Consider the following 141,159-nt stretch of genomic DNA (forward strand, 5'->3'; position numbering starts at 1 on the left):
GGTCCGTTTTTCGACAGCGGGACTGTTTAATCCGTTTTTTATTGAATATGTTGAATTCGGGTCCCGGCGGGAGGGTGTCTGACTGTCGAATTGTGTCGAATTAAAAAACATATACCCCATTGTACAATGCAGAAATTATGACATGCAATAAAACTGTACTGGACTAGCAATACAGAGTAGTACTGTATAGCTATACACTCAATAGATATAACAATGCACAGTAAAGACTGGATGTATATCACAGGGTACTTGTACTATATAACCCTGACTAAATGCACTCTTTCCTAACTAACACTGGCCCTCCTTCCGAGTTGATTGCTCGCTAGCTGCTTTTAGCAGCAGAGCAAATGATAAGCCCCCGCCCTCTGGGAGTGTATCTTAGCTTAGCAGAAGTGCGAACGAAAGGATCGCAGCAATGCTACAAAAAAAGATTGTGCAGTTTCAGAGTAGATCGAGACTTACTCCTAGCTAGCGATCACTTCAGTCTGTTTAGTTCCTATTTTGACGTCACAAACACGCCCTGCATTCGGCCAGCCACTACCCCGTTTCCCCAGCCACTCCTGTGTTTTTATCTGGCACGCCTGTGTTTTAACACACACTCCCCGAAAACGGTCAGTTACCACCCAGAAACACCCACTTCCTGTCAATCACTGAACGATCAGCAGTGCGACTGAAAAGCGTCGTTAGAGCTTGTGTAAAACTACATCGGCTTTTGTGAAAGTACGACGCGCGTGCGCAGTGCGCCGTATACGCATGCGCAGAACTGCCGATTTTTAGCCTGATTGCTGCGCTGCGAACAACGGCAGCTAGCGATCAACTCGGAATGACCCCCACTGTCAGCAGACATGTAGAATACTTAAGTGTCCTGTAAAATGCACAGCGCTGACATGCAGGCGGCTTTACAGAGGAGGATTTGACCAAACAGTCCCAGGATCAGCTCAGCTTATCCTAATGGTGCCCAAACGCTGACAGGGAGTGAGTGAGTGAGTGAGTGAGAGAGAGAGATGCAGCTCCAGGGTGGGAACATTTACTCTAAATGGCGCCCTGGGGCTGGGGGAGGGGCTACAGGTCAAAGCCTTATCCCCCTGCTGGACTTCACAACCGGGTACTGTGGGCTTATAAAAACAGTTTATGAGAGGAAACCGACCTGTGCCCTTGCCCTGGTGGTCTAGTGGGGTACCTGTACTACCACAGTGTCCACGCCAGCGCGCGCAGCCCGCCTCCCACCAGCCGCGCAGGATCGCGATTTACAGCGGATCCCGCCGGGGGGACCCATTTACCTCCTCCCAGAGTGCGGCCACGCGATCCAGAACAGCGGTCATGTGTGTGACTAACTGGAAGAAAACCAGAACCTCCGCTGTAGGTACCAGGCAACCAGGGCGCGGGAGTGTACAGCAGGAGATGTCTGACTGACATCTAACACAGACAGTGCCTCTGCTGCAGCCCTTTAAGTCTTCATTTTTCTTTTAAAAGCTTCTTCTCAGGGCTGCTGGAGCAGCCCTCCTGTTGTATGCCTGCTTACTGCATGGCACCAACTGCAAAACTGAGCTCCTGTGCACGGAGACGGGTTTATAGAGGAGGAGGCGCTATGCATTCTGGGAACCACAAGTACCAGCATGCGGGGGGAAAACGGGCCCGCTGGTACCTGTAGTTCTACTGCAAAAAAAATACCCAAATAAAAACAGTACACACACACCGTGACAGTAAAACTTTATTACATACATGCACACCGACACACACATACTTACCTATGTTGACACGAAGTGTCTGTCCTCTTCACCAGTAGAATCCCCGTGTTACCTGTAAATAAAATTATACTCACCAAAATCCTGTGTAGATCTGTCCTCTTCTGCTTGTAATCCACGTACTTGGCAAAATAATAAAACACAAAACCCGATCCACGCACTGAAAGGGGTCCCATGTTTACACATGGGACCCCTTTGCCCAACTGACGGGACCCCCGCCGTGACTGCTGTCAAAGAGTGTCCCTTCAGCCAATCAGGGAGCACCACGTCGTGGCACTCACCTGATTGGCTGTGCGCGTCTGAGCTGTCAGGCGGCACATAGCGCATAGGCGCTCCATTATATTCAATGGTGGGAACTTTGCGGTCAGCGGTTGACCGCGAGTAACCTCAACCGCTGACGCAAAGTTCCCACCATTGGATACAATGGAGCGCCTATGTGCTACATTGTATCTCGAGTGAGCCGCCTGACAGCTCAGACGCGCACAGCCAATCAGGAGAGTGCCATGACGTGGCGCTCCCTGATTGGCTGAAGGGACCCTCTATGACAGCAGTCACGGGGGGTCCTGTCAGTCGGGGAAAGGGGTCCCATGTGTAAACATGGGACCCCTTTCAGTGCGTGGATCGGGTTTTGCGTTTTATTATTTTGCCAAGTACGTGGATTACAAGCAGAAGAGGACAGATCTACACAGGATTTTGGTGAGTATAATTTTATTTACAGGTAACCCGTGGATTCTACTGGTGAAGAGGACCGACACTTCGTGTCAACATAGGTAAGTATGTGTGTGTCGGTGTGCATGTATGTAATAAAGTTATACTTTCAAGGTGTGTGTGTACTGTTTTTATTTGGGTATTTTTTTGCAGTAGAATTACAGGTACCAGCGGGCCCGTTTCCCCCCCGCATACTGGTACTTGTGGTTCTCCAAGTACCAGCTTGCGGGGGAGGCTTGCTGGGACTTGTAGTTCTGCTACAAAAAACAATATTCTTTATTTTGACACTTGGCTATCAGCCTCCCATCCGCCGCCCTTGGATGGGGGAGGGACAGCCTCGGGCTTCACCCCTGGCCCTTGGGTGGCTGGAGGGGGGACCCCTTGATTTAAGGGGTCCCCACTCCTCCAGGGTACCCCGGCCAGGTGTGACTAGTTGGGGATTTAATGCCACGGCCGCAGGGACCGGTATAAAAGTGTCCCCCGGCTGTGGCATTATCTCTCCAGCTAGTGGAGCCCGGTGCTGGTGTGAAATATACGGGGGACCCCTACGTCTTTTGTCCCCCATATTTTTTGTACCAGGACCGGACGCAGAGCCCGATGCTGGTTGTTAAAATACGGGGGATCCCCTGTCATTTCCCCTCCCCCCCCGTATTTTTACAACCAGGACCGGCTCAAAGAGCCCGAGGCTGGTTATGCTTAGGAAGGGGGACCCCACACATTTTTTTCTGGGTTTTTTAAACACTTTTGTGCCGTCCATGAAGTCGAATCCAGGACGCACACTATCGTCAATTGGTCCGTTTTTCGACAGCGGGACTGTCTAATCCTTTTTTTATTGAATATGTCGAATTCGGGTCCCGGCGAGAGGGTGTCTGACTGTCGAATTGTGTCAAATTAAAAAACATATACCCCATTGTACAATGCAGAAATTATGACATGCAATAAAACTGTACTGGACTAGCAATACAGAGTATTACTATGTATAGCTATACACTCAATAAATATAACAATGCACAGTAAAGACTGGATGTATATCACAGGGTACTTGTACTATATAACCCTGACTAAATGCACTCTTTCCTAACTAACACTGGCCCTCCTTCCGAGTTGATTGCTCGCTAGCTGCTTTTAGCAGCAGAGCAAATGCTAAGCCGCCGCCCTCTTGGAGTATATCTTAGCTTAGTGCGAACGAAAGGATCGCAGCATTGCTACAAAAAAAGATTGTGCAGTTTCAGAGTAGATCGAGACTTACTCCTAGCTAGCAATCACTTCAGTCTGTTTAGTTCCTGTATTTACGTCCCAAACACGCCCTGCATTCGACCAGCCACTCCCTCGTTTCCCCAGCCACTCCTGCGTTTTTATCTGGCACGCCTGTATTTTTACACACACTCCCCGAAAACGGTCAGTTACCACCCAGAAACACCCACTTCATGGAACAATCAGGTAACTCCTCACTAAATGCTATAGGTGAGGGAAACTCTGCCTCTTCATTGGTATTTATGAACACAGCCTTTAAATAGAATTGGACAGCCTAGTTATTGTTATTCCGTCCCCATATTATTAAAAGGGGACTGGATGATGACCTAGTTACAGACTGACTTTTATGGAGTAAAAGCTCACAGACTAATTACATTTATCGGAGCGATTTAATCCATCTTGAGCATCTGTTTAAACTCGCCAACTGAGGCCAGTCTGGAGTAAAGTGTAACTCTTACTGCTGATGTGGCCAGTTGGATCTTTACCTATGGGGATAACGTCTATATATTTACACATACCACATAAGTGTCCCAGCTTTAAGATTGTAAAAGAAAGGGCCCCAACGAGTGCACTTACAGTGCATTGCTAAAGTATTCACCCCCTTTGCATTTTTCATGTTTGGTTGCCTCACAACCTGGAATTAAAATGGATTGTTTGAAGGTTTGCATCATTTTATTCACAGAACATGCCTACAACTTTAAAGATGTTTTTTTTTTTTATTGTGAAGCAAACAACAAATAGGGCAAAAATAAGAATTTACTCACCGGTAATTCTATTTCTCGTAGTCCGTAGTGGATGCTGGGAACTCCGTAAGGACCATAGGGAATAGACGGGCTCCGCAGGAGACTGGGCACTCTAAAAGAAATATTAGATACTATCTGGTGTGCACTGGCTCCTCCCTCTATGCCCCTCCTCCAGACCTCAGTTAAGGAAACTGTGCCCGGAAGAGCTGACACAACAAGGAAAGGATTTGGAATCCAGGGTAAGACTCATACCAGCCACACCAATCACACTGTACAACTTGTGATAACCATACCCAGTTAACAGTATGAACAACAACTGAGCCTCAGTGAACAGATGGCTCATAACAATAACCCTTTAGTTAAGCAATAACTATATACATGTATTGCAGAGAGTCTGCACTTGGGACGGGCGCCCAGCATCCACTACGGACTACGAGAAATAGAATTACCGGTGAGTAAATTCTTATTTTCTCTGACGAACTAGTGGATGCTGGGAACTCCGTAAGGACCATGGGGATTATACCAAAGCTCCCAAACGGGCGGGAGAGTGCGGATGACTCTGCAGCACCGAATGAGCAAAGGCAAGGTCCTCCTCAGCCAGGGTATCAAACTTGTAGAACTTAGCAAATGTGTTTGAACCCGACCAAGTAGCAGCTCGGCAAAGCTGTAAAGCCGAGACCCCTCGGGCAGCCGCCCAAGAAGAGCCCACCTTCCTTGTGGAATGGGCTTTTACTGATTTAGGATGCGGCAATCCTGCCGCAGAATGAGCTTGCTGAATCGTGTTACAGATCCAGCGCGCAATAGTTTGCTTTGAAGCCGGAGCACCCAGTTTGTTGGGTGCATGCAGGATAAACAGCGAGTCAGTTTTCCTGACTCCAGCCGTCCTGGCTACATAGATTTTCAAAGCCCTGACTACATCAAGTAACTTGGAGTCCTCCAAGTCCCGAGTAGCCGCAGGCACCACAATAGGTTGGTTCAAATGAAACGCTGATACCACCTTAGGGAGAAATTGGGGACGAGTCCTCAATTCTGCCCTGTCCATATGGAAGATCAGATATGGGCTTTTACATGACAAAGCCGCCAATTCTGACACACGCCTAGCTGAAGCTAAGGCCAACAGCATGACCACCTTCCATGTGAGATACTTTAGCTCCACGGTCTTAAGTGGCTCAAACCAGTGTGATTTCAGGAAATCCAACACAACGTTAAGATCCCAAGGTGCCACTGGAGGCACAAAAGGGGGCTGAATATGCAGCACTCCCTTAACAAACGTCTGAACTTCAGGCAGTGAAGCCAGTTCTTTTTGAAAGAAAATAGATAGGGCCGAAATCTGGACCTTTATGGACCCCAATTTTAGGCCCATAGTCACCCCTGACTGTAGGAAGTGCAGAAATCGACCCAGCTGGAATTCCTCTGTTGGGGCCTTCCTGGCCTCACACCAAGCAACATATTTCCGCCATATGCGGTGATAATGCTTTGCTGTCACATCCTTCCTAGCTTTTATCAGCATAGGAATCACTTCATCCGGAATGCCCTTTTCCGTTAGGATCCGGCGTTCAACCGCCATGCCGTCAAACGCAGCCGCGGTAAGTCTTGGAACAGACAGGGCCCCTGCTGTAACAGGTCCTGTCTGAGAGGCAGAGGCCATGGGTCCTCTGAGATCATTTCTTGTAGTTCTGGGTACCAAGTTCTTCTTGGCCAATCCGGAACGATGAGTACAGTTCTTATTCCTCTCTTTCTTACTATCCTCAGTACCTTGGGTATGAGAGGAAGAGGAGGGAACACATAAACCGACTGGTACACCCACTGTGTCACTAGTGCGTCCACAGCTATCGCCTGAGGGTCCCGTGACATGGCGCAATATTTTTTTTAGCTTTTTGTTGAGGCGGGACGCCATCATGTCCACCTGTGGCAGTTCCCAACGATTTACAATCTGTGTGAAGACTTCTTGATGAAGTCCCCACTCTCCCGGGTGGAGGTCGTGCCTGCTGAGGAAGTCTGCTTCCCAGTTGTCCACTCCCGGAATGAACACTGCTGACAGTGCTAGCACGTGATTCTACGCCCATCGAAGAATCCTTGTGGCTTCTGCCATTGCCATCCTGCTTCTTGTGTCGCCCTGGCGGTTTACATGTGCGACCGCCGTGATGTTGTCTGACTGAATCAGTACTGGTTGGTTTTGAAGCAGGGGCTCTGCTTGACTCAGGGCGTTGTAGATGGCCCTTAGTTCCAGTATATTTATGTGCAGAGAAGTCTCCAGACTTGACCACTGTCCTTGGAAGTTTCTTCCCTGAGTGACTGATCCCATCCTCGGAGGCTTGCATCCGTGGTCACCAGGACCCAGTCCTGTATGCCAAACCTGCGTCCCTCGAGAAGATGAGCACTCTGCAGCCACCACAGCAGAGACACCCTGGCCCTTGGGGACAGGGTGATCAACCGATGCATCTGAAGATGCGATCCGGACCATTTGTCCAACAGATCCCACTGAAAGATCCTTGCATGGAACATGCTGAAGGTAATTGCTTCGTAAGAAGCCACCATCTTTCCCAGGACTCGCGTGCAGTGATGCACCGACACCTGTTTTGGTTTCAGGAGGTCCCTGACCAGAGGTGACAATTCCTGGGCCTTCTCCTCCGGGAGAAACACCTTCTTCTGTTCTGTGTCCAGAATCATTCCCAGGAAAAGCAGACGCGTAGTAGGAATCAGCTGCGACTTTGGGATATTCAGAATCCAGCCGTGCTGTTGCAACACTTCCTGAGAGAGTGCTACGCTGACCAACAACTGCTCTTTGGACCTCGCCTTTATGAGCAGATCGTCCAAGTACGGGATAATTATAACTCCCTTCCTTCGAAGGAGTATCATTTCGGCCATTACCTTGGTAAATATTCTCGGAGCCGTGGAGAGACCAAACGGCAACGTCTGGAATTGGTAATGACAGTTCTGTACCACAAACCTGAGGTACTCCTGGTGAGGTGGGTAAATGGGGACATGCAAGTAAGCATCCTTGATGTCCAGCGACACCATAAAATCCCCCTCTTCCAGGCTTGCAATAACCGCCCTAAGCGATTCCATTTTGAACTTGAACTTCTTTATATAAGTGTTCAAGGATTTTAAATTCAGAATGGGTCTCACCGAACCGTCCGGTTTCGGTACCACAAACATTTTGGAATAGTAACCCCTTCCCTGTTGCAGTACTACCTCCCTTTCCTTGGGAGCAGCTGGCAAGGCTGATTTGAGATAACGGCGAGGGGGAGTCGCCTCGAACTCCAGCTTGTATCCCTGAGATACAATTTGTACAGCCCAGAGATCCACTTGTGAGCGAACCCACTGGTTGCTGAAGTTTCGGAGACGCGCCCCCACCGCACCTGGCTCCGCCTATGGAGCCCCAACGTCATGCGGTGGACTTAGTGGAAGCAGGGGAGGATTTTTGTTCCTGGGAACTGGCTGCCTGGTGCAGCTTCTTTCCTCTACCCCTGCCTCTGGCCAGAAAGGATGCGCCTCTGACCCGCTTGCCTTTCTGAGGCCGAAAGGACTGCATTTGATAATACGGTGCTTTCTTAGGCTGTGAGGGAACCTGAGGTAAAAAAGTCGACTTCCCAGCTGTAGCTGTGGATAAGAGGTCCGAGAGACCGTCCCCAAACAATTACTCACCCTTATAAGGCAAAACCTCCATGTGTTTTTTAGAATCAGCATCACCTGTCCACTGCCGAGTCCATAATACTCTCCTGGCAGAAATGGACATTGCATTAATTCTAGATGCCAGCAGGCAAATGTCCCTCTGGGCATCCCGCATATATAAGACGACGTCTTTTATGTGTTCAAGGGTTAGCAAAATAGCATCCCTGTCGAGGGAATCAATGTTTTCTGACAGGGTATCAATCCATGCTGCTGCAGCACTACACATCCAGGCTGAAGCAATAGCAGGTCTCAGTAGAGTACCAGAGTGTGTATACACAGACTTCAGGATAGCTTCCTGCTTTCTATCCGCAGGCTCCTTTAGGGCGGCCGTATCCTGAGACGGCAGTGCCACCCTTTTAGATAAGCGTGTGAGCGCCTTGTCCACCCTAGGGGATGTTTCCCAATGTAACCTATCCGTTGGCGGGAAAGGGTACGCCATCAGTAACCTCTTAGAAATCACTAGTTTCTTATCAGAGGAACTCCACGCTTCTTCACACAATTCATTTAACTCATCAGATGGGGGAAAGTCACTGGCTGCTTTTTCTCCCCAAACATAATACCCCTCTTGGTGGTAACCGGGTTAACGTCAGAAATGTGCAATGCATCTTTCATTGCAGTAATCATGCATCGGATGGCTTTTGTAGACTGTACATTTGTCTCATCCTCATCTACACTGGAGTCAGACTCCGTGTCGACATCTGTGTCTACCATCTGAGCCAGAGGGCGTTTATGAGCCCCTGACGGCCTCTGAGTCGCCTGGGCAGGCGCGGGCTGAGACCCCAGCTGTCCCAAGGCTGCTGCGTTATCGAACCTTTTATGTAAGGAGTTGACACTGTCGGTTAAGACCTTCCACATATCCATCCAATCAGGTGTCGGCCCCGTCGGGGGCGACACCACACTAATCTGCCCCTGCTCCGCCTCCATGTAACCCTCCTCATCAAACATGTCGACACAGCCGTACCGACACACCGCACACACACAGGGAATGCTCTGACTGAGGACAGGACCCCACAAATTCCTTTGGGGAGACAGAGTATGCCAGCACACACCACAGCGCTATATAACACAGGGATTTACACTATAATAAGTGATTTTTCTCTTCTGTCTTCTGGCTCTGCAAGGGGGACGGCGGCGCGGCTCCGTGAACGGACGATCGAGGTCAGGCCCTGTGTTTGAACCCTCTGGAGCTAATGGTGTCCAGTAGCCTAAGAAGCACAAGTTAGCTGCAAGCAGGTAGGTTTGCTTCTCTCCCCTCAGTCCCACGTAGCAGTGAGTCTGTTGCCAGCAGATCAATGAAAATAAAAAACCTAACAAATACTTTATTTTCTAGCAAGCTCAGGAGAGCCCACTAGGAGCACCCAGCTCTGGCCGGGCACAGATTCTAACTGAGGTCTGGAGGAGGGGCATAGAGGGAGGAGCCAGTGCACACCAGATAGTACCTAATCTTTCTTTTAGAGTGCCCAGTCTCCTGCGGAGCCCGTCTATTCCCCATGGTCCTTACGGAGTTCCCAGCATCCACTAGGACGTCAGAGAAATAACAGAAAACCTCAGCGTGCATAACTATTTACCCCCCTAAAGTCAGTACTTTGTAGGGCCACCTTTTGCGGCAATTACAGCTGCAAGTCACTTTGGATAAGTCTCTATGAGCTTAACACATCTTGCTACTGGGATCTCTGCCCATTCCTCATGGCAAAACTGCTCCAGCTCCTTCATGTTGGATGGTTTCTGCTTGTGGACAGCAATCTTCAAGTCTGACAACAGATTCTCAATTGGATTAAGATCTGGGCTTTGACTAGGCCATTCCAACACATTTAAATGTTTCCCCTTAAACCACTCGAGTGCTGCTTTTGCAGTATGCTTCGGGTCATTGTCCTGCTGGAAGGTGAACCTCCGTCCCAGTCACAAATCACAGGCAGACTGAAACAGGTTTTGCTCAAGAATATCCCTGTATTTAGCACCATCCATCTTTCCCTCGACTCGAAACAGTTTCCCAGTCCCTGCTGCTGAAAAACATCCCCACAGCATGATGCTGCCACCACCATGTTTCACTGTGGGGATAGTGTTCTTGGGGTGATGGGATGTGTTGGGTTTGGGCCAGACATAGCATTTTCCTTGGTGGCCAAAAAAGTTACATTTTAGTCTCATCTGACCAGAGTACCTTCCTCCATACATATGGGGAGTTGTCCACATGTCTTTTGGCAAACTCAAAATGTGCCTTCTTATTTTTAACACTAAGTAATGGCTTTTTTGGGCCACTCTTCCATAAAGCCCAGCTCTATGGAGTGTACGGGTTATTGTGGTCATATGCACAGATACACCAGTCTCTGCTGTGGAACTCTGCAGCTCCTTCAGGGTTACCTTTGGTCTCTGTGCTGCCTCTCTGATTAATGCCCTCCTTGCCCGGTCTGGGAGTTTTGGAGGCCGACCTCTCTTGGCAGGTTTGTTGTGGTACCATGTTCTTTCTATTTGAAGATGATGGATTTGATGGTGCTCCGTGGGATCATCAAAGATTTGGATATTTTTTTATAACCCAAACCTGACTTGTACTTCTCAACAACTTTGTCCCTGACTTGTTTGGAGAGCTCCTTGGTCTTCATGGTGTGATGCTTCTTGCTTAGTGGTGTTGTAGCCTCTGGAGCCTTTCAGAAAAGGTGTGTTTATACTAACAGATCATGTGACACTTAGATTGCACACAGGTGGATTTCATTTCACTAATTATGTAACTTCTGAAGGTAATTGGTTGCACCAAAACTTTTGAGGGGCTTCATAGCAAAGGGAGTGAATACATATGCACATGCCAATTTTCACATTTTTATTTATAAAAATTATTTTTTATATAAATGTATCTAATTTCACTTCACCAACTTAGACTATTTTGTGCATATCCATCACATAGAATTCAGTTCAAAAATAAATAAATTACAGGTTGTAACGTAACAAAATAGGTAAAAAGCCAAGGGGGTGAATACTTTAGCAAGGCACTATAGGCACAACAGTGTCTAGTCATGTAGAGCAGCTATTATACTGCAGTATAATTTAGAGTATGATTTAGAATATTCATAAGCTTTGTGACTATATGCAATTTGTGGTTAACCACTATAGTAGTGAAACGTGGAGAGGGTGAACACCCTGATTATCTATATTTAAAACTTTGCATGTATGTATTTTAATTTAATTGCTCAATAAAATTGTTATGGTGACTGACAACTCATGAGGGTCGAAGGAGAGATGTCTGTCAGGAACTGAGGTGCAGGTCTATATTCCAGCGTAAGTGTATGGTAATATCTCTCACATAGCACCTCATTCAGGGTTTTATCTGGTAACAGGTCATTGTAGAGGCTTTCCCAAGTAGGCCTATACGATACGGGATCCGGTCTCTAAATCGACACTAGCTAGGTCGACCACTACTGGTCGACATGTTCTAGGTCGACAGGTCAAAAGGTCGACATGAGTTTTTCACGATTTTTTTCTTTTTTTACATTTTTTCATACTTAACAATCCACGTGGACTACAATTGGGAACGGTGATCTCATCCGAGTGCAGCAGTAGTGGAGCCAGGCACCTTTCCCGAAGCATGTCGAGAGAGGCGAGCCATGTGAGGGGACACGGTGCACTAATTGGGGTTCCCGGTCACTCTATGAATAAAACTACACAAAAAAAATAAAAACCTCATGTCGACCTTTTGACCTAGACCATGTCGACCTAAAGACCCTGTCGACCAGTAGAGGTCAACCTAGACACTGTCGACCTAGTTACTATCTACCTTCCATACCACACCCTTCCGATGCTTGGGTGGAGGCACTAATAAAGGTACCCCTTTACTGGGAGGTTAAGGGTGGGTACACTTCAGACAACAGGGTGGTGGGTAACATAGATTCCCTTTATGGGTTAAAGGGGGAGTTACAGAGTTATACAGGTTGAGTCTCCCTTATCCAAAATGCTTGGGACCGGAAGTATTTTGGATATCGGATTTTTCCGTATTTTGGAATAATTGCATACCATAATGAGATATGATGGTGATGGGACCTAAATCTAAGCACAGAATGCATTTATGTTACATATACACCTTCTACACACAGCCTGAAGGTCATTTTAGCCAATATTTTTTATAACTTTGGGCATTAAACAAAGTGTATGTACATTCACACAACTCATTTATGTTTCATATACACCTTATACACACAGCCTGAAGATCATTTAATACAATATTTTTAATAACTTTGTGTATTAAACAAAGTTTGTGTACATTGAGCCATCAAAAAACAAAGGTTTCACTATTTCACTCTCACTCAAAAAAGTCCGTATTTCGGAATATTCTGTATTTCGGAATATTTGGATATGGGATACTCAACCTGTATCTATCTATATACTGTATATGCACACAAAGAGAGAGAGAGATAGTGTGTCAGGTTTATACACTGTTAGTAGAAGCAATAAAAAGATTGAAAGCTTTTCTGTCACACATTATTAGTAACTGCAAATCTGACCAAATAAGGAGGCAGTGAGCCAGTCTCAGCTCTATAAATCTATGCTGCAGGAGCACCACATTTGGTCCCTTTTCAGCAGATAACGAGATAATATTATGAGACACCGACAGTACATGACTGGCCACATATAACCATGAGCTCACAGCGGTGTCAGAGCCTCTGTCACCCAGTGACACTGACATGAGGTGTAATCTGAACTGCCCCTCCTTCTGTTGCCCTCCCCTCCCAACACACCATTCCATATACACCCCGCCTTACCCAGAGTGAAGGCTCCCCCCTCCCACCTCAGCGTCTTATAAGGTATGCCCAAGAGTTCCGGGCGGCCATCTTTGAAGTGGGAAAACAACAACCTCACTCCATTTGCTTCATTACTATTTGTATCTTTCCACTTCACGTTGAACTGTCAGTGACAGCGAGTCAGTCTAAAGGTCTGCCAGCCATTGCAAAGCAGATGAGCAGCAATGTGCCTAGTTTGCTTCATTCTGTTAAAATGAATGAAGTTAGCATTAATAAGCTGCCGCGGTCAATGTCAGCAGGGAAATCATGTCTGTGTCACACCGGCTGTTCGTTACGATGTGACAGCCGGAGAAACAACAGCACGGCAGGGGGTTTGCAGCGAGTCCTGCTTGTAGCCCAGAGTAAAGATGGCGGCGGGAGCCTCGGTGACGTCGCGCGGCAGGCTGGGGACGGAGCCTGTGCTGCCGGAGGCGGCTGGGAAGGGAGCGGGCACGGCGCTGCTGCTGCTGCTGCTGGTAGAGGAGCGCTCACTGATGACCATATATGGTCACAGCCACAGGGAGACATCGCCGCGGTGTCAGCTAGTCCTCGGCTTCCGGGTTTGAATCGCGGGGCGGCTGCAGCAGCCGGGAGACAGGAGGCTGAGAGCAGTGACCGCGCCGCCGGGCTCCGCGCACACACACCGGGGGCAAGATGCCGTACGAGATCAGTAAGTGTCCGCAGCGCTGGCACACGGGCAGCCAGGGCTGTCACCCCCTCCGCCGCCGGTGCTGCTGCCATGGCTCATTCATACGTGTGATGCCGCCTCTGCCCATGTATGTGCCAGGCATGTATCAGTGCGTCCTGCGGCAGGGCAGCTGTAACGCATCATACATGTGTAGCATGTACATAGGGATCTCCTGCACCTCCACAGGGAACCTCGCCTGCTCTGCTGCAGCGCTGCTCTGCACACACTACATTACTTGTCATTTACTTTCCCCTCCACTCCCTGCCCAGCCTGTTGCAGCTGCCTCCCTGCATAGACTACTGAGTGCTGCTGCTGCAGTAGCTGGGATTGGCTCTGTCCTGTGTCGTGTAGTGGGGGCTCTGGCTTTGGTAGCATATATATATATATATATATATATATATATATATATATATATATATATATATATATAATCTGTGTGTAATTTTGCTATGTCTTGCCTCATCTTCATGATATTAAGCCCCCCCAAAAGCTCAATTCGCTCATGCAGATGTCTCTATAAAAGTATATTGGGGCTGGACACTGAATGTAAGGCCCAGCACTGCTTCTAATGCATACTGTGTCTGTGTGCGGAGTGTTCTGCCTTGCTGAATGTAATGTGCACAGTTTAAGGTAGCTGTGATGGAGGCGTCTGACAGGCGGTGAAGGGACTCGCTGGACGCTGTTACGCTCAGTGATTCATTGAGGCCATTCAGTTCATGTCCCCTTGTGCTTATACAATTTACTGCAGGCCATCTCTTCTCATTTTCCTGTGTGCCTCTGTATGGGATGTGCATGGAAAAATGAGTGCCAATGGTGGTCGTGCGGTGACTTTGTCCGACTGCTTTGGAGGCGCTCCATGGCATGTCCCTAATCATTGTCCCCCTCTCTCCTGTGGGCTGTGAGACTGATAGATCAGTAGAGAGAGCCTGCAGGCTTCCAGGAGGGATGGGTGTTGGCAGCCGGGTCCTGGAGCTGGTGATTAAGGTGCTGCCTTCCCTGGATGTTGTCACATGCACTGGTGTGAGTCAGAGATTTGTTACCGGAACTACTCTTAAAAATGGTCCCAAAACAATCTGATGCTGTAACTGCGTGCAGTTGCATTCTTCTACAACAAGCTATATATTTGGATCATTAGATGTATATCATGCCTACACATTATTTTGCACTGCACCAGCTGCTGTAACTGCCTGCGTAATGCTGGAAACATCAGTGCATTGGCATTTCTCTATACAGTGTTTAAGTCTGGCATAGAATGGGGTGGTCACCCGCCCCCTGCAGTGTCTACTCTCATTACTGGCCTGTAGTTGCCACTTGGACACAATGAATGTTTGCATGTTGCGTGTGATTCCTTCACAGACGTTAGTTTATTCAGCTGGGGCAAGTGGCGTACTGGGAAGACCATGTGAAATAGGTCATGCTGGAGGGAGTGCTATGCATCCACTTGTGCTATCATGGTCTGTGCTTTGTGGCAGCGTCCACATGTCCCCTTGTTAATGTGTAGATGTAAATGTATTTTACAGCATATATACAGAGTGTCAGATTTGATATACAATCTGGTAACTACGGTGATGCAGACTTTTGTGTGTGACTTACGTTGGCTTTTCCACCCTCTTGCTTTAGAAAAAGTCTTTGCCTGCCTTCCTCAGATGGAAAGAGGAGTGACGAAAGTCCTTGGAGGAGACCCAAAGGGCAACAACTTCCTGTACACCAATGGGAAATGTGTTATCATCCGGAATATAGAGGTACGGCATCACTGGATCTGTATGTCGCTCTGTCATTCTCTAAACATAGACCTCTTCTCTAGCCCAAATGCAGATCCCTATTTATTTTTTTAATCTACTGTGGACTTGGAAAGTTTATAGTGTAACTCCTGTGTGAGCGGAACAGTTTACTCTTCTAGTAATTAAGTGTTACTGTATGTAGTCACTGACTAAACATAGCAATGAAAGCTACAGCAAATTTTAAATATAATCTGTAAATCAACTAATTCATCGAAGACGCCCATCCAGACATTTGTATTTGTCTTTTTTTCTCTACGTTACATGTATGTAAACGTAATGCGAAATGTCAGCATACCGCTCTAGTACAGGGCAAAGGTCTAGTCTGCAATCATCTTAGTTGAGGAAAGGAGCCACAATGCAAATGTACATACTCGCTGTTATGCAATAAGTCTATATATGTATGTATATAAGCAAGGCGTTTATAAAATCTGCCACTTCATTTATATGCTCAGACTTTGTTTAGTCCCTCTTTTTTTAAAAAAAATATACAAATTACATGTTGGTGTCTGCACTTTTTGCAGAAGTGTTTAATGGGAAGTTCTGCGTATGTCTTATTAATAAAATAACACCTTAATACGATATGAACCCTAACGTGTTTCCCTTTTCTCTATTTTTGTCATGTATGTATAATACAAATAATTGATATATTACTGCTGCAGGTGGGGGGTGAATGGGGAATATGGGGGTTATTCAGAGCTGTTAGAAACCAAAAACAGTTAGCAATTGGTCAAAACCATGTGCACTGCAGGTGGGTTAGATGTAACGTGCAGAGAGAATTAGATTTGGGTGGGTTGTATTGTTTCTGTGCAGGGTAAATACTGGTTGCTATATTTTTATACAACAATTTAGAGTTCACTTTGAACACACCCCACCCAAATCTAACTCTCTGCACATGTTACATCTGCAGTGCAACATGGTTTTGCCCAATTGCAAAATTTTTTGGGGGTTTGCGAACACCTCTGAATAATCCCCTATGTCCAGTCATTAGAATAGTGAGGAATTTGCTACTTTCCCTAAAACCAGTGCATGAGTGACTTTTGAGGAAGTCTAGGACGGATTGGAATGCTGACACGTAGGAACAAGAGTTCTCACAAGGGCCCACTGCCTCGCTCACAGGCATTGGCCACTTCTCATTGAGATTACAAAGCATTGATTGATTGTAGTGCTGGAGTCCTGCTTCCTTTTACTGCCTGTGGGTTGTGTGTAATAGAGGTGAGTCAGGGCCACTCCCGATGTTGCCAGAGTTACAGGATCCATAAAATGAAGAGATCTGTAGCCACTGGTATCAAATTCTCTTTTCTTACACTTATGATGCAGCAACAACAAAAAAACTATGTATAGTAAATGTAATTTCTCTATCATCCATAGGTAGTAGCCACCTATAACATCACATACGTTCTTTTTATTTGCGATCGTATTGGGTTCCGGCTCATTTCTTGCCTGTCTGACAACATGTTCTTGTCTTTCGGAGTAAATCTAGAGCATGGGTCTTCAACCTGTGGCCCTCCAGCTGCTGTGGAACTACGCATTCCAGCGTGCCCTGCCACAGTTTTGCTATTAAGGCATGCTAAAACTGGTCAGGGCATGCTGGGATGTATAGTTCCACAGCAGCTGTAGAGACGCAGGTTAAAAAAAGACCCATGATCTAGAGCATTGCTGATATGCACACAATGCATTTTCTGTGCTCTAGTTTGGTAGATCTGTTAGATATATTATAGGCCCCTGAACACAGCTGGGCATCACATGGCAACTGAATATAACATTCTTATCTTTTATGTAACGTTCTAGAAAAAAAAGGAAAGTGTACATATGGAAATAGGGAATTATGAGTGTTCTGTAGTTTAGCTTTATAATGAGTTAATCCGTCATATGGTCTCGTGCACAGCTATCCAATCCGTCCTGATCTGTGCATCTGTAGTCGCCTAGATACGTTACATCATATAATGATCATTTGTTTGGAAAGTGCAGCTCTTGTCGATAGATTCCCTATACTTTGGTGCCTGATTCCCTCATGGTTTCATTGCAGAACCCGGCTATCGCAGATGTCTACACAGAGCATACTCACCAGGCTGTTGTTGCCAAATACGCTCCCAGTGGATTCTACATTGCATCTGGAGGTAGGTTATTTTCATGTTGCGTAATTACACTTTTGTGTCATCAAATACAGGCTGCTGGTAACGCTCTTTATTTTCTGAGATTACTGTGATTGCAGGCTTACATATGAAATGTTGACAATGGTGTTTCTGTTCTAATAGTGTAAAACCTCCGATTAGTCAGTATAATGGGAAATAATTATTTCCCTGAGTAGTGTGATCGGAATCTAAAATTCAGTTTTGTGGAGTGGTTGTGTGTGTTTTTTTTTTTTTTTTTTTTAAACCTCATTAACGAATACTATAGGTCAGTAGTGCCCAAGGTACATTAACAGTCCAGGTTTTAAGGATATCCATGCTTAAGCACCTCAGTTATTTTGATATCATCTGTGCACAAGCATGGATATCCTTAATACTGTAGCGCACAACCACAGATACACACTACAACAATGTGGCTGATATGTCACTGTGTATCCACCATTGGGGAGGGGGGGGGGGGGGATCTATTGTTCTTCACCTCAGCTGTCACTAGATGGCGTCCGATGGGACAATTCAGTTGTTGCTCTGTTCGAGCATGCATGCTCCGGGGGGGGGGGGGGAGGGAGGGAGGGAAAGGGGCATTTATTCTCGCAGCCTCCTGAGGTAGCAAGCTGAAATGTATTGATAGTCACTGGTTTGGCCTAACCAGGGCTTTAGATGGGTTTAGCCGCTACACACGGCTGAACCCCGTCTATGTGGGCGCGTTAAAAGTGATGGGTGCCCAATTTGAGTAACGATTGAATTGCTGTGATGAACATCCAATACCACATTTGAATTGCCCCCTTATGGGGAGAATTCAATTGTTTTGGGCGTCTAAATTTCCTGTCTGAACATGACTGTTTAGATGCCCAAACAGTTATCACAATTCAGTTGTTTGCGCACTGTTATTTTGCACCTCAGGAGTCTGCGAGGGAAAAAGTGTCCCCTGTGGCTGCTGGGCCCCATCTCGTGGTGCCCGTGAATACAATTAATTCCGCCCATAGTGTTCTCCCTTGCTGCTATTAGATCTTCAGGATGTAGCCCACGTGTGTTCGGTCTCTGGGTTACTGTGCAGGCATGTGTGCTGTGTGCGGACTACTCCTGGCCACATACTAAGAGGTGTCACTGACCAATGTAGTGTTAATTGCTACCATTCTCGCATAAAAGCAGCAGCACTTCTGGTAGTGTAGTACCCCTTTCAGACCGCCTGAGGTTGGTCGCACCTGGGAGCCTGACACGGGAGCTCCCAGTGTGCGACCCACCTCAGGCGCCCTGCAGCCACTGATCTTCAAGCACCACCCGTACACACACAGTGAACAGGAAACGGGTTGCGTCGACCCGGCTCCCGTTCACACCGCACAGTGAGCTGGGTTGAACACGAGTTCAAGCCTGCTCGCAACAGGGTTGAAATACCGGGTCGTGCAACCCGGTATTTCAACCCTTGCACATTTCAAACTGCACCTGAACACGGGTTATGCATGCTCGTGTGCCAATAACCCGTGTTCACAGCTGGCGGTCTGAAAGGGGCTCAAGCAGCTCACAATCGGCATATGGAAATAAGATGCCTGCTCAGTGTTTATGTTTAGAAAGATGCTCTCTATCACCCCCGCACTCCACGCCCACCACCCAGTGTATTATGGGGTAACAATTCAGGTGCCATGAAATAAGAGTTTAGTTGGGTATATTTACTTCACCTGCTGTTTGTTACAATTGTGGGTCACTGGTGATTATGTGCTATCACAATAATACATTTTATTTTTTAAGCTCATTTAACTTAGCGGGGCTGCTTTAATAATCCTTGCAATGTGTACCTATGGCAACTGGCACTATTTTTGCAGACTTAAAGCGAATGTCTGTTGGGCTACAGGAAGATATTTTTGCATATCAAATAAGTGAATTTACTTTACCCAAATGTCTGCTTCTATAGTATGGCATGTTATGTAAAGATGAATGTATGTCTGTGCTAGATATCACCGGGAAGGTGAGGATCTGGGACACTACGCAGAAGGAGCACCTGCTGAAGTATGAATATCAGCCATTTGCAGGGAAGGTTAAAGACATATCTTGGACAGAAGACAGCAAGAGAGTCGCGGTGGTTGGAGAAGGAAGAGACACGTAAGTTGTTATAAAATACACATTAGGATCTACTGTTAATTATGTGGAAAACGACGGAATGTAAAAACTTCTGTCACATACGGTGAAATTAAAACCTGCGGGTTGTCATCGCTTAGTACTTCAGTCTGTGTGTAACATTTATCTCTGAACATTGTTTACTTATATCTAAAATCCAATTGTATTTTATGTGGATTTGGTAAAGAATTTCTGTTTGTGGGCAACAGTGAAATGTACCAAGGGTTGCCAAGTAATCAATGACCTAATCAGATTAAGGGCCAAATGCAATTGCGGTCGAATTGCCGCAAATGTCGAAAACTGGGTATTTTCGACAGTAAAAACTGATTCGACAATGCAATACAGTACTTTTCGACAAAAAAACGGCCATTTCAGATTCAACGTTTTGCAATTCGACAGTTGTCAAATTCGACATGTCCGCAATGGTAAAAATGCGGCTTTTCGACAAAAGTATATTCAATTGAAGAATGTCGATTCGACAACAGTGCTTTTCGACAGTCATTTCGTCAATTTCAGTCCGCCTCATTTTGCTGGCGAGATCTAATACATTTTTTTAAAAACATGTTTTTTTTTGTGTTTTTTTTTATTGCTAATAGCATATCTATATATATATGTGAAGGGATTATCTACTTGGTTTGTCTATTTAGGAGCCACAAGTATTATTTAATATATTTTTTAAAAGAATATATATATTTCTCTGACGTCCTAGTGGATGCTGGGAACTCCGTAAGGACCATGGGGAATAGACGGGCTCCGCAGGAGACTGGGCACTCTTAAAAGAAAGATTAGGTACTATATCTGGTGTGCACTGGCTCCTCCCTCTATGCCCCTCCTCCAGACCTCAGTTAGAATCTGTGCCCGGCCAGAGCTGGATGCACCTAGTGGGCTCTCCTGAGCTCACTAAAAAAGAAAGTATTTGTTAGGTTTTTTATTTTCAGTGAGATCTGCTGGCAACAGACTCACTGCTACGAGGGACTGAGGGGAGAGAAGCAAACCTACCTGTTTGCAGCGAGCTTGTGCTTCTAAGGCTACTGGACACCATTAGCTCCAGAGGGATCGAACACAGGGCCCGACCTCGATCGTCCGTTCCCGGAGCCGCGCCGCCGCCGCCCCCCTTGCAGAGCCAGAAGACGGAAGATAAAGATGAAAAACGGCGGCTGAAGACTCCTGTCTTCATTAAGGTAGCGCACAGCACTGCAGCTGTGCGCCATTGCTCCCATAGCACACCACACACTCCGGTCACTGTTGGGTGCAGGGCGCTGGGGGGAGGCGCCCTGGGCAGCAATTGGTTTACCTTTTTGGCACAAATAGCACATAATACAGTGTATAACACTGTATATGTGCTAAACCCCCCGCCATTAACATTATAAAAAGCGGGAGAAGCCCGCCGCTGATGGGGCGGGGCTATCTTCCTCAGCACAGCCAGCGCCATTTTCTCTTCACAGCTCCGCTGGAAGGACGCTCCCCAGGCTCTCCCCTGCAGTATCCAGTACAACAAGGGTAAAAAAGAGAGGGGGGGGGCACATAAATTTAGGCGCAATTTGTGTTAATAAGCAGCTATTGGGAAAAATCACTCAGTATAGTGAAAATCCCTGTGTTATATAGCGCTGTGGTGTGTGCTGGCATACTCTCTCTCTGTCTCCCCAAAGGACTTTGTGGGGTCCTGTCCTCAGTCAGAGCATTCCCTATGTGTGTGCGGTGTGTCGGTACGGCTGTGTCGACATGTTTGATGAGGAGGGCTACGTGGAGGCGGAGCAGGAGCCGATAAGTGTGATGTCGCCCCCTACGGGGCCGACACCGGAGTGGATGGATATGTGGAAGGTATTAACCGACAGTGTCAACTCTTTACATAAAAGGTTCGATGACGTAACAGCCTTGGGACAGCCGGCATCTCAGCCCGCGCCTGCCCAGGCGTCTCTGAGGCCATCAGGGGCTCAAAAACGCCCGCTAGCTCAGATGGCAGACACAGATGTCGACACGGAGTCTGACTCCAGTGTAGACGAGGATGAGACAAATGTACAGTCCACAAGGGCCATCCGATGCATGATTACGGCAATGAAAAATGTGTTGCACATTTCTGACATTAACCCGGTTACCACTAAAAAGGGTATTATGTTTGGGGAGAAAAAGCAGCCAGTGACTTTTCCCCCATCTGATGAATTAAATGAATTGTGTGAAGAAGCGTGGTGTTCCCCTGATAAGAAACTAGTGATTTCTAAGAGGTTACTGATGGCGTACCCTTTCCCGCCAACGGATAGGTTACGCTGGGAGACATCCCCTAGGGTGGACAAGGCGCTCACACGATTATCTAAAAGGGTGGCACTGCCGTCTCAGGATACGGCCGCCCTAAAGGAGCCTGCAGATAGAAAGCAGGAGGCTATCCTGAAGTCTGTATATACACACTCGGGTACTATACTGAGACCTGCTATTACTTCAGCATGGATGTGTCGTGCTGCAGCAGCATGGTCTGATACCCTGTCAGACAACATTGATACCCTCGACAGGGATGCTATTTTGCTAACCATAGAGCATATAAAGGATGTCGTCTTGTATATGAGGGATGCACAGAGGGACATTTGCCGGCTGGCATCTAGAATTAATGCAATGTCCATTTCTGCCAGGAGAGTATTATGGACTCGGCAGTGGACAGGTGATGCTGATTCTAAAAGGCACATGGAGGTTTTGCCTTATAAGGGTGAGGAATTGTTTGGGGACGGTCTCTCGGACCTCGTATCCACAGCAACAGCTGGGAAGTTGACTTTTTACCTCAGGTTCCCTCACAGCCTAAGAAAGCACCGTATTATCAAGTACAGTCCTTTCGGCCTCAGAAAGGCAAGCGGGTCAGAGGCGCATCCTTTCTGCCCAGAGGCAGGGGTAGAGGAAAAAAGCTGCACCAGACAGCCAGTTCCCAGGAACAAAAATCCTCCCCTGCTTCCACTAAGTCCACCGCATGACGCTGGGGCTCCACAGGTGGAGCCAGGTGCGGTGGGGGCGCGTCTCCGGAACTTCAGCGACCAGTGGGTTCGCTCACAGGTGGATCTCTGGGTTCTACAAGTGGTATCTCAGGGATACATGCTGGAGTTCGAGGCGACTCCCCCTCGCCGTTACCTTAAATCAGCCTTGCCAGCGGCTCCCAGGGAAAGGGAGGTAGTGCTGGCGGCTATTCACAAGCTGTACCTTCAGCAGGTGATAATCAAGGTTCCCCTCCTTCAACGGGGACGGGGTTACTATTCCACAATATTTGTGGTACCGAAACCAGACGGTTCGGTGAGACCCATTCTAAATTTAAAATCCTTGAACACTTATGTAAGGAAGTTCAAGTTCAAAATGGAAACGCTCAGGGCGGTTATTGCAAGCCTGGAAGAGGGGGATTTTATGGTGTCGCTGGACATCAAGGACGCTTATCTGCATGTCCCCATTTACCCACCTCACCAGGAGTACCTCAGGTTTGTGGTACAGGACTGTCATTACCAATTCCAGACGTTGCCGTTTGGTCTGTCCACGGCACCGAGGGTATTTACCAAGGTAATGGCCGAAATGATGATACTCCTTCGGAAGAAGTGAGTTATAATTATCCCGTACTTGGACGATCTCCTTATAAAGGCGAGGTCCAAGGAGCAGTTGTTAGTCAACGTAGCACTATCTCGGGAAGTGCTGCAACAGCACGGCTGGATTCTGAATATCCCAAAGTCGCAGCTGATTCCTGCGACGCGTCTGTTGTTCTTGGGCATGATTCTGGACACAGAACAGAAGAAGGTGTTTCTCCCGGTGGAGAATGCCTAGGAATTGTCATCTCTGGTCAGGGACCTCCTGAAACCAAAACAGGTGTCGGTGCATCACTGCACGCGAGTCCTGGGAAAGATGGTAGCTTCTTACGAAGCAATTCCCTTCGGCAGGTTCCATGCAAGGATCTTTCAGTGGGATCTGTTAGACAAGTGGTCCGGATCGCATCTTCAGATGCATCGGCTGATCACCCTGTCCCCGAGGGCCAGGGTATCTCTGCTGTGGTGGCTACAGAGTGCTCATCTTCTCGAGGGCCGCAGATTCGGCATACAGGACTGGGTCCTGGTGACCACGGATGCAAGCCTCCGAGGTTGGGGGGCAGTCACTCAGGGAAGGAACTTCCAAGGACAGTGGTCAAGTCAGGAGACTTCCCTTCACATAAATATTCTGGAACTAAGGGCCATTTACAACGCCCTGAGTCAAGCAGAACCCCTGCTTCAAAACCAACCAGTGCTGATTCAGTCAGACAACATCACGGCGGTCGCCCATGTAAACCGACAGGGCGGCACAAGAAGCAGGATGGCGATGGCAGAAGCCACAAGGATTCTTCGATGGGCAGAGAATCACGTGCTAGCACTGTCAGCAGTGTTCATTCCGGGAGTGGACAACTGGGAAGCAGACTTCCTCAGCAGGCACGACCTCCATCCGGGAGAGTGGGGACTTCATCCAGAAGTCTTCACGCTGATTGTAAATCGTTGGGAACGGCCACAGGTAGACATGATGGCGTCCCGCCTCAACAAAAAGCTAAAAAAAATATTGCGCCAGGTCAAGAGACCCTCAGGCGATAGCTGTGGACGCACTTGTGACACCGTGGCTGTACCAGTCGGTTTATGTGTTCCCTCCTCTTCCTCTCATACCCAAGGCACTGAGGATTGTAAGAAAGAAAGGAGTAAGAACTATACTCATCGTTCCGGATTGGCCAAGAAGAACTTGGTACCCAGAACTACAAGAAATGATCTCAGAGGACCCATGGTCTCTGCCTCTCAGACAGGACCTGTTACAGCAGGGGCCCTGTCTGTTCCAAGACTTACCGCGGCTGCGTTTGACGGCATGGCGGTTGAACGCCGGATCCTAACGGAAAAGGGCATTCCAGATGAAGTGATTCCTACGCTGATAAAGGCTAGGAAAGACGTGACAGCACAACATTATCACCGTATATGGCGAAAATATGTTGCTTGGTGTGAGGCCAGGAAGGCCCCTACAGAGGAATTCCAGCTGGGTCGATTCCTGCACTTCCTACAGTCAGGAGTGACTATGGGCCTAAAATTAGGATCCATAAAGGTCCAGATTTCGGCCCTATCTATTTTCTTTCAAAAAGAACTGGCTACACTGCCTGAAGTTCAGACGTTTGTTAAGGGAGTGCCTTTTGTGCCTCCAGTGGAACCTTGGGATCTTAACGTTGTGTTGGATTTCCTGAAATCCCACTGGTTTGAGCCACTTAAGACCGTGGAGCTAAAATATGTCACGTGGAAAGTGGTCATGCTATTGGCCTTAGCTTCGGCTAGGCATGTGTCAGAATTGGCGGCTTTGTCGTGTAAAAGCCCTTATCTGATCTTCCATATGGACAGGGCAGAAAGGAGGACTCGTCCCCAATTTCTCCCTAAGGTGGTATCAGCGTTTCATTTGAACCAACCTATTGTGGTGCCTGCGGCTACTAGGGACTTGGAGGACTCCAAGTTACTAGATGTAGTCAGGGCTTTGAAAATCTATGTAGCCAGGACGGCTGGAGTCAGGAAAACTGACTCTGTTTATCCTGCATGCGCCAAACAAGCTGGGTGCTCCTGCTTCAAAGCAAACTATTGCGCGCTGGATCTGTAACACGATTCAGCAAGCTCATTCTGCGGCAGGATTGCCGCATCCTAAATCAGTAAAAGCCCATTCCACAAGGAAGGTGGGCTCTTCTTGGGCGGCTGCCCGAGGGGTCTCGGCTTTACAGCTTTGCCGAGCTGCTACTTGGTCGGGTTCAAACACATTTGCTAAGTTCTACAAGTTTGATACCCTTGCTGAGGAGGACCTTGCCTTTGCTCATTCGGTGCTGCAGAGTCATCCGCACTCTCCCGCCCGTTTGGGAGCTTTGGTATAATCCCCATGGTCCTTACGGAGTTCCCAGCATCCACTAGGACGTCAGAAAATAAGAATTTACTCACCGGTAATTCTATTTCTCGTAGTCCGTAGTGGATGCTGGGCGCCCGTCCCAAGTGCGGACTCTCTGCAATACATGTATATAGTTATTGCTTAACTAAAGGGTTATTGTTATGAGCCATCTGTTACTGAGGCTCAGTTGTTGTTCATACTGTTAACTGGGTATGGTTATCACGAGTTGTACAGTGTGCTTGGTGTGGCTGGTATGAGTCTTACCCTGGATTCCAAATCCTTTCCTAGTAATGTCAGCTCTTCCGGGCACAGTTTCCCTAACTGAGGTCTGGAGGAGGGGCATAGAGGGAGGAGCCAGTGCACACCAGATATAGTACCTAATCTTTCTTTTAAGAGTGCCCAGTCTCCTGCGGAGCCCGTCTATTCCCCATGGTTCTTACGGAGTTCCCAGCATCCACTACGGACTACGAGAAATAGAATTACCGGTGAGTAAATTCTTATTTCTCTTTCATCCATCTGGGGGACGCTGCGCACTTACTAATGGGTTAGAGTGTGTGGGATGGGAGTTTGGCACAGAACCTATAAAAAACTAACTCCTCCCCCCTCTAACCCCTCCCATCTCCTTCCTGCTCAGCAGATTACCTCAGTTTTAGTTTTGTGCCTTGGAGGACAGGCACAGTTTTCCTTTGCTCTTAGATTTTAATAGGTTTTTGTTTCCTATCTGTTTTGATTTTATGTTTAGTCCCTGTATACAGGCGACAAGCATATTGTGAGTGGGGTTAAGTTAATAGAAGGCGGCTGTGTGCCTTATTTCTCACTCACCCAGCCTCTAGAAAGTCACCATGCCAGAGGTCTCTGGGGCTTTCTGTTACCGGACACCGCACCGAGGAGGCACTATATCAGGTAGGACAGGCAACTTGCCCTGGCAGTGTTGAACAGTGTCCCATTATTACGATTTACATTTAGACTGCAGTGGCGCGCAGCAGGATACTGAGAGCGGCTAGGATCACGCCGCTGACAGGAGGTTGTCGCTCCCCGCTACTTCGGATCCTGCCATTGCCGCTTCAGGGCAGGCGGCGGCGGGACTGCAGCGGAAGGGGAGCGGTTGTCGCGTCTGTGCTTTAACTGAAGTTTTACGGCTGCTACAGTCTGTTCTCCTAAAGGGGATTTTGGAGCGTAGAGGCTTCCCGCCGAGCTCTTCCCGCATTGCTAGTCTTTACTGTTCCGCCCATCACTGTCTGTGGGGGCGGACTCAACCAGCGGGCGCCATTTTACTACCCACTCCCTCGGTATCAACGCTGTCTGAAAGGGACTGCACAACAGAGGAGGAGATTATCTGACAGAAACCTGACTCACCCTGTTATTATACAGGCGGGGATCAGAAAATACAGGTGTTATTGGGTTAAATCAGAAATCTGCATCACCCAATTTTATTTCTTGTCTGCCTATATTTCGGTAGTCTCACTGTAAAAAAGTTATTTTTACCTCACCCTGTTTATTACACAGGCGGGAATCATTTCTTAACTAGTGTTGTGCTATTCTGACATAGACAACAGTGGTTTACCTGTTTACAAACATCATGTTATAAAAAGGAGCGGTTATAGCTCAGTCGGTAGAGCTGGACTACAGCACACAGAGTTATGAGGAACATTATTATGTGCTTTGGTTGTGGCATTGTATATTCCATGGTCTGTAAACCAGAAAATCTCCTAAAGGAACGACAAGTTCAGTAGTTTACTACACAGGAGCTCCGATAGCTTTGTGGGCTAATGCTGTGTATTAGTAAGATAGAGTAGACAGGTTTGATTCCCATATACATTAAATTACATGTTCCAAATGTGGCTCCAGACTTCCAAAAGGTAGCACGGACACAGGTACCCCATGCTCCAGGACACCAGTTGCGGAGCAGCCGGGAGGTTCCAGGGATCAGTTTATGCCTCTGTGGGCCAAGCACACCTCAATCCAAAATAATACAGATGGAGTAGTGGTTAGCATTGCTGCCTGACAGCACTGAGTCCATGAGCTTGTTTACATAGAAGTATATGTATATACCGAGCAGGTTTAAATTGCTCTACAGTCTTAGTCTCTACCACCTCTCATGGGAGGCTATTCCACTTATCCACTACCCCTTCTGTGAAGAAATATTTTCCTTAAATTTCCCCTGAACCGGCCTCCCTCCAGTTCAGTGTATGCCCCTAACTGTGTGAAGTTATATATATATATATATATATATTCCCTGCACTTGCAGGGATTGGGGTTCCAGGACCGGTCCACAAATACCGGTATTCTTTGAGTCTACTTTTCCTTACACTATGTCAATGTAATGGGTCTGGTACTCTGTTTACTACTTAGCCGCTAGTCTTGGTAAAAAGATCACTACTTGGCCTTTTGGCTAAGATCAAGTGTAGTATCTGTTCTTATCAGTTTAATATCTGATACGCCCCCTATCTGGGGGCCCATGTATTAAATATATTTAAAATGGATTGCTCTGTCCACTCCACGCATTGATCCGGTATTGCAGTACCTCCGGGACCGGTGCGCCTTTCAAAACAGGACAGACTATTTCTATTTCTTGTACTCTATGTACTTATGAATTGCCAAATGGCTGGACAAAGCTTCTTAATCAGTTCATACTGGGCAGCGAGCCTGGTCTTTGACAGACAATATAGCTCCTTTACTTCAGAGGCGTTTTGAGGATAAATCCTGTCAGTGAGGATCCTTCAGGATAGAAATAAGAAATAATCTACTGAATTTCTTGTTTTCCACCTCTTCCTTCCCGTGAGAGAATGTTGATGGAAGTCTGACTACACACCTGATGCAAAAGTTTATATTTCCAGGGAAATGTGTCTGTCTCTCGTACATACTGTTTTCAGTTCAGTTTCGGTGTCTCATTATTAGAGACAGTATTTCTTTATCCTTTCGCTGATGAAGACACTGATCTAATGAAGGTTCCAATAATTATTAGTGGACGCATCCATCATGGGAGAGCCTAGGGCGACTGTCTTTACTAAAGTACAGTATGTGACCTTGACAGTCACCACAGATTGACAACGGTGAGACCGTTATTATATTGGTATTCATTCTGACAGGAATATTCCTACGCCCTCTCCTGGCTTATCCATGAATCTTTAAACCGGTTGCATAATGCAAGTTGTTCATTCTTGTGGCAGCTGATCCTTTTCAAATTATCCATTGACGGGTTTGGTCTCTCAAGCTCTATTCCCTATCTACTCAATGTTGCATTTTTTCCCAGGCTATGACACCCTTCTATCCATTTTGGTTGCGAATCATGAAATTCTGCTTCCAAATTAAAGCAGGAGCAAATAACTCTATCAGTAAGGTGTATGCCTGCGGTATAACAGGTCGTGGGTTCTCATCCTGAGTATAATAGCTGAGAAATGGTTTTTGTTTTTGTTTTTATTACCTATGTCAGGAAAATGTGTACTCTTTTGGGAGGCATTTGTCGACCTAGAACACGGACTTCCGATGTGCCCTCTGCAGGGACCACGGAGTCGGACAGTCTGATTCCCAAGGGGGAGGGCACCAACTTTCTCAGAGTCCACTGGTCCGTTGGATGTACTGAATTTGTAGCACGAACATATATTCTGAATCTTGGGGAACACGTACCAAGCAAGAATCTTTAGTGCCCATCTTAGACGGGCTCTAATCATTGCAGTCTGTTCGCTATCCGCCACAGGAGTATTCAGTCCAATCCTTTGCCCGTCATCTGGGCATCGCTACAATTTTGGGTCAGTTGTTGCAAAAAAAAAAAAAAAAATCCTCTCTCGTGCACTGTTTGTTTCTACAGCGGACCTTGGTTCTGGATTTCTTCCTTCGCAGATGATGTTATTCATGGGTATTCTTTTCGACACCTGATATCTCAAACCTTGGCGGAGTGCAGGATTTACTGACCAGAATAGACTCAGGGGTCAAGCATACACTTACTCTGCAGGACAGTGGTGATTTTATAGGTGGCTCCATCTCCCCGGTCTTCTGCCTAGTTTCTTCAATCTCAGATTCAATGTTATTAATCTCAGGCAGGATTGAGTTTACATAAACAGCAGTTTAGTTTCTCTATTAAAATACGAAAATATTTTCATTGGTCGATCTTTTCGTTGGGCTACACAATCCAGATCTGACTCATAGGATTTCATTCTGTCTCGACATGGAGGGTCATAACCACAGTCAAAAGTTTCAGACATTACGGTTTTTGGTTTCAACTCTGGAGTTTTCAATGAAACTGATGTCCGAAGTGGAAATGTCACTTCCGATACGGGCGATCCACAACGCCTTGACTCCAGCTCAATGTCTTCTACAAGGTCTTTCCACTGTGGCCTATATCAATTGTTTTGTGGCACTTGTAGCTGGAGAGCCATCGGAGCAGTATCTAACATATGCAGAGGGCGGAATTTTGGATTCCGGCAATATCTATCATCTCCAGTTCCAGAATGGGCAACTGGGAAGCGGACTTCCTGGATCGTCAGGCTGTTCTTCCTTAAAGTATGTGAAATCATCCGGGATTTCTGGCTTTGGTGTGTCTATGACTAGCTGACATAGACCTCAGGACTTCATTTGTACTGTGATCGCTCCGGAAATCCTCTTGTGGAATTCGTGGACGCCGTGTCAGCTCCTTGTCACTTTCATCTAGCATAGTTATTCTGCCTCTTGCAAAATCTAGTGAGTACTTCAACACATTTGACCAGTGGCTCTTTCGGTAATCCGCTTCGGATTTGCCTGTTGCCTCTGTTCTGCAATGCTATAGGCCAGGGTGACCAGGGCTCCTTACAGGGTGCCTTTACGGCCAGCTCTCCACTCTCAACCTTTGCGTCATCACCGGGATTTTGTCTATTCTGACTGTGACGGCGTGATTGTGGAGAACAACGTCATCAAGCCCTACTACGTTTCTGGCTCTCTAACCAATCACAGTGCCAGAACGTTTGTCATCGTTTATGTGTATTTAACGGTCACTCAGCTGGAGTTCTTAGTACTTTCCGCCTCTTAGCTTTTCTATAACACAGTTGTCAGAACTACTTTGTCTTCTTATCTTAGCAGACTGGGTTCTGCTCTAAAATTTACTTTCCAGAATGGCTCCTGTTTCTCCTTTCCGGCCTCTGGTTGAGTTGCGGTTTCTTTTCTCTTACAGTGTTTTTGTTTATACAGTTAGGGTGGTTTTACTTACAAACCACAAGTTATATCGGTTTTTCCTCTTCTTCAGCACATTGTGCTTCTTGTGTCGTCCCGGGCTCGTCCGGGGCGGGTCGATACTTGGCCTTATTGGTTGGCGTTTAAACCTTAAATCTTACCTTGTTGGGTTTGTTTGCTGCGCCCAAGCGTGGCTGACTGGCCAATAAGAACACGGTAATGTGCTGGGTTAATTCTGCTATTCAGCAGGCTTAGGTTCTTAGGCGTTGCCTGTTCCTGAGTCCTTAGGGGCTCATCCGACTCGACCTGTTGGAGCCTCTTGGGCGGTTCGCAGTGGTGTATTCGTCGAGCAGCTGTGTAGAGCGGCGACCTGGTCGTCCGTACATACCTTCACGAAGTTATTCCGTTTTTCAAACTTTTGGTTTGGAGACTGCCTTTGTTGGGCATCAAATTTTGCAGACGGCTATGTCGTCTGTGTCTCCCTCCTCTAATTAGCTTGCTTTGGGAAATCCCATTAGTAAGTGCGCAGCGTCCCCCAGATGGATGAAAGAGAAATAGGGATTTTTGTTTACTTACCGTAAAATCTCTTTCTCTGATTCCATCTGGGGGACGCTGCGATCCCTCCCGTATATTTATATATATATATATATATTATGTTCTGTCTCTTCCGGCTTTGCTAAACGTTAACTGAGGTAATCTGCTGAGCAGGAAGGAGATGGGAGGGGTTAGAGGGGGGAGGAGTTAGTTTTTTATAGGTTCTGTGCCAAACTCCCATCCCACACACTCTAACCCATTAGTAAGTGCGCAGCGTCCCCCAGATGGAATCAGAGAAAGAGATTTTACGGTAAGTAAACAAAAATCCCTATTTTTTTTTTTTTTACTGACTAAAATAATATGGAGAGATCAGAGCATGTTTTTCAGTGGGAATGGGTTAAAAATCCTGAAAAAAAAAATGCGTGGGGTCCCCCCTCCTAAGCATAACCAGCCTCGAGCTCTTTGAGCCGGTCCTGGTTGTAAAAATACGGGGGGAATAATGACAGGGGTTCCCCCGTATTTTAACAACCAGCACCGAGCTCTGCGTCCGGTCCTGGTGCAAAAAATACGGGGGACAAAAGACGTAGGGTTCCCCGTATTTCTCTAACGTCCTAAGTGGATGCTGGGGACTCCGTCAGGACCATGGGGAATAGCGGCTCCGCAGGAGACAGGGCACAAAAAGTAAGCTTTTAGGATCACATGGTGTGTACTGGCTCCTCCCCCTATGACCCTCCTCCAAGCCTCAGTTAGGTTTTTGTGCCCGTCCGAGCAGGGTGCAATCTAGGTGGCTCTCCTAAAGAGCTGCTTAGAAAAAGTTTTTTAGGTTTTTTATTTTCAGTGAGTCCTGCTGGCAACAGGCTCACTGCATCGAGGGACTTAGGGGAGAGAATTTCAACTCACCTGCGTGCAGGATGGATTGGATTCTTAGGCTACTGGACACCATTAGCTCCAGAGGGAGTCGGAACACAGGTCTCACCCTGGGGTTCGTCCCGGAGCCGCGCCGCCGACCCCCCTTACAGATGCTGAAGATTGAAGGTCCGGAAACAGGCGGCAGAAGGCTCTTCAGTCTTCATGAAGGTAGCGCACAGCACTGCAGCTGTGCGCCATTGTTGTCACACACTTCACACCAGACGGTCACGGAGGGTGCAGGGCGCTGCTGGGGGCGCCCTGGGCAGCAATATATAATACCTTTTATGGCAAAAGAATACATCACATATAGCCATTAAGGCTATATGTATGTATTTAACCCATGCCAAATGTCTAAAACTCCGGGAGAAAAGCCCGCCGGAATAGGGGGCGGGGCTTATTCTCCTCAGCACACAGCGCCATTTTCCTGCTCAGCTCCGCTGTGAGGAAGGCTCCCAGGACTCTCCCCTGCACTGCACTACAGAAACAGGGTAAAACAGAGAGGGGGGGCATATTTTGGCGATATTTTTATATATTTAAGCGGCTATAAGGAACAACACTTATATAGGGTTGTTCCCATATATATTATAGCGCTTGGGTGTGTGCTGGCAAACTCTCCCTCTGTCTCCCCAAAGGGCTAGTGGGGTCCTGTCTTCGATAAGAGCATTCCCTGTGTCTGCTGTGTGTCGGTACGTGTGTGTCGACATGTATGAGGACGATGTTGGCGTGGAGGCAGAGCAATTGCCGATAATGGTGATGTCACCCCCCAGGGAGTCGACACCGGAATGGATGGCTTTGTTTATGGAATTACGTGATAATGTCAGCACATTACAAAAATCAGTTGACGACATGAGACGGCCGGCAAACCAGTTAGTACCTGCCCAGGCGTCTCAGACACCGTCAGGGGCTGTAAAGCGCCCTTTACCTCAGACGGTCGACACAGACCCAGACACAGACACTGAATCTAGTGTCGACGGTGATGAAACAAACGTATTTTCAAGTAGGGCCACACGTTATATGATCACGGCAATGAAGGAGGCTTTGCATATCTCTGATACTACAAGTACCACAAAAAGGGGTATTATGTGGGGGGTGAAAAAACTACCTGTAGTTTCTCTGACGTCCTAGTGGATGCTGGGACTCCGTAAGGACCATGGGGAATAGCGGCTCCGCAGGAGACAGGGCACAAAATAAAAGCTTAAGGATCAGGTGGTGTGCACTGGCTCCTCCCTCTATGACCCTCCTCCAAGCCTCAGTTAGATTTTTGTGCCCGGCCGAGAAGGGTGCAATCTAGGTGGCTCTCCTGAGCTGCTTAGAATAAAAGTTTAGTTTAGGTTTTTTTATTTTCAGTGAGTCCTGCTGGCAACAGGCTCACTGCATCGTGGGACTAAGGGGAGAAGAAACGGACTCACCTGAGTGCAGAGTGGATCGGGTTTCTTAGGCTACTGGATATTAGCTCCAGAGGGACGATCACAGGTTCAGCCTGGATGGGTCACCGGAGCCGCGCCGCCGTCCCCCTTACAGAGCCAGAAGAGACGAAGAGGTCCGGTGAAATCGGCGGCAGAAGACATCCTGTCTTCAGTCTAAGGTAGCGCACAGCACCGCAGCTGTGCGCCATTGCTCTCAGCACACTTCACACTCCGGTCACTGAGGGTGCAGGGCGCTGGGGGGGAGCGCCCTGAGACGCAATATAACAATATACCTTAGGTGGCAAAAAGAATACATCACATATAGCTCCTGGGCTATATGGATGTATTTTAATCCCCTGCCATTTTTACACAAAAAAGCGGGAGATAAGGACGTCGTGAAGGGGCGGAGCCTATCTCCTCAGCACACAAGCGCCATTTTCCCTCACAGCTCCGCTGGAAGGACGGCTCCCTGACTCTCCCCTGCAGTCCTGCTTCAGAATCAGGGTAAAAAAGAGAAGGGGGGGCATTTTTGGCAGCAAATAACGATAATAACAGCAGCTATAAGGGAATAACACTTATATAAGGTTATCCCTGTATATATATATAGCGCTGGGTGTGTGCTGGCAGACTCTCCCTCTGTCTCTCCAAAGGGCTAAGTGGGGTCCTGTCCTCTATCAGAGCATTCCCGGTGTGTGTGCTGTGTGTCGGTACGCGTGTGTCGACATGTATGAGGAGGAAAATGATGTGGAGGCGGAGCAGTTGCCTGTGTTGGTGATGTCACCCCCTAGGGAGTCGACACCTGACTGGATGATTGTATTTAAACAATTAAGTGAAAATGTCAGCAATTTGCAAAAAACTGACGACATGAGACAGCCGGCAAATCAATTAGTGCCTGTCCAGGCGTCTCAGACACCGTCAGGGGCGCTACAACGCCCGTTACCTCAGTGGGTCGACACAGACCCTGACACAGATACTGAGTCTAGTGTCGACGGTGACGAGACAAACGTAATGTCCAGTAGGGCCACACGTTACATGATCACGGCAATGAAAGAGGCATTGAACCTTTCTGACACTACAAGTACCACAAAGAAGGGTATTATGTGGGGTGAGAAAAAACTACCAATAGTTTTTCCTGAATCAGAGGAAATAAATGAGGTGTGTGAAAAAGCGTGGGTTTCCCCCGATAAAAAACAGCTAATTTCTAAAAAATTATTAGCATTATATCCCTTCCCGCCAGAGGTTAGGGCGCGTTGGGAAACACCCCCTAGGGTAGATAAGGCGCTCACACGTTTATCTAAACAAGTAGCGTTACCGTCTCCTGATACGGCCACCCTCAAAGAACCAGCTGATAGAAGGCTGGAAAATATCCTAAAAAGTATATACACACATACTGGTGTTATACTGCGACCAGCAATCGCCTCAGCCTGGATGTGCAGTGCTGGAGTCGCATGGTCGGATTCCCTGACTGAGAATATTGATACCCTGGATAGGGACAATATTTTGTTAACTATAGAACATTTAAAGGATGCATTACTATATATGCGTGATGCACAGAGGGATATTTGCACCCTGGCATCAAGAGTAAGTGCTATGTCCATCTCTGCCAGAAGAGCGTTATGGACGCGACAGTGGTCAGGGGATGCGGATTCCAAACGGCACATGGAAGTATTGGCGTATAAAGGGGAGGAGTTATTTTGGGCTGGTCTATCGGACCTGGTGGCCACGGCAACGGCTGGAAAATCCACCTTTTTACCCCAGGTCACTCCACATCAGCAGAAAAAGACACCGTCTTTTCAAACTCAGTCCTTTCGTTCCCATAAGTACAAGCGAGCAAAAGGCCACTCTTTTCTGCCCCGGGGCAGAGGAAGAGGAAAAAGACTGCACCATGCAGCCGCTTCACAGGAGCAGAAGCCCTCCCCTGCTTCTGCCAAGTCTTCAGCATGACGCTGGGGCTTTACAAGCAGACTCAGATATGGTGGGGGCCCGTCTCAAGAATTTCAACGCGCAGTGGGCTCACTCACAAGTGGATCCCTGGATTCTACAGGTAGTATCGCAAGGGTACAAACTGGAATTCGAGGCGTTTCCCCCTCGTCGGTTCCTGAAGTCTGCTTTACCAAAGTCTCCCTCCGACAGGGAGGCAGTTTTAGAAGCCATTCACAAGCTGTATTCCCAGCAGGTGATAATCAAGGTACCCCTCCTGCAACAAGGAAAGGGGTATTATTCCACGCTGTTTGTGGTACCGAAGCCGGACGGCTCGGTGAGACCAATTTTAAATCTGAAATCCTTGAACACTTACATAAAAAGGTTCAAATTCAAGATGGAGTCACTCAGAGCAGTGATAGCGAACCTGGAAGAAGGGGACTATATGGTGTCTCTGGACATCAAAGATGCTTATCTCCACGTCCCAATATACCCTTCTCACCAAGGGTACCTCAGGTTTGTAGTACAAAACTGTCATTATCAGTTTCAGACGCTGCCGTTTGGATTGTCCACGGCACCTCGGGTCTTTACCAAGGTAATGGCCGAAATGATGATTCTTCTACGAAGAAAAGGCATTTTAATTATCCCTTACTTGGACGATCTCCTGATAAGGGCAAGATCCAGGGAACAGTTAGAAGTCGGAGTAGCACTATCTCAGGTAGTGTTACGTCAGCACGGGTGGATTCTAAATATTCCAAAATCGCAGCTGATTCCAACGACACGTCTACTGTTCCTAGGAATGATTCTGGACACAGTCCAGAAGAAGGTGTTTCTCCCGGAGGAGAAGGCCAGGGAGTTATCCGAGCTAGTCAGGAACCTCCTAAAACCAGGCCAGGTCTCAGTGCATCAGTGCACGAGGGTCCTGGGAAAAATGGTGGCTTCTTACGAAGCGATTCCATTCGGAAGATTCCATGCAAGAACATTTCAGTGGGATCTACTGGACAAATGGTCCGGATCGCATCTGCAGATGCATCAGCGGATAACCCTGTCGCCAAGGACAAGGGTGTCTCTCCTGTGGTGGCTGCAGAGTGCTCATCTACTAGAGGGCCGCAGATTTGGCATTCAGGATTGGATCCTGGTAACCACGGATGCCAGCCTGAGAGGCTGGGGAGCAGTCACACAGGGAAGGAATTTCCAGGGCTTGTGGTCAAGCATGGAAACATCTCTTCATATAAACATTCTGGAACTAAGGGCCATTTACAATGCCCTAAGTCAAGCAAAACCTCTGCTTCAGGGTCAGGCGGTGTTGATCCAATCGGACAACATCGCGTCAGTCGCCCACGTAAACAGACAGGGCGGCACGAGAAGCAGGAGGGCAATGGCAGAAGCTGCAAGGATTCTTCGCTGGGCGGAAAATCATGTGATAGCACTGTCAGCAGTGTTCATTCCGGGAGTGGACAACTGGGAAGCAGACTTCCTCAGCAGACACGACCTTCACCCGGGAGAGTGGGGACTTCACCCAGAAGTCTTCCACCTGATTGTAAACCGTTGGGAAAAACCAAAGGTGGACATGATGGCGTCACGTCTAAACAAAAAACTGGACAGATATTGCGCCAGGTCAAGGGACCCTCAGGCAATAGCAGTGGACGCTCTGGTAACGCCGTGGGTGTACCAGTCAGTGTATGTGTTCCCTCCTCTGCCTCTCATACCAAAAGTACTGAGAATCATAAGAAGGAGAGGAGTAAGAACTATACTCGTGGTCCCGGATTGGCCAAGAAGGACTTGGTACCCGGAACTTCAAGAGATGCTCACGGACGAACCGTGGCCTCTACCTCTAAGACAGGACCTGCTACTGCAGGGGCCTTGTCTGTTTCAAGACTTACCGCGGCTGCGTTTGACGGCATGGCGGTTGAACGCCGGATCCTGAGGGAAAAAGGCATTCCAGAAGAAGTCATTCCTACTCTGGTCAAAGCCAGGAAGGACGTAACCGCAAAACATTATCACCGCATTTGGCGTAAATATGTTGCGTGGTGTGAGGCCAAGAGGGCCCCTACAGAGGAATTTCAACTGGGTCGTTTCCTTCATTTCCTGCAAACAGGACTGTCTATGGGCCTAAAATTAGGGTCCATTAAGGTTCAAATTTCGGCCCTGTCGATTTTCTTCCAAAAAGAACTGGCCTCAGTACCTGAAGTTCAGACATTTGTAAAAGGGGTGCTGCACATACAGCCTCCTTTTGTGCCTCCAGTGGCACCTTGGGATCTCAATGTGGTGTTGAGTTTTCTAAAGTCACATTGGTTTGAACCACTTTCCACTGTGGACTTAAAATATCTCACATGGAAGGTGTCGATGCTGTTAGCCTTGGCTTCAGCCAGGCGTGTGTCCGAATTGGCGGCTTTATCATATAAAAGCCCTTACTTAATTTTTCATTCTGACAGGGCGGAATTGAGGACTCGTCCTCAATTTCTACCTAAGGTGGTTTCTGCATTTCACATGAACCAACCTATTGTGGTACCTGCGGCTACCAGGGACTTAGAGGACTCTAAGTTGCTTGACGTTGTCAGGGCCTTGAAAATATATGTTTCCAGGACGGCTGGAGTCAGAAAATCTGACTCGCTGTTTATCCTGTATGCACCTAACAAACTGGGTGCTCCTGCTTCTAAGCAGACGATTGCTCGTTGGATTTGTAGTACAATTCAGCTTGCACATTCTGTGGCAGGATTGCCACAGCCAAAATCAGTAAAAGCCCATTCCACAAGGAAAGTGGGCTCATCTTGGGCGGCTGCCCGAGGGGTCTCGGCTTTACAACTTTGCCGAGCAGCTACTTGGTCAGGGGCAAACACGTTTGCTAAATTCTACAAATTTGATATCCTGGCTGAGGAGGACCTGGAGTTTCTCTCATTTGGTGCTGCAGAGTCATCCGCACTCTCCCGCCCGTTTGGGAGCTTTGGTATAATCCCCATGGTCCTTACGGAGTCCCAGCATCCACTAGGACGTCAGAGAAAATAAGATTTTACTTACCGATAAATCTATTTCTCATAGTCCGTAGTGGATGCTGGGCGCCCATCCCTAGTGCGGATTGTCTGCAATACTTGTATATAGTTATTGTTACAAAAATTCGGGTTATTATTGTTGTGAGCCATCTTTTCAGAGGCTCCCTTGCGTTTATCATACTGTTAACTGGGTTCAGATCACAAGTTGTACGGTGTGATTGGTGTGGCTGGTATGAGTCTTACCCGGGATTCAATATCCTTCCTTATTATGTACGCTCGTCCGGGCACAGTATCCTAACTGAGGCTTGGAGGAGGGTCATAGGGGGAGGAGCCAGTGCACACCACCTGATCCTTAAGCTTTTATTTTGTGCCCTGTCTCCTGCGGAGCCGCTATTCCCCATGGTCCTTACGGAGTCCCAGCATCCACTACGGACTATGAGAAATAGATTTATCGGTAAGTAAAATCTTATTTTTTCCTGAATCAGAGGAATTAAATGATGTATGTGATGAAGCGTGGGTTAACCCAGATAGAAAAATGCTAATTTCAGAAAAGTTATTAGCATTATACCCTTTCCCGCCAGAGGTTAGGGCGCGCTGGGAAACACCCCCTAGGGTGGATAAGGCGCTCACACGCTTATCGAAACAAGTGGCGTTACCGTCTCCTGATACGGCTGCCCTCAAGGATCCAGCTGATAGGAGGCTGGAAACTACCCTGAAAAGTATATACACTCATACTGGTGTTATACTGCGACCAGCCATCGCCTCAGCCTGGATGTGCAGTGCTGGGGTCGTCTGGTTGGATTCCCTGACTGAAAATATTGATACCCTGGATAGGGACAGTATTTTATTGACTATAGAGCAATTAAAGGATGCTTTCCTTTATATGCGAGATGCGCAGAGAGATATTTGCACTCTGGCATCGAGAGTAAATGCGATGTCCATATCTGCCAGAAGGAGTTTATGGACGCGACAGTGGTCAGGTGATGCGGATTCCAAACGACATATGGAAGTATTGCCGTATAAAGGGGAGGAATTATTTGGCGTCGGTCTATCGGATCTGGTGGCCACGGCAACTGCCGGAAAATCCACTTTTTTACCTCAGACCCCCTCCCAACAGAAAAAGACACCGTCTTTTCAGCCGCAGTCCTTTCGTTCCTATAAGAACAAGCGGACAAAAGGACAGTCATATCTGCCTCGGGGCAGAGGAAGGGGTAAGAGAGGGCAGCAAGCAGCCCCTGCCCAGGAACAGAAGCCCTCCCAGGGTTCTGCAAAGCCCTCAGCATGACGCTGGGGCCTTACAAGCGGACTCAGGAACGGTGGGGGGTCGACTCAAGAATTTCAGCGCACAGTGGGCTTGCTCACAGGTGGACCCCTGGATTCTACAGGTAGTATCTCAGGGTTACAGGTTGGAATTCGAGAAGTCTCCCCCTCGCCGGTTCCTAAAGTCTGCTTTGCCAACGTCTCCCTCGGACAGGGCGACGGTATTGGAAGCCATTCACAAGCTGTTTGCTCAGCAGGTGATAGTCAAGGTACCCCTCCTACAACAGGGAAAGGGGTATTACTCCACGCTATTTGTGGTACCGAAGCCGGACGGCTCGGTAAGACCTATTCTAAATCTCAAATCTTTGAACCTGTACATACAAAAATTCAAGTTCAAGATGGAGTCACTCAGAGCAGTGATAGCGAATCTGGAAGAAGGGGACTTTATGGTGTCCCTGGACATAAAGGACGCTTACCTGCATGTCCCAATTTGCCCTTCACATCAAGGGTACCTCAGGTTCGTGGTGCAAAACTGTCATTATCAGTTTCAGACGCTGCCGTTTGGATTGTCCACGGCACCTCGGGTCTTTACCAAGGTAATGGCCGAAATGATGATCCTTCTACGAAGAAGAGTTGTATTAATTATCCCTTACTTGGACGATCTCCTGATAAGGGCAAGATCCAGAGAACAGCTGGAAGACGGAGTAGCACTAACCCAACTAGTGCTGCAACAACACGGGTGGATTCTGAATTTTCCAAAATCTCAGTTGACCCCGACGACACGTCTGCTGTTCCTGGGAATGATTCTGGACACGGTTCAGAAAAAGGTGTTTCTTCCGGAGGAGAAAGCCAGGGAGTTATCCGAACTTGTCAGGAACCTCCTAAAGCCAGGGACAGTGTCTGTGCATCAATGCACAAGAGTCCTGGGAAAGATGGTGGCTTCTTACGAAGCGATTCCATTCGGCAGATTCCACGCACGAACTTTTCAGTGGGATCTGCTGGACAAATGGTCCGGATCGCATCTGCAGATGCATCAGCGGATAACCTTATCGCCACGGACAAGGGTGTCTCTTCTGTGGTGGTTGCAGAGTGCTCATCTGTTAGAGGGCCGCAGATTCGGCATACAGGACTGGGTCCTGGTGACCACGGATGCCAGTCTGAGAGGCTGGGGAGCGGTCACACAAGGAAGAAACTTCCAGGGAGTATGGTCAAGCCTGGAGATGTCTCTTCACATAAATATACTGGAGCTAAGAGCGATTTACAATGCTCTAAGTCTGGCAAAACCCCTGCTTCAGGGTCAGCCGGTGTTGATCCAGTCGGACAACATCACGGCAGTCGCCCACGTAAACAGACAGGGCGGCACAAGAAGCAGGACAGCAATGGCAGAAGCTGCAAGGATTCTTCGCTGGGCGGAAGATCATGTGATAGCACTGTCAGCAGTATTCATTCCGGGAGTGGACAACTGGGAAGCAGACTTCCTCAGCAGACACGATCTACACCCGGGAGAGTGGGGACTTCATCCAGAAGTCTTCCACATGATTGTGAACCGTAGGGAAAAACCAATGGTGGATATGATGGCGTCCCGCCTCAACAAAAAACTGGACAGATATTGCGCCAGGTCAAGAGATCCTCAGGCAATAGCTGTGGACGCTCTGGTAACACCGTGGGTGTTCCAGTCAGTGTATGTGTTCCCTCCTCTGCCTCTCATACCAAAAGTACTGAGAATTATACGGCAAAAGGGAGTAAGAACGATACTAGTGGCTCTGGATTGGCCAAGAAGAACTTGGTACCCGGAACTTCAAGAGATGCTCACGGAGGATCCGTGGCCTCTACCTCTAAGACGGGACCTGCTTCAGCAGGGACCGTGTCTATTCCAAGACTTACCGCGGCTGCGTTTGACGGCATGGCGGTTGAACGCCGAATTCTAAAGGAAAAAGGCATTCCGGAAGAGGTCATTCCTACACTGGTAAAGGCCAGGAAGGAGGTGACTGCACAACATTATCACCGCATTTGGAGGAAATATGTTGCGTGGTGTGAGGCCAGGAAGGCCCCCACGGAGGAATTTCAACTGGGTCGATTCCTACATTTCCTGCAAACAGGATTGTCTATGGGCCTCAAATTGGGGTCCATTAAGGTTCAAATTTCGGCCCTGTCGATTTTCTTCCAGAAAGAATTGGCTTCAGTTCCTGAAGTCCAGACTTTTGTAAAAGGAGTACTACATATACAACCCCCGGTTGTGCCCCCAGTGGCACCGTGGGATCTTAATGTAGTCTTGGATTTTCTAAAATCCCATTGGTTTGAGCCGCTCAAATCGGTGGAGATGAAGTATCTTACATGGAAAGTAACCATGCTACTGGCCCTGGCTTCAGCCAGGAGAGTATCAAAATTGGCGGCTTTATCATATAAGAGCCCATATCTGATTTTCCATACGGACAGGGCAGAACTGCGGACGCGTCCTCATTTTCTGCCTAAGGTGGTGTCAGCGTTTCACCTGAACCAGCCTATTGTGGTGCCTGCGGCTACTAACGAGTTGGAGGATTCCAAGTTGTTGGACGTGGTCCGGGCATTGAAAATATATATTTCAAGAACGGCTGGAGTCAGAAAGTCTGACTCACTGCTTATATTGTATGCACCCAACAAGATGGGTGCTCCTGCTTCTAAGCAGACGATTGCTCGTTGGATTTGTAGCACAATTCAACTTGCACATTCTGTGGCAGGCTTGCCACAACCTAAATCTGTCAAGGCCCATTCCACAAGGAAAGTGGGCTCATCCTGGGCGGCTGCCCGGGGAGTCTCGGCATTACAACTCTGCCGAGCTGCTACTTGGTCAGGGGCAAACACGTTTGCAAAATTCTACAAATTTGATACCCTGGCTGAGGAGGACCTTGAGTTCTCTCATTCGGTGCTGCAGAGTCATCCGCACTCTCCCGCCCGTTTGGGAGCTTTGGTATAATCCCCATGGTCCTGACGGAGTCCCCAGCATCCACTTAGGACGTTAGAGAAAATAAGAATTTACTTACCGATAATTCTATTTCTCGTAGTCCGTAGTGGATGCTGGGCGCCCATCCCAAGTGCGGATTGTCTGCAATACTTGTACATAGTTATTGTTACAAAAAAATCGGGTTATTTGTTGTGAGCCGTCTGTTCAGAGGCTCCTACGTTTGTCATACTGTTAACTGGGTTCAGATCACAAGTTATACGGTGTGATTGGTGTGGCTGGTATGAGTCTTACCCGGGGTTCAATATCCTTCCTTATTGTGTACGCTCGTCCGGGCACAGTACCTAACTGAGGCTTGGAGGAGGGTCATAGGGGGAGGAGCCAGTACACACCATGTGATCCTAAAAGCTTACTTTTTGTGCCCTGTCTCCTGCGGAGCCGCTATTCCCCATGGTCCTGACGGAGTCCCCAGCATCCACTACGGACTACGAGAAATAGAATTATCGGTAAGTAAATTCTTATTTTTTCACACCAGCACCGGGCTCCACTAGCTAGAGAGATAATGCCACAGCCGGGGGACACTTTTATACCGGTCCCTGCGACTGTGGCATTAAATCCCTAACTAGTCATCCCTGGCTGGGGTACCCTGGAGGAGTGGGGAACCCTTAAATAAAGCCCCCTTCCCCCTTCAGCCACCCAAGGGCCAGGGGTGAAGCCCGAGGCTGTCTCCCCCCCCCATCCAAGGGCGGCGGATGGGAGGCTGATAGCCAAGTGTCAAAATAAAGAATATTTTTTATTTGTAGAAGAACTACAAGTCCCAGCAAGCCTCCCCCCGCAAGCTGGTACTTGGAGAACCACAAGTACCAGCATACGGAGGGAAACGGGCCCGCTGGTACCTGTAGTTCTACTGCAAAAAAATACCCAAATAAAAACAGTACACACACACCGTGACAGTAAAACTTTATTACATACATGCACACCGACACACACATACTTACCTATGTTGACACGACGTGTCGGTCCTCTTCACCAGTAGAATCCACGGGTTACCTGTAAATAAAATTATACTCACCAAAATCCTGTGTAGATCTGTCCTCTTCTGCTTGCAATCCACGTACTTGGCAAAATAATAAAACGCAAAACCCGATACACGCACTGAAAGGGGTCCCATGTTTACACATGGGACCCCTTTCCCCGACTGACGGGACCCCCCGTGACTGCTGTCAAAGAGGGTCCCTTCAGCCAATCAGGGAGCGCTACGTCGTAGCACTCTCCTCATTGGCTGTGCGCGTCTGAGCGGTCAGGCGGCGCATAGCACATAGGCGCTCCATTATATTCAATGGTGGGAACTTTGCGGTCAGCAGTTGACCGCGAGTAACCTCAACCGCTGACGCAAAGTTCCCGCCATTGGATACAATGGAGCGCCTATGCACTACATTGTATCTCGAGTGCGCCGCCTGACAGCTCAGAAGCGCACAGCCAATCATAAGAGTGCCACAACGTATAGTGTCCCCAAGCTGTGGCATTATCTCTCTAGCTAGTGGAGCCCGGTGCTGTTGTGAAAAAATAAGATTTTACTTACCGGTAAATCTATTTCTCGTAGTCCGTAGTGGATGCTGGGGACTCCGTAAGGACCATGGGGAATAGACGGGCTCCGCAGGAGACGGGGCACTTTAAGAAAGAATTAGGATACTGGTGTGCACTGGCTCCTCCCTCTATGTCCCTCCTCCAGACCTCAGTTAAGGAAACTGTGCCCGGAAAAGCTGACAGTACAAGGAAAGGATTTTGGAATCCAGGGTAAGACTCATACCAGCCACACCAATCACACCGTATAACTCGTGATAAACTTACCCAGTTAACAGTATGAACCACAACAGAGCATCAGATAAACCCTGATGCAACCATAACATAACCCTTATTTAAGCAATAACTATATACAAGTATTGCAGAAGAAGTCCGCACTTGGGACGGGCGCCCAGCATCCACTACGGACTACGAGAAATAGATTTACCGGTAAGTAAAATCTTGGAGAAAATAACGTCCTAGTGGATGCTGGGGACTCTGTAAGGACCATGGGGATTATACCAAAGCTCCCAAACGGGCGGGAGAGTGCGGATGACTCTGCAGCACCGAATGAGCAAACACAAGGTCCTCCTCAGCCAGGGTATCAAACTTGTAGAACTTTGCAAAAGTGTTTGAACCCGACCAAGTTGCTGCTCGGCAAAGCTGTAATGCCGAGACCCCTCGGGTAGCCTCCCAAGAAGAGCCCACCTTCCTTGTGGAATGGGCTTTCACCGATTTTGGTAGCGGCAATCCAGCCGCAGAATGAGCCTGCTGAATCGTATTACAGATCCAGCGAGCAATAGTTTGCTTTGAAGCAGGAGCACCCAGCTTGTTGGGTGCATACAGGATAAACAGTGACTCAGTTTTCCTGACTCTCGCCGTTCTGGCTACATAAACCTTCAAAGCCCTGACCACATCTAGCAACTCGGAATCCTCCAAGTCACGAGTAGCCACAGGCACCACAATAGGTTGGTTCATATGAAATGATGACCCCACTTTTGGCAGAAATTGCGGACGGGTCCGCAATTCCGCCCTGTCCATATGGAAAACCAGATAGGGGCTTTTATGTGACAAAGCCGCCAATTCTGACACACCCCTAGCTGAAGCCAAGGCTAACAGCATGACCACCTTCCACGTGAGAAATTTTAACTCCACGGTTTTAAGTGGCTCAAACCAGTGTGATTTCAGGAAACTCAACACCACGTTAAGATCCCAAGGTGCCACTGGAGGCACAAACGGGGGCTGAATATGCAGCACTCCCTTTACAAACGTCTGAACTTCAGGAAGAGAAGCCAGTACTTTTTGAAAGAAAATGGATAGGGCCGAAATCTGGACCTTAATGGACCCCAATTTTAGGCCCAACGTCACTCCCGACTGTAGGAAGTGAAGGAAACTGCCCAGCTGGAATTCCTCTGTAGGGGCATTCCTGGCCTCACACCAAGCAACATATTTTCGCCATATACGGTGATGATGTTTAGCCGTCACGTCCTTCCTAGCCTTTATCAGCGTAGGAATAACCTCATCCAGAATGCCTTTTTCTGCTAGGATCCGGCGTTCAACCGCCATGCCGTCAAACGCAGCCGCGGTAAGTCTTGGAACAGACAGGGCCCCTGTTGCAACAGATCCTGTTTTAGAGGCAGAGGCCATGGGTCCTCTGTGAGCATTTCTTGCAGCTCTGGATACCAAGTCCTTCTTGGCCAATCCGGAACAATGAGTATTGTTCTCACTCCTCTTTTTCTTATGATTCTCAGCACCTTGGGTATGAGAGGAAGAGGAGGAAACGCATAAACTGACTGGAACACCCACGGTGTCACTAGTGCGTCTACAGCTATCGCCTGAGGGTCTCTTGACCTGGCGCAATACCTCTGTAGCTTTTTGTTGAGGCGGGATGCCATCATGTCCACCTGTGGCAGTTCCCACCGACCTGCAATCTGCGCGAAGACTTCTTGATGAAGTCCCCACTCTCCCGGGTGGAGGTCGTGCCTACTGAGGAAGTCTGCTTCTCAGTTGTCCACTCCCGGAATGAACACTGCTGACAGTGCTCGTACGTGATTCTCCGCCCATCGAAGAATTCTGGTGACTTCCGTCATCGCCACCCTGCTCCTTGTGCCGCCTTGGCGGTTTACATGAGCCACTGCGGTGATGTTGTCTTATTGAATCAGCACCGATTGGTTTGCGAAGCAGGGTCTCCGCTTGACTTAGGGCGTTGTATATGGCCCTTAGTTCCAGGATATTGATGTGAAGGCAAGTCTCCTGACTTGACCACAGACCCTGGAAATTTCTTCCCTGTGTGACTGCCCCCCACCCTCGGAGGCTTGCATCCGTGGTCACCCGGACCCAGTCCTGAATGCCGAATCTGCGGCCCTCGAGAAGGTGAGCACTCTGCAGCCACCACAGAAGAGACACCCTGGCCCTGGGGGATAGGGTGATCAGCCGATGCATCTGTAGATGCGATCCGGACCACTTGTCCAACAGGTTTCTGACCAGTGTCATGAGTTCCTGAGCCTTCTCCGTCGGGAGAAAAACCTTCTTCTGGTCTGTGTCCAGAATCATGCCCAGGAAGGGCAGACGCGTCGTAGGAATCAGCTGCGACTTTGGAATATTCAGAATCCAGCCGTGCTGTTGTAACACTTCCCGAGAGCGTGCTACGCTGATCAGCAACTGCTCTCTGGACCTCGCCTTTTATGAGGAGATCGTCCAAGTATAGGATAATTGTGGCCCCTTGCTTTCGCAGGAGCACCATAATTTCTGCCATTACCTTGGTAAATATTCTCGGTGCCGTGGAGAGACCAAATGGCAACGTCTGGAATTGGTAATGACAATCCTGTACCACAAATCTGAGGTACTCCTGATGAGGTGGATAAATGGGGACATGAAGGTAAGCATCCTTTATGTCCAGAGACACTATAAAATACCCCTCCTCCAGGCTTGCGATGACCGCTCTGAGCGATTCCATCTTGAACTTGAACCTTTTCAGGTATATGTTCAGGGATTTTAAATTCAATATGGGTCTGACCGAATTGTCCGGTTTTGGTACCACAAACATTGTCGAATAGTAACCCCTTCCCTGTTGAAGGAGGGGAACCTTTACCACCACCTGCTGGAGATACAATTTGTTAATTGCAGCTAACACTATTTCCCTATCTATGGGGGAATCTGGCAGGGCCGATTTGAGGTAACGGTGAGGGGGCATCACTTCGAATTCCAGCTTGTATCCCTGAGACACAATCTCTATAGCCCAGGGATCCACCTGTGAGTGAACCCACTTGTGGCTGAAATTTCGGAGACGCGCCCCCACCGGGCCTGGCTCCGCCTGTGGAGCCCCAGCGTCATGCGGTGGATTTAGTGGAAGCCGGGGAGGACTTCTGTTCCTGGGAACTAGCTGTATTGTGCAGCTTCTTTCCTCTACCCCTGCCTCTGGCAAGAAAGGACGCACCTTGGACTTTCTTGCCTTTTTGTGATCGAAAGGACTGCATTTGTAATGCGGTGCTTTCTTAGGTTGTGAGGGAACATATGGCAAAAAATTTGACTTTCCCGCCGTAGCTGTGGAGACCAGGTCCGAGAGACCGTCCCCAAACAGTTCCTCACCCTTGTAAGGTAAAACCTCCATGTGCCTTTTTGAGTAAGCATCGCCTGTCCATTGCCGAGTCCACAGGACCCTTCTGGCAGAAATCGACATTGCATTTATTCTGGAGCCCAGTAGGCTAATGTCTCTTTGAGCATCTCTCATATATAGGACAGCGTCTTTTATATGCCCCAGGGTTAGTAATATAGTATCCTTGTCCAAGGTATCAAGTTCCTCAGATAAGGTATCTGTCCATGCTGCTGCAGCACTACACATCCAGGCCGACGCAATCGCCGGCCGTAGTAAGGTACCTGAATGTGTATAAATGGACGTCAGGATACCCTCCTGCTTTCTATCCGCAGCATCTTTAAGGGTGGCCGTATCCTGTGACGGCAGGGCTACCCTCTTGGATAAGCGTGTTAAAGCTTTGTCTACCCTACGGGAGGATTCCCAGCGTAACCTGTCCGTTGGCGGGAAAGGATACGCCATAAGCATCCGTTTGGAAATCTGCAGTTTTCTATCTGGAGATTCCCAAGCTTTTTCACATAACTCATTTAACTCATGTGAAGGGGGAAAGGTCACCTCTTGCCTTTTCTCCCCATACATATAAACCCTCTTGTCAGGGACTGGGGTTTCCTCTGTGATGTGCAACACATCTTTCATTGCTATAATCATGTAGCGGATGGCTTTAGCCATTTTAGGCTGCAACTTTGCATCATCGCCATCGGAGTCCGAATCCGTGTCGATATCTGTGTCAACAATTTGGGATAGTGGGTGCTTCTGAGACCCTGACGGCCTCTGCGCTGTAGGATCAGGCATGGGTTGAGACCCTGACTGTCCCAAGGCTTTAGCTTTATCCAACCTTTTATGCAAGGAATTAACATTATCATTTAAAACCTTCCACATATCCATCCAATCGGGTGTCGGCGCCGTCGGCGGCGACCCCACATTCATTTGTACCCGCTCTGTTTCCACATAGCCTTCCTGGTCAAACATGCCGACACAAGCGTACCGACACACCACACACACAGGGGATGCTCTATTTGAAGACCGTTCCCCCACAAGGCCTTTTGGAGAGACAGAGAGAGAGTATGCCAGCACACACCCCAGCGCTATATGACCCAGGAATCGCACAGTAACTTCGTGTTAACCCAGTAGCTGCTGTATATACTGTTTTTGCGCCAAATTTATGTGCCACCCCTCTCTTTTTACCCTCTTTCTACCGTGATTCTGCAGGGGAGAGCCTGGGGAGCTTCCTCTCAGCGGAGCTGTGGAGAGAAAATGGCGCTGGTGAGTGCTGAGGAAGAAGCCCCACCCCTTCAGCGGCGGGCTTCTGTCCCGCGTTTTGTGTGTAAAATAATGGCGGGGGTTCGTGCATATATACAGTGCCCAACTGTATATATGCTGCTTTTTGCCAAGAGGTTCCCAATTGCTGCCCAGGGCGCCCCCCCTTGCCCTGCACCCTACAGTGACCGGAGTGTGTGGGTTTAGTGTGGGAGCAATGGCGCACAGCTGCAGTGCTGTGCGCTACCTCATATGAAGACTGGAGTCTTCTGCCGCCTATTTCGAAAGTCTTCTTGCTTCTTTCACCCGGCTTCTGTCTTCCGGCTCTGCGAGGGGGACGGCGGCGCTGCTCCGGGATCGGACGACCAAGGGTGCGTTCCTGTGTACGATCCCTCTGGAGCTAATGGTGTCCAGTAGCCTAAGAAGCAGGACCTATCTTCAGTGAGTAGGGCTGCTTCTCTCCGCTCAGTCCCACGTAGCAGAGTGTCTGTTGCCAGCAGATCTCTCTGAAAATAAAAGAATCCTAACAAAATACTTTCTTTTTAGCAAGCTCAGGAGAGCTCACTAAAGTGCACCCAGCTCGTCCGGGCACAGATTCAAACTGCGGTCTGGAGGATGGACATAGAGGGAGGAGCCAGTGCACAACAGTATCCTAATTCTTTCTTAAAGTGCCCTGTCTCCTGCGGAGCCCGTCTATTCCCCATGGTCCTTACGGAGTCCCCAGCATCCACTAGGACGTTTGAGAAATACGGGGGATCCCTACTTCTTTTGTCCCCTCGTATTTTTTGCACCAGGACCGGACGCATGGTTGACATGGAACAAGGTCGATTTTGAGTTTTTTAAAAAACAATTTGGTGTCGCTTTCTTTGTAAAGTGACGGGAATCCCAATTAGTGCACCATGTCCCCTCGCATGGATCGCATAGCTCGCCATGCTTCGGGTAAGGTGCCTCGCTCCGCTACCGCTGCACTCGGCACAGGTTACTATTCCCAATCATAGTCCACGTGGATCGTAAAGTATGAAAAAAGTCAAAAAAATGAAGGAAAAACGTGAAAAATGCATGTCGATCTATTACATGTCAACCTAATGACCGTATCCCCTTTGCTGTTAGAGCGAAATGATTGTGTGTGTTTGATCAAATCTATTTGTTGTTTACAGTCTGATCAAAAATGATTGGCATATAATGTAGGTGTGTGCCTGAAATCGAAGACATTGTACAGAAATGCTGTATATCCTGTGCCTGTGTGACCAGCTGTAACCTGTATCCGGCTGTACCCACCTGCTCTGATATTGGTCTGTCACTATTGTATAAGCGGAAATGCTATGGAGAATCTGCAAAGCTAGGCCGCTTACTCCCTGTGATTCATTTAAGAGGAATTGTGTAGAAATGTTTAAATGCCTGTGTACTGTATAAGGCTGTACGTGGGCGATGGAAAGGACCAATACCTCCTGGGTGAAATAGTATGTTGGAACTTGATCAAGCCAACAATCCTCATTGCCACCTTTCCATTCCCTGAAAACATTAACCTTTAATGTACTGGGGAATAATTTATAACTGTTCCACCATGGAAAAGATGCATTACTCGAGATGCTGTAGTGCAAGGTTAATAAGAGCCACTGATCTATCTCTCATTGGTTGTTTAGACCACAGCAAGGTGTGTGCATTGATCCTACAGTGTTGCTGAGCCATGTTGTTCTTTTTGTGTACAGTTCAGCACGCTCCATGGAAAATGAGCTGTCTACTAATCATTTGTGTTCCAGTGCAATCCGCTCGTAAACATTTTAGATGTTGTTGGGTTAATGGATGATAGGTCCCCTGGTGTATTTAGAGTGTTCATATGTAATGGAGCTATGCTCCCGGGAGATTAGTAGCAGAGAGGTACTACCAGGAGAACATGACTCCAGTTGCATGCTAAACTGGGAATAGGATACTCAACAGTACAGTGACTACAATTAAAGGTAATTGTTAAGTTGATTCGAAATAAGTTATTTGCTTAGTACTATTTGATCCATGTAATAGGCCCTACACACTGGGAGATATTACTGAAAGATATGAACGAGATACCGTTCACATCTGTGGAGGCACCAGCGATGAACGATGCGCGGCCCCGCGCTCGTTCATTGTTGGTTCTCCGTCGCTTATGCATGCAGGCCAATATGGACGATCTTGTCCATATTTGCCTGCACTGCTATGGTGACGGGGGGGAGTGAAGAAACTTCACTTTCCCCCATCACTGCCCCCTCCCTTCCCCCTGCTGGGTCACCCATCGGCCGTTTCCGCCGTCGGGCAGCTCGGCGGCGGATCGCATAGTGGCCCTCATTCCGAGTTGATCGCCCGCTAGCTACTTTTTGCAGCCATGCAAACGCATAGTCGCCGCCCACAGGGGAGTGTATTTTCGCTTTGCAAGTGTGCAATCGCATGTGCAGATGAGTGGTACGAAAAAGTTTTTAGCAGTTTCTGAGTAGCTCTGAACTTACTCAGCCCTTGCGATCACGTCAGCCTGTCCGGTCCTGGAATTGACGTCAGACACCCGCCCTGCAAACGCCTGGACACGCTTGGGATTTCCCTACCACTCCCAGAAAACGGTCAGTTGACACCCACAAATGCCCTCTTCCTGTCAATCTCCTTGCGAACGGTTGTGTGAATGGATTCGTCGCTAGAAGCATTGCACAGCAACAATGCTGTTTGTACCCGTACTACGCGCGTGCACATTGCGGTGCATGCGCAGTAGTAACCTGATCGCTGCGCTGCGAAAAACGTCAGCGAGCGATCAACTCTGAATGAGTGCCAGTGTGTAGGGCCCTTAAGTATAGGCATTCCTACCGCCAGGTAAAGGCCATTGCTAATTGTCCAGAAATGTGAGTGAGCAGACCTGTACAGGTTGCTTCAGTTGGAGCGTTTTGCGCTGACTACACCATACTCTGCTGCAGGAAGCTTCATGACTAGGGAGAACACGTTTGGGTAAAAGCGAAAGTCGCTATTTCTCCATACCAGTACACTGGGTTTCTCTTGCAAGTTCCGTAGTGTATTATGGCGTTGGCGCATTTGTTTATTAAACATAGTTTCATGGGCAAAATGTCTGTTTGAGAGTTGCTGAGGCCGTATTGGCCATACAGGGTAAGCAGGTAGGCTACTAGGCCTGATGTCTGTGGGTGCAGGGAAATCCATTGTAGACGAGACCGGTAATGGGATTATGATGTGTATATGTGTGCCCTTCCTAGCATTGTTTTGCAGAGTTTGGTGACCATAAGTAAGACTGGGAGAATTTTTACTAATGGAGTATGTGATTCCTGGCTGAGATCTGGAAAGGGGAGGGGTGGGTGATCCTTATGGAACTGTTACCAGAGGGATTCACTGTGCTCTGTTCTGCTATATGGCTTTCCTTTGTAGTAGTCATCTGCCTATTGTAGTGACTGCAATACTGTTTGTCCATAGCTTCATTCTTGTTTACTTATGTTTGCTTTTCACCTATTGTATAGAGCCCAATTGTGTTTGCCATGTACACTTGGAACAACAAATCCACTTGGTTGTGAAGGCATTTCATTGATGACTGAATCACTATTAAGGGGTATATGCAATTGCCGGCGAATCGCGGCAATTTTTCGCCTGTTTTTTAATTCGACACAATTCGACCGTCGAATTCCGGCAAGTGGGTGCCGGAATTCAACATATTCAATAAAAAACGTATTCGACAGTCCCGCTGTCGAAAAACGGCCGATTTGACTGATTTTGATTAGACTTGTGAAAATGTAAAAACCACGAAAAAAAATTGCGTGGAGTCCACCCTCCTAAGCATAACCAGCCTCGGGCTCTTCGAGCCGGTCCTGGTTCTAAAAATCCGGGGGAAAAACTGACAGGGGATCCACCGTATTTTTAAAACCAGCACCGGGCTCTGCGCCTGGTGCAAAAAAATACGGGGGACAAAAAGCGTAGGGATCCCCCGTATTTTTTACACCAGCATCGGGCTCCACTAGCTGGACAGATAATGCCACAGCCGGGGGTCACTTTTATGCAGCGCCCTGCGGCCGTGGCATTAAATATCCAACTAGCCACCCCAGGCTGGGGTACCCTGGGGGAGTGGGGACCCCTTCAATCAAGGGGTCCCCCCCCCCAGCCACCCAAGGGCCAGGGGTGAAGCCCGAGGCTGTTTCTCCCCCCCCCCCCCCCCCCATTCAAGGGCTGCGGATGGGGGGCTGATAGCCTTGAGTAAAATGATAGAATATTGTTTTTTCCAGAAGAACTACAAGTCCCAGCAAGCCTCTCCCGCAAGCTGGTACTTGGAGAACCACAAGTACCAGCATGCGGGTGGAAAAACGGGCCCGCTGGTACCTGTAGTTTTACTGGAAAAAAAATACCCAAATAAAAACAGGAGACACACACCGTGAAAGTAAAAGTTTATTTCATACATGCCGACACATACTTACCTATGTTGACCCGCTGACTGCCACGCCCCCCTCGTCACTGAAGAATCCGGGGTACCTGTGAATAAAATTATACTCACCTGATCCAGTGTCTGGATCTTTTTAAATAATCCTCGTACTTGGCAAAACAACAAAACGGCAACCCGGACCAAACGGACTGAAAGGGGTCCCATGTTTACACATGGGACCCCTTTCCACGAATGCCTGGACCCCACGTGACTCCTGTCACAGAGGGTCCATTCAGCCAATCAGTGAGCGCAACGTCGTGGCACTCTGCTGATTGGCTATGCGCGTCTGAGCTGTCAGACAGCGCATCGCAAAGCCTTACCATTATATTCAATGGTGGGAACTTTGCGGTCAGCGGTGAGGTCAGCCGCAGTCAGCGGCTGACCGCGGGTAACCCCACCGCTGACCGCAAAGTTCCCACCATTGAAACTAATGGAGGGAGCTGTGCGATGCGCTGTTTGCCAGCAGACGCGCATACAGCCAATCAGGAGAGTGCCACGAAGTGGCGCTTCCTGATTGGCTGAAGAGACCTTTCTGTGACAGCAGTCACGGGGAGGGTCTCTGCATTCGGGGAAAGGGGTCACAAGTGTAAACATGGGACCCCTTTCAGTCCGCCTGGTCCGGGTGTTTTTTTTTTTTGCCAAGTCCCTGGATTATAATAAAAGACCACAGGACACTGGATCAGGTGAGTATAATTTTATTTTCAGGTACACCGTGGATTCTACTTGGACAAGTGGACAGAGGTCGGCGTGTGAACATAGGTAAGTATGTGTGTCGACATGTGTGAAATAAAGTTTTACTCTCACAGTGTGCGTGTCCTGTTTTTATTTGGGTATTTTTTTTCCAGTAGAACTACAGGTACCAGCGGGCCCGTTTTTCTCCCGCATGCTGGTACTTGTGGTTCTCCAAGTACCAGCTTGCGGGGGAGGCTTGCTGGGACTTGTAGTACTACTGGAAAAAAACAATATTCTTTCAATTTTCAAAAGGCTATCAGCCCCCAATCCGCAGCCCTTGGATGGGGGGGGACAGCCTCGGGCTTCACCCCTGGCCCTTGGGTGGCTGGAGGGGGGGGACCACTTGATTGAAGGGGTCCCCACTCCCCCAGGGTACCCCGGCCAGGGGTGACTAGTTGGATATTTAATGCCACGGCCGCAGGGCGCTGTATAAAAGTGACCCCCCGGCTGTGGCATTATATACCCAGCTAGTGGAGCCCGATGCTGGTGTAAAAAATACGGGGGACCCCTACGCTTACGTATTTTTTGCACCAGCACCTGGCGCAGAGCCCAGGGCTGGTTTTAAAAATACGGGGGATCCCATGTCAGTTTTTCCCCCGGATTTTTAGAACCAGGACCGGCTCGAAGAGTCCGAGGCTAGTTATGCTTAGGAGGGGGGACCCCACGCTTTTTTTTCTTTCTGATTTTTACCATTCCATTTAAAAAATAATAATAAAAAATTATATTTTTAAAAATATATAAATAATACTTGTGCCTCCAAATAGACAAACCAAGTACCTAATCCCTTCTAATATAAATAGATATGCTATTACACACAAAAAAAACATGTTTTTACATTTTTTTTATTAGATTCCGCCAGCAAAGTGTGGCGGATTGAAAATGACGAATTTACTGTCTAAAAGCACTGTTGTCGAATTTACAATCTTCAATTGAATATACTTTTGTCGAATTGCCGCATTTGTACCATTGCAGAAATGTCGAATTTGACAAATGTCGAATTTCAAAAAGTCGAATTTTGAAAGTCCGTTTTTTTTGACGAAAAGTACTGAATTGCATTGTCGAATTTTTTTTTTTTTTTTTGCGAAAATGTCCCGTTTTTCGACATTTTCGGGAATTCGACCGCAATTGCATATACCCCTAACTGAGAGTAGGTCTATGCATAGGGCTAGATGCTGCTTATTGGGATTTGTTTTTTGTTTTAATTTGGATCAACACGAGAAGTTATTTCATAAGCGGGAATTAGACCGTTCAACATCTGTTTGTTGTGTTTTTTTGTTTTTTTTGGTTTTGCATCCTTGCTTAGAACCTTATTGGTGCCCTATGAAACATCCATAAAGCCACTTATCTGACTATCTTCCATTATGCCTGCCTCCTTCTTACGGTATATGAAGTTATTTGTGCATTGGTCCATCTGGGTTGGTGTTTGCACCATCAGTGGTCTCGCTTGTCAGTTCTACAGTTGAAATAAAATGACAATTGTAGCACATGGGTAAGGTTTATAACGTGACGTGCGGTGGCATGAGGCAGAGCCTTTTCTGTCATACTAACGTTTGTGTCAGTTTTGACTGTATAAAGTATATGAAATATACAAAGAATTTGTTTGATATGTCTCCAATGTATTATTCTAATAATTTGTATTGCCAAAACTCTGGATTAAAGTCTATGACAGGGGAGGTACCATTCTGATCAAAACTAATCAAATTTCCAGGAGTTTATACTGCTGCACCTGTGTATAATGGCCACATGCACCCTTTGGCTCATATATTGCGTGTAAATCTGGCTCTGGCGCTAGCCAGTGCCTCCTGAGCCATTTACCTCACCGCACGTCCCTGGAGTGTACAGGTATAGGACTGTCTTTCTGGTAGCTGTGTTTGGGTTGCTCCTCTGGGATGTATGTTGCTTGTCATGCTGCAGCAGGTTATAGTGCTTTTATCAGCGGGAATTTGCTCACCACTGCACGAGCCGCTGTATGCATAAACAAGGAATCCGATTATTTCTAAATGATTACTGCTGTCTTTAAGAGAGACTTTCTCTATAAGTCACTGAAAGTGTGTGATTCATAAAATAAAGAGCGAAGGCGCTCCAGGTTAACCTCTTCAGGTCTGAAACTACCTCTCCCATTGCCACCTAAGCTAAATTCTGGAGATGTTTGGCAATATAGCGTAAGGCCACCAAAGCAGAGATGCCTTGATGTGGTGGTGGCTTACCATGTGTTTGCAAATGTATGTAATGGAGATCTCTGCATTTTCATTTATCATGTACTGTAGGATGTTAACCTCTTTTGGTGGCATGTTTGATGTGTTTTGGGAAATTTTTGGTTAACTGCGCCCTTACATGCACCTGTGTAAAAAAATAAAAAAATATATATATTAAGGCAAGCAAATATAATTTTGTGTATCAATATTTGGAAATCTACAACATGCCCATAATGTAAATAAATCAAGCTAGTTGGGCAAGGCAACCATCCGGTAGCCGTGCTGACAGGTATTCAGTGAGCCCCTGTGGACGTCCTAGTTTCTCCAGGCTTAATGCATGGGACCGCAGGTGACTCTAGTATGCAGTCGTGGTGTCAACATTCAGAATGTCTACATTAATGTCTAATGGTTCTAAATGTCATTAACTTTGTTCATAATGCCGACATGCTGAATGTGCCAGCATTAGGGTTAGTCTGCGGTTCGGCTTAGCTAGTATATAGTATAGCATTCTCACCATTGACATGTTTCTTGTCAAACTGTGTCAGTGTCTACATTGTGAGTGTTAGCAGGTCCACTTCTTGGCATTGTTGATATTCAGGTCATGTTAACCTTCTTATGTCGACATGCTGAATGTCTAACTCGTGTACCACATCTACTCCAGTTCAATTCTGGGTGATATTAATGGCACAGAGAAGACGGTTCCTGAGCTATTCAGTCATCCTCATCGCTAGTTGGGGTATGCAAGTTCTCACGCCTCAAGCCAGCTGTTTAGTCGAGAGAATTGGCATTCTCCGACTTAAGTGCCTGCTGCGATGCTGTTTGTGCTGCGATAGAGGCAGAAAACAGCATCGCGACACTAGTTTAGGTGGATTTCAGGAGGAGCAGAAATTCTATTGTCTGGCATAACAGTGCCATCAATTGAATAGCTCTGAAACCTGTGTTTTGGTCAGGACTGGGAGTTATTTTGGGCCATGTTTTGCGATCTGAAAATGCTGAACTTATCCATGTTTATGGACAAGCTTACGCTGACTAATCCCTGCACACCTCCACCCTCTCCTGAGTTTCCAAAAAAAAAGAAAATTCCCAGAAAACGCATTTGTTTGGCTCCAAAACCTTTACTTCGATATTGCCATATAGCAGAGACTAGGGGGTCTATTATTGAAGCAGTGAAAAGAGTGGAGAAGTGAGCCAGTAGAGAAGCTGCCCATGGCAACCAATCAGCATTGAAGTACTATTTATAATTTTCATACTATACAATTGTACGGAGCAGCTGATTGGTTGCCATGGGCAACTTCTCCACAGGCTCACTTCTTCATGAATAGACCCCTAGGGATGATCTGCAAACATTGGGGCAGATGTATTAAGCCTGGAGAAGTGATAAAGCAGTAATAAGTGCAAGGTGATAACGCACCAGCCAGTCAGCTCCAATATGTAAATTGACCGTTAGGAGCTGATTGGCTGGTGCGTTATCACCTTCCCTGCTTTATCACTTCTCCAGGCATAATACATCTGCCCCATTGGGCTTCATTTCCTTTATCCATACATTTAATTTCCCTAACGGATGCTTGCACAAACCCGCGACTTGCTGGCTGCGTTTCCAATACAGTGTTATTAAGTGAGCCCTACTGTATTTTGTTTGAAAGTATACCATTTAAGCTCAGCATGTGGCTGTATGGATTTGCACTTGGCATTTGTCTTTGGCCTCTTATGTAAGTGGTGCCTAAGATTTCTGTACAATACACATTATGCAAAGCAGAAACACAGAGAAATGCTGAGATGTGACAGGCTGCAGGGATACACCCAGATATAGCTGACAAATGTACGCTCTGAGAAGAGATGTGTTACCATGAGGATGCCAGCATGTAAAATCCATGAAGTGTAATTATAGACTCCTGCTACCATTTCTGGCAAGTTGTTACATAACCCAGTTTCTTATTGTATCTTATTTACAGTGTACAACTTCTGCATGCACCCGTCGCTTAGAATTAATGCTATTTAGCAGGGGTTCCCAAATACGGTCCTCAAGGGCACCCCAACAGTCCAGGTTTTAAGGATATCCATGCTTAGGAACAGGTGACTTAATCAATGGACCGTGTTTGGTGGTGCGTTAGCAAAATGGCTGCACTGTTGAATTGTTGGAAGGTAGCAGCTGTAAACATGTACACCGTGTGAGCCAGCAGACAAAAACCTGGGTCTGAGCACAAGGCTTACGGTCGTAAATGGCTACTAGAACAGAGAGTAGGTAAGCGTGTTCTTTCCCACAGACTGGCTACAGTGCATCAAATTGCAGATAATAAGAATGGGGGACCAACTCAGATGGTTTCTCCATGAACGGTACACCGCACGTTACAGTACATAGTACAGGCGGATTCAGTGTAGGATCCCGGCGGTCAGTAGACCGGTGGCGAGCGCAGCGTGTCCCCCTTGCAGGCTCGCTGCGCTCACCACGCTTCAGGCCTGGCCTATGTCTGTCGTGTGGTGTTCTTTGACACGCTGTGCAGGTATGTCGGCCGCGCATGCATGTCTGACAGGCGAATGCAGCGTTGTCCCTGCCGGCGCTCGGCGCTGGCAGCATCGTGTAGTGTCTACCCAGCTTTTGATTTAATGCTCACACTGACGTGGAGGTAGAGCCGCTACGGTTAAGTTAGGGTGACCTGAATACAGATCCGCAGCTCGCAGTCTGAGTGTATGGGACGCGATGCAATCTTATGCTGTGTACACACTGGCCGATATATCATCCATTCAGTTGAACTGCCCATATGTAGTGTTGCGTGTCGGCGGGCGTGTAACAGGGATGCGTCTGAATGACGTCATTCACAGACATATTGCGTCAGCCCTGCAGCACAGCCGATGGCTGACATATCTGTGCATCGTGCTGTATGTATGGGCGACGTCACAGCTGGGTGGGTTAAGCTCAAATTCTCGCCCATCTATATAAAAGGGACTGACATATCAAGCTGTCGATTAGTAAGTGTGTACATTTACCTCGCTCGGCGCAACGGCCGATCCACTGACATATCTGTCTGTAAAGGGCCCCATACACTACTGCGACATGTCGGACCCTCATGTCGCAGGCGATCACCCCAGCAGCTTCCCGGGGGGCAGAATTGTATAAGATACATCGTATGCTGTCCTTTTGCATCCGATGTATATTGTGCAATCCCAGCCATGCCTGCGGGGTCCGACATATCGCGAGTGCAGCACATTCAGTCTAGGGCAGGCATTCCCAACCACGGTCCTCAAGGCACACCAACAGAGCAGGTTTTAGTGATATCCAGGCTTCAGCACATATGGTTAAATCAAAATAACTGAGGTACTAATTAAGTCACCTGTGTTTAAGCCTGGATATCACTAAAACCAGGACTGTTAGTGTGCCTTGAGGACCGAGGTTGGGAAACACTGGTCTAGGGGATCCGATCCGATGCTCACGGGAACGCGCATAGCATTGGATGTAAAATACATCCGAAATGCCCGATTTCATTCGATATATCGTCCCGAATGTCCGAAATCATATAGCATATGCATACTATTTAAAGTTAGGTGAGGCATATATATAAATATTAAGGTGTAAGTACCAAAGATTTGGTAAATGATCTTAAAAGGTGATTTACAAATATGTCTCTGGTTTTTCTATACATATTCTTGTATTAATTTCTCCCTCCTTCTCGTTTAGTTACGGTGCAGTTTTTCTTTGGGATACTGGCTCCTCAGTTGGGGAAATTATTGGGCACAACAAAGTGATCAACTCTGTGGACCTGAAACAGACACGGCCATATCGCCTGATAACGGGCAGCGATGACAGCTGCGCTGCTTTCTTCGAGGGACCACCTTTCAAGTTCAAGTTTACAATTAGTGTGAGTTGTCTGCTCCTCACTGTCCGTGCTTAAGCCTGGATTCTCTCTCATGCTTATTTTACTTCTCCAAGTTTCCTATTCGAAGCAAAGTGATAAATGCCTTGATTTTATGTATTTAAACCACGTGAGACGTGGAAATCCAGAGTTAAACAAATTGTAGGGAACTGTTGAGAAACCTGGAGCCTGCAGAATTTCAGCGCTGAGCTTCTCATTTTATTTAATTTCTAATGAGTTTTTTTTTTTCTTTCTTTCTGGAGTAATGCTTTTGAAGAGGTTTGTTTTATTATGCAGTTTTTCCAATTTGTTTCCATCCCTGAGTGAATGCAAAGCCTCAAAGCCGCTAGAAACTGATTAATTCCAAAAAACAATTTATGGGCCTGCAGGGACTCTAAACATATCTGTTGCTATGGATTCTGCATATGATGCTGCACTCTTTATTTTTTTTGTACAAGTGAGCAATGTGGTAAACGGTTTAGGAACCACTGGTTTATATTTCTTTTTTTACCATCTGTGTTTAAAGAGCTTTCCTGGCTTTAATGATGCATAATATTGCCTGTGTGTAGAAGGCCTCAGATACCCCTTTCACGCCGATCAAATAACCTGGTATCGACCCGTTATATTGCCGGGTCGCTGTGCGGTGCAAAAGGGTCAGTCCCGAATTCCCGGTTCGCCTGACCCGGTAATTCAACCCGGGAATAAAGAAGGGTTATTCCCGGGCTATTACTGGCTCAGGTGCAATGTGAATGGGTTTCCCAGGTCAATGTGACCCGGTACCCGTTCACAGCATAGATAGAGGCAGCGCAGCGCCACCTCCGCATCCGCTCCCAATGGCAGCGGGTTGGGAAGCCAGTTCTCGGGGTCCAGTGCTGGGTCGCACCCGGGAAGGACCAGTTTCCAATTCCCGGGTGCGACCCGGCATTAGCGATCTGAAAGCAGTAAGAGACTGATTAAGTCTGATTGTATTTAATTGCTAGTACACTACAAGAGACATCAGGATTCTGGCTGGACATTGTATCATTTACTGTTAATTCATTGTACTTACTATTGTACTTTTAATTCATGCTTGAAATCCCTCTCCACCATCATTTAATGTTTTATATGCGAAGAAGACAAAGTATGTCTGTGCACGGTACACATATTGACGTGACCGCTCCAGACCTCATTAAAGACTGCTGCTCTGTCACTCTTAATTTAGATTTATTGTTCTGGTCATGAAACTCTTTGCAGACGTACAACATAGAGGTCCTTTTTGTCCTCCCTCTCTAAGGGCACAGCTTGAGCCTGCAGCAAACGCTTATTGTCTGACATTGTGCTCTTCACACTTTAATAAATCTTTAAAAAGCAAGTTCTAAATCAGACAAGTAAGCGTTGTGTGGCTTGCCCACCAAATTTCAGTGGTGCGTTTAACATTTTGAAATCACAGCACGCCCTATTTCTCCTTCATTAAAGCACACTACCCGTACAGAAGACTGTCGGTAGAAGCACTTGCGTCGTTATCCATTTTCCCAAGGCATGTGTGTGGACGAGCCCCAAGTCTCGGCTGCTTCTCTTAATTGGTACTGAGCGGTGCCTGGCTCAATCCTATATTATAGTACTTGATTCTCTGCTCCTGGGTAAATAAAATAAAATCCCCTTCTTCGTAGGTGTGGTATTCATTGTAAACTCCACATACGTGACTAGGATTTGGGACCACTGGTATCCTTTGGGGTTATTTAAAAGTGCAAATAGCCATAATTTGCTGTTAGAGATATATACTAATTAGGCATCTGCTTTTTACAGGCTAGCTAGACTAATGGTAATGTCTGGTTGTGATGGATTATAGTGTTTGTCTGCTGTATGCACTGTTTTATTAAATAAGACTGTGTGTGTGTATTGGGGGGATACATATTATCATTAGTGACTTTATTGGCTCTTTAATGACTAGATGTATAATAAGTACTTAGTGTACACTTGATTCACTTTCTTTGTAATCTACTGAAGTGTGACAAGTGTTGGAAATGATACATCCACTGAAAGCTGAGCAGGCATCATGTGTCCGTTATTAACTTTCCACTGAAGGCTTCCTCGCGTGCCTTCTCTGATTATACAGTCTGGCCGCTATCGTATGACGCACGCAGTGTGATTGCGTTGTAAAAATCAGGATAACGGAGTGTACTGTATTTCTCAGGTAATTTAATTCCTTTTTAATAGTGGTTTTCACAGCTCTCGTCTGCTTTTATAGTTTGTTAATGTCCTATTCCAAAAATCTCCCCCAAAGTAGCACACAGAGTGTTCTCCTAAAGATACTTTGGTTTTATTCATAGGTTTCAAAACGCTGGTGTGTGTGTGTGTGTGTGTGTGTGTGTGTGTGTGTGTGTGTGTGTGTGTGTGTGTGTGTGTGTGTGTGTGTGTGTGTGTTTTTGCTTGTGGGTATTTTTTTGTTTTATAAATAGTTCAACTACACTTTTTTTATTACTATGTAACCTTTAAATGTGCTGTAGAAGTGACATTTGTTTATCGCTGCAGGACCACAACCGATTTGTGAACTGCGTTCGCTTTTCGCCTGATGGCAACAGGTTTGCGACAGCGAGTGCTGATGGTCAGGTAAGTGATGGAGAAAGTAGTCGGTAACTTTTAAGAAATTCCTTTAGTATTATACTAATCTCCATTTGTCAAGAAAACAAATATACACCGATCAGCCATAACATTAAAGCCCCCTGGCTAATGTGTAGGATTCCTCGCGAGCCACCAAAACGGCTCCGACCTGTTGGTATGGACTGCACAAGACCTCTGAAGGTGGCCAGTGGTATCTGGCACCAAGACGTTAGCACAAGATCCTTTTAAGAATCCTGTGAATTGTGAGATGGGGTCTCCATGGCTCAGACTTATTTTTCTAGCACATCCTACAGATACTCGATCAGATTAAGATTTTTGCAGTATGGCAGGGCGCATTATCCTGCTGAAAGAGGTCACTACCGTCAAAGAATACCACTGCCATAAAAGGGGCTACTTGGTCTGCAACAATGTTTAGGTAGGTGCTACGTGTTAAAGTAGCATCCACATAAATGCCAGGACCCAAAGTTTACCAGCAAAACCTTGCCTAGAGCATCACATGACACTGCCTCTGCCATCTTTCTTTCTTCCCATAGTGCATCCTGGTGCCGTCTCTTTTCCAGGTAAATGACACTTGCGCACCCAGGTGTCCACATGTTTCACCAGATTAGGCCAGCTTCTCCCATTGCCACATGGTCTATTTCTGATGCTCCGTTACCCATTTGTAAGTACTTTCAGTGAGGACAGGGGTCAGAAGGACACTGACTAGTCTGCAGTTACATAGCCACATACGCAGCAAGCTGCAATGCACTGTGGGTTATGACACCTTTTTGTCAAGACCAGCATTCACTTTCGCAGCAAATTTTGCTACCGTACCTCTTATATGGGATTGGACAAGACGGGCTAACCTTCACCCCACATGTACATCAGTGAGCCTTGGGCGCCCATGACCATGCCATTGGTTCTAACCACTGCATACTGGGAACACCCCACAAGACCTGCCATTTTGAAGATGCTCTGACCCAGTCGTCTAGCCATCACAATTCGTCCCTTGTCAAAACCTTTCAGTGGTTTTAATGTTATGGCTGATGGGTGGAGATATCAGTATTTATGCTACAGAATCTATCTCTTGCTATCAAAATAAAATGTAAGCGCTTTGTCCGCAATATGAAAAGCTGTTTTTTGTTGTTGCTTTTTTTATTAATTATTATTTAAAAAAAAAAAAAAAAAAATATATATATATATATATATATATATATATATATATATATATATATATATATATATATATGCATTTTTTTTTTATTATTTAAAAAAAAAAAAAAAATATATATATATATAGTGTATGTGTGTATGTATATGTATATATATATATATATATATATATATATATATATATATAAAAAATGTATGTATATGTATTTTATTTATTTTTTGTGGTGTGGTTTTTTTTTTGTTTGTTTGTTTTTTGTTTAATCCCGTAATATAGCAGTTTTAAATTCTTCATGTTACCACCATCATTGTCAAATATACCCCTTGGTTTATGATATGCTTGACACAAATATTTTCTTTTATTATTTTTATTGCAATATAGATTTTCCTATATGATGGAAAAACTGGCGAAAAAATCGCCTTGCTTGGAGGAGGAAACGCCCATGCCGGAGGAGTTTACGCTGTAAGTGTTGTGGGATTTTTTTTAAATTGATTTTAGCTAAACTGTACTATGAGTTAATTGTTTTCCAATAATAAAGAAAAACCCATTCCATTCTACACTGTTCCCTGTGCACTGTGAAGTAGTTCTCAGATTAACACACAATGCTGTCAGACTCCAATTTATACACCCACAAATGTCCACCTTAGATCCAATCCTTTAGTGCTGGTTTCGAGCTGCTGCATTTTACCCTGCGTCCCAGCGTTTGCTGCAAGGTGACCTTACGCTGTCACATGACTGCAATTATTGACTGCTATTATGTCCAACTATGATCCCATCCAGTTTTAGCAGCCGACTAATCACTAGAGTTTGTGTGACCAGTATTATAATCCTTATACACCAAGCTTTTGACCCGGGTTATTGCTGGGTTAAACTGGGTCGCAGCTCGGTGTAAGAAGGTTTACCTGGGTCCAGTGACCCTGAAATCCAACCCGCGTAGCTTGCAAGGTTGGTCCCTGGAATGACCCGGGTCAGGGTACATTGTAAATGGGATAAGCTGGGTCGATGTGACCTGGCACCTCTTCACTGAATAGGAAGAGGCGGCGCTTGGAGATAATTTCATCTCCATGTGCCGCCTCCGCATGCGTCGGTGGTAGTGACGTCACCAACCCAGCATATTGCCTGTCTGAGAGGGGTCACACATGGGGAGGAGCAGTGTACAAATCCCAGGTGCAACTTGACAATTGGATATAAAACTGGTTTTAGAGACCATGAAGCTAACTGTGGAACATGTGCTGCAGTGAGGGGGTCAGGATGCTAGTGAGTAACTTTATAGCCTGTGGTGTGTTTTAGATGTAAGTATCACAGATATTGTCACATTAGAAGAGAAGGGTGAACATGGTGAATTAAACTGCATGGGTCTCTGAAATCCCACAGTTCATTAAGTGTGGCAGGATGTCCAGAGCTAAAGGTAACCAGTTTTGGGGTAACGTGTGTGCATGCCGGTGATGAGCTTTTATATTGCAGCTGAGCCGGTTGTATTTGCCTGATAGGCTTTGAGCTGTAATGACTACGCTTTGTTCTACTGCAGATTAGCTGGAGTGCTGACAGCACCCATCTTCTTTCTGCTTCTGGGGACAAAACTGCAAAAATCTGGGATGTGGCGGCCAACTCAGCAGTCACCACGTTTAACCTGGGAATGGATACGCTGGATCAGCAACTGGGATGCTTGTGGCAGAAGGATTACTTGCTGAGTGTTTCTCTGTCTGGTTACATCAATTATTTGGACAAGAATAATCCAGACAGACCTCTACGTGTGGTCAAGGTACAGTCTAACAAAAAACACCTATTTATTAGTATTTATACTGCAGATTCTTGTGAATTATCTGTTACTGTCGAGCACAATAATGATTATTGTAATATTACTTTTAGCTATCGAATATCATTTGTCAGCAATTGCAATAGATAATGACTGGATTGTGTGACATATCTTTTATTCTTGCTTCCCTTTCTGTTTTTTTGAATGTAGGTACTGTATTAAAAAAAAAAAAAATGGTCCTCACACCGTTTGTTTTTACTTTGAAAACTGCACTAGATTGTCAGGAATTACAGCGCATCTTGTGGTAGATTTTACTAACCCACGATTGGTCAGCCGCAGTTGATTGGCTGCCTAGACCGATTTATTTATTTTTAAAGCGCAAACTGAAATGAATGCTGAAGAAAGGCCGATTTAACATTTATTGATGTTTGCTGTTTTAAATCCATCGATTAGCGCTGCCGACCGCCAGCTTTAGTAAGCTGCAGCATTGTAAATATTCTCGTTTGCCTTGCCTATTGCGCTTGACCGAGAGAGACCAATATCTATCCTGCCTGATATTGTATTGTAATTGAACCAAAGCAAACATTCAACAATATGTGAGTGACCGTATGACAGTGAATAAGTTTAGCTGATTTATTCTGATATCCTGTCTAATCAGTCACCAGTGCTTCCACTCCAATAGTCTAAGAGTTGTGGCAGGCAATGCCTAAAGCCAAGACTGGACGTGGTCATTGTGACGCCTCGGCGTGAAAATTAGGCTCCATGGCACAATATATCATCCAGATCTGCTCCCCCCAGATGCCAGATATATATTTTCTAGCCACCCGGCAACCGAATGCTCTGGTGATGTGTGATTATTTTGTTTTTCTCCTGCAGGGACACAGCAAGTCAATCCAGTGCCTGACCGTCCACAATAATGATGGCCGATCCACCATTTATTCTGGCAGCCATGATGGACATATCAATATCCTTTTTCTTTTTTTCTGTGAAGTCCATGTCCCTTCTTATTGCCCCATGTACACCCCTGTCATGCAAGCAGACATGTAACTTGATCTTACCCTCTGCAAAATGTTCGGATAGTCACTTGATCTTAGTGAATTGATTGGCTGCATTCTCATAAACATTTTGGTCCAGCCCTCCAAATTGCCGCCTCCACTGTGCGCTGATGCTGACTAATCCTAAAATACATTTTGCTTTATTGATCAAACAGTGCGGAAAACAAAATTCAAAGCTTGAAGAAACCATCAAATCGCCATCTAGATTTCTTTGTTCAAACATGGAAGGAGGGAATAGCTTTTAAACTGGGTAGCCTAAACATTAGACGATACGCTCCATGATCTAGCCCTTGACTCCCAGGCAAACGATATAGTGCGTTCACAGTGAACGATATCGTTCAGTGACGTCACCTCACCACTGGAGCGAACATGCAGTTTTGGACCATAAAGTCCAAATGTTGCTGCTTATACAGGCGACCGAGGGGGTCGTTAACGATATAGTGCGTCCACACTGGACGATATGCAGTTATCGTGCATATCGTTAAAAATTTTCGTCTGTGTACGTAGCTGTAGGGTTTTTTGTAGATAAATTATTGATGCTTTTTAAAAAAAATTCTGGTTCTGCTGCTCACATGAGCAAACAGGAGCTTGGTCACTACTACTGTCATAGCAGCTGCAAGTAACCTAGACTGCCTTAGCTTGGTAATTACTGCTATGGGGTGTATTCAGTACCTGTCAATACCTGTCTGATCCTTTCCGACGGAAAGTATCCGACAGGTCAGTATTCAATACGAGCTGCCAAATCCGACTGTCTGATTTGGCCGCTCCCAACAACTGCAATCTTCAAGTCCGCCCGTGTCCCTGCTCTGAGAGGACATACACAGCAGCGCAGAGAACACTGGTACTCTGCTCCATGCTCTGTACATGTGTGCTTTGCTCTGTACATGTGTGCTTGGCCCCACCCCCTACTACCGCACTGGTTCTCATAGCTCTCCCCCCCCCCCCCCCCCCCCCCGACAGGTATTGAATATGTGGAGTAATGAGGATTCCAAATGTAAATTGATCCGGTAACAGAAGTGGGTGATGTTATTGTGCAGCTGTCCCGTCCTGTCTAGCCCTGCTGTCCCTACCTTACAAGCCGCTGATCGCGGCTTGTTTCCGGTCTCCGGACCTGGTTTCCTCACCGCCAGTTAGCGGTATGTGAGCAAGTTGCTCTGCCGAGTGTCCAACGATGACGTGTAGCGGCGCCTCCTTCCTCAGTCTCTCTCTCCGGACCGCAATCAGCGGCTTGTAAGGTAGGGACAGCAGGGCTAGACAGGACGGGAAAGCTGCACAATAACATCACCCACTTCTGTTACCGGATCAATTTACATTTGGAATCCTCATTACTCCACAGGCTGTAAACATTATTACTAACCCAACTTTTTTACAGGTATGAGCGGTATAACACACAACAAGCGCTCCTTTATTTAAATTATTTTGGTATTCTTATTTTATGTGGAGCAGCTAATATACACAAGCGCAGTAATAATCACATATTATATTGTTAGGTATTGAATATACCTTTATAACTTAGCCAGAGGATGTAGGCTTGGTAACACTAGCTTTTAGAGATTTGTTTTCTCTGCTGAATTTTCTTCTTTTTTTTTTTTTGTTGAGAACGAATGTACTCATAGAGATGTTTTTATTTTCTCCATCTCCATTCTTGCAATATTCATTTTTAGTTCTTTCTCTAAAAATCTGTTACTTGTACACAGCACATTCTGTACTGACCCCTGAAGTGACGTTTGGGTTCATCTTATTGTAAATGTAGCTTACAAATTGGTCTTTCTGCTGCGGGGTACACTGGGCTCCACAAGGATAGACATTGGGGTGTAGAGTAGGATCTTGATCCGAAGCACCAACAGGCTCAAAAGCTTTGACCTTCTTCCCAAGATGCATAGCGCCGCCTCCTATATCACCCCGCCTCTGTGCACAGGAGCTCAGTTTGTAGTTGGTGCTTGCAGTGCAAGCATGTAACAGGAAGAGCTGCTCACCGCAGCTCTATAAAAGCTTTTTCTGAGGAAAAAAGAAGTCTACAAGGGCTGCAGCAGAGGCACAGATTGTGCTGGATGTCAGTAGACATTGCCTGCTGCAGCTCCATCTCTCCCCCAGCGGCGCTGTACACTCCCGTGCCCTGGTTGCCGGGTACCTACAGCAGGAGGCTCCGGTTTTCTTCCAAGTTAGTCACACACGGCTGGGGCTCTCCGAGATCGCGTGGCCGCACTTCGGGTGGAGGTAAGTGGGTCCCGCTCGCGGGACCCACACTCTATCGCGGCCGGTGGACACTGTGGCAGTACAGGCGATCCCACTAGATCACCAGGGCATGGGTGCAGGTCAGGTTTTCTCTCTAAACCTTTTTTACAAGTAGCCCGCAGTACCCGGTGGTTTTGCCAGCAGAGGGGATAAGGCTTAGACCTGGAGCCCCTCCCCCAGCCCCAGGGCGCCATTTTCTGCAAATGTTCCCGCCCTGGAGCTGCATATCTGTCTCTCCCTCACTCCCTGGCAGTGTCTGCAGCGCCATTATCCCTCAGCTCTCTGTTCCTGGGACTGCTTGGGCAAATCCTCCTATGTAAAGTCGCCTGGTTGTCAGTGCTGTGACTTTACAAGACACTTAAGTATTCTACCTGCCTTTTTTAGTCAGTGTTAGTTAAGAAAGAGTGCACTTAGTCAGGGTTTCCTAGTACAATTACCCTGTGAAATACATCCAGTTCTTACTGTGTACTGTTATATCTATTGTTGTATAGCTGTGTAAGCTAGTCCAGTGCAGTATTATTGTTAGTAATTACCTCTGCATTGTACAGACTGTGACTATTTGTGTGTGCATTTGATAGCTGAGTGGTGTCCATTTTGTGTCTTTCACTCAACCTGCTATCCCTATATTCTATAACCTGAGGGGGCTTGGTGCGTCAGGTTTTATCTAATATAGGATTTTCCCAAAGATATACTGTATTACGTATATTTTTCTCTGTGATTTAGTCACCATATCTCTCCTTTATCTCTGCTGGTGCTGACTACACTGCGCAGGGGTTTGGGCTAGAGGTATTGTGCTGCTGACAAATTGTACTGTGTTACCTGATACTGCAAGTTATATCATGTCTGCTTCTGAGGGTAACGGTTCTGGGGCTGAACACACTGCCGGTGTTGCTGAAGCCGCAGATACCTATGAGGAGAATATAGCAGCTTTGGGCTCTGGTTCTGGGGGCTCCTTGCCCCCCAGTGGGACGGTGGCAACGGGGGCAAATAATGACCCGCCGTGGGCCGCTTTTTCCATGCTTCTGCATACACTAGTTCATAAACTAACACTCCCTATGGGACCCCCAATGGCGGTGCAACCGTTTGTGATCCCTGCAGCTAACCCGCCATGGGCGGACGATTTATCTGCTCAAATAAAGAAGTTGAACCAGTCCCTGACTACTAAAAAGTCTGACCGTCGCTCGCCTACGTCCAAGGGGTCCTCTAAGCGAGCGCTTGTCTCCTCACAATCCACTGCTGTCACTGACACCTCGTCGGATGAAGACGGCACTTACACTGACCCCACAGGTTCTGACTCTCAGATACGGCTGATGGGGAGGGTGGTTCACATGTGGATGTTCCTGATCTTTTGGAGGCTATTAAGTTAATTTTACAGATTACGGATGATCCAGAGCCATCCGTTCCTCCTAAGAAACCAGATAGGTTCAAGCGTCAGAAGGTGATTAAACAAGTTTTACCTCACTCTGACCACCTAATTGATATACGTCAGGTACCCTGGGAAACCCGGGTACGAAATTTGTGCCTCAAAAGAAGATGCTGGCTCGCTATCCCCTCGCACCGGAGCTGTCTAAGAATTGGGAAACGCCTCCTCCAGTGGACTCGCATGTGGCTAGTATGGTGGTTTCCTCAGCTCTACCGGTCACCACCGTCACACGTCTCTAAAAGAGCCTACGGATAAACGTGTGGAGGATTGTCTGAAAGCGATTTACACCCTCACGGGTGCTGCACAAAGGCCCACTATTGCAGCTACTTGGGCTGCAGAGGCCATTGAAGCATGGGCCTTGGAGTTAGATGCTGAAATCTCCTCTGACCATGCTAGACAATGCTTGTCTTATATTGTCACAGCTTCTCGTTATATTAAAGAGGCGGCTTCTGATGCCGGTATCCTGGCAGCCAAGGCCTCTACTACGTCAGTCCTGGCTCGCCGGATATTGTGGCTCAGATCCTGGTCTGTGGATCTGGACTCTAGAAAAACCCTGGAGGTACTCCCTTTTAAGGGAGATATTCTGTTTGGGGAGGATTTAAATAAGATTGTGGCTGACTTGGCTACTGCCAAAACTGCCTGTCTGCCAAGTACTGCTCCTTCTGTGTTGAAGGCTAAAGGTACTTCCTTTCGCCCTTCAGGTAAAGCAAAAGGTCAGGCGTACAACAAGCAGGCCCGCACTTCCAAACCTGGTAAGCCTAAGCCCAAGACAGATATGCCTGCCGCATGACGGGGCGGGCCTCCCTCTGGGGGATCCCAGGGTGGAGGGCCGGCTTCTAGGGTATACCCAGGAATGGTTGAAGACCACTTCAGATGCCTGGGTACGGGAAGTCGTTACGCCATAGCCTTCAAAAACCGACCCCCTCATCGATTTTGCCAGACTGATGTCCCGTTGGACAAGACAAAGGCAAACACTCTACATTCAGTGGTACAGACCCTCCTGGATACAGGAGTCGTAGTACAGGTGCCTCTTGCGAGGAGGGGCCGGGGGTACTATTCTCCGCTGTTTCTAGTCCCGAAACCGAATGGGTCCTCCCGGCCCATTCTCGACCTCAAGGCATTGAACAGGTTTGTGAAGGTTTCCAGGTTCCGGATGGAAACCCTTCGCTCTATAGTTCTGGCCTTGGAACCTGGGGACTTCATGGTCTCCCTGGATAATACAGGATGCTTACCTGCATATTCCTATAGCAGTGCCTCATCAGCAATACCTGAGATTTGCGATTGGCAACTGCCATTACCAGTTTCGGGCGTTACCTTTTGGTTTAACAACGGCTCCGCAAGTCTTTACAAAAGTCATGGCGGTGATGACGGTGGTACTCCGCCGTCAAGGGGTCAGGATACTGCCGTATTTGGACGACTTGTTAATCCTGCAAATTCCTCAGAACTTCTCCTGCGTCATCTAGATGTGACGGTCCGGTTTCTGCAAGCCCACGGGTGGCTCATCAACTGGAAGTAGTCATCCCTGATCCCTGCTCAGAGCATGGTGCATCTGGGAGCACTATTGGACACTCACAACCAGCGGTTGTTCCTGTCTCAGGAGAAAGTCCTGAAACTTCAGGACAGGATTTGTTGCTTCCTATCTCGTCCGCAAGTGTCGATACATTCGGTGATGCAGGTGCTGGGCCTCATGGTGTCAGCATTCGACATGGTGGAGTACGCTCAATTTCACTCTCGCCCTCTCCAGAGGCTGATTCTAGTCAAATGGGATGGCCTGCCTCACCAGATCAGGTCTCAAATGATCTCTGACTCCGGAGGTCCATCTGTCACTGCTCTGGTGGCTCCGGGACCAACAACTGTGCAGGGGCCGTCCGTTCTGGATATCCGACTGGGTCCTGTTGACGACAGATGCCAGTCTAAGAGGTTGGGGCGTGGTGCTGGAGCAACACTCCCTTCAGGGGCGGTGGACCAAGGAGGAGTCCCTCCTCTCGATCAATATTCTGGAGTTGCGGGCGGTCTTCAATGCCTTGAACCTAGCCCAGCATTTAAGTCAGAACCGTCCTGTTCAAGTACAGTCGGACAACGCCACCACAGTGGCTTACATAAATCATCAAGGCGGCACTCAAAGCCGTTTGGCAATGAAGGAAGTCTCACGGATTCTACCGTTTGGCAATGAAGGAAGTCTCACGGATTCTACATTGGGCAGAACGCCATCTACCGGCCATATCGGCACTATTCATTCCGGGAGTCCTAAATTGGGAAGCGGACTTTCTCAGTCGTCAGGACGTGCATGCCGGCGAGTGGGGCCTCCATCCAGAAGTGTTTCAACTCCTAGTGGAAAGGTGGGGCCATCCAGACGTAGATCTGATGGCGTCTCGACACAATCACAAGGTTCCGATCTTCGGAGCAAGGACAATGGATCTTCAAGCAGCATTCGTGGATGCGCTGGCGGGAACGTGGAGGTTTCGGCTGCCGTACGTGTTCCCTCCGGTGTCACTCCTGCCCAGGGTAATTCGGAAGTTCAAGCAAGAAAAAGGAATTCTGCTTCTCATAGCTCCAGTGTGGCCCAGACGGCACTGGTTCTCAGACCTGCAAGGCATATCGTCAGAGCGTCCAATTCTACTTCCACAACGCCCAGACCTCCTCGTTCAGGGCCCCTGTGTCTACCAGGACCTAGCCCGGCTGTCTTTGACGGCGTGGCTCTTGAAGCTTCCGTCTTAAGGGCTAAAGGGTTTTCTGAGGCGGTTATTCAAACTATGTTGCGGGCCCGGAAACCGGCTTCGGCTCGGATTAACTATAGGGTCTGGCATTCTTACTTTGGTGCGCATCTAACAATTATGACGCTTCCAAGTTGTTGGTTTTTCTTCAGCAGGGCCTGGACTTAGGCCTGCGTCTGGCCTCCCTCAAGGTTCAAATATCTGCCTAGTCGGTGTGGTTTCAAAGAATAATTTTGACCTTACCTGATGTGCATACCTTTACTCAGGGTGTGTTGCGTGTCCAACCTCCCTATGTCCCGCCTGTGGCTCCTTGGGACTTGTAGGTGGTTTTGGAGGCGTTACAAGAGTCTCAGTTTGAAACTCTTGGTTCAGCTGATCTTAAGTGGTTTTACCTTAAGGGTGGTGTTTCTGCTGGCTCTTGCTTCAGCTAGAAGAGTGTCGGATTTGGGTGACTTGTCTTGTAGTTCCCCATATCTGATATTTCACCGTGACCGGGCGGTTCTTAGGACTCGTCCCGTTTATTTGCCTAAGGTGGTTTCTTCGTTCCACCTTACACAGGAGATTGTGGTTCCGGCACTTGTTTTTCCTGATCTGTCTCCCAAAGAGCGTTTTTTGGATGTGGTACGGGCTCTTCGTATCTATGTGAAGAGAACTGCTTCTGTTAGGAAATCTGATTCTCTCTTTATTCTGTTTGGATTTCACAAACAGGGCTGGTCTGCTCACAAGCAGACTTTGGCCAGATGGATTAGAATGGTGATTGCACATGCTTATGTGAGGGCTGGTCTGTCAGCTCCTGGTCACATTACGGCCCATTCTACTCGGTCTGTTGGACCTTCTTGGGCGGCCCGCCATGGTGCGACCCTTGAACAATTGTGCATGGCGGCTACGTGGTCCTCATTGAACACGTTCATTAGGTTCTATGCCTTCGATACCGCCGCTTCCCAGGATGCTTCCTTTGGACGCCGGGTTCTTGTGCCCGCTACTGTGCGTCCCCTCCCATAAGGAACTGCTTTAGGACATCCCCAATGTCTATCCTTGTGGAGCCCAGTGTACCCCGCAGCAGAAAACGAGATTTATGGTAAGAACTTACCTTTGTTAAATCTCTTTCTGCGAGGTACACTGGGCTCCACAAGGCGCCCACCCTGACGCACTTAGCTTCTTTGGGTTGGTATGGCATTAGCCGCTGACACTTCTCCTGTCGGGAGTTTTATTTGCTACTGCATTGGGCTTATTAACAAACTGAGGGGGTGATATAGGAGGCGGCGCTATGCATTTTGGGAAGAAGGTCAAAGCTTTTGAGCCTGTTGGTGCTTTGGATCAAGATCCTACTCTACACCCCAATGTCTATCCTTGTGGAGCCCAGTGTACCTCGCAGAAAGAGATTTAACAAAGGTAAGTTCTTACCATAAATCTCATTTTATAGTCTAGTTACTATGGACAAAAGAAAGCAAAAAGCATCCGTTGTAAGTCACACTATTAAGCCAAATTCTGATTGTTTACACCAACATTTTCTCTTATTTAAAATTAACGGTCTTGAATCTGAAAACCGTGACAAAAAGCGCCTCCTAGTGCAGTATGAAACCTCTGTGTTGTAAGAATTATTATTAATTTTTTTTTTTAAATTAAATAAATCCACACACATCATATGTGAAGGCAAAATTTATTTTTTGCCTAAACCAGCTTTTTAAGTGTCCTGGATCCCGTGTGCTCAGCGGTGTCATCAGGTAAAATAAACAGCGATTTGAAGAAATATTTAACAACAAAAATAATACAATACATATCCATACATATTGGTTTCTGAAGTAGAGCTTATCTAGTTGTCCAAGGTGCTAGGCACATTAATCTGGAACAGCCCAACTTGATAAGGGAATTTGGGATAAACTAACATATGATGTCCTTTAATCCATGGTTTGCCTTGGAAATGCAGACATCCGCGTACAGTAGCTTGATAGATCTTGTGAAAGTTCCAGAAATACATCTATATCTGTACATTTTCCAGTCAGTTTCTTTATGTGAGGTAACGTTTTTTAGGTTTAGAGTCCCTTGAAATTTTGCATCCTGTTCCTCCTGCCATGTTGTCTCAGCTGTAATTATTTTTCGTTCAGTAGTAAAAGTCTTTTTCAGTGTTACATGATGATATGTTCCTTAATGTTACTGAATACATTATTTTGATGCTGACACGGGGGAGAATGACACCTTCAGTGGGAAAGGCCACACAAACCAGGTATCCAGTATGGCCTTAGACTGCTCTAACCAGCTGGTCACTTGCAGCATGGATGACACTGTACGATACACTAATGTCACTGCCGGAGTCTACAGGTTTGTAGGGATCGTTGTTCTGGTTGTCCGGGCTGTGCCTTTTTTATTTTAGGCTTGTATGGTATTTGTGTCACACAGAAGCACAGTAGTAACAACTGTTCAGTTTGACCCTGATGTTTCTTTAAATTGTTCTGATGCCCCCATCACAAATAACTGGTCCCCTGATTGGTGCAGATTTCTTTTCAGGGTTGTCTAGGTTTTGTGTTGCATATTAAGACCATAGATCAGGGGTGGGTAACATTTGGCTCTCCAGCTGTTGTTGAACTACACATACCAGCATGCCTTGCTACAGTTTTGCTATTTGGCCAGACTAAAACTATTGCAAGGCATGCTGGGATGTGTAGATCAACAACAGCTGGAGGGCTGAAGTTCCCCATCCCTGCCATAGATAAAAAGTCCGGTAGAGGGAGCATGTCAGGTGCCTGTAAAGGAATGATGGCAAGACCCAGCCGGAGGGGGGACTGACCTTCATGTAATGTGTTCTGTTTATTACTATGACTGGAGACCAGTTTTCTGCTCTGCCTGGATGAGCTAAATAATATCACCCGTTGCAGAATCCTCGGAGAAGTGGGATTATTCTTTTCTAGACAGCAGCCATTATTTTCTGACTCCTCTTTGGTGAATGTGTCTGCCTGTCCCCAACAATTACAGCTATATGAAACCGCGGCATCCGACTATCTCTCCACATACAGGTCCCTCACCACCTCATCCTGAGAGTAATTGCTGTGTTTTGTAGACATGGTGGTTTTATGGGACTTCATTCTGTTATAGCCAAGTGGCATTGGCTTATTTAGAAATGGTGCAGTGCACATGGGACCATAGGGGCTCACACCTTGCATCCACATAATTATACTTATACATTCGGCGGCGGCCGGCACTGCAGACAAAAATCACTGGTAGAATGGCAATTTTCCCGGTGATTTTCCCATGTACAGTAGGGATGCACCCAAAAACAAGGCACAGACCTGTGCAATAGACTCTGGCACAAAGCCTAATGGTGGGTACACACTTGGTGATTTTCTAAACAATATCGCTCATTTTTGTATCGCCCAGTGTGTATTTGGCCAGTGATGACTGATGTGCGCTCCCGTGTACATGCAGCTCAATCTGACTTTATCGTCAGGAGCTGCATGTTCGGGCCGGCCGTGGCATGACGTCACTATGCGGTATCGCATAGTTTGTATGCACTATATCCCAGGAGGGAAACACTATGCGATATCACTCATAGAGCATATCGCTTAGTGTGTACCCACCATGAGTTTACTGCATCACAGGAGAGGCCCGTACATGAGCCCCATTCTATCTCACACTGTTACTGCCAAGCGGATTTCTTTATAGAACTGCCAGTGCTTACTTGTGATGGTACAGGTTGAGTCTCCCCTATCCGATCTGCTTGGAGCCAGAAGTATTTCTCTATCGTCCTAGTGGATGCTGGGGTTCCTGAAAGGACCATGGGGAATAGCGGCTCCGCAGGAGACAGGGCACAAAAAGTAAAGCTTTCCGATCAGGTGGTGTGCACTGGCTCCTCCCCCCATGACCCTCCTCCAAGCCTCAGTTAGATTTTTGTGCCCGGCCGAGAAGGGTGCAATCTAGGTGGCTCTCCTAAAGAGCTGCTTAGAAAAGTTTAGCTTAGGTTTTTTATTTTACAGTGAGTCCTGCTGGCAACAGGATCACTGCAACGAGGGACTTAGGGGAGAAGAAGTGAACTCACCTGCGTGCAGGATGGATTGGCTTCTTGGCTACTGGACATCAGCTCCAGAGGGACGATCACAGGTACAGCCTGGATGGTCACCGGAGCCTCGCCGCCGGCCCCCTTGCAGATGCTGAAACAAGAAGAGGTCCAGAATCGGCGGCAGAAGACTCCTCAGTCTTCTAAAGGTAGCGCACAGCACTGCAGCTGTACGCCATTTTCCTCTCAGCACACTTCACACGGCAGTCACTGAGGGTGCAGGGCGCTAGGAGGGGAGCGCCCTGGGAGGCAAATGAAAACCTATTTGGCTAAAAAATACCTCACATATAGCCTCCGGGGGCTATATGGAGATATTTAACCCCTGCCAGAATCCACTAAAGAGCGGGAGACGAGCCCGCCGTAAAAGGGGCGGGGCCTATCTCCTCAGCACACAGCGCCATTTTCCTTACACAGCTCCGCTGGTCAGGACGGCTCCCAGGTCTCTCCCCTGCACTGCACTACAGAAACAGGGTAAAACAAGAGAGGGGGGGCAAAATAGTGGCAAAAATTATATTATAAAAGCAGCTATACAGGGAGCACTTATTATAAGGATATCCCTGTCATATATAGCGCTTTGGTGTGTGCTGGCAGACTCTCCCTCTGTCTCCCCAAAGGGCTAGTCGGGTCCTGTCTTCGTTAAGAGCATTCCCTGTGTGTCTGCTGTGTGTCGGTACGTGTGTGTCGACATGTATGAGGACGATATTGGTGTGGAGGCGGAGCAATTGCCAAATATGGGGATGTCACCTCCTAGGGGGTCGACACCAGAATGGATGCCTTTATTTATGGAATTACGGGATAGTGTCAACACGCTAAAGCAGTCGTTTGACGACATGAGACGGCCGGACAATCAATTAGTGCCTGTCCAGGCGCCTCAAACACCGTCAGGGGCTGTAAAACGCCCTTTGCCTCAGTCGGTCGACACAGACCCAGACACAGGCACTGATTCCAGTGGCGACGGTGACGAATCAACCGTATTTTCCAGTAGGGCCACACGTTATATGATTTTGGCAATGAAGGAGGCGTTACATTTAGCTGATACTACAGGTACCACTAAACAGGGTATTATGTGGGGTGTGAAAAAACTACCTATAGTTTTTCCTGAATCAGAAGAACTAAATGAGGTGTGTGATGAAGCGTGGGTTGCCCCCGATAAAAAGATGCTAATTTCAAAGAAGTTATTGGCTTTATACCCTTTCCCGCCAGAGGTTAGGGCGCGCTGGGAAACACCTCCTAGGGTGGACAAGGCGCTCACACGCTTATCTAAACAAGTGGCGTTACCCTCTCCTGAGACGGCCGCACTTAAAGATCCAGTAGATAGGAGGATGGAAAATATCCAAAAAAGTATATACACACATACAGGTGTTATACTACGACCAGCTATAGCGACAGCCTGGATGTGCAGTGCTGGAGTAGCTTGGTCAGAGTCCCTGATTGAAAATATTGATACCCTGGATAGGGACAATGTTTTACTGTCTTTAGAGCAAATAAAGGATGCATTTCTTTATATGCGTGATGCACAGAGGGATATCTGCACACTGGCATCACGGGTAAGTGCTATGTCCATTTCGGCCAGAAGAAGTTTATGGACGCGACAGTGGTCAGGCGATGCGGACTCAAAACGGCATATGGAAGTTTTGCCGTATAAAGGGGAGGAGTTATTTGGAGTCGGTCTATCAGATTTGGTGGCCACGGCTACAGCCGGGAAATCCACCTTTTTACCTCAAGTTACTCCCCAACAGAAAAAGACACCGACTTTTCAACCGCAGCCCTTTCGTTCCTTTAGAAACAAGAGAGCAAAGGGATATTCATATCTGCCACGAGGCAGAGGAAGGGGGAAGAGACAGCAACAGGCAGCTCCTTCCCAGGAACAGAAGCCCTCCCCCGCTTCTACAAAAGCCTCAGCATGACGCTGGGGCTTCTCAAGCGGACTCGGGGGCGGTGGGCAGTCGTCTCAAGAATTTCAGCGCGCAGTGGGCTCACTCGCAGGTAGATCCCTGGATCCTGCAGATAATATCTCAGGGATACAGGTTGGAACTAGAGACAGATCCACCTCGCCGTTTCCTGAAGTCTGCTTTACCAACGTCCCCCTCCGAAAGGGAGACGGTCTTGGAAGCCATTCACAAGCTGTACTCTCAGCAGGTGATAGTCAAGGTACCTCTTCTACAACAAGGAAAGGGGTATTATTCCACTCTATTTGTAGTACCGAAGCCGGATGGCTCGGTAAGACCTATTCTAAATCTGAAGTCATTGAACCTGTACATAAAGAAGTTCAAGTTCAAGATGGAGTCACTCAGAGCAGTGATAGCGAACCTGGAAGAAGGGGACTTTATGGTATCCTTGGACATCAAGGATGCGTACCTCCACGTTCCAATTTACCCCTCACACCAGGGGTACCTCAGGTTCGTCGTACAAAACTGTCACTATCAGTTTCAGACGCTGCCGTTCGGATTGTCCACGGCACCTCGGGTCTTTACAAAGGGTAATGGCCGAGATGATGATTCTTCTTCGAAGAAAAGGCGTATTAATTATCCCATACTTGGACGATCTCCTGATAAGGGCAAGGTCCAGAGAACAGCTAGAGATGGGATTAGCACTGTCTCAAGAAGTGCTAAAACAGCACGGGTGGATTCTGAATATTCCAAAATCCCAGTTAATGCCAACAACTCGTCTGCTGTTCCTAGGGATGATTCTGGACACGGTTCAGAAAAAGGTTTTTCTCCCGGAGGAAAAAGCCAAGGAGTTATCCGAGCTTGTCAGGAACCTCCTAAAACCAGGAAAGGTGTCTGTACATCAATGCACAAGAGTCCTGGGAAAAATGGTGGCTTCTTCCGAAGCAATTCCATTCGGCAGATTCCACGCAAGAATTTTCCAGAGGGATCTGTTGGACAAATGGTCAGGGTCGCATCTTCAGATGCACCAGCGGATAACCCTGTCTCCAAGGACAAGGGTATCTCTTCTGTGGTGGTTGCAGAGTGCTCATCTATTGGAGGGCCGCAGATTCGGCATACAGGATTGGATCCTGGTGACCACGGACGCCAGCCTGAGAGGCTGGGGAGCAGTCACACAAGGAAGAAACTTCCAGGGAGTGTGGACGAGCCTGGAAACGTCTCTTCACATAAACATTCTGGAACTAAGAGCAATCTACAATGCTCTAAGCCAGGCAGAACCTCTGCTTCAGGGAAAACCGGTGTTGATCCAGTCGGACAACATCACGGCAATCGCCCATGTGAACAGACAGGGCGGCACAAGAAGCAGGAGTGCAATGGCAGAAGCTGCAAGGATTCTTCGCTGGGCAGAGAATCATGTGATAGCACTGTCAGCAGTGTTCATCCCGGGAGTGGACAACTGGGAAGCAGACTTCCTCAGCAGACACGACCTTCACCCGGGAGAGTGGGGACTTCATCCAGAAGTCTTCCACATGCTGGTAACCCGTTGGGAAAGACCAATGGTGGACATGATGGCGTCTCGCCTCAACAAAAAACTGGACAGGTATTGCGCCAGGTCAAGAGATCCGCAGGCAATAGCTGTGGACGCGCTGGTAACGCCTTGGGTGTACCAGTCGGTGTATGTGTTTCCTCCTCTGCCTCTCATACCAAAAGTATTGAGAATTATACGGCAAAGAGGCGTAAGAACGATACTAGTGGTTCCGGATTGGCCAAGAAGGACTTGGTACCCGGAACTTCAAGAGATGATCACGGAAGATCCGTGGCCTCTACCTCTAAGGAGGGACTTGCTTCAGCAGGGTCCCTGTCTGTTTCAAGACTTACCGCGGCTGCGTTTGACGGCATGGCGGTTGAACGCCGGATCCTAAAGGAAAAAGGCATGCCGGAAGAAGTCATTCCTACTTTGATTAAAGCAAGGAAGGAAGTAACCGTGCAACATTATCACCGCATTTGGCGAAAATATGTTGCGTGGTGCGAGGATCGGAGTGCTCCGACGGAGGAATTTCATCTGGGTCGATTCCTACATTTCCTGCAATCAGGATTGTCTATGGGTCTCAAATTGGGATCTATTAAGGTTCAAATTTCGGCCCTGTCGATTTTCTTCCAGAAAGAATTGGCTTCAGTCCCTGAAGTCCAGACTTTTGTTAAGGGAGTGCTGCATATACAGCCTCCTGTGGTGCCTCCAGTGGCACCGTGGGATCTCAATGTGGTTTTGGACTTTCTAAAATCTCATTGGTTTGAACCACTAAAAAATGTGGATTTGAAATATCTCACATGGAAAGTGACCATGCTACTAGCCCTGGCTTCGGCCAGGAGAGTGTCAGAACTGGCAGCTTTATCTTACAAAAGCCCATATCTGATTTTCCATTCGGACAGGGCGGAACTGCGGACTCGTCCGCATTTTCTCCCTAAGGTGGTGTCAGCATTTCATCTGAACCAGCCTATTGTAGTGCCTGCGGCTACAAGTGACTTGGAGGACTCCAAGTTACTGGACGTTGTCAGAGCATTGAAAATATATATTGCAAGGACAGCTGGAGTCAGAAAATCTGACTCGTTGTTTATATTGTATGCACCCAACAAGATGGGTGCTCCTGCGTCTAAGCAGACGATTGCTCGTTGGATCTGTAGCACAATCCAACTTGCACATTCTGTGGCAGGCCTGCCACAGCCTAAATCTGTAAAGGCCCACTCCACAAGGAAGGTGGGCTCATCTTGGGCGGCTGCCCGAGGGGTCTCGGCATTACAACTTTGCCGAGCAGCTACGTGGTCAGGGGAGAACACGTTTGTAAAATTTTACAAATTTGATACTCTGGCTAAGGAGGACCTGGAGTTCTCTCATTCGGTGCTGCAGAGTCATCCGCACTCTCCCGCCCGTTTGGGAGCTTTGGTATAATCCCCATGGTCCTTTCAGGAACCCCAGCATCCACTAGGACGATAGAGAAAATAAGAATTTACTTACCGATAATTCTATTTCTCGGAGTCCGTAGTGGATGCTGGGCGCCCATCCCAAGTGCGGATTATCTGCAATAATTGTACATAGTTATTGTTAACTAATTCGGGTTATTGTTGTAGGGAGCCATCTTTCAGAGGCTCCTCTGTTATCATACTGTTAACTGGGTTTAGATCACAAGTTGTACGGTGTGGCTGGTATGAGTCTTACCCGGGATTCAAAATTCCTCCCTTATTGTGTACGCTCGTCCGGGCACAGTACCTAACTGAGGCTTGGAGGAGGGTCATGGGGGGAGGAGCCAGTGCACACCACCTGATCGGAAAGCTTTACTTTTTGTGCCCTGTCTCCTGCGGAGCCGCTATTCCCCATGGTCCTTTCAGGAACCCCAGCATCCACTACGGACTCCGAGAAATAGAATTATCGGTAAGTAAATTCTTATTTTTTTTATCTTTATTTTGGAGTATTTGCATAACATAGTGCTATAAGGAACCCTAATCTTTACACATAATGCATTTGTTTCATGTACACCTGCGTCTTAGTGGATAATGGCTCCTCTTGGTCACTGATTTGAGCAAAAATGTTATTGCTGCACGTACTGGAAGCACACATCAACACCCCAGCCCCTCAGGTATCAGCCTGAAATCCCACCACAATTAGGATTGAAAAGTGGTATGAGCTGTAGTAATGCTAACAATAGCTGTTTGATCAGTGATCGTATTAATGTACAGGTATGCAGACTGATCTTGTGGCAACCCTCCAATGCCATAATACCGTTTCCTCACTGGGTTATGTAGCATTGTATAATGTAATGCAATGTATCCATTAATGTTTAATGGGTCTCTTCATACGGGTGCCTGGGATGCTTATCTGTATCACCTGCTACTTTCATTCTGGGAGTAATGCCCATACGGAACAAAATTGCTCTGTATATAGCACAAGTCTTTAACCTTTTAGATTCTAATCTCAGTTGGCCAAAGTGAAAATTCAATATCATTTGGGTATCTTTAGCGCAGGCCCTGGCTGATCTAGAGGAAATGGAACAGCATTAATATTTTGGGAAAACTCCTTAAGTGGGGAAAATAATCAGTGTTTTCCGTATATACATTCTCTGTCCCACAGCAGGATCATGTTCTTCTTCTTTTTTTTTTTTTTCTTTAGTCCTCAGGATGCCGTGAAGTTGGATGTCCAGCCAAAGAGCATCGCTGTTGACTCTAACGGATACGCTGTGACAATCTGCATTGGCCAGGTACATTGTACACATTTTACGTGGCTGGATATATTGATTTACCATAGAAACGAATAGAAGAATAAGGATTTGCAAAGTGACGTAATCTATCCAATTCAGTCATTGATCTTGTTTAAGCTGCATGTGGTTTTTAGGATCTGTCCTGACACCCAGAACTTATTACTTGCATGCGTACATTTATTAATTTAATCATACATGCATGCATTCAGCCATGTGCTTTGTGATGTGATATATTTCACTGTCTGGGTTATTTTAGGGGTTTGAGGTGTTTCTCTAACGTCCTAGTGGATGCTGGGAACTCCGTAAGGACCATGGGGAATAGCGGGCTCCGAAGGAGGCTGGGCACTCTAGAAAGATTTAGGACTACCTGGTGTGCACTGGCTCCTCCCACTATGACCCTCCTCCAAGCCTCAGTTAGATTTCGTGCCCGGCCGAGGTTGGATGCACACTAGGGGCTCTCCTGAGCCCTTAGAAAGAAAGTATAATTTTAGGTTTTTTATTTTCAGTGAGACCTGCTGGCAACAGGCTCACTGCAGCGAGGGACTAAGGGGAGAAGAAGCGAACTCGCCTGCTTGCAGCCGGATTGGGCTTCTTAGGCTACTGGACACCATTAGCTCCAGAGGGATCGACCGCAGGCCCAGTCCTTGGTGTTCGGTCCCGGAGCCGCGCCGCCGTCCCCCTTACAGAGCCAGAAGCAAGAAGAGGTCCGGAAAATCGGCGGCAGAAGACATCAGTCTTCACCAAGGTAGCGCACAGCACTGCAGCTGTGCGCCATTGCTCCTCATGCACACTTCACACTCCGGTCACTGAGGGTGCAGGGCGCTTGGGGAGGGGCGCCCTGAGCTGCAATAAAAACGCCTTGGCTGGCAAAAATACCACAATATATAGCCCTAGAGGCTATATATGTGGTAAATTCCCCTGCCAGAATCCAGAAAAAAGCGGGAGAATAGGCTGCGGAAAAGGGGCGGAGCTATCTCCCTCAGACACACTGGCGCCATTTCTCCTTCACAGATCCGCTGGAAGGAAGCTCCCTGGCTCTCCCCTGCAGTCTACACTTCAGAACAGGGTAAAAACAGAGAGGGGGGGCACTAAATTTGGGCGCAATACATATATAATATAAAAAGCAGCTATAGGGGACATAACTTAGTTAGTCCCTGCATTATATAGCGCTCTGGTGTGTGCTGGCATACTCTCACTCTGTCCCCCCAAAGGGCTTTTTGTGGGTCCTGTCCTCATTCGGAGCATTCCTTGTGTGTGTGCGGTGTGTCGGTACGGCTGTGTAGACATGTTTGATGAGGATAATGATGTGGAGGCGGAGCAGATGCCTTTAGAAGGGATGTCACCCCCTGCGGGGCAGACACCTGAGTGGATGGGCTTATGGAAAGTAATGAGTGCACGTATAGACTCCTTATATAAGAAAATCGACGACATGCCAAATGTGGGACAGCCGACTTCTCAGCTCGTGCCTGCCCAGGCGTCGCATGGGTCGTCAGGGGCTCTAAAACGCCCGCTACCTCAAGCAGACCCAGATGTCGACACGGATACTGACACCAGTGTCGACGACGATGAGTCAAACCTGATGCCCACTAAGGCCATTCACTGTATGATTGAGGCAATGAAAGAGGTGTTAAACATTTCTGATATAACTACTGGTACCACTAAAAAGGGTATTATGTTTGGAGAGAAAAAACTACCCGTAGTTTCTCTATCGTCCTAGTGGATGCTGGGGTTCCTGAAAGGACCATGGGGAATAGCGGCTCCGCAGGAGACAGGGCACAAAAAGTAAAGCTTTTCCAGATCAGGTGGTGTGCACTGGCTCCTCCCCCTATGACCCTCCTCCAGACTCCAGTTAGATTTTTGTGCCCGGCCGAGAAGGGTGCAATCTAGGTGGCTCTCCTAAAGAGCTACTTAGAAAAAGTTTAGCTTAGGTTTTTTATTTTACAGTGAGTCCTGCTGGCAACAGGATCACTGCAACGAGGGACTGAGGGGAGAAGAAGTGAACTCACCTGCGTGCAGGATGGATTGGCTTCTTGGCTACTGGACATCAGCTCCAGAGGGACGATCACAGGTACAGCCTGGATGGTCACCGGAGCCGCGCCGCCGGCCCCCTTGCAGATGCTGAAGTCAGAAGAGGTCCAGAATCGGCGGCTGAAGACTCCTGCAGTCTTCTAAAGGTAGCGCACAGCACTGCAGCTGTGCGCCATTTTCCTCTCAGCACACTTCACACGCAGTCACTGAGGGTGCAGGGCGCTGGGGGGGGGCGCCCTGGGAGGCAAATGTAACCTATATAAAGGCTAAAAATACCTCACATATAGCCCCCAGAGGCTATATGGAGATATTTAACCCCTGCCTGGATTCACTAAATAGCGGGAGACGAGCCCGCCGGAAAAGGGGCGGGGCCTATCTCCTCAGCACACGGCGCCATTTCCTCTCACAGCTCCGCTGGTCAGGACGGCTCCCAGGTCTCTCTCCTGCACTGCACTACAGAAACAGGGTAAAACAGAGAGGGGGGGCAAATTTATGGCGATATTTTGATATATATAAAGCAGCTATAAGGGAGCACTTATTATAAGGCTATCCCTGTTATATATAGCGCTTTTGGTGTGTGCTGGCAAACTCTCCCTCTGTCTCGCCAAAGGGCTAGTGGGTCCTGTCTTCGTTAGGAGCATTCCCTGTGTGTCTGCTGTGTGTCGGTACGTGTGTGTCGACATGTATGAGGACGATATTGGTGTGGAGGCGGAGCAATTGCGAAATATGAGGATGTCACCCCCTAGGGAGTCGACACCAGAATGGATGCCTTTATTTATGGAACTACGGGATAGTGTCAACACGCTAAAGCAGTCGTTTGACGACATGAGACGGCCGGACAATCAATTAGTGCCTGTCCAGGCGACTCAAACACCGTCAGGGGCTGTGAAACGCCCTTTGCCTCAGTCGGTCGACACAGACCCAGACGCAGGCACTGACTCCAGTGGTGACGGTGACGAATCAACCGTATTTTCCAGTAGGGCCACACGTTATATGATTTTGGCAATGAAGGAGGCGTTACATTTAGCTGATACTACAGGTACCACTAAACAGGGTATTATGTGGGGTGTGAAAAAACTACCTATAGTTTTTCCTGAATCAGAAGAATTAAATGACGTGTGTAATGAAGCGTGGGTTGCCCCTGATAAAAAGCTGATAATTTCAAAGAAATTATTGGCATTATACCCTTTCCCGCCAGAGGTTAGGGAGCGCTGGGAAACACCTCCTAGGGTGGACAAGGCGCTAACACGCTTATCTAAACAAGTGGCGTTACCCTCTCCTGAGACGGCCGCACTTAAAGATCCATCAGATAGGAGGATGGAAAATATCCAAAAAAGTATATACACACATGCAGGTGTTATACTACGACCAGCTATAGCGACTGCCTGGATGTGCAGTGCTGGGGTAGTTTGGTCAGAGTCCCTGATTGAAAATATTGATACCCTGGACAGGGACAATATTTTACTGTCGTTAGAACAAATAAAGGATGCATTTCTTTATATGCGTGATGCACAGAGGGATATCTGCACACTGGCATCACGGGTAAGTGCTATGTCCATTTCGGCCAGAAGAGCTTTATGGACGCGACAGTGGACAGGCGATGCGGATTCAAAACGACATATGGAAGTTTTGCCGTATAAAGGGGAGGAGTTATTTGGAGTCGGTCTATCAGATTTGGTGGCCACGGCTACAGCCGGGAAATCCACCTTTCTACCTCAAGTCACTCCCCAACAGAAAAAGGCACCGACTTTTCAACCGCAGCCCTTTCGTTCCTTTAAAAATAAGAGAGCAAAGGGCTATTCATATCTGCCACGAGGCAGAGGTCGAGGGAAGAGGCAGCAACAGGCAGCTCCTTCCCAGGAACAGAAGCCTTCCCCGGCTTCTACAAAAGCCTCAGCATGACGCTGGGGCTTCTCAAGCGGACTCGGGGACGGTGGGTGGTCGTCTCAAAAATTACAGCGCGCAGTGGGCTCACTCGCAGGTAGATCCCTGGATCCTGCAGATAATATCTCAGGGGTACAGGTTGGAATTAGAGACAGATCCACCTCGCCGTTTCCTGAAGTCTGCTTTACCAACGTCCCCCTCCGAAAGGGAGACGGTTTTGGAAGCCATTCACAAGCTGTACTCTCAGCAGGTGATAGTCAAGGTACCTCTTCTACAACAAGGGAAGGGGTATTATTCCACTCTTTGTGGTACCGAAGCCGGATGGCTCGGTAAGGCCTATTCTAAATCTGAAGTCCTTGAACCTGTACATAAAGAAGTTCAAGTTCAAGATGGAGTCACTCAGAGCAGTGATAGCGAACCTGGAAGAGGGGGACTTTATGGTATCCTTGGACATCAAGGATGCGTATCTCCACGTTCCAATTTACCCCTCACACCAGGGGTACCTCAGGTTCGTTGTACAAAACTGTCACTATCAGTTTCAGACGCTGCCGTTCGGATTGTCCACGGCACCTCGGGTCTTTACAAAGGGTAATGGCCGAGATGATGATTCTTCTTCGAAGAAAAGGCATATTAATTATCCCATACTTGGACGATCTCCTAATAAGGGCAAGGTCCAGAGAACAGCTAGAGATGGGATTAGCACTGTCGCAAGAAGTGCTAAAACAGCACGGGTGGATTCTGAATATTCCAAAATCCCAGTTAAATGCCGACAACTCGTCTGCTGTTCCTAGGGATGATTCTGGACACGGTTCAGAAAAAGGTTTTTCTCCCGGAGGAAAAAGCCAAGGAGTTATCCGAGCTTGTCAGGAACCTCCTAAAACCAGGAAAGGTGTCTGTACATCAATGCACAAGAGTCCTGGGAAAAATGGTGGCTTCTTACGAAGCAATTCCATTCGGCAGATTCCACGCAAGAAATTTCCAAAGGGATCTGTTGGACAAATGGTCAGGGTCGCATCTTCAGATGCACCTGCGGATAACCCTGTCTCCAAGGACAAGGGTGTCTCTTCTGTGGTGGTTGCAGAGTGCTCATCTATTGGAGGGCCGCAGATTCGGCATACAGGATTGGATCCTGGTGACCACGGACGTCAGCCTGAGAGGCTGGGGAGCAGTCACACAAGGAAGAAACTTCCAGGGAGTATGGACGAGCCTGGAAACGTCTCTTCACATAAACATTCTGGAACTAAGAGCAATATACAATGCTCTAAGCCAGGCAGAACCTCTGCTTCAGGGAAAACCGGTGTTGATCCAGTCGGACATCATCACGGCAGTCGCCCATGTGAACAGACAGGGCGGCACAAGAAGCAGGAGTGCAATGGCAGAAGCTGCAAGGATTCTTCGCTGGGCAGAGAATCATGTGATAGCACTGTCAGCAGTGTTCATCCCGGGAGTGGACAACTGGGAAGCAGACTTCCTCAGCAGACACGATCTTCACCCGGGAGAGTGGGGACTTCATCCAGAAGTCTTCCACTTGCTGGTAACCCGTTGGGAAAGACCAATGGTGGACATGATGGCGTCTCGCCTCAACAAAAAACTGGACAGGTATTGCGCCAGGTCAAGAGATCCGCAGGCAATAGCTGTGGACGCGCTGGTAACGCCTTGGGTGTACCAGTCGGTGTATGTGTTTCCTCCTCTGCCTCTCATACCAAAAGTATTGAGAATTATACGGCAAAGAGGCGTAAGGACGATACTAGTGGTTCCGGATTGGCCAAGAAGGACTTGGTACCCGGAACTTCAAGAGATGATCACGGAAGATCCGTGGCCTCTACCTCTAAGGAGGGACTTGCTTCAGCAGGGTCCCTGTCTGTTTCAAGACTTACCGCGGCTGCGTTTGACGGCATGGCGGTTGAACGCCGGATCCTAAAGGAAAAAGGCATGCCGGAAGAAGTCATTCCTACTTTGATTAAAGCAAGGAAGGAAGTAACCGTGCAACATTATCACCGAATTTGGCGAAAATATGTTGCGTGGTGCGAAGATCGGAGTGCTCCGACGGAGGAATTTCAACTGGGTCGATTCCTACATTTCCTGCAATCAGGATTGTCTATGGGTCTCAAATTGGGATCTATTAAGGTTCAAATTTCGGCCCTGTCGATTTTCTTTCAAAAAGAATTGGCTTCAGTCCCTGAAGTCCAGACCTTTGTTAAGGGAGTGCTACATATACAGCCTCCTGTGGTGCCTCCAGTGGCACCGTGGGATCTCAATGTGGTTTTGGACTTTCTAAAATCTCATTGGTTTGAACCACTAAAGAAGGTGGATTTGAAATATCTCACATGGAAAGTGACCATGCTTCTAGCCCTGGCTTCGGCCAGGAGAGTGTCAGAACTGGCAGCTTTATCTTACAAAAGCCCATATCTGATTTTCCATTCGGACAGGGCAGAACTGCGGACTCGTCCGCATTTTCTCCCTAAGGTGGTGTCAGCATTTCATCTGAACCAGCCTATTGTAGTGCCTGCGGCTACAAGTGACTTGGAGGACTCCAAGTTACTGGACGTTGTCAGAGCATTAAAAATATATATTGCAAGGACAGCTGGAGTCAGAAAATCTGACTCGTTGTTTATATTGTATGCACCCAACAAGATGGGTGCTCCTGCGTCTAAGCAGACGATTGCTCGTTGGATCTGTAGCACAATCCAACTTGCACATTCTGTGGCAGGCCTGCCACAGCCTAAATCTGTAAAGGCCCACTCCACAAGGAAGGTGGGTTCATCTTGGGCGGCTGCCCGAGGGGTCTCGGCATTACAACTTTGCCGAGCAGCTACGTGGTCAGGGGAGAACACGTTTGTAAAATTTTACAAATTTGATACTCTGGCTAAGGAGGACCTGGAGTTCTCTCATTCGGTGCTGCAGAGTCATCCGCACTCTCCCGCCCGTTTGGGAGCTTTGGTATAATCCCCATGGTCCTTTCAGGAACCCCAGCATCCACTAGGACGATAGAGAAAATAAGATTTTACTTACCGATAAATCTATTTCTCGGAGTCCGTAGTGGATGCTGGGCGCCCATCCCAAGTGCGGATTATCTGCAATAATTGTACATAGTTATTGTTAACTAATTCGGGTTATTGTTGAAGGAAGCCATCTTTCAGAGGCTCCGCTGTTATCATACTGTTAACTGGGTTTAGATCACAAGTTGTACGGTGTGATTGGTGTGGCTGGTATGAGTCTTACCCGGGATTCAAAATCCTCCCTTATTGTGTACGCTCGTCCGGGCACAGTACCTAACTGGAGTCTGGAGGAGGGTCATAGGGGGAGGAGCCAGTGCACACCACCTGATCTGGAAAAGCTTTACTTTTTGTGCCCTGTCTCCTGCGGAGCCGCTATTCCCCATGGTCCTTTCAGGAACCCCAGCATCCACTACGGACTCCGAGAAATAGATTTATCGGTAAGTAAAATCTTATTTTTTCCCCCATCAGATGAATTAAATGAAGTGTGTGAAGAAGCGTGGGCTTTCCCTGATAAAAAATTGGTAATTCCTAAGAAGGTACTAATGGCGTTCCCTTTCCCGCCAGAGGATAGGTCACGTTGGGAAACACCCCCTAGAGTGGATAAAGCGCTCACACGTTTGTCTAAAAAGGTGGCACTACCGTCTCCGGATACGGCCGCCCTCAAGGAACCTGCTGATAGAAAGCAGGAGGCGATCCTGAAGTCTGTATATACACACACAGGCATTATACTTAGGCCAGCTATTGCGTCAGCTTGGATGTGCAGTGCTGTCGCTGCGTGGTCAGATAAACTGTCAGAAAATATTGACACATTAGACACAGACACGATCCTGTTAACCATAGACCATATAAAAGACTCAGTCTTATATATGAGAGATGCACAAAGGGAAATCTGCCGATTGGCATCTAAAGTAAGTGCATTGTCCATTTCTGCTAGGAGAGGCTTATGGACTCGCCAGTGGACAGGAGATGCAGATTCAAAAAAGCACATGGAAGTGTTACCATATAAGGGTGAGGAATTATTTGGGGATGGTCTCTCGGACCTAGTTTCCACAGCAACGTCTGGGAAGTCAGCATTTTTACCCCATGTCCCCTCACAGCCTAAGAAGGCGCCGTTTTATCAGGTTCAGTCCTTTCGGACCCAGAAAAACAGGCGTGGAAAAGGCGGGTCCTTTCTGTCCAGAGGCAGAGGTAGGGGAAAAAGGCTGCAACAAACAGCAGGTTCCCAGGAGCAAAAGTCCTCCCCCGCTTCTTCTTCCAAGTCCGCCGCATGACGGTGGGGCTCCACAGGCGGAGCCAGGTACGGTGGGGGCCGCCTCAAGAATTTCAGCGATCAGTGGGCTCGCTCACAGGTGGATCCCTGGATCCTTCAAATAGTATCTCAGGGGTACAAACTGGAATTCGAGGCGTCTCCACCCCACCGGTTCCTAAAATCTGCCTTGCCGATTGCTCCCTCAGACAGGGAGGCGGTGCTAGCGGCAATTCACAAGCTGTATTCCCAGCAGGTGATAATCAAGGTACCCCTACTTCAACAAGGCCGGGGTTACTATTCCACACTATTTGTGGTACCGAAACCGGATGGTTCAGTGAGACCCATTTTAAATTTGAAATCCTTGAACACATACATAAAAAAATTCAAGTTCAAGATGGAATCGCTCAGGGCGGTTATTGCGAGCCTGGACGAGGCGGATTACATGGTGTCCCTGGACATCAAGGATGCTTACTTGCATGTCCCCATTTACCATCCTCACCAGGAGTACCTCAGATTTGTGGTACAGGATTGCTATTACCAATTCCAGACGCTGCCGTTTGGACTGTCCACGGCACCGAGGGTATTTACCAAGGTGATGGCGGAAATGATGATACTCCTTCGAAAAAAGGGAGTTTTAATTATCCCGTACTTGGACAATCTCCTAATAAAAGCGAGGTCCAAGGAACAGTTGTTGGTGGGAGTAGCACTATCTCAGGAGGTGCTGCACCAGCACGGCTGGATTCTGAATATCCCAAAGTCACAGCTGGTTCCGACGACACGACTACTGTTCCTGGGTATGATTCTGGATACAGTCCAGAAAAAAGTGTTTCTCCCGGAGGAGAAAGCCAGGGAGTTGTCATCTCTAGTCAGAGACCTCCTGAAACCAAAACAGGTATCAGTGCATCGCTGCACGCGGGTCCTGGGAAAGATGGTGGCTTCTTACGAAGCAATTCCCTTCGGCAGGTTCCATGCCAGAATCTTTCAGTGGGACCTGTTGGACCAGTGGTCCGGATCGCATCTTCAGATGCATCGCTTGATAACCCTGTCTCCAAGAACCAGGGTGTCGCTACTGTGGTGGCTGCAGAGTGCCCATCTTCTAGAGGGCCGCAGGTTCGGCATACAGGACTGGGTCCTGGTGACCACGGATGCCAGCCTTCGAGGCTGGGGGGCAGTCACACAGGGAAGAAACTTCCAAGGACTATGGTCGAGTCAGGAGTCTTCCCTTCACATAAATATTCTGGAACTAAGGGCCATCTACAATGCCCTAAGTCGAGCAAAATCCCTGCTCCTACACCAGCCGGTGCTGATCCAGTCAGACAACATCACGGCAGTCGCCCATGTAAATCGACAGGGCGGCACAAGAAGCAGGATGGCGATGGCGGAAGCCACAAGAATTCTCCGATGGGCGGAGAATCATGTACTAGCACTGTCAGCAGTGTTCATTCCGGGAGTGGACAACTGGGAAGCAGACTTCCTCAGCAGACACGACCTCCACCCGGGAGAGTGGGGACTTCATCCAGAAGTCTTCCAGATGCTGGTAAACCGTTGGGAAAAACCACAGGTGGACATGATGGCGTCCCGCCTCAACAAAAAGCTAAAAAGATATTGCACCAGGTCAAGGGACCCTCAGGCGATAGCTGTGGACGCTGTAGTGACACCGTGGGTGTACCAGTCGGTTTATGTGTTCCCTCCTCTGCCTCTCATACCAAAGGTATTGAGAATAATAAGAAAGCGAGGAGTAAACACCATTCTCGTGGTTCCGGATTGGCCAAGACGAGCGTGGTACCCGGAACTTCAAGAGATGCTCTCAGAGGACCCGTGGCCTCTACCGCTCAGACAGGACCTGCTACAACAGGGGCCCTGTCTGTTCCAAGACTTACCGCGGCTGCGTTTGACAGCATGGCGGTTGAACACCGGATCCTAAAGGAAAAGGGTATTCCGGAAGAAGTCATTCCTACGCTTATTAAGGCCAGGAAAGATGTTACGGCAAAGCATTATCACCGCATATGGCGGAAATATGTTGCATGATGCGAGGCCAAAAAGGCCCCAACAGAGGAATTTCAACTAGGTCGATTTCTGCATTTCCTGCAAGCAGGAGTGAATATGGGCCTAAAACTAGGCTCCATTAAAGTACAGATCTCGGCTCTGTCGATTTTCTTTCAAAAAGAACTAGCTTCAGTACCTGAAGTTCAGACATTTGTGAAAGGAGTGCTGCATATTCAGCCCCCATTTGTGCCTCCTGTGGCACCTTGGGATCTCAACGTGATGTTGAGTTTCTTAAAATCACATTGGTTTGAGCCACTAAAAACCGTGGATCTGAAATATCTCACGTGGAAAGTGGTCATGTTATTGGCCTTGGCTTCAGCCAGGCGAGTGTCAGAATTGGCGGCTTTATCATGTAAAAGCTCTTATCTGATTTTCCATATGGATAGGGCAGAATTGGGGACTCGTCCCCAGTTTCTCCCTAAGGTGGTGTCAGCGTTTCACCTGAACCAGCCTATTGTGGTGCCTGCGGCTACTAAGGATTTGGAGGACTCCAAGTTGCTGGATGTTGTCAGGGCCCTGAAAATATATGTTTCCAGGACGGCTGGAGTCAGAAAATCTGACTCGCTGTTTATCCTGTATGCACCCAACAAGCTGGGTGCTCCTGCTTCTAAGCAGTCTATTGCTCGCTGGATTTGTAGTACAATTCAGCTTGCACATTCTGTGGCAGGCATGCCACAGCCAAAATCTGTAACTGCCCATTCCACAAGGAAGGTGGGCTCATCTTGGGCGGCTGCCCGAGGCGTCTCGGCTTTACAACTTTGCCGAGCAGCTACTTGGTCAGGGGCAAACACATTTGCAAAATTCTACAAATTTGATACCCTGGCTGAGGAGGACCTGGAGTTCTCACATTCGGTGCTACAGAGTCATCCGCACTCTCCCGCCCGTTTGGGAGCTTTGGTATAATCCCCATGGTCCTTACGGAGTTCCCAGCATCCACTAGGACGTTAGAGAAAATAAGAATTTACTCACCGGTAATTCTATTTCTCGTAGTCCGTAGTGGATGCTGGGCGCCCATCCCAAGTGCGGACTGTCTGCAATACTTGTAAATAGTTATTGTTAACTAAAGGGTTATTGTTGAGCCATCTGTTGAGAGGCTCAGTTGTTTTTCATACTGTCAAACTGGATATAGTATCACGAGTTGTACGGTGTGGCTGGTAAGAGTCTTACCCGGGATTCTAAATCCTTCCTTATTATGTCTGCTCGTCCGGGCACGGTGTCCTAACTGAGGCTTGGAGGAGGGTCATAGTGGGAGGAGCCAGTGCACACCAGGTAGTCCTAAATCTTTCTAGAGTGCCCAGCCTCCTTCGGAGCCCGCTATTCCCCATGGTCCTTACGGAGTTCCCAGCATCCACTACGGACTACGGGAAATAGAATTACCGGTGAGTAAATTCTTATTTTTTTGTTTATATACTTTTTTTTTATTATTGTCTGAGTTTTTTTTTTTTTTGCCTGTTTTTAGTTATTAGTGATTTATCTCAGCTACCCGCTCTGTGAATGAGTTGTGTATAATGCTACATTTAATAAGTAGAACATGGAGTCAGCAAATCCCTTATCTGTAAATGTGCAAGCTACAGATAGAGCAATCACTCTGCAGGATTGATCTTGGATAAATACCATACTACTGCTAATGTGCTTTAGTGTTTAAGGTTAATGTGTGCAGCTTCATATGCCATAGCTGATAGCGCCCTTGTTATTGTATGGCTCAGAAGTCCTATGTTATATATTGGTACCTAGTGACTTTGTCAGAGCACTAGTTCTTCTGAATGTTCTTATTGCTAAACTGCTGCTGCCGTTTCTTTTTCTTTTCCAAACCGTTCCTGGTATGAATAGACTAGCCGTGGGTTTATCATTTCTCACTACAGGCTATAAGCGAACTTAGAGGTGTTGTCTTTACTCTCTCTGTCATTTCTTGTTTCGTCTGACCTGACACTGTCATCTGTGACATAAGGTCATGAAGGGATGTGTTTCATTTGCCGGCTGTTTGAATCCCGGCGGTTAGGATACCGATGATGGAATCCCGCCTGCCGACAATGCCGCCAGCCGGAATCCCGGCGCAACAGGACTGTTCTCACTCCTGGGTGTCCACGACACCCATAGAGTGGGAATAGGTCCTGTGGCGAGCGCATCAAGCCCGCAATAGGTCCTGTGGCGAGCGCATCAAGCCCGCCATTTACACTCGCTCTGATGCCGGCATTATGCCTGGCGGGATGGCGCGGTCGGGATATGAACAGCTGGCAGCTTGTCCGCCGGTAAATCATACTGAGTCAGGCCCTGTTCCCTACTCCAATGTATGGGGTTCACAGCTCAATTATTCACTGTTGATTGCTAATTAATGGTAGCATTCATCAGATTTGCAGACCATTACTAGTTAAATGATGAGCCTTTCAAGTTTGGCAGTTCTGTATTTGCTGAAAAAAACTACAAATCGCTGAAATACTATGGGTGTGGTTTGGGGAATATTTAAAGGGGGGGGGGGACATCGCAGAATCTGATTTTTATTATTTTATTTTTTACATTTTACAGAGGGATCCATAAAGTTACTCTAGTGCAGGGTTTCTCACCTGTGGCCAAGTATCGATATACTTAAAACCTGGACAGTTGGTGTGTCTTGAGGACTGCGTTTTGGGAACCGCTAGCCTTGCGGGTATGGCCTGCTTAACTTTTATAAGTGTTAAGCTGGACGTACGTTAGACCAGTTTTTCAACCAACCAGACCAAACCGATTCAACCAATTCTTCTGAACAACCGTTTTCGGCTGTTTTCTGGCTTGTGGGAGCAAATTGCTGTTTGTCATTTGCTTCCATACATTACCAGATTTTCATTCCAACTATATTATATATATATGTATATACATGTGTGTGTATATATATATGTATGTGTGTGTATATATATATATATATATGTATGTGTGTGTATATGTATATATATATATATAATATGTGTGTGTGTGTATATATGTGTGTGTATATATATATATATATATATATGTGTGTGTGTGTGTGTGTGTGTATGTATATATATATATATATATATATATATTATGTATGTATATATATATGTATGAGATATATCTCTATCTCTCTAATAGTCGATGTCTGTTAGCCACTGGGTCAGACAGAAATGGTTTCTGCAGATACAGTGATTAGGACACCATGCCAAACTAATCTCCTTGTTCCTCCTGTTTTACAGATTGTCCTGCTGAAAGACAAGAAAAAGGTTTTTGTATTTGATTCTCTTGACTACGAGCCCGAGGTGGTTGCAATTCACAAAGGCTCTGCAACTGTGGCTGTTGGAGGAGCGGTAAGGATTATTTGATTTCTTATCTGTATTAACACTTCTTAGTTCTACTTACACGCTCCTTGACACAAGAATGATTCTGGGTATTATAATTACTACTGCCACCTTGTGTAGCACCTAAGTAGTGTGAATTTATTTATTGCCATGTATAACTGACTCTTGGGACAGTCTCTTGGTTTGGATTTCTTTTTTCTCTAACGTCCTAGTGGATGCTGGGACTCCGTCAGGACCATGGGGAATAGCGGGCTCCGCAGGAGACAGGGCACATCTAAATAAAGCTTTTAGGATCACATGGTGCGTACTGGCTCCTCCCCCTATGACCCTCCTCCAAGCCTCAGTTAGGTTTTTGTGCCCGTCCGAGAAGGGTGCAATCTAGGTGGCTCTCCTAAAGAGCTGCTTAGAAAAAGTTTTTTTAGGTTTAAATCTCAGTGAATCCTGCTGGCAACAGGATCACTGCATCGAGGGACTTAGGGGAGAGATTTCCAACTCACCTGCGTGCAGGATGGATTGGAGTCTTAGGCTACTGGACACTTAGCTCCAGAGGGAGTCGGAACACAGGTCCTCCTGGGGTTCGTCCCGGAGCCGCGCCGCCGATCCCCCTTACAGACGCTGAAGACGGAGGTCCGGAAAGCAGGCGGCAGAAGACTCCTCAGTCTTCATGAAGGTAGCGCACAGCACTGCAGCTGTGCGCCATTGTTGCTACACGTCTCACTGATTCAGTCACGGAGGGTGCAGGGCGCTGCTGGGGGCGCCCTGGGCAGCAATATTAAATACCTTTAGTGGCAAAATAAATACATCACATATAGCCATTAAGGCTATATGTATGTATTTAACCCAGGCCAGTTTTCTTAAAACCCGGGAGAAAAGCCAGCCGAAAAAGGGGCGGAGCTTATTCTCCTCAGCACTCAGCGCCATTTTCCTGCTCAGCTCCGCTGGTGAGGAAGGCTCCCAGGACTCTCCCCTGCACTGCACTACAGAAACAGGGTAACAAAGAGAAGGGGGGCATAATTTGGCGATATTGATATATTAAAAGCGCTTATATCAAAAACAACACCTTCTAGGGTTGTTTATATACATTTATAGCGCTTTTGGTGTGTGCTGGCAAACTCTCCCTCTGTCTCCCCAAAGGGCTAAGAGGGTCCTGTCTTCGATTAGAGCATTCCCTGTGTGGCTGCTGTGTGTCGGTACGTGTGTGTCGACATGTATGAGGACGATGTTGGTGTGGAGGCAGAGCAATTGCCGGTAATGGTGATGTCACCCCCTAGGGAGTCGACACCGGAATGGATGGCTTTAGTTATGGAATTACGTGATAATGTTAGCACATTACAAAAGTCAGTTGACGAAATGAGACGGCCGGAAAACCAGTTAGTACCGGCTCAGGCGTCTCAGACACCGTCAGGGGCTGTAAAACGTCCCTTACCTCAGTCAGTCGACACGGGTACCGACACAGATGAATCTAGTGTCGACGGTGAAGAAACAAACGTATTTTCCAATAGGGCCACACGTTATATGATCACGGCAATGAAGGAGGCTTTGCAGATCTCTGATACTGCTGGTACCTCAAAAAGGGGTATTATGTGGGGGGTGAAAAAACTACCTGTAGCTTTTCCAGAATCAGAGGAATTGAATGACGTGTGTGACGAAGCGTGGGTTAACCCAGATAGAAAACTGCTAATTTCCAAGAAGTTATTGGCATTATACCCTTTCCCACCAGAGGTTAGGGCGCGCTGGGAAACACCCCCTAGGGTGGATAAGGCGCTCACACGTTTATCAAAGCAAGTGGCGTTGCCGTCTCCTGATACGGCCGCCCTCAAGGATCCAGCAGATAGGAGGCTGGAAACTACACTGAAGAGTATATACACACATACTGGTGTTATACTGCGACCGGCAGTAGCCTCAGCCTGGATGTGCAGTGCTGGGGTAGTGTGGTTGGATTCTCTGACTGAAAATATTGATACCCTGGATAGGGACAGTATTTTATTGACTCTAGAGCAATTAAAGGATGCTTTTCTTTATATGCGAGATGCTCAGAGGGATATTTGTACTCTAGCATCAAGAGTAAGCGCGATGTCCATATCTGCCAGAAGAAGTTTATGGACGCGACAGTGGTCAGGTGATGCGGATTCCAAAAGGCATATGGAAGTATTGCCATATAAAGGAGAGGAATTATTTGGGGTCGGTCTTTCGGACCTGGTGGCCACGGCAACTGCCGGCAAATCCACTTTTTTACCTCAGACCCCCTCCCAACAGAAAAAGACACCGTCTTTTCAGCCGCAGTCCTTTCGCTCCTATAAAAACAAGCGACCAAAAGGACAGTCTTATCTGCCGCGAGGCAGAGGAAAGGGTAAGAGAGGGCAGCAAGCAGCCCCTGCCCAGGACCAGAAGCCCGCCCCGGGTTCTACAAAGCCATCAGCATGACGCTGGGGCTTTACAAGCGGACTCAGGAGCGGTGGGGGGTCGACTCAAGATTTTCAGCAATCAGTGGGCTCGCTCACAAGTGGACCCGTGGATCCTGCAGATAATATCTCAGGGTTACATGTTGGAGTTCGAAAGGTCTCCCCCCTCGCCGGTTCCTAAAGTCTGCTTTACCAACGTCTCCCTCAGAAAGGACGTCGGTTTTGGAAGCCATTCACAAGCTGTATTCTCAGCAGGTGATAGTCAAGGTACCCCTCCTACAACAGGGAAAGGGGTATTATTCCACACTATTTGTGGTACCGAAGCCGGACGGTTCGGTAAGACCTATTCTAAACCTGAAATCCTTGAACCTGTACATACAGAAATTCAAGTTCAAGATGGAGTCACTCAGAGCAGTGATAGCGAATCTGGAAGAAGGGGACTTCATGGTGTCCCTGGACATAAAGGATGCTTATCTGCATGTCCCAATTTACCCCTCACACCAAGGGTATCTCAGGTTCGTGATACAAGACTGTCATTATCAGTTTCAAACGCTGCCGTTTGGTTTGTCCACGGCCCCTCGGGTCTTTACCAAGGTAATGACCGAAATGATGGTTCTTCTACGAAGAAAAGGCGTATTAATTATCCCTTACTTGGACGATCTCCTGATAAGGGCAAAGTCCAGAGAACAGCTGGAAGTCGGTGTAGCACTAACCCAGGTAGTGCTTCAGCAACACGGGTGGATTCTGAATCTTCCAAAATCTCAATTGACCCCGACAACTCGTCTGCTGTTCCTGGGAATGATTCTGGACACGGTTCAGAAAAAGGTGTTTCTCCCGGAGGAGAAAGCAAGGGAGTTATCCGAACTTGTCAGGAACCTCCTAAAACCAGGAACTGTGTCAGTACATCAATGCACAAGAGTCCTGGGAAAGATGGTGGCTTCTTACGAAGCGATTCCATTCGGCAGATTCCATGCACGGACATTTCAGTGGGATCTGCTGGACAAATGGTCCGGATCGCATCTGCACATGCATCAGCGGATAACACTGTCACCAAGAACAAGGTTGTCTCTCCTGTGGTGGTTGCAGAGTGCCCATCTGTTAGAGGGCCGCAGATTCGGCATACAGGACTGGGTCCTGGTGACTACGGATGCCAGCCTACGAGGCTGGGGAGCAGTCACACAGGGAAGAAACTTCCAGGGCGTGTGGTCAAACCTGGAGACGTCCCTTCACATAAATATACTGGAGCTAAGAGCGATCTACAATGCTCTAAGCCTGGCAAAATCGCTGCTTCAGGGTCAGCCGGTGTTGATCCAGTCGGACAACATCACGGCAGTCGCCCACGTAAACCGACAAGGCGGCACGAGAAGCAGAAGAGCAATGACAGAAGCTGCAAGGATTCTGCGCTGGGCGGAGAATCATGTCATAGCACTGTCAGCAGTGTTCATCCCGGGAGTGGACAACTGGGAAGCAGACTTCCTCAGCAGACACGACCTTCACCCGGGAGAGTGGGGACTTCATCCAGAAGTCTTCCACATGATTGTGAACCGTTGGGAAAGACCAAAGGTGGACATGATGGCGTCTCGCCTCAACAAAAAATTGGACAGATATTGCGCCAGGTCAAGAGACCCTCAGGCAATAGCTGTGGACGCTCTGGTAACACCGTGGGTGTACCAGTCAGTGTATGTGTTCCCTCCTCTGCCTCTCATACCAAAGGTACTGAGAATTATACGGAAAAGAGGAGTAAGAACAATACTGGTGGCTCCGGACTGGCCAAGAAGAACTTGGTATCCGGAACTTCAAGAGATGCTCACGGAGGATCCATGGCCTCTACCTCTAAGAAGGGATCTGCTTCAGCAGGGACCTTGTATGTTCCAAGACTTACCGCGTCTGCGTTTGACGGCATGGCGGTTGAACGCCGGATTCTAAAAGAAAAGGGCATTCCAGAGGAAGTTATTCCTACCTTGATTAAGGCTAGAAAGGAAGTGACTGTACAACATTATCACCGCATTTGGCGAAAATATGTTGCGTGGTGTGAGGCCAAGAAGGCTCCAACGGAAGAATTTCAATTGGGTCGATTCTTACATTTCCTGCAAGCAGGATTGTCTATGGGCCTAAAATTGGGGTCCATTAAAGTTCAAATTTCGGCCTTATCAATCTTCTTCCAGAAGGAATTGGCATCAGTGCCTGAAGTACAAACTTTTGTCAAAGGTGTACTACATATACAACCCCCAATAGTGCCTCCAGTGGCACCGTGGGATTTGAACGTAGTTTTGAATTTTCTCAAATCTCATTGGTTTGAGCCTCTAAAATCGGTAGATTTAAAATACCTTACATGGAAGGTAACCATGCTATTGGCCCTGGCTTCAGCCAGGAGAGTTTCAGAGTTGGCGGCTTTATCATACAAAAGCCCATATCTGATTTTCCATTCGGACAGGGCAGAACTGCGGACACGTCCTCATTTTCTCCCTAAGGTGGTTTCGGCTTTTCACTTGAACCAGCCTATTGTGGTGCCTGCGGCTACTAGCGACTTGGAGGACTCCAAGTTACTGGACGTTGTCAGAGCATTAAAAATATATATTTCAAGGACAGCTGGAGTCAGAAAATCTGACTCGTTGTTTATATTGTATGCACCCAACAAGATGGGTGCTCCTGCGTCTAAACAGACGATTGCACGTTGGATCTGTAGCACAATCCAACTTGCACATTCTGTGGCAGGCCTGCCACAGCCTAAATCTGTAAAGGCCCACTCCACAAGGAAAGTGGGCTCATCTTGGGCGGCTGCCCGAGGGGTCTCGGCATTACAACTTTGCCGAGCAGCTACGTGGTCAGGGGAGAACACGTTTGTAAAATTTTACAAATTTGATACTCTGGCTAAGGAGGACCTGGAGTTCTCTCATTCGGTGCTGCAGAGTCATCCGCACTCTCCCGCCCGTTTGGGAGCTTTGGTATAATCCCCATGGTCCTGACGGAGTCCCAGCATCCACTAGGACGTTAGAGAAAATAAGAATTTACTTACCGATAATTCTATTTCTCATAGTCCGTAGTGGATGCTGGGCGCCCATCCCAAGTGCGGATTGTCTGCAATACTTGTACATAGTTATTGTTACAAAGATCGGGTTATTACTATTGTTGTGAGCCATCTTTTCAGAGGCTACTTCGTTTTTTGTTATCATACTGTTAACTGGGTTCAGATCACAAGTTGTACGGTGTGATTGGTGTGGCTGGTATGAGTCTTACCCGGGATTCAAGATCCTTCCTTATTGTGTACGCTCGTCCGGGCACAGTACCTAACTGAGGCTTGGAGGAGGGTCATAGGGGGAGGAGCCAGTACGCACCATGTGATCCTAAAAGCTTTATTTAGATGTGCCCTGTCTCCTGCGGAGCCCGCTATTCCCCATGGTCCTGACGGAGTCCCAGCATCCACTACGGACTATGAGAAATAGAATTATCGGTAAGTAAATTCTTATTTTATTTTTTTTATAGTAACCAATTACTTAAATACTATTTGCTAGGTGTGATTCTGAAGTTTTGTTTATGGTTTTATTATTCATGCATATCCAATGGCCAAGCCATGTTTGGTAGGTGAAATTGTGCAGATGTATTAAGTCTGGAGAAGTGTTAAAGCAGTGATAAGTACAAGGTGGTAACTCACTTGCCAATCGGCTCCAATATGTAAAGTGACAGGAGCTGATTGGCTGGTGCGTTATCACCTTGCATTTATCACTTCTTTATCTCTTCTACGTGCTTAATACATCTGCCCCTCTGTACCTTTTTATATTTTTTTTAAAGATAATCCTGCACAAGTGATTGGTACTGGAGGAAATCTCATGCAGATTGACTCTTTGTGCCAGCTGATAAGTTAGAATGAACTATTATGCTACTATTACTTCCCTCCAGTTGTATAGTATAACTCAGTTAGTTATAATCTCAGTGTCTGTTTAGAATGTAATAGATTCCACCCAAGCCTGTTTCTGGAATTCTGGGTACAGCTAATATCTTCAAATATATGCTGCATATAAAGGGGGTACACACGGAGAGATCCGTGTTTAAAATCTAAGCAATCTGACTAGATTGCTTAGATTTTAAGCACGGATCTGCCGTGGGTATGCCCCCCAGCGATGGCGATGGGCCGCGCATCGCTATCACCGGTGCTAGTTTGAGCCTGCATGCAGGCTCAATCTAGCGGGTCGCTCACTTCACCCCTGAGTGAAGTGAGCTGCCCCCCCCTCCCCCTCGCTCAGCACATTGCGCTGTGCTGAGCGGGGTGAGAGATGTGTGCTGAGCGGTCTGTGTTAAGATCGCTCAGCACACATCTCTCCCGTCAGTACTCCCCTTAACTCTCTGTCTTTCGGCTCAAAGGGTTATTTAGTGGTTTCAGGTCTCCATTTGAGGTTTTTATTTTTTTATGTAACTGAAATGATTCACTTGCCATTAACAATGGTGTATATAGGTTTAGAAAACAAATAAGCGGCAGCTAACAAGCTTATCTCCAGTTTACTTTTCTGCTTTTAGAGAATGTTCCCAAGTTATGCATATGTAATGTCACCAATATAGTTAGTGTTATCTGATGGGCAGAGAGCAAAGTACTACATGTGGATTATACAGGTGTAGCAGCTGTCTGTAGGAAACACAAAGGTTCTGCTGGTTAATGACAAACGTTGGCCACAAGGTGGCACTGTGGCTCCTCTATTTTGACAAATAACAATTTTTGTCTTGGCAGCCACATTTCAGGTCCAGACCATTTTAATGTAGGTAAATAGTTAAAGATGTCTGTGCAGACTTGACGTCTACGTTTTACTGACGATATGATAGATAGACAACCAAGTGCACGTAATGGCTCATTTAGCTTATTTCGCCCATGTGACACTCTATATATAACTGTGCAGTAACTGTGTCTATGTTGGCTATGCTGTAACATTACTAAGGTTCACCTTTACCTCGCCACCTTCAATATTACATTGGATCTTTGTGACATGAAGTTCACGTGTCTGCTCATGTTTCTTGATAGGACGGCAACATCCATCTGTATTCCATTCAAGGCAACACCCTGAAGGATGAGGGGAAATCCCTGCCTGTCAATGCCGTGGTCACCAGCCTCGCCTATTCCAACGATGGGGCCTTTCTAGCTGCTACCGATGTGAACAGAGGGGTCACCGTCTTCGATGTTGCCGATGGATATGCTACCTCTGTAAGTGGTTGTTCCGGTTTCCATTCCTTTGTAATAGAGATGCATTGTACATGTACACTTGTTACTAAGTCACTACTACACAAGCTGCGTCAGCTGAAACTCCCCCCCCCCCCCCCCCCCCCCCAATTTGTTTAGGATTTTAAAGAATTGTTAGGCACACACACACGCACGCACACAAACACACACACACACACAATGATTTGACGACTTTGAATAGCTAACTTATAAATTTAGGGGAACATATACTAAGCAGTGATAAGTGGAGAAGTGAGCCAGTGGAGAAGTTGACGATGGCAACCAATCAGCATTGACGTAACATTTATAATTTGCATACTGTAAAAGTATGCAGAGCAGCTGATTGGTTGCTATTGGCAACTTCTCCACTAGTTCACTTTTATCACTGCTTAATACATGTCCCCCGTCTCCCTACGTTTTGAGTTCTCACTAAAAGCCAATTAGTTTCCCTCAAATATTTGTTTGCCCACCACGCATCTGAAGTCCATCCATATGGAAATCAGACCGAACTGATCCTCCAACTCCACATAAATCATAGAACACACTAATAATAAAGTTTAGCCACAGATAATGCCAGAGGTGTGTAAAATAAATAAATATATATATATATATATATATATATATATATATATATATATATATATATATAATATTATAGTATGCGCTGTAATAAAACACACACAGAAATATACATGGAAAACGTGTGTTCTTTCGCTTACATTAAGCAGAATATATAAATAGCACAAAATGTAAATCTGGTTTTTATTCCTTTGTCAGAGCAGTGATGTTTTCTGGCATGTGGCTGCTCAGGCCCCAGTTCTCTGTATAGAAGTCAAAGGGGCCCAAAAGGTGCAGAGTTTCCCATATGCTGCCCCCTCAAATATCTGTGTATAAAAATATATATATAGTGAAATTTGGCAGCTATCTACAGTTCACATCTATAAACCAACTGCAAGTACGTATTTGGGTATTTCCATAAGGGACATCGAGTAATTAGTACGATGGGGGTATAGACAGGGTCCAAAGGAGCCAGTGCGCTTTAAGTTTCTTCATCTGGATGTGCTGGCTCCTCCCCTCTATGTCCCCTCCCACAGGCAGTTTAGAAAAAAGTGTCCTCAGGAGAGGATGCACATCTCTGCAGCTCCAGAGAGTTTTCTTCAGTTTCTTGTAAAACTTTATTATCGGTATGCTGTTTGGGCAACAGCATAGTTGCACCATGGGAGTTAGGGGGGAAACGGTCACCGGCCCCTGTAAGGTGTCAGAGCCTCTACCCCGCTGCAGGACCACCGTCCTAAGAGGTTGTTGTACAGCGGGGCACTGCGCCTTAGCGGTCACAATCGCAGCTTGCCACACACCCCTAACATTGCCTGACGATGACGACAGTGGTGAGTACAAACCGGGGGCCCCGCTAGGGGGGTCCTCCGGTTTTGGTGTAGCAAAGACGCAGGGTTAGCATACGAGACCCTCCCGGGGGGCACCTGCTATAGCCCCCCTTTGTACACTGGCAGCGGTAGTGAAAACTAACACCTGCTGTAATGTTTTACACTGATATGGAGACTTAGCCAGTATAAATATCCATGAAGCTCTGGCCCCATTACAGGGGGCGGAGCTTCCTCAGAGGGACCAGCAGCGTTTGGCGCTTTCCTTTGCTTACAGCTGCAGCAGCAGGCACACACAGCTCCTCCAGACACGCAGGACAACGCTGGAAAACTGGTAAAGGGGTGTAGCAAAGGGGGAGGGCCGCTATTGTACACAATCTGTGTCCTGAAAAGGACTAATACTCCAGTGTTACACCGTAATATAACAGCTTGCAGCCTAACTGGGGCTGTTTAGCTTTGGTGTGCGGTTCCCTTCTCTCTGTCTCCGTCTCGCATACAGTAAGGGCAGGCTTGCTATTATATTACTTGTCTGTGTGTATGTGTATATAAGTGTTTACTGTAAACATGGTAAAACAATTATGCAGTGTATGTCACACCAGATTCTCTCCCTCTACATCTGGTTCCATATCATGTGAATAATGCAGCCAGTTCTCACAACTCAGTGAGGGGGCTGGAGGGGAGGTTCAAGAGCCTTCCTGGCTAGGTGCCATAAAATCCATGATATCAGGTATGTCATCTTAGCTCACTGCTAATACTCAGAAAACTTAGCAGCTGCAGCAGGCTTTTGCAGACCTAGCTGCAAGGGCAGATGTTCCACAGCCCCCTTCCTCTCTAGATCAGGACTACAAAAGCGTAGGTTACCTGCTTTACCCTCAGAATCTTATGAGATACAGGAGGAGGGAGAGGAATTGGATCCTGTTACTGGGATTCCCCTTCTACACAGGGTATTGAACCCCTCATTCTTACTATACGAGATGTGTTAAAACTCGCTCTAGAGGACGCTGCGGAACAGCAGTAATTTTTCTTAACACAGAACAAATTCAGTTTCACTTTCCCTGATTCTTCAGAGTTAGGTGACCTGTTAAATTGGCATGGAAAAATCCAGATAAGAAATACCAAGGGTGAGATTCAAATGATATATCACGCTCAATTTCCTTTCTAAAATTATCTCCGTTATTGCACATGTTGTGCCCATAGTGATCAGGTTTAGCTGTGTAAAGGGTTGGGTGCCTCCCTACTTCGGGGGTAGCGAGCTGAAATAATGATACTGCCCCAAGTGTCAAGATGGTTTTTGCACACCGTCCCATTTGCTCCTGAAGGCAGGAAACTCTGGGAAGAACCCCCGGCTGTTGACGTATCAGCCTCTCGCCTATCTAAAAAGGCGGTACTGCCAGCTCCGGGCTCCTTTACCATAAAGGACCCTGGGGATAGAAAAATAGAGACTACACTGACGTCTATCTACAGATATGTCCCTGGTTACTACGGTGACTCTCCTAAAACACATTCAGGACACTGCACACGTCCTGTGTGACTCTCTCAAGGAGATAGGCCATATTAATGCTAGGACCACTGCTATGGCAGTGTCGGCGCGCAGAGCTTTGTGGTTGCGTCAGTTGATAGCAGACGGAGAGTCCAAGCGCAGTGTAGAGTCTCTTCCTTTTTCTGGTGATTGGCTCTTCGGGGTGGACTTGGATACGTTGATTTCTAAAGTTACTGCGGGAAAATCGACGTTTCTCCCCTCTGGGGCCCTGCTGGCTAGACGTTCCTACCCGGGGCCGTCTACCCAGTCCTTTTGGTCTAACAGATTTTAGATCTAGGGCCAGAGGTGCTTCCAATACGGCTAGAGGCACCAGAGGTAAGACAAGAAAACCAGCAATCGCAGGTTCTCAGGAGAGCAACCAGTTCAGCTTCCACTAAGGCCTCAGCATGACGGTGCCCACCCATCCCGATGGGATCTCGAGGTGGAAGCTCGGCTGTGTCACTTCAGCCGCATCTGGGAAAGCTCCTGCCAGGATAACTGGTTAAAGGACCTAATTTCTTTTTCATCCACTAGGGGTCACTGGAGTACTCTTGGGATATGGACGGCGTAGCAGAAACAAAGGCACTGAATATTTAAATTTAGAACTCTCCACCCCTCCATATCCCAGAGTACCTCAGTGTACGAACCCAGTGTTTTTTCTGTGCTCAAAGCACTAACATCGGCTTGTGGGATTCCCACACTTGGTGGAAGATTTTATTAATTTTTCATTTTGACTTTTTAATTTTTAATTTTTGCACTTATCACATCCCTTCCCAGTTTCTGTAAAAACATGGGTCCGGGATAGTGCCGCTGCACGGAGGCAGCGCATGGCGTGTCGGTCCTCACAAAGAGCACCCTCACAGCCACACGCAGCTCACACCCTAAGCGCCCAAGTACCTTCGGGTATATCTATTTCTCCACACACACGCAGCTCACACCTGCTGGAAAGGCTGGACGGAGCTTACTGAAGAAGCCCCGTCATAGCCCTCACTACATGCGGCACGACGAGCAAGGTATGGTGGGGTGTCAGGGCAGTCAGCTCACGCTGCCGCCCTGCTGTGTGGGGAAAGTGCTCCTTTACCGATGGCCCGCCGCTGATTACATACACCCGCCGCTGCTTACAGGTGCCGCCGCTGATTATCCAGCCACCGCTGTACGAGGCCGCCCGAGCCAGCCGCTCTACACTGCCGCTATCTAGGGGGCCACAGCTCGGAGCGGCCGCACGTCACTCAGAGACACCAGCCGCTCTTCCGGCGCTGATTACCCGGCCACCGCAGCCCGCCGCTGATTACCCGGCCACTGCTGTACGAGAAACACTGCTCGGAGCGGCCGCACGTCACTCACACGCCGCCGCTCTTCCGGACCGCAGCTCCCCGGCGCTATACACAGCGCTCCCCTGCTTCCGCTAGGCTCCCTGCACCCGCTCCCGTCCGCTGCAGGTATAGGGGGGAGAAGCTACCTCACAAGCAGCGCAGCTGCAGGGGGGGTGAGGGGGAGTAAATGCCCATAGCAGCAGCACCATATAGCAAGGCTGCATGGGTTAAGAAGTCATAGGCTGTTCAGCTTTTTAAACAGGCAGTTAGTTATAGGCTATCAGTGTCATAACCTAAACTATGTTTCTAACTGTAAGCATGGCAGCCATTTTTAACATGTTTCCTGTTTTTCTGTTAAGGCTGCCATATAATGTTAATACAAAATTCACTGCAGGCAGTGTTTATATTAACTGGAAGGCTAGCTGAAGGCATGTATTGTAAACTGCATGTATTTTACTGTATACTAGACCTGTGATTATCACTGTATAATAGGCTATTAAGCCTATATTACCTGTATAATAGGCTATTAAGCCTATATTAACACTGCAGCAGGTATTGTAACCTGTCCTGTGAATTTCAGTGTAAGCATGGGGGCCATTTTAATCATTCCTGTTTCTTCCAGTTTATAATTCCAGAACATTCCGGCCATACACCTCTACTCCACAAGGAGGCGCAGGGGTGTTAGTGGGAATTTTGGTTCAGGTTTCACATAAGTTAGCCATGTAAACTGTATTTCGACATAAATATATAGATATATATATTACACATGTGCAGGTCTGCCCTTTGCTTATTGTGTTGTCTGTATGTATAACTCCAACACAGACTAAAAACAATAAATGACCAGTAGGTCAATGTCTCAAATTTACAGAGACTAAGGAGACTCTTACATCTAATCCGTCGAATTTAATAAACGACAGATCTTCAATGAGTTTCTTATTTAGAATATCTGACTAAGATTTAAGTCTATTTACCCGTTTCCACATCTGAATGGGAGAATCCGCCATTGCTTAATTTGTCAGTGCAAACATTATAAAGACCCAACATACATTTGGGTCATTAGGATTTATCGTTAATAAGAAGCTGCAGAGTATCTCTGTAAAGCTTCTGCTGACGTCTGTTACCTCGATTCTCGTTTTTTATCAGCACGACAAGGCCAGAAGTTGTTTGGTACTATATTTGATATTCAGGGGAAGCCTGTTCATTCCCAGACCTATGTTAAGCATTGGCAATTCAAAATGACTCCGTTCGACAGAAGCGGTAAGATCGGAGTCTCCGAAGTTACTCCGCCAGCTCTAATGGAGGAGTCTCAGACTTTCCAAAGGTCCAGACTCCTTTTGGGTGTTAATTTAACTGGTCTTATCATTTAATACAGAATGACAAATTCTATGTCAGACCTCACAGCAATAACTACTCGTGAGAAGGGTACATTAGACCAGCAGTCAGATAGTAGGGGGTTTGGCCAACCACCTATGGATTCAAATAAAAGTACCAAAATCCTATTTTCTCTGGCTTCTTTATGATGCACTCCTGCCTGAGGAGCTGACACTCTTATTAATCAAACTGCGCAGACAGCAAGCTGAGCTGAGCAGTATTCGGGAGCACACGCTAACGCAACTCCTGCATCTAAAGCAGTCCTGCAGCCAAAAGGTCAGCAATGCATCATATAAATTGCCTCCTCCGGTATCAAAACGGAAATTCTTTGGTCCGGTGTTTAAAGTCTTTAGACTTCAGTCTTTTCAAGGCTGTGGTACAAAAACAGTCACGACTTGTAACGCCAGGGCGCTAAAGTCAACAAGCCAGTGGCTTGACGGCCTCTTAGGCCATCTCGAATTTCCAATTGTGGAAGCGCGCCTTTACACGTTACATTTGCCGGGTTACCAGACAGCCAATCATGGATGTATCCACTATTTAAAGGTTAAGGACAAGACTGCCTCTGTCGGACGCAATTAGGCGTTTTGGCAGGTTGGAATTCAGTCTCTGCTGGTTTTCAGCTGTTTTTATTTCCAGGCCTGGTACACCAACAGACTCAGGGTTACTTATTCCCCTCTGTTTGGGGTACAAAAGCCGGAGGGCTCCATCGCAGTCTCAATCAGCAAGTCACTTACTACAGATTGAAAATGAATTTCTGCGGTTAGTATTTGCATATTTGGAGCCACAAGATTGCAAAATTGCGCTTGATTTTCCAAATGCGTATTTACCCATTCCGGTTTGGTCACCGCATCACAGGTTCTAGCGTTTGCAAAACGCCACAACCACTAACCGTTTCAGGTTCTACCGTTTGGCCTCTTGTCAGCGCCTCGGGTATTCACAAAAGTGATGTTGGTGATAATAGCTCATCTCAGAGCCCTGGCAGTGACTATCGTTCCATACTTAGACGATCTGCTCATAAGAACTCTGTCTCAACAGAGGTTCCTCTTACTTGCGCTGCTAACGTACACCACGGTTGCAGTGTCAAGTTCAAACGACTTCAATTCCTAGGTATAATTTATAGATAGGGTAAATCAAACAGATTTTCCTACTACACCAGAACCATCTAGTACAATTAGTGCAAACGCCACGCACACTAGCGGTACATTGGGTGTTCGCCTATTAGGAACAATTATGTGTTTTCGAAGCGTTTTAATTCGCTGGGTTTCACTCGCATTTTCCCACAGGGGGGCGAGGGTGTCTATACTCTGGCCGAGGGTTTCAGAGTTTAAGGAGTTGTAGTTAAAAAAGATCAGCGACAGGGGTTCGAAAACGGATCACGACAGATTGCTGTCTATAAATGTCCTGGAACTCCGTGCAATTTACAATGCACTACATGTTCGCTTTCAGTCTGTCCAAGTGCAGTCAAACAACGCAACGGCAGTTGCATACAGCCGCATGGCAATGCGGGAGGTAACTCGCATCCTCAATTGCCCAGAACACCATAAGGTGATGTTGTCGACAGGGTTCTTTCCTGGAGTGACATCTGTTAGACAGATGATCTCACCCGTCGGGATTTTCATCCAGAAAACTGGCCATTAAATCCAGAGGTGTGTCACATGTGGTCCACAGGTGGGGTTACCCTCAGGTGTACATGATAGCATTTCGCCACAATTACAAACGCTCAGTATGTGTACAGAACGACAGATCACAAGGGCAGTGGCGGTGGAGGTTCTCACATTCGCGTGGTAGTACAGCCTTGTGTATTTGGCTCCACCGTTTTCCGCTGCTCTCTCCGTTGCTAAAACGGATCATAAGACAGTTCGTCACAGTCATACTAGTGAGATCTCATGGGCTTCGGAAAGCTTGCTTCTCGAAGCTCCAAGGAATACTTGCACACGATCTTGGCTTGCTCATAATACGTCCAACCTGTTACAACAGGGACCGTTCTTTTACCCCTATTTACCTAGGTACCGCGGCTGCGGTTAACGGGGTGGGGGGTTCAGATTGCCATCTTAAGAAAAGAAATAGGGCATTACAGTATCGGTTATACCATCCATGTTACGAGCTAGGAGCCGCTTACGGCAGCTCATTAATAAAAAAATTTGGTGTGCCTATATAGGTGGTGAGGATCGGAAGTTTCCGACATCATCTTTCCAGTTACCCGTATTCTGTTATTTTACAGACGGGGTGGAATGGAGAACTGCGTTTATCTGCACTGAGGGTGCAGGTATCTGTGTGGTCAAGTTATTTTCAAAGACGTTTGAATCTATTGCATCGGTACACACCTTTCTACAAGGTGTCATCAAAGGGCAGCCTCCATTTATCCTACCTACAGCGCCAGGCGACTTTGAGGTTGGGTTCAGATTTTCTTACAGTTTCATATTTTGAACCCTTACAACAAATTGGGATTAAGTTTCTCACTTGGAAAACGTTGTCTTCTAGCCTTAGCTTCGGCAAGGGTTTTGTTTTCATATTTCGGTGCCTTGTATTCCAAGCCACCGTATTTCAGTTTTCTCATAACAAAGCAGAAATTCGGACGAATTCCGACTTCTTATTCTTCACATCAATACACCAACAGTGGTTCTTGTGTTGACAGCACATTCTAGAATTCTGAATGTGGTACACGCATTACGCGTCTATATGTCTCGAACGTCTACAGTACGTAATACGGATACGTTGGTGGTTCTCTATGATGCTGCCAACTGGGGTTAGCCAGTTTCTCAGCAGAAATTATCCAGTGGGATAAAAATGACTACAAGTCAGGCTTACTTTAAGGCTAGGTTACAATAGCCTACGTCACTAATAGCTCATTCCACAGGTTCTGTGGGAATGTCAAGACCAGCTGGTCGTGGAGCGTCTACGACGCGGCTACATAGCCTTCAGTGCACACGTTTGTGCACGTTTACACGTTATGAAACGGTTGCGGCATCAGCATCTAGCTTTGGCCGCCTACTGTTACAAGTGTCAAACAGCTCTCCCGCCCACGAGGGAAGCTTTGGTACGTCCCAAGAGTACTCCAGTGACCCCTAGTGGATGAAAAAGAAAATAGGATTTTGGTACTTACCAGGTAAATCCTTTTCTTTGAATCCATAGGGGGCACTGGACGCCCACCCAGAGCAGTTTTACCTGGGTTGTTTTAAGCTCAGAGGAGCTTAGGGTAACACGTTTTACCTGGTTTGTATTAAGCTCAAAGGAGCTTATGGTAACACATTTTCACCGATTGGTTCAAACTATAAAGGTCTATCGGTTATGCTGTCAACTGTTTAGTTGACATTAACGTTATGGGTCAACTTTGTTGTTGTCCGTTATGTTATAGGAATTCTCCATTGTCAACCTCTCTATAGTAGTTCGCTCAGTAAAAACACTGGGTTCGTACACTGAGGTACTCTGGGATATGGAGGGGTGGAGAGTTCTAAATTTAAATATTCAGTGCCTTTGTTTCTGCTACGCCGTCCATATCCCAAGAGTACTCCAGTGCCCCCTATGGATTCAAAGAAAAGGATTTACCTGGTAAGTACCAAAATCCTATTTTCTCAGGGCTACAAGCTGGAGTTCGACGGCACTCCTCCCCAACGATTTTCCAAATCAAGCTTACCAGCTTTGGAGGATACGTGTGTTACGTTGTAACAGGCCATCCTAAAGTTGGTCTAATCCCAAGTCATTGTTCCAGTGCCACTTCAACAACAGGGAAATGGTTACTTCTACGACCTGTTCGTGGTACCAAAACCGGACGGTTCGGTAAGGTTCATTTTGAATCTAAAATCCTTGAACCCTTACCTAAAGGTTTTCAAGTTCAAGATGGAATCCTTGTGAGCAGTGATTACGGGCCTTGAAGAACGGGAGTTCATGGTCTCACTAGATATCAGACGCCTATCTCCATAACCCGATTTGGCCACCTCACCAGGCTTTACCTGAGGTTTGCCCTGCTGAACGATCGCTACCAGTTCCAGGCGCTACCCTTCGGCCTGTCCACAGCTCCGAGGGTGTTCACGAAGGTGATGGTGGAGATGATGTTCCGGGTCCAGTGGGTCAATATTGTCCCTTATCTGGACGATCTCTTGATAAAAGTGAGATCCAGGGAGCTTTTATTGCTCCATACAGACATCACTATCCACACCATGAGTGGATCCTCAATTTACAGAAGTCCGACCTGGAGCCAACTCAGCGGCTACTGTTCCTGGGAATGTTGCTGGATACTGTAGCCCAGAGGACAAAGCGAGAACATTTCAGGAGATGGTCCGAATGGTTCTCCAGCCTACTCGAATATCGATCCATCTTTGCATAAGATTGTTAGGGAAAATGGTAGCCTCATACGAGGCGATCTAGTATAGAATGTTCCATGCTAGAACATTTCAATTGGATCACATCTTCAGATGCACCGGATAATACGGCTGTCACCACAGGCCACAATTTCCCTCCTGTGGTGGCTGCAGTCCTCAAACCTACTGATAGGTTGAAGTTTCGTGATTCAGGATTGGATCCTACTCACGACGGATGGGGAGCTGTCACCCATGGGGCTCAGTTCCAGGACAGGTGGTCAGCCCACGAAGCCCTACTTCCGATCAACATTCTGGAACTTCAGGCGATCTACAGTGCTCGGATTCAGGCCTCTCCTCAACTCTGTGATCACGCAATCAAAGTTCAGTCAGACAACGCCACGGCAGTGGCGTACATCAATTGGCAAGGAGGTACAAAAAGCAGGGCCTGCATGCAAGAAGTGTCTAAGATACTTCTCTGGGCAGAAAGAAATGCAAGAGCAATGTCCACAATCTTCATTCCGGGAGTAGACAACTGGGAAGCGGACTTCCTGAGTAATCACAATCTCCACCCAGGAGAGTGGAGGCTCCACCATCCGGTGTTTCAGCAGATCGTCGACCGGTGGGGCTGCCCACAAATAGACATGATGGCTTCTCGACTCAACAAGAAGCTTCGCTGGTATTGATCACGAAACAGGGACCCTCAGGTGAGGGCAGTAGATGCACTGACGTCGCCTTGGCCTTACCGGCTGGTCTACCTGTTTCCTCCGATTCCATTGCTCCCAAGGGCGCTAAAGCGAATCAGGAATCAGCGTCCAGGCAATTCTGATTGGCCTCTGAGGGTGTGGTACGCAGATCTTCTGGACATATCCGTCAAAGAACCTTGGCCTTTGCCAATGAGAAGAGATCTTCTTCAACGAGGACCGTTCGTCTACCCGGACTTACTGCAACTTCGTTTGATGGCATGGAGGTTGAGTGTAACATCCTAGCTGACAAGGGCCTTTCCAAAAAGATTATTGCTACCATGGTTCAGGCCAGGAAACCTGTGACATCAAAACACTATCATCATATCTGGAGAAGATATGTCCATTGGTGCGAGGAATGCTCGTATCCGCCTGCGGAGTTTCACTTGGGACGTTTCCTCCATTTCCTGCAGGCTGGTGAGGGTAAGGGCTTGAGTCTGGGTTCCCTTAAGTTCCTGATTTCAGCTCTCTCCATTTACTTCCAGAAGAAATTGGCAGTATTGCCAGAAGTTCAGACCTTCTTGCAAGGGGTACTCCACATACAACCTCCTTTTATGCCGCCCACGTAGTGTTGGAATTTCTACAGTCCTCCTGGTTTGAATCTCTGACGGTAGAAGATCAGTACCTCACATGGAAGACGGTGATGTTATTGGCCCTGGCTTCTGCTAGGCGGGTCTCTGAATTGGGGGCCTTATCGTGTAAAAGTCCCTACTTGGTCTTTTACAAGGAAAGAGCGGACCTCAGGACTAGGCAGCAGTTCCTGCTGAAGGTCGTCTCTGCATTTCACTTGAATCAACCTGTTGTGGTTCCGTCAAGTTCTAGCACTTTTGCTCCTCCAGAGGCATTGGATGCTGTGCGAGCCTTGAAGATCTAGATCAAGATGATGGCTCAGATCGACAAGATTCCTTGTTCGTGCTGTATGATGCGCAGAAAAAGGGTTGCCCTGCCTCTAAGCAGTCCATTGCTTGTTGGCTTAGGCTTACTATCCAACAGGCCTATGTGTCAGCAGCCTTACCTGTTCCACAGTCTCTGAAGGCCCACTCTACAAGATCGGTGGGGTCTTCCTGGGCGGCTGCCCTTGGAGTCTCGGCCTTGCAATTTTGCCGAGCTGCTACCTGGTCGGGGAAGAACACCTTTGTGAAGTTCTACAAGTTTGATATCCTGGCCAAATAGGATACACAGTTTGGGCAGGCGTTGCTGCAGGCATCTCCGCACATTCCCGCCCATTCTGGAAGCTTTGGGACGTCCCCATCATACTAATTCCCCAATATCCCTTATGGATGCTAGAGCAAATAGGATTTTAATTACCTACTGGTAAATCCTTTTCTCGTACTCCATAAGGGATATTGGGCGCCCGCCTCAGTGCGGTGACTATTCTGCAGGGTGTCTCTTATATGGTTACCTGTTCAGCTGTTGCGGTTTTGTTGTTTTATGTTAGTGGTGTGCTGGTGTGTGAATCTCACCACTCATTGTTATGTTACTTCTCTCAAGTATGTCCTTTCTCCTTCGGGCACTGTTTTACCTATAACTGCCTGTGGGAGGGGGCATAGAGGGGAGGAGCCTGCACACCCAGTTGAAGAAACTTAAAGTGCACCGGCTCCTTTTGGACCCCATCTATACCCCCATCGTACTAATTCCCCAATATCCCTTATCGACTACGAAAAAAGGATCTACTGGTAGGTAATTAAAATCCTATTTTTGGGGTGCACCATATAGAAAATTCAGTTTTTTCCTTTCCGTTTCATCCTTTTTTAAATACTTACTGTTTTAGAATTGTAGATTACAACATAGATGACAAACTTTAAATTTGAAGTATTAAACCAAGTTTATTTTACAAATTCAAAATAAGAAATCAGCACTAGGAATTCACCTATAGAAGTATTTTTTTTTACTTCTATTCATCTACACCATAAAACACCAAAAATAATAATAATTTGAGCAGACCACAAAAGGCAATAATTTACTACCTGGATCAATAGTGTTGGCAGCCTGCTTGCCCTGGGTGCAGTCCCTTGTTCACCTTACTTAACGATCCACGTGGACTACGATTGGAACGGTAATCTGTGCCGAGCGAAGCCACCATGCCCGAAGCATGGCGAGCGAAGCGGTGCACTAATTGGGGTTCCCCGTCACTCTACGAAGAAAACGACACCAAAAAAACATAAAAAACTCATGTCGACCTTTTGTCCATGTCGACCTAAGGTGTGTCGACCTTTTTGTTGTCGACCTGGAGTCCCAGACCCACCACTTTCAGCCCCAGGCCCATGTGACCAGTAATCCGGCCCTGACTTTGAGATGGCTGCAGCTCCTCCGTATGGATTTTGGCCTAACCTGCACTAAATTAGAAACTAAACCTTGGTTTCTCATCTCGCTAATCAATAGGAGAATTACCGCTTCTATGGACACCATGCAAAAGTGGTCTGTGTGGCCTGGTCCCCTGACAATGAGCACTTTGCCACCGGCGGGATGGATATGATGGTTATCGTTTGGACGTTGAGCGATTCAGATAAACGTCTTAAAATGCCAGGTACATTTATTTTCCTTTTCCCTGTAGTGTTGTGTGTGTGTTTTATTTTTTATTTTTATGGTAAGTAGCTTAGATCTGTTTGTAGCTGTAATTTAGCAAGGAGTGTACATATCTTTCAATTTACTGCAATGGATTTTAATTGAGATATATTGTTTTCATGACTACAACGTTATGTCCTAGTATGATTGAATATCCAGTTGCCTGATACAGTAAGTCCCTGGCGTTCGACTAGATTAGGGGTGGGCAACATGCGGGCCGATCCTGCCTGTCCTGCTGTGCCCCATCAGAGTGCAATGACAAGCGTCCCGACAGGCTGAACTGCTTGTCATTGCGCTACACTGCTCACAGACGTGGCGCCGCTGAGAAAATGCCGGTCACGTCACAGGGTCAGCTGACCGGGATTTCCTCTGTTGTTATGTGCTGGGCGGCACGGGGGAGGGGGGGGGGGCGAGCAAGTGAGCAGGAGCGGCGGTCCCCGAGCAGGAGCGGCCAGAGGCCACAGCAACAGTGACTCCGGCCAGCAGCAGCGCGGATCATCGGACAGCGGGGATCGTCTGCCAGTGTGAAGAACAGGTAAACCCCCTATTCAGCCAGCCCCTGGATCAGTGCTTAAGCTGATGTGTAAAAACGGGGGACGCTGTCTGCTGTAATGTGTAAAAAGGGGGACGCTGTCTGCTGTAATGTGTAAAAAAGCGGGCGCTGTCTGCCGTAATGTGTAAAAAAGCGGGCGCTGTCTGCCGTAATGTGTAAAAAGGGGGACGCTGTCTGCCGTCATGTGTAAAAAGGGCATGCTGTATGCCTTAATGTGTAAAAAAGGGCACGCTGTCTGCCGTAATGTATAAAAAGGGGACTCTTTTTGAGTATTTTGTGTGTGGCCCACGAATATTTGCTGGAAGTGTTAAGCGGCCCCCCAGCTGAAATAATAGCCCACCCCTGGACTAGATCAAAGTGTAACAAAATCATGTTCTCCCTCTAGTGGCCAAAAGCGGAATTTTTACATTAAACTCTTAGGGACAGGTTTAATTAGCAGTGAGATTCCGTCGCACTCATAATGTGGGTTATTTGGGCAGCATCGCCTTTTTTTTTTTTTTTTTTTTTTTTAGTGCACATGTGCATCTTTTCACAATGCATGTTGTATCCCACCACATCTTTCCTTCCCTTACGTCCCTGACAAAGTATTCCAATGCCTTGTGGAGGGAGAGGACTTGTGAGCACCCATGCACTGGTCATGGCTTCCGCTGGCTGTGTCTGGTTTATGCAAACACCCATTTATGTAAATGTAGTAAAATGGCTGTGGTTGCAATATTACAGCAGGATTACAGTGTATTCAACATTTGTCTGTCTTTAAAATAATTTAAAGAATATTTCTTACTCTGGGAAGGCAAAAACTGCCCATATGTATGTTAGTGTGCACATTAGAGAAAATCCTATATATGTGTCTTATTCAGTTTTGCTTTTAACAGGCTCCAAGTCACATGGGTGTCTATTTAGTAAGCGTTGGATGGAGATAAAGGGGACGGAGGTAAACTACCAGCCAATCAGCTTCTAGCTGTCACTTTTCAAACACAGCCTTTGACATGGCAGTTGCGATTTGATTGGCTGGCACTTTATCTCCATCCAAGGCTTAGTAAATAGACCCCTTGGGTGCTTACTGACACTTTCCTCCCACTTTACTATAAAGTAGTGATGAGCGAGGTTCGGTTTTACTCGGTTTTACTCGGTTCTCAAAACGGCATCTTATTGGCTATCCAAAACACGTGACATCCGTGAGCCAATAAGATGCCGTTTTGAGAACCGAGTAAAACCGAGTAAAACCGAATCCGCTCATCACTACTATAAAGTTGTTTTTGAGCATCTCTTGTGCTGTAGTTTAATTTTGGGCACATCTGCTCCTGTTACTCACATGTGGAGGGGGGCACACATGCTGCCTATACAGACTTGGTCACATCTCTTGTCTGCATCCTTCTTTGCTTAGGCAGCAAGATGCGATATGTCCTTTTTATCTTTATTTGTTTATGGCTGCATTTTACATTTGCGCTTCGATGCAGTCTTCTGAATGAGGTCCATTGTGGATCAGACAGAACCCCACGCTCCGACACTTAATGTGATACTCGTGCATATTTATTCTCTGGCAATCCTCCACATACTAAGGAGGATATCCTCCGCGCCACACGTGCCGGCTTCAGCTGCCAGGACAGGTTTAATAGGATTATTTTTAGTTCAGAAGAGTAAGTTACTGTGACCATAGAATCTTGGCAGAGCTCCGCAGTGTGTTCCTGGAGATCCGTTTATGATATGAATCCTTTACTTCTGCAGATACCCATCGGCTACACCACGTGAGCGGGTTGGCTTGGTTGGATGAGCACACGTTGGCTACCGTGTCCCATGATGCTTGTGTCAAACAGTGGACAATCACCTACAAATGAGGACGGATCATGTAACAGCACGTGATGGCAATTGGAAATTCTATTAAAATATATATATATTTCTGTTATATGCTCCGTGGTTATGAGCCACATTCTCACCAGACGTGGTGGTGTCTCTCTCTTTTCTCTCTCTAACACATGTACTTTTAAAAGCTTTAGTCAGTGACCGCTTGCAGGTAAATAGCTCTCACCTACCCGATTGTTGTGATCTACATTCCAGAGGCATCAGCCAAATACTGTAGCACTCGCAGGAGAAGGTTGCAGACGGATGGAGAGACTGTATGTGTGCGTGCTCTGTAACCGCATGAGAGAGTACAGACTTCTGTTTTTGGTTGTATTTTCTATTACGGGACATCACTGTATCTGCTGTCATGGTGACACAAATTGTGATCTATTTTTAAAAATCCTGGTGTGCAGCTACTGTGTCTTGTTGCTCTGCTTGTCCATAAAACTGTTGCCTCAAACGAAGAAAAAAGTAAATAAATAAAAATAAAATCCTCCATTGATGAATGGGGTAGACGAGGAAAAAAAAAGAAAAATAAAAACAATTTTTATGTATAGACTTTGCTTTTTTTGTGGGTCAGTTCTGGTCTTGATATTGGGGTTATTGTGTAGTATTTCATCACATTGGTTTTTTGTATGGGGGCTGTGAAATATAAAATGTAAATTGCGCAAAGACTGGTGTATGCAGGTGTTGGAAAAATGGGGATCGTTAGAGCTGGTGATTTTGCGTTGTTGAAGCTTATTGCAGGTAATGAAAGGTTAAGGAAAACCAAGTTTTCCTGGCACCAATTAAATACCCATTGTTTTTTAACAGAGTTGCCACAGCTTTTCAATAACAATGGAAGAATCAACCCTTTTAGAGACGGAACAAAAAATAGCCCTTGCAAGCTGTATGTATGTGTATAAAATTTTTATTTATTCAGTCAAATCTAATACAAATCAAACTTGTGTAGAATATATTTAAAATAACAAAAATCACACACTTCCACAGATAGTTAATATTATGTGCTTTCCGGTTTACAGAGGCCAATTTAACTTTATTTCTCTTACGTTCTAGAGGATGCTGGGGACTCTCCGTAAGGACCATGGGGATAGACGGGCTCCGCAGGAGATATGGGCACTTTAAGAAAGACTTTAGGTCTGGGTGTGCACTGGCTCCTCCCTCAATGCCCCTCCTCCAGACCTCAGTTTGATACTGTGCCCAGTGGAGACTGGGTGCATTACAGGGAGCTCTCCTGAGTTTCCTGTTAGAAAGAATTTTAGTTAGGTTTTTTATTTTCAGGGAGCCTGCTGGCAACAGACTCCCTGCATCGAGGGACTGAGGGGAGAGAAGCAGACCTACTTCTGTGAGTTTCAAGGCTCTGCTTCTTAGGTTACTGGACACCATTAGCTCAAGAGGGAGTCGGAACACAGGTCTCACCCTGGAGTTCGTCCCGGAGCCGCGCCGCCGTCCTCCTCACAGAGCCGGAAGATAGAAGCCGGGTGAGTATGAGAAGAAAAGAAGACTTCAGAGGCGGCAGAAGACTTCATGATCTTCACTGAGGTAACGCACAGCAGTAAAGCTGTGCGCCATTGCTCCCATACACCTCACACATGGCAGTCGCTGTAAGGGTGCAGGGCGCAGGAGGGGCGCCCTGGGCAGCATATAAACCTCTCTTTGGCAAAAATAAATATATATACAGCTGGGTACTGTGTGTGTGTGTGTATGTATATGTGTATGTATATTCTATCATTCACTAGCTTCTTATAATTTGTTATAATTGCACTGCCCTTTTTTCCACAGGTGTTGCCTAAGATACAAACCATATTATTATGACAGTGTGATAATTACAGTGTGAGGTTCCGTCCATATCTGATATCATAATGCTGTCTCATGCAGATGTTAAACATTAGCTTATAAGCTTTTTAAGATAATAGTATATTTACTTGTGACATTTTACATTAGCAGACTAGACCTATAGTGCCTCATACATTGCGGGTCATGATTGAATCTTTGCTACATGTTTTCATTCTTACAGTTGTAACGGGTTACTATGGTGATGGGACGTCACTATGATTCTCCACGCCCCCCCTATGTTGCCGGGTCGCCGGCGCGGGAGCGCGCCAATGACGTCATCGGCTCGAGGAGGGTGCCGTGGAAGCAAGTGCACGAGGTGTTGGTAATGTATAAAAGTTTTATTTGTATAATACAGATTGTCTTGATAAAAGGGCAGCAGCCCTGAAACGTTGATCACATCACTGTGTCTGCGCATTCATTCAGTCTTCAAGAGTGCCAGCTTGCTTTTGGAAATATTGAATTACTTTTTGAGCAGGGCACCGGAGCATACACTGCTTTAACCACTGGAGTGCTGGACGCAAATTGGACACATACATAGTACTTCTCTGGTCATCACCAGATAAGATTGTCCGGGCACCCAAACTGTTGGTAGACTCATATTCTTCACTTCAAGATCACTTGCACTTTTTAACAGTTTATTGGTTGGAAAAGCATGTCTTCAGCAGATTCAATACCAGGCTACAGCAACATTGCACTCCCGGTGGGAGAAGGACTAAGTCTTACAGACACAGAAGCTGAGGCTATTCCATTCACAGACAAATTGGAGGAAGCTTGTGGAGGAGAGACGCCTGAACAAATTTTCCTGGCTTTAAACAGATTGAAGAAAAGGGAAATAGACTTTTATTTTCACGGAGTAACCTTATCAGACTATTACAGGGAAAAGAAAATTCCCCGCGGTTTCCGTATCCGTAACATTCCCACTATAGGACGGCATAATCCTGATTTCTGCAGACGCTGGGCCGCGGTTTTAAATAAGTGCTCCTACGACTTGATTCTTCTGGTCATAGAGGAATCTCGCAGAGAGCTTCTCCTAGCCAGAGACAACATTGCTAAATTCGAAGCAAGTCATTCTGCAGTCCTAGAGGGGGAAACCTCTCAAGATTTAATAAACAAGTTGACTACAGACATCGATAAATATCGCTTGGACCTCATTCAGTTTAAAAAAACAAAGCGAATCACTGTGGACAAAGATTACCAAGAAAATAAAGTATATTCGTGGGTATACAATCGGGGCACAGAGTCAAACAGGAGGCCCAAATACCGACGCAACAAGAAATTTAATTTGGATACAGACAATTCGAGTGCACAGTCATCAAGTGACACAGAATGTGCAGGGGCAACTTCTTTATCAAAAAACGGGAGGAAACCCCCGACGGGGGTCACTACAAGAGCAGCAAGAGAGCTCAAAAAAGGCCCTACACCCGCCGCGGTGGACAATGGGCAAGGAAAGTCCAAAAGAGCCAAGAACAAGAAAACATAGTTTTCAACTTGTCATCACGCTCCCTTACAACGGATGAATTGTCAGTGTTGAATAAAGGGCTATCCTTTGTTCCTACAAAGAAACCGGATATTTTCAAAAACAAAGTAGACTTATACAAATTCGGTCGGAGGCTAAGACTGAAGGAACATTATGGTGATAGTCCCATAGCATCAACTCAGGACATTCCCCTGCACAAACCATCCACTTTTGACCCAGTATCCTCTAACAGTAACATAAAATGCTTTATTAATTACATGAACACTGTAATTGAGGAGCCACAGTTGAACCAAAAGCTTGATTCCAATAATCTGTCCCAGGAAGAATATACAGCTTTGAAAAATTTAGCTGGTTACAAAGATATTATAATCCGCTCGGCGGATAAGGGCGGAGGTATTGTAGTCCAGGACTTGATGACATACAAAGCTGAAGTATACAAACAGCTGGAGGATGAAACTACTTACCAGGAGTTATCCTCGGATCCAACATCTAAGTTTAAAGCAGAAATAGATGACATCCTGAATAAAGCAGTGGAAGACAACATCATCAATACCAAGATAAAAGAAACATTAATTCAGGACTGGCCGATTGTCCCTGTCCTGTATACGATCCCTAAACTTCATAAAAATCCTGTGAACCCGCCAGGAAGACCTATAATAGCTGCAAGGGATTCCCTCTTCTACAACATCTCTAAATACCTAGATTTTTTCCTGCAGCCGGTTGTACAAGATCAAAAGGTCTGTCTGAAAGATACAACTGCCTTCTTGTTACAATTGGAGAAGCTGTCACCGTTGCCAGAAAATTATCTGATGTGCACCATAGACGTGATCAGCTTATATACCAACATTCCCCATCAAAGAGGTATTGAAGCCATCAGACGCTACATTACATGCAGCCACAAATATAAAGGTCCAGATATTAATTTCTTCATCAAACTACTGGAGCTTACTCTAACACGAAACTATTTTATTTTTGATGGCAGATTTTTCCGGCAATGCTCAGGGTGTGCAATGGGGTCTTGCGTGGCCCCGAGCTTTGCAAATATTTTCATGCGAGAAGTGGAAAACGACCTTTTTCTATCAAATCCAAATGTAGCAGGGAATATTAAAGCATACTTCCGCTACATAGATGATATCTTTGTATTATGGTCGGGATCGCATGAGAGTTTCCAACAGGCCATGTTTGACATCAACCAGTTGGATGACTCAATTAAATTCACATATTCCACCAGCTATGAAGAAATACACTATCTAGATGTGGCTATCAACCAAGATCATCTACACCACTTGCATACCTCTTTATTTGTCAAAGAAACAGACAGAAATACCACTCTGCATGCTAATAGTCACCATCCATCGACCCTCAAATGGGGACTGCCATATTCCCAATATATGAGGATCAGACGCATCTGCAGCAATCAAGCTGAGACTATCAAACAGATGGACATCATGACAAGAAAATTCATTGAAAGAGGTTATAAACTCAAATTCCTAAAGGAAGCCAAAAGCAGAGCCTTGAAGCAAGATAGAATAAGTTTATTAAACAAAATCCAAAGTACTAAAAAACCGGACTTTATAGTTTGGACTCAAGATTTTTCCACCACCAGTATGAACACCATGCAGAAAGCCAAACAAATTTGGCCCATTATCACCCAAGACAAACAACTACAGTCTCTTAAAGGAGCAAAGATTTTACCCTCTTATCGAAGAGGAAGAAACATCAAAGATTGGGTGGTACATAATGATGTTTCCAATCTTAAAGTATCACCGCCTGGCCACTTCTTGACAAGGAAGCCAGGTAACTTTAAATGCCTTGGGTGTACCACATGCAGTAGTTTGGAACCAGGTGCCGTTTTCCATCATCCACGCTCTGGAAAGGAGTTTAAGATTAAACGATCTTACACCTGTACAAGCCGATATGTGATATACTATATCAAATGCCCGTGTGGGTTATTGTACATTGGCAAGACTATTCGCCAGTTCAAGGAAAGAATAGCGTTACACCGATCCAGTATACGTGCGGCTTTAGAGGGACGGGGCTCTGACCAGCCAGTAGCCCGTCATTTTAAGGAGCTACAGCACAGTATGTCATCCATACGGTATAAAATCATTGATGGAGTACCCGAGTCCCCAAGAGGGGGAAACCGAGGTCGAATCCTACTTCAAAAAGAATCCTGGTGGATACATACACTACAGTCTGTGAAGCCCTTTGGACTTAATGACATTCTATCATTCACTAGCTTCTTATAATTTGTTATAATTGCACTGCCCTTTTTTCCACAGGTGTTGCCTAAGATACAAACCATATTATTATGACAGTGTGATAATTACAGTGTGAGGTTCCGTCCATATCTGATATCATAATGCTGTCTCATGCAGATGTTAAACATTAGCTTATAAGCTTTTTAAGATAATAGTATATTTACTTGTGACATTTTACATTAGCAGACTAGACCTATAGTGCCTCATACATTGCGGGTCATGATTGAATCTTTGCTACATGTTTTCATTCTTACAGTTGTAACGGGTTACTATGGTGATTGGACGTCACTATGATTCTCCACGCCCCCCCTATGTTGCCGGGTCGCCGGCGCGGGAGCGCGCCAATGACGTCATCGGCTCGAGGAGGGTGCCGTGGAAGCAAGTGCACGAGGTGTTGGTAATGTATAAAAGTTTTATTTGTATAATACAGATTGTCTTGATAAAAGGGCAGCAGCCCTGAAACGTTGATCACATCACTGTGTCTGCGCATTCATTCAGTCTTCAAGAGTGCCAGCTTGCTTTTGGAAATATATATATATATATATATATATATAAATAAATAGAAGAAGAATGGAGTGCGCAGGTATGAGAAAAATATCACAAATTCATTTATTGAACAATAATGCTCACATACATCTTAGCTCTTGAAGATCAGCATGGTCAGTCGTTTGGCTGTAAGTATCCACGGGTGTCTCCCACTGGGACTCGCTCAGGACGGCACACCACACAGCGCGGTCAGACGTTATTCATCCGACACACCTGGACCAGACTTTCAGACGTCTCACACGTCTAACGCTCCACAAGCCACGCCCAACGCGTTTCGTCTACGGACTTCGTCAGGGGGTGTGGCTACAATCTATTCTTTGATGGATTTATACCTCCTAACACACCTGTGTCATATTTGTTAATCACATGCTAATACCATAGAAAATACATAGGAAAAACACATACATCTTTACATGAATCACCACTACAAGTGGAGATATCCATATAAGTAAAAAATAATAATATGAATTACACATAATTTACACACCTTATTACATAAAACATTTCACATTATCATATCTATAAATAAAATAATACATCATAATAAAAATACATATCTAAAAAATATATCTCATTCTGTTTAAAAGCTTTTCAATCTTGGATAGATAATCTTTAATCGACACGGAGACAAAAATCATCATAGTAAGAATTCACTGTTATATCAAAAAATGGCTATTATAACCGTTCATTATTTTACAACTAATCATACTGGGAGATGTATTTATATGATATTTAAACTCAAGGATATTTATTATTTCATTTTCCTCAATATACTGACTAAAAACTACGAATTAAAACTGGGAACTTCGAGTCGAATTAAAACTGGGAACTTCGAGTGCGTTACACTCAAATTTCTCTCTTAATGAATCTGCCACTATTACCCACGATATCATTAACTGCACACCGGCTGACCCTAAGATAACCGCTTTCTAGCGCAGCAAAGGGATCAATGATCCAAACTACAATGCCGCACAACACGGTTACCAGGGGCAACCATTAATGCAGAAACGGAGTGATATCGTAATTTTCATTTAAACCAGAGGGGCTGATGGTTTCTAGGGTATGGATCCAATACCCTAGAAACCAGAGGGTTAAGATTGTTTAAAACACCAACCTTTGGAAATGATAGAAAAAAGTTTATAGATGCTTGGCATGAGATTTTGGATGAGTGTTCATTCAGTTTAATGAAACTAATAATACATGAAAGAAAAAGGGAAATTAAGGAAGTAGATGTAGAATTAAGTGAATTAAATAGAAAAATAGAACCAAAAAAAGAACTAAAAGAATTTATAGAAATGAAAAAAGATAGTGAAACTAGGGTTAACAAATTAGAAAGAGAAGTGATTGACACTAAAGTTAAAAAGTTTCAAAGAGATTTATGTGACTATAAAGAAGGACGAGTTAGGAATTGGAGGGATAGAAAGGATAATTATGAAGGATTTAAGCGATCTTATGAGAATGGCAACAAATGGCAGGACCGCCCTAAAAAATTTAATGGTTGGCAACAGGTTCCTTATAGAAACAATAATAAAAGGTTTGAGCCGAGAAATGAGGATTTTAGGATTCAGACTCATAATAGATATGAACCATTATATACTTCTAATAATGCAGGACAGTCCCATTTTTTACAGAAAGGTTGGGGATGGAGGGACAGACGTACCCCTTTAGGACTAGAGAGTGGCGACAGCCCGAGGACAGGGTTAAAAAGAAAAATACAGGAAGAAATAAGAGAGGAAAGAGAGGAGGCAAAAGGAAGCAAACAAAGGAGGGGGAACCTGTAACTGGTATATTTAATTTATCCAGTCATACCCTAGAACAGGGAGAGATAAAGTTACTAAAAAGAGGGTTATCGTTTGCACCAAATAAAAAACCAAATAATTTTGAATTATTCATAGACGCCAATAAGTTTATAAGAAATCTGACCCTAAAACGCCATTTTTTGAGAAATACAAAAGAGGGAATAATTGGCATTAATAAAGAAAACGTGAATAATACAGGCCTGAAATTAGGATCTAATTATTACCCATTAGAATCGAGGGGCAGTTATATAGAGACTTTCTCGAAATTAATAATGAAGGATTTTGAGGATTTGTGTAAAAGCAAGTCACAGTTTAAAGATAATTTGGGGAAGGATGAAAGAAATGCCATACATACACTAGAAGAGAATCATGATTTGGTAATAAAGATGGCTGATAAGGGGGGAGGGGTGGTTTTAATGAATAGAACTGACTATCTGGATGAAGCAAAAAGGTTGTTGGATGATATGGTCACATATGAAAAACTTTGTGGGGATCCTAGTGAAAAGGTTTTAGAAGGTCTTAAAAATATTTTAGATATTGGTTTTCAAAATGGTTGTATTTCAAAAGAAGAGATTAGCTATGTTTATAATTGTAATCCTAGATTAGCAATCTTTTACTTCCTCCCAAAGATCCATAAGAGGCTAGATAAGCCACCGGGGAGGCCCATAATATCAGGGATAGAGTCGGCTACATCTAAACTTTCCGAATATGTAGATTGGTATATTAAAAAATATGTCCCTCATCTGAACTCATATGTACAAGATTCGACACATATATTAAAAACTGTGAGTGAAATACAGTGGGAGAAGAGCTTCAGTTGGTGTACAATTGACGTGGAGGCTCTGTATACGAGTATACCCCATAAGGAAGGAATAGAGGCCGTGTACTACTTTTTGAGGAAAGATGAATCTTTAAATGAAGAAATGAGGTTGTTTTTGTTACAGTGTATTGAATTTGTTCTCAAAAATAACTTTTTCAAATTCCAGGGGCAATTCTATAAACAGCGCTGTGGCAGCGCGATGGGTACTCCGTATGCCCCAAGCTTTGCAAATTTATATCTGGGCAAATGGGAAGATGAGGTCATCTATAATAATAACCCGTTTTCTGAATTTCTTCACTCTTATAATAGGTATATAGATGATATACTGGTAGTATGGAAGGGAAGCAAAAGCGAATTTGAATCATTTATGAGATATTTGAATGATAATAAATCTACGTTTTACATTTAATTTTCAAGAAAAGAAAATTGAATATCTTGATCTAGTGATTGACACCGAAAATTGGAGTCTAGGGATGAATATTAGTACATACACATACATTAAAGAGGTGGACAGCAATAATTACATTCACTTTAATAGCTGTCATTATAAAAACTGGCTAGAAAATATTCCTTATTCACAATTTCTGAGAGTGAAAAGGAATTGTACAGAGGAAGTAATGTATGACCAACAAACAAAATTATATGAAAATAGATTCCTAGAGAAGAAATATCCCCTGAAATTAGTTGAAAAATGTAAAGAAAAGGCTGGCAATGTAGAAAGAAGTAGTTTGCTAACATATAAGAAGAAGGAAACCAATAAGCATACTATGATGCCCTTTATTACAGGATATAATATTAAAAACAAAAGCATCAGGAACATCCTTTTGAAACATTGGGATGTTTTGGCAATAGATCCCGTTTTAAAGGGTGTGTTACCTAGGAGACCGCAAGTGGTGTTCAGAAAAGCACAATGTCTGAAAAGTGTTTTAGCTCCAAGCAATTTAGCACAAATAAAAGATAGTTCCTGGTTGAATAAAACAACTGGATGTTTTCCCTGTGGAAAATGTAAGATGTGTGCATTTGTTAGTAAAGAACGAAGGAAAACCTGGAATAAAGAAAAAACTAGATATTGGAATATAAAAGGATTAATCAATTGCCAGACCTCATGTGTAATATATCTAGTGGAATGTGAATGTGGCATGAGATATGTCGGAAAAACAAAACGGCCCTTGAAAATTAGGATGTTGGAACATACACGTAGCATAACTAAGAAGAATGAAGAACATAGTGTACCAAGACACTTTGTAAAATGTAACAATGGTGATTTAAGCAAATTCAGCTTCAAGGCACTAGAACATGTTAAACTAGATGAAAGAGGCGGGGATATTCTCAAATTATTGAGTAAAAGAGAGGTATATTGGATCCATACCCTAGAAACCATCAGCCCCTCTGGTTTAAATGAAAATTACGATATCACTCCGTTTCTGCATTAATGGTTGCCCCTGGTAACCGTGTTGTGCGGCATTGTAGTTTGGATCATTGATCCCTTTGCTGCGCTAGAAAGCGGTTATCTTAGGGTCAGCCGGTGTGCAGTTAATGATATCGTGGGTAATAGTGGCAGATTCATTAAGAGAGAAATTTGAGTGTAACGCACTCGAAGTTCCCAGTTTTAATTCGACTCGAAGTTCCCAGTTTTAATTCGTAGTTTTTAGTCAGTATATTGAGGAAAATGAAATAATAAATATCCTTGAGTTTAAATATCATATAAATACATCTCCCAGTATGATTAGTTGTAAAATAATGAACGGTTATAATAGCCATTTTTTGATATAACAGTGAATTCTTACTATGATGATTTTTGTCTCCGTGTCGATTAAAGATTATCTATCCAAGATTGAAAAGCTTTTAAACAGAATGAGATATATTTTTTAGATATGTATTTTTATTATGATGTATTATTTTATTTATAGATATGATAATGTGAAATGTTTTATGTAATAAGGTGTGTAAATTATGTGTAATTCATATTATTATTTTTTACTTATATGGATATCTCCACTTGTAGTGGTGATTCATGTAAAGATGTATGTGTTTTTCCTATGTATTTTCTATGGTATTAGCATGTGATTAACAAATATGACACAGGTGTGTTAGGAGGTATAAATCCATCAAAGAATAGATTGTAGCCACACCCCCTGACGAAGTCCGTAGACGAAACGCGTTGGGCGTGGCTTGTGGAGCGTTAGACGTGTGAGACGTCTGAAAGTCTGGTCCAGGTGTGTCGGATGAATAACGTCTGACCGCGCTGTGTGGTGTGCCGTCCTGAGCGAGTCCCAGTGGGAGACACCCGTGGATACTTACAGCCAAACGACTGACCATGCTGATCTTCAAGAGCTAAGATGTATGTGAGCATTATTGTTCAATAAATGAATTTGTGATATTTTTCTCATACCTGCGCACTCCATTCTTCTTCTATTTACATGTACATTGGATCCAGTGGTTCTGGTCCCAAAAAGGGAGGAAGCAGCAGGATACATCTTAAAGAACTCAGTATTGTATGGACACAGACTGTTATTTATTGATACTGAATTTGAGGTGGATGTGGATGCGCAGCTATTTCTTTGTATCATTTCATATATATATATATATATATATATATATATATTTTTATGACCCCGACAATTTTTACTGTATTTGAGCGGGACAGAAGCCTGCTGCCGAGGGGGCGGGGCATCTCCCTCAGCACTCACCAGCGCCATTTTCTCCACAGCACAGCTGAGAGGAAGCTCCCCGGACTCTCCACTGCTTATACCACGGTTGAAAGAGGGTTTTAAAGAAGAGGGGGGGGCACATAATTAGGTATATATATATATATATATATATATATATATACAGCGCTACTGGGTAAACATAAAGTTGTGGGTTTTTTCCTGGGTTATATATCGCTGGGGTGGGTGCTGGCATACTCTCTCTCTGTCTCTCCAAAGGGCCTTGTGGGGGAACTGTCTTCAGATAAGAGGATTCCCTGAGTGTATGGTGTATCTGTACGCGTGTGTCGACATTAGAGATGAGCGGGTTCGGTTTCTCTGAATCCAAACCCGCCAGAACTTCATGGTTTTTTTCACGGGTCCGAGCAGACTCGGATCTTCCCGCCTTGCTCGGTTAACCCGAGCGCGCCCGAACGTCATCATGACGCTGTCGGATTCTCGCGAGACTCGGATTCTATATAAGGAGCCGCGCGTCGCCGCCATTTTCACACGTGCATTGAGATTGATAGGGAGAGGACGTGGCTGGCGTCCTCTCCATTTAGATTATAAGAGACTGAGAGAGATTTACTGGAGCTGACTAGGAGGAGTACTGTTACTGTAGAAGTGTAGAGACTGAGTGGAGAGAGTTTACTACTGAGGACAGTGCAGTTTACTTTATAATCCGTTCTCTGCCTGAAAAAAGCGATACACAGCACACAGTGACTCAGTCACATACCATATCTGTGTGCACTGCTCAGGCTCAGGCCAGTGTGCTGCATCATCTATTATCTATATATAATATTATATATATCTGTCTGACTGCTCAGCTCACACAGCTTATAATTGTGGGGGAGACTGGGGAGCACTACTGCAGTGCCAGTTATAGGTTATAGCAGGAGCCAGGAGTACATAATATATTATATAGTGAGTGACCACCAGACACACAGTGCAGTTTATTTAATATATCCGTTCTCTGCCTGAAAAAAGCGATACACACAGTGACTCAGTCAGTCACATACCATATCTGTGTGCACTGCTCAGGCCAGTGTGCTGCATCATCTATTATCTATATATAATATTATATATATCTGTCTGACTGCTCAGCTCACACAGCTTATAATTGTGGGGGAGACTGGGGAGCACTACTGCAGTGCCAGTTATAGGTTATAGCAGGAGCCAGGAGTACATAATATATTATATAGTGAGTGACCACCAGACACACAGTGCAGTTTATTTAATATATCCGTTCTCTGCCTGAAAAAAGCGATACACACAGTGACTCAGTCAGTCACATACCATATCTGTGTGCACTGTGCAGTGCACTGCTCAGGCTCAGGCCAGTGTGCTGCATCATCTATATATATTATATATCTGTCTGACTGCTCAGCTCACACAGCTTATAATTGTGGGGGAGACTGGGGAGCACTACTGCAGTGCCAGTTATAGGTTATAGCAGGAGCCAGGAGTACATATTATATTAAAATTAAACAGTGCACACTTTTGCTGCAGGAGTGCCACTGCCAGTGTGACTGACCAGTGACCTGACCACACTGACCACCAGTATAGTTAGTAGTATACTTATATTGTGATTGCCTGAAAAAGTTAAACACTCGTCGTGTGACTTCACTTGTGTGTTTTTTTTTTTTTTATTCTATAAAAATAAAACTCATTCTGCTGACAGACAGTGTCCAGCAGGTCCGTCATTATATAATATATAATATATACCTGTCCGGCTGCAGTAGTGATATATATATATTTTTTATATCATTTATCATCCAGTCGCAGCAGACACAGTACGGTAGTTCACGGCTGTGGCTACCTCTGTGTCTCTGCACTCGGCAGGCAGTCCGTCCATAATTGTAATACCACCTAACCGTGGATTTTTTTCATTCTTCTTTATACATACATAGTTACATAGACATCTTCTCTTTATCAACCAGTCTATATTAGCTGCAGACACAGTACAGTACGGTAGTTCACGGCTGTGGCTACCTCTGTGTCTGCACTCGGCAGGCAGTCCGTCCATAATTGTATACCACCTAACCGTGGTTTTTTTTCATTCTTCTTTATACATACATAGTTACATAGACATCTTCTCTTTATCAACCAGTCTATATTAGCTGCAGACACAGTACAGTACGGTAGTTCACGGCTGTGGCTACCTCTGTGTCTGCACTCGGCAGGCAGTCCGTCCATAATTGTATACCACCTAACCGTGGATTTTTTTCATTCTTCTTTATACATACATAGTTACATAGACATCTTCTCTTTATCAACCAGTCTATATTAGCTGCAGACACAGTACAGTACGGTAGTTCACGGCTGTGGCTACCTCTGTGTCTGCACTCGGCAGGCAGTCCGTCCATAATTGTATACCACCTAACCGTGGATTTTTTTCATTCTTCTTTATACATACATAGTTACATAGACATCTTCTCTTTATCAACCAGTCTATATTAGCTGCAGACACAGTACAGTACGGTAGTTCACGGCTGTGGCTACCTCTGTGTCTGCACTCGGCAGGCAGTCCGTCCATAATTGTATACCACCTAACCGTGGATTTTTTTCAGTCTTCTTTATACATACATAGTTACATAGACATCTTCTCTTTATCAACCAGTCTATATTAGCTGCAGACACAGTACAGTACGGTAGTTCACGGCTGTGGCTACCTCTGTGTCTGCAGTCGGCAGGCAGTCCATAATTGTATACTAGTATCCATCTCCATTGTTTACCTGAGGTGCCTTTTAGTTGTGCCTATTAAAATATGGAGAACAAAAATGTTGAGGTTCCAAAATTAGGGAAAGATCAAGATCCACTTCCACCTCGTGCTGAAGCTGCTGCCACTAGTCATGGCCGAGACGATGAAATGCCAGCAACGTCGTCTGCCAAGGCCGATGCCCAATGTCATAGTACAGAGCATGTCAAATCCAAAACACCAAATATCAGAAAAAAAAGGACTCCAAAACCTAAAATAAAATTGTCGGAGGAGAAGCGTAAATTTGCCAATATGCCATTTACCACACGGAGTGGCAAGGAACGGCTGAGGCCCTGGCCTATGTTCATGGCTAGTGGTTCAGCTTCACATGAGGATGGAAGCACTCAGCCTCTCGCTAGAAAAATGAAAAGACTCAAGCTGGCAAAAGCAGCACAGCAAAGAACTGTGCATTCTTCGAAATCCCAAATCCACAAGGAGAGTCCAATTGTGTCGGTTGCGATGCCTGACCTTCCCAACACTGGACGTGAAGAGCATGCGCCTTCCACCATTTGCACGCCCCCTGCAAGTGCTGGAAGGAGCACCCGCAGTCCAGTTCCTGATAGTCAGATTGAAGATGTCAGTGTTGAAGTACACCAGGATGAGGAGGATATGGGTGTTGCTGGCGCTGGGGAGGAAATTGACCAGGAGGATTCTGATGGTGAGGTGGTTTGTTTAAGTCAGGCACCCGGGGAGACACCTGTTGTCCGTGGGAGGAATATGGCCGTTGACATGCCAGGTGAAAATACCAAAAAAATCAGCTCTTCGGTGTGGAGGTATTTCACCAGAAATGCGGACAACAGGTGTCAAGCCGTGTGTTCCCTTTGTCAAGCTGTAATAAGTAGGGGTAAGGACGTTAACCACCTCGGAACATCCTCCCTTATACGTCACCTGCAGCGCATTCATAATAAGTCAGTGACAAGTTCAAAAACTTTGGGTGACAGCGGAAGCAGTCCACTGACCAGTAAATCCCTTCCTCTTGTAACCAAGCTCACGCAAACCACCCCACCAACTCCCTCAGTGTCAATTTCCTCCTTCCCCAGGAATGCCAATAGTCCTGCAGGCCATGTCACTGGCAATTCTGACGAGTCCTCTCCTGCCTGGGATTCCTCCGATGCATCCTTGCGTGTAACGCCTACTGCTGCTGGCGCTGCTGTTGTTGCCGCTGGGAGTCGATGGTCATCCCAGAGGGGAAGTCGTAAGCCCACTTGTACTACTTCCAGTAAGCAATTGACTGTTCAACAGTCCTTTGCGAGGAAGATGAAATATCACAGCAGTCATCCTACTGCAAAGCGGATAACTGAGGCCTTGACAACTATGTTGGTGTTAGACGTGCGTCCGGTATCCGCCGTTAGTTCACAGGGAACTAGACAATTTATTGAGGCAGTGTGCCCCCGTTACCAAATACCATCTAGGTTCCACTTCTCTAGGCAGGCGATACCGAGAATGTACACGGACGTCAGAAAAAGACTCACCAGTGTCCTAAAAAATGCAGTTGTACCCAATGTCCACTTAACCACGGACATGTGGACAAGTGGAGCAGGGCAGGGTCAGGACTATATGACTGTGACAGCCCACTGGGTAGATGTATGGACTCCCGCCGCAAGAACAGCAGCGGCGGCACCAGTAGCAGCATCTCGCAAGCGCCAACTCTTTCCTAGGCAGGCTACGCTTTGTATCACCGCTTTCCAGAATACGCACACAGCTGAAAACCTCTTACGGCAACTGAGGAAGATCATCGCGGAATGGCTTACCCCAATTGGACTCTCCTGTGGATTTGTGGCATCGGACAACGCCAGCAATATTGTGTGTGCATTAAATATGGGCAAATTCCAGCACGTCCCATGTTTTGCACATACCTTGAATTTGGTGGTGCAGAATTTTTTAAAAAACGACAGGGGCGTGCAAGAGATGCTGTCGGTGGCCAGAAGAATTGCGGGACACTTTCGGCGTACAGGCACCACGTACAGAAGACCTGGAGCACCACCAAAAACTACTGAACCTGCCCTGCCATCATCTGAAGCAAGAAGTGGTAACGAGGTGGAATTCAACCCTCTATATGCTTCAGAGGTTGGAGGAGCAGCAAAAGGCCATTCAAGCCTATACAATTGAGCACGATATAGTAGGTGGAATGCACCTGTCTCAAGCGCAGTGGAGAATGATTTCAATGTTGTGCAAGGTTCTGATGCCCTTTGAACTTGCCACACGTGAAGTCAGTTCAGACACTGCCAGCCTGAGTCAGGTCATTCCCCTCATCAGGCTTTTGCAGAAGAAGCTGGAGACATTGAAGGAGGAGCTAACACGGAGCGATTCCGCTAGGCATGTGGGACTTGTGGATGGAGCCCTTAATTCGCTTAACAAGGATTCACGGGTGGTCAATCTGTTGAAATCAGAGCACTACATTTTGGCCACCGTGCTCGATCCTAGATTTAAAGCCTACCTTGGATCTCTCTTTCCGGCAGACACAAGTCTGCTGGGGTTGAAAGACCTGCTGGTGACAAAATTGTCAAGTCAAGCGGAACGCGACCTGTCAACATCTCCTCCTTCACATTCTCCCGCAACTGGGGGTGCGAGGAAAAGGCTCAGAATTCCGAGCCCACCCGCTGGCGGTGATGCAGGGCAGTCTGGAGCGACTGCTGATGCTGACATCTGGTCCGGACTGAAGGACCTGACAACGATTACGGACATGTCGTCTACTGTCACTGCATATGATTCTCTCAACATTGATAGAATGGTGGAGGATTATATGAGTGACCGCATCCAAGTAGGCACGTCACACAGTCCGTACTTATACTGGCAGGAAAAAGAGGCAATTTGGAGGCCCTTGCACAAACTGGCTTTATTCTACCTAAGTTGCCCTCCCACAAGTGTGTACTCCGAAAGAGTGTTTAGTGCCGCCGCTCACCTTGTCAGCAATCGGCGTACGAGGTTACATCCAGAAAATGTGGAGAAGATGATGTTCATTAAAATGAATTATAATCAATTCCTCCGCGGAGACATTGACCAGCAGCAATTGCCTCCACAAAGTACACAGGGAGCTGAGATGGTGGATTCCAGTGGGGACGAATTGATAATCTGTGAGGAGGGGGATGTACACGGTGATATATCGGAGGGTGATGATGAGGTGGACATCTTGCCTCTGTAGAGCCAGTTTGTGCAAGGAGAGATTAATTGCTTCTTTTTTGGGGGGGTCCAAACCAACCCGTCATATCAGTCACAGTCGTGTGGCAGACCCTGTCACTGAAATGATGGGTTGGTTAAAGTGTGCATGTCCTGTTTTGTTTATACAACATAAGGGTGGGTGGGAGGGCCCAAGGACAATTCCATCTTGCACCTCTTTTTTCTTTTCTTTTTCTTTGCATCATGTGCTGATTGGGGAGGGTTTTTTGGAAGGGACATCCTGCGTGACACTGCAGTGCCACTCCTAAATGGGCCCGGTGTTTGTGTCGGCCACTAGGGTCGCTAATCTTACTCACACAGTCAGCTACCTCATTGCGCCTCTTTTTTTCTTTGCGTCATGTGCTGTTTGGGGAGGGTTTTTTGGAAGGGACATCCTGCGTGACACTGCAGTGCCACTCCTAGATGGGCCCGGTGTTTGTGTCGGCCACTAGGGTCGCTAATCTTACTCACACAGCTACCTCATTGCGCCTCTTTTTTTCTTTGCGTCATGTGCTGTTTGGGGAGGGTTTTTTGGAAGGGACATCCTGCGTGACACTGCAGTGCCACTCCTAGATGGGCCCGGTGTTTGTGTCGGCCACTAGGGTCGCTAATCTTACTCACACAGCTACCTCATTGCGCCTCTTTTTTTCTTTGCGTCATGTGCTGTTTGGGGAGGGTTTTTTGGAAGGGCCATCCTGCGTGACACTGCAGTGCCACTCCTAGATGGGCCCGGTGTTTGTGTCGGCCACTAGGGTCGCTAATCTTACTCACACAGCTACCTCATTGCGCCTCTTTTTTTCTTTGCGTCATGTGCTGTTTGGGGAGGGTTTTTTGGAAGGGACATCCTGCGTGACACTGCAGTGCCACTCCTAGATGGGCCCGGTGTTTGTGTCGGCCACTAGGGTCGCTTATCTTACTCACACAGCGACCTCGGTGCAAATTTTAGGACTAAAAATAATATTGTGAGGTGTGAGGTATTCCGAATAGACTGAAAATGAGTGTAAATTATGGTTTTTGAGGTTAATAATACTTTGGGATCAAAATGACCCCCAAATTCTATGATTTAAGCTGTTTTTTAGTGTTTTTTGAAAAAAACACCCGAATCCAAAACACACCCGAATCCGACAAAAAAAATTCGGTGAGGTTTTGCCAAAACGCGTTCGAACCCAAAACACGGCCGCGGAACCGAACCCAAAACCAAAACACAAAACCCGAAAAATTTCAGGCGCTCATCTCTAGACTCGACATGTCTGAGCTAGAAGGCTCTCCTAGAGAGGAGCGGGAGCAAATGAATGTGGTGTCTCCGTCGACAACGCCGACACCTGACTGGATGGATATGTGGAATGTTTTAAGTGCTAATGTAAATTTATTGCAAAAAAAAGATTAGACACAGGTGAAGCTAGGGAACAGTCAGGGAGTCAACCCATACCTGTCCCTATGTCGCAGAGACCTTCAGGGTCTCAAAAGCACCCACTATCCCAAATAGTTGACACAGATACCGACACGGATTCTGACTCCAGTGTCGACTACGATGATGCAAAGTTACAGCCAAAATTGGCTAAATGTATTCGATATATGATTATTGCAATAAAAGATGTTTTGCACATCACAGAGGAACCCCCTGTCCCTGACACGAGGGTACACATGTATAAGGGAAAGAAACCTGAGGTAACCTTTACCCCCTCACATGAGTTGAACGAATTATGTGAAAAAGCTTGGGAATCTCCAGACAAAAAACTGCAGATTCCCAAAAGGATTCTTATGGCGTATCCTTTCCCGCCAACGGACAGGATACGGTGGGAATCCTCCCCTAGGGTGGACAAAGCATTGACACACTTATCCAGAAAGGTAGCGCTGCCATCCCAGGATACGGCTACCCTCAGGGATCCTGCTGACCGCAAGCAGGAGGTTACCCTAAAGTCAATTTACACACATTTTGGTACCTTACTCAGACCGGCAATTGCGTCGGCCTGGGTTGGTAGCGCTGTAGCAGCATGGACAGATACCCTATCAGCGGAAATTGAGACTCTAGATAAGGATAATATTTTATTGACCCTAGGGCATATAAAGGATGCTGTCCTATATATGAGAGATGCTCAAAGAGACATTAGTCTACTGGGTTCTAGAATAAACGCTATGTCGATTCTGCTAGATGAGTCCTATGGACCCGGCAATGGACAGGTGATGCCGACTCAAAAAGGCATATGGAGGTTTTACCTTACAGGGGTGAGGAATTGTTTGGGGAAGGTCTCTCGGACCTGGTCTCCACAGCGACAGCTGGTAATTCCCTCACCTCCTAAGAAAGCACCACATTATCAAATGCAGTCCTTTCGATCACAGAGAAACAAGAAAGTACGAGGTGCGTCCTTTCTTGCTAGAGGTAAGGGCAGAGGGAAAAAGCTGCACAAAACAGCTAGTTCCCAGGAACAGAAGTCCTCCCCGGCCTCTACAAAATCCACCGCATGACGCTGGGGCTCCGCTAAAGGAGTCCGCCCCAGTGGGGACACGTCTTCGAATTTTCAGCCACATCTGGGTTCACTCGCAGGTGGATCCCTGGGCAATAGAAATTGTTTCTCAGGGTTACAAGCTGAAATTCGAAGAGGTGCTTCCTCGCCGGTTTTTCAAATCGGCCCTACCATCTTCTCCCCAGGTAGGGGAGATAGTGTTAAATGCAATTCACAAATTGTATTTAACACTATCTTCAACAGGTGGTGGTCAAGGTTCCCCTGCTTCAACAAGGAAGGGGATGTTACTCGACCCTAATTGTAGTCCCGGATCCGGACGGTTCGATCAGACCCATATTAAATTTAAAATCCCTGAACCTATACTTGAAAAGGTTCAAGTTCAAGATGAAATCGCTAAAAGCGGTCATCGCCGGCCTGGAAGGGGGGGGGTTTTATGGTATCTCTGGACATAAAGGATGCATACCTTCATGTTCCCATTTATCCACCTCATCAGGCGTACCTGAGATTGCGGTACAGAATTGTCATTACTAATTTCAGACATTGCCGTTTGGTCTCTCCACGGCCCCGAGAATTTTCACCAAGGTAATGGCGGAAATGATGGGCTCCTGCGCAAGCAAGGTGTCACAATTATCCCGTACTTGGACGATCTCCTCATAAAAGCGAGAACAAGAGAGCGGTTGCTGAACAGCGTATCACTTTCACTGAAGGTGTTACAACAACACGGCTGGATTCTCAATATCTCGAAGTCGTAGTTGGTTCCTACGACTCGTCTGACTTTCTTGGGCACTATTCTGGATACGGACCAGAAAAGGGTCTATCTTCCGATAGAAAAGGCCCAGGAACTCATGACTCTGGTCAGGAACTTATTGAAACCAAACCAGGTGTCAGTGCATCACTGCACTCGAGTCCTGGGAAACAAGTGGTCCGGGTCACATCTACAGATTCATCAGTTGATCACCCTGTCCCCCAGGGCCAGAGTATCTCTTCTGTGGTGGCTGCAGAGTGCTCACCCTCTAGAGGGCCGCAGGTTCGGCATTCAGGACTGGATCCTGGTAACCACGGACGCGAGCCTCCGAGGTTGGGGAGCAGTTACACAGGGAAGAAATTTCCAAGGTCTTTGGTCAAGTCAAGAGACTTGTCTTCACATCAACATCCTGGAACTGAGGGCCATATACAACGCCCTACGTCAAGCGGAGACCTTACTTCGCGACCAACCAGTTCTGATCCAGTCAGACAACGTCACCGCAGTAGCTCATGTAAACCGCCAAGGTGGCACAAGGAGCAGAATGGCGATGGAGGAAGCCACCAGAATTCTTCGCTGGGTGGAGAATCTTGTAAGCGCACTATCAGCAGTGTTCATTCCGGAAG

The 141,159-nt window shown here is 46.6% G+C and overlaps 1 protein-coding gene and 1 pseudogene across 1 annotated transcript; both read left to right on the plus strand.

The window, feature by feature from the left end:
- Positions 1 to 13,329: 13,329 nt before the first annotated feature.
- WDR1 (WD repeat domain 1) lies at positions 13,330 to 120,540 on the plus strand. Its single transcript, XM_063923081.1, has 15 exons — positions 13,330 to 13,558; positions 15,197 to 15,318; positions 17,384 to 17,474; positions 19,433 to 19,580; positions 60,013 to 60,193; positions 62,699 to 62,776; positions 64,320 to 64,400; positions 65,467 to 65,700; positions 66,571 to 66,658; positions 75,284 to 75,440; positions 83,221 to 83,308; positions 96,703 to 96,813; positions 104,215 to 104,394; positions 117,412 to 117,556; positions 119,873 to 120,540. The coding sequence occupies exons 1-15, from the start codon at positions 13,543 to 13,545 to the stop codon at positions 119,980 to 119,982; spliced, it is 1,830 nt and encodes a 609-aa protein (XP_063779151.1). The 5' UTR covers positions 13,330 to 13,542; the 3' UTR covers positions 119,983 to 120,540.
- Positions 27,845 to 28,018, plus strand: LOC134960068 (U2 spliceosomal RNA; annotated as a pseudogene).
- Positions 120,541 to 141,159: the final 20,619 nt, after the last annotated feature.

This window comes from Pseudophryne corroboree, chromosome 1 (assembly GCF_028390025.1).
Source record: "Pseudophryne corroboree isolate aPseCor3 chromosome 1, aPseCor3.hap2, whole genome shotgun sequence".
In the NCBI taxonomy this organism is placed as follows: domain Eukaryota; kingdom Metazoa; phylum Chordata; class Amphibia; order Anura; family Myobatrachidae; genus Pseudophryne; species Pseudophryne corroboree.

Coding starts and splice junctions, on each gene's coding strand:
- WDR1 (XM_063923081.1), top strand. Junction 19,581..60,012: donor GTTGGAGAAGGAAGAGACAC/GTAAGTTGTTAT, acceptor CTTCTCGTTTAG/TTACGGTGCAGTTTTTCTTT. Junction 117,557..119,872: donor TAAACGTCTTAAAATGCCAG/GTACATTTATTT, acceptor TTACTTCTGCAG/ATACCCATCGGCTACACCAC.